Genomic DNA, 144179 nt, shown 5'->3' on the forward strand with positions numbered 1-144179 from the left:
TTGCAACCACGCTTTTTACACTTAGTTTTTTTCCCCTTTCGATCTGCTCTCTCTCACTCTCTCTCTGCTCTCACGCTCCCTCTCCGTCCGTGGGTTCTCTGCTCTCTCTCTCTCTCTCTGTGGGTTGCCCTGCTCTCTCTCTCTCTCGCTAGTATGACTGTTTGTCTCTCTCTCTCTCTCAGTTTGAATTTTATATGTGTTTATTGTGTTTGTGAAAATGTGAATGTGGGTACAATGTGGGTAGAATAGGGTTTGTGAATGTGAAAATGTTGTGAATTGAAATTGATATCAATGTGGGTAGAATAAGCTTTGTGAATTGAAATTGTGGTTTTGAATTGTGAAAATGTTCTAGGGTTTTCAATTGAATGTGAAATCAGATATTAGGATTAGGGTTTCAGAAATTAGGGTTTTGAATTGTGAAAATGTTCTAACCCAAAGTTTTTGTTTGAATTTGTTTGACAATTCTAGGGTTAGGGTTTCATATCCGTATCTATATGTATATTTGATTTGTTTGGTATTGGTATTATTATTATGGTTATTATTCAAAATTAAAGAAAGGTTGACACACGTATATAATTTCCATTTTAGTGCAAAAACAATTTTTAAAATTAGGAAAGAACTTTTTATTGTTTCCTAAAATGACTAGCTAAAATAAATACTAAAAAAAAGTAACTCTTAAGTTAAAAATATAACTAAAAGTTTAATTAATCTTATGGAGATGCTCTTGCTATAGTATACGAGAAATTATTTAGTATTCTGAAAACACAATGTGATTATATGTCACTCAATATATAACACAGTGTAACATTTCACAAACTTTTTAGAAAAAATAAGAACAAAAATGATCATGTTATTGTATCATAAATTACGCTGAAATTCTTAACGCACCAAATGATTTTTGTAATTATTATACAAAGTATAGTTGTTAATTTGCATCATAGTCCATTGTGGTTTGCTTTTTATTAGATTGTGATCAAAAAGCCACTACTACATTAAATATTAAAATAATATTTGGAATTTTTTTTTTTAACACTTTCCATTCATATTTATATCCATATCCATAATGGGTAATAAAGATAAAACAATTGATGCGTAAAGAGGGACCAACAAACACATATTCAGTGTACAAATGCATGCACCCATTAACATATAAAATCCATAACCATATGAGACTTTACGTAACGCTATGGCATAAAAATAAATAAAAACTATATAATAGTGGCATTTGGCATTGTAAACTTTCGCAGTGGTCCCCATTTGTTCTTCATTATGTTATAATAACATAAACCAAAAAATGTCAAAAAAAAAAAATTGAAAAACAAAAATACAACTGATCACTAAGGAACTAAACTTTTTCACTATCAAAAGTAAAGGTTTTTTTGCAAAATACAATCACAGTCCAATTTCACTCATCATGTGAGTAGGCACGAAACGTAAAAGGAAATATAAAAAAGTTCTTAAGTTGTATTTTGTTAGGAGATTGGAGAAGAGATTTGAAAAGGAAAAGAGAAAAGATAAAATTTTGGGGTCTTTACCATTACTCTTTTTCTTTTTCTTTCCAAGTTCCTTTCCAAATTCCTCAACCAAAAACAACATTAGTGACTAAATTTTGAAAATGCCACTAATAAATGTATTTTTAAGACCCAAATAATTTCATGCTAAATGGTATACCTTTTTTAAAATAAAATTTTGGTCTTGACAGGATAGTAATTCATTACCAAATGTCTAATTTCATCCTTAAAGAGTAGAGACAATTGGTGAAAAGTTTATTTCAAAGGGTATAAAGTATTAGATCCAAGGTAAAATCTTGTTTGGTAAAAAAGACAAGGTGAAAATTGTTGATGATGTTGAAAAAGTTGCCAGAAAAGTCAGCGGTGGCAAGTGGTGATGGTGAGGTAGAAAAATGTATTATATTCAAGAAATATGGTGTTAAATGAGTGGCATTTATCACATTTTAACACATAGTTAGTTTGGTAAGAGATAGGTTGATTTCAACCGGTAAGTTGCAATAGATAGTTGTATTTTTGGATAAATTGTGTCTGTTTGGTCAAAGAGTTTAGAGCTTTGATTTAATAACTCAAAAGATTCAGAAATTGACATGGTTTGAAGCTCCTAAAAAAATAAATGTATTTCCAATTCACATTCATTATTATTATTATTATTATTATTATTATTATTATTATTATTATTATTATTATTGTTTTGTGTGGCTATTTTTAACAAATTCTAGATTTATATCATAGAATTAATATTTGTGTAGGTTGGCACTTTTAATAAATTTTTAACTTGATAACCTGTTATCTTTTGCTTGATTCCTTAATCGTCCTCCTCATCACTTGCAATAAAGTTTTAGACTGTTTAGTATGAAGTGGCCAGTGGGTTTCAAATAAATTATGTTTGTTTTATCACACACCATAGATTCGTCATTGTATTTTTATCACAGAATAGCATAATGCACTTTTAATAATTATAATTTTTATCATAAAAAATTATAATTCTCTTGTAAAATTTATCCAAAATTAATAAAAGATCTTCAGAACAAAAAGTTAGTTGAATTATGACATATTGTGATATAACATATTGTGATGTCAATTATGACATTATTTTGATTATGATCTAAGAGTTGTTTAGTTATGCTTGATTTGATATTCGGTTATAATTCAAATTTTATTTTTAATTAGGACTCCCACAAAAAATTATGTCATTTATAATGATGAAATTTACAAATGACATAATTTGCACATGTTACACAATATTTAATATTTCCTTATTGAGGTGATCTTAAAATTGTACATAGTACATGAAGCGTATATCAATAACGATCAAGGAAGCAATAATGGACCTAGAGTGGAGTAGGAGAGGCAATTGTCCTACTCATAAGATTTCAAAAAACTCTTTATATATTTTTTATATTACTTTTTTACTTCTTATGTTAGTAGAAAATAATATTGTAGTTCATTATCAAAAAAAAAATATTAATATACATGTCTACCTCATCAAGATTAGAAAACATTTCGCAGCCATGTCGACATGTGTGTTAAACTCATACTATCCAACCACAACCACTTAGGCCATAAGAAAATACCTACTTGTGGCAAGATGTCTCAACTAAACTAAATGGAAAAGTTAGGGTAACAGAAAATATACTAGAAAATTATTAGAATTTTAAATTGGGTGATTTTATTTATACATTATTAATACTCTTAATACACAATATTACTTAATACATATACAAAATAATTTACGAAGTTTAAAAATGAGTGTTGTTATTAGCATCTACCTAATTTCTTTGGATCCTTCAATTCTCACTCATTTATTTTTTTATAATTATATGCTGAGGTAAAATTACATTAAATGACAATTTTAAATGGAACACCCTCTCACCAAATGAAAACAATTACAATGACACTATACAATATTATATACCCATCTCCATCCCCATCGACATATATTCCTTATCAATTTAAACTCTAATCATATTCTTTTTCACCACCATCCTAAACCCACGTATTCATATTCAATAAAAAACATTTGAAACTACGTAATCAGTCAACGTTTTGTTCGATGGTTAATGTGTTCGGTATTCCAAATCAGTTAACGTTACAAACAATCCTTTTTTTATTATTATTTTTCAAAAATTTATCTCCCTCCATCAATGACACCTTTGTTTTTCTTTGCTTCGCATTTTTTGTTTGTATCGAACAAAAGTTGGGAAAATTTTGGGAGTAAGTGATGTCCATGTTTCGGCCTTTCCAAGTGGAAATAATCTATAATTATAGATATAAATCGCTAGCACAATTAGGGTTTGAATTATCAGTCGTTATTTAACCCATTTAGTGTTGAGATTTTAGATTTTACACTTTGAATACCGTTATTTATCAATATATTAACTGACATTGTCGGATATTGATTGATAAATATGATCATACTGGTAATATCAATACATATATTTTGTTAAATGTTACTTCATAGTTTACCAAAATTCAATACACAAATTTTAAAAATATAAAATTATCTGAAAACAATAATTTAAATGCAACAAAATTTCACCTAAATGTTACTCTTCTTATATTTTTAATTGCAAAGTTACGAATTAAACTTGCAAAATTACTAATTAAACATTACTCTTTTTAATTTTTAATTGCAAAATTACTCTTCTATTATATCCTTTTCAATGGATAATATAATAAATTGCAAAATTACTAATTAAACATTACTCTTTTTTATTTTACTTTTTTGGTTTGGTTGCTAGCTAAATTAAAAATAATAATTTTGGACCTTTTGGAGTTGGACTCCATTTGAGTGAGGCTTATTAAGAATATTTTAATTTTGAACTGAGTATAAAATGTAAAAAAAAAAGATGTGTACTAAATCAATTAAGTGTATGAAAATATAATTTCCCGGTCCCCACTCTATTTTCTCATTGAAGTGATATTGGGAAAAATTACCATCTCTATTCAAAACTCAATTAAGTTATTATATTTGAATAGTGTGGTGTGTTCCTATGGATTGGATTGAGATTTTTCTTCTACGTGGACCTATGATGAGCTCTTACCATAAAAGTTCTTGAAGTGGACAAAAAGATAGTTTTTTTTTTGGGTAGTATACCAGTTTTCTAACGAATGTAAAATATATCTAATTCATGTAACTCAGAAGTAGGTGCAAATGTTATGAATTTATAATTTTATATTTAAATTTGTAGATAGTTTTTGATAAATCCTTAAGCAAATATTAAACGTGATAGTGATTGTATGCAGGGAGCGTTCTTTTTTTGCTTTTATTTTTAAATGTGAGATTCTTCATTTATATAATAGAATACATTGCTTGTCTATTTGTGTCAAAATTGCAATATGAAATTTAAATTTTAGTACAACTCTTAATTGTTTATTTTTATATTTATTTTTTTTATGAGAAAACACAAGATTTAATATATTATACATCTAACAATAACTCATCTAATAAAATAAATCTGAGTACAAAATATAAAATAAATCCTAAATGGAGAAAAAGAACCTTCACGCAGAAAAAATACGAGTCTCCACATAGGGAGTAAAAAAAAGGAAAATTTACCCATAAATCTTATTTTCTGAAAAGTTGAACCATTTAGTCCTAAAAGTTTTCTTATGCACCATTTAGTCCCATTTAATAACATCAAACATCATCATCAAAACAACTAGGGAGAACGCAATAATTTAAGCTAGGTTTACAATCACAACATCAAAACAACATCAAACATCACAACAGCATCATCAAACATCATCATCATCATCATCATCAAACGTCGTCGTCATCATCAAAACAACAAGGTTTATATGAGGAAATACACCAACAGTTCCATCAACAAGCCTCGTTTCAACAACTTCAACCCTGACCCTATCAATACGAGCCCTAATCTACTCCCCAACTGATAGATCCATGATTCTTCTTCTACGCACCGTCAGGACTCTGCGGCGGCGGCGGCGACGACACAACCGATGACGCTGGCGGCACTACTAGGGCGTGTGACGGGCCGAAGGGAAGCCTCGATGCTGGTTCGAGAGACGGCGGCACGACAGCTGGATGAGCGGCTCGCCGACTGGAGGTACTCGAAGCCGATGGTGGCGCTGGACATGGTGTGGAACCTGGTGTTCATTGTGGTATCGGTGGTGATGTTGATTTGCACAGTGGAGGAGAGGCCTAATGTGTCGATTAGGGTTTGGATCTGCGGTTACTCGCTGCAGTGCTTGGTGCATGTGGTTCTGGTGTGGTTGGAGTATCAGAGGAGGAACAGGACGATCAGATTCCGAGATGTGGATGCATCGACGAGGACTGATACGAATTCAGTTGATGCGAATGATAGTGAGGATGAGGAAACTAGAGGCGCTTTGGGAATTTCTAGATGGCGATGATGTGTGTTGTTTTTGATGATGATGACGTTTGATGTTGTTGTGATGTTTGATGCTGTGATGTTGTGTTATTGATGATGTGATGACGTTTGATGTTGATGATGATAATGTTGATGATGTTTTATGTTGTTTTGATGATTATGTTTGTGATGTTTGATATTGTTTTGATGATGATGTTTGATGTTGTTTTGATAATGATGTTGTTTTGACGATGATGATGTTTGATGTATATGCCCTCTATGGTCAATTTCCCTATAATGGGACCTTTCAGTCTATAAGAAAACTTTTAGGACTAAACAGTGTATAAGTTATTAATTTGGGATTTATTGGTGCATCACCCAAAAAAAACTCCACGTAGAGATGAAACCTCAGCCGTTGTTTTATATGAATAAAAATAAGTGAACAAAAATGAGAAAATAAACAATAATAAACAAATAGAAAGAAAAATAAAAATGGGAGAAAATATAAATTGAAGTAATGTTTAGTGGTGTTGAAGCAATGTTTCACCCCTAGAGTTCCTTCTACCCTGGAAAATATAAATTGACAAAAATGAGAGGGCTGATTTTTATAGGAAAATGTCACTTATGATATAAATGTCACTTATAGGAAAATATAAATTGTCTTTTGACTCGCACAACTTCTCTCCACCAAGTGTCTGCCTAAACAAATTCAAATAACCAACACAAAAATAATAGCAGGTTAATTTAAAAAAATCAAATCAACACTGAAATATTACTAAAACAAAGAAGAAGAAATATGGAAAAAGAAAAATTTACACTTACCGTGCACAAGAGCATGATGTTAATGGTAATAAATAATGAAAAAAGCAGAACACAGAGTTCCATAGACAATTATGTCAAAACAAACCAACATTCTTTATGTGTTGTAAGCTTTTTTCTTAAAAAGCTAAAAAATCCAAAACATAATAATTATTTTAACTCATATTTTAATTAAAAAATCAATAATGATTGTTGGATTACAATTTCTGATTACTTAAATAAAGTTCTTGCCTCACAAGTAATTGTCATTGCATGAGTTAAAATTCATATTATTCTTTTAGAAGTAAAATCTGATATGAGTATATTGTTGATATTTTAATATTTTTTGTTTCATTGAAGCAAGTATTTAGAGACTGTTCCAATTATCTTCTACTGGGGGAAAACATAATTTGGGATCCCGATGAAGGTGTGTCATATGATGCTGAGCCGAAAGGGCTATATGGGGTGCAACTTGGCACCATGCTTAGCAATTTGGAGGAGATGTTCATGTCCAAGGTGGCATGTTACGGCAAAAGTGTCCGATTAAACTTCAAATGTAGAAATCCTTATCGCCAGTGGCAAGCAATCAACAAATACAAGATATTACGGATCAATGACGATGAGACGTTGAACATCGTATTAAGTATCGATGCAAGTTTCCAACCACCAAATTGTTTGGAAGTGTACATTGATAAAGAGGTTGTACACAATGTCTTGAATATGACACAGATGGATTATCGTCCCTTCACTACATTGCTTACACAGGGGATTGACACCACAGCATTTCGGTCTCCTATGTATGCACCAGATCAATGTTATTCAGTGGCCTACACACAACAGACATTTGAGGGCCATGGTGTGGAACCAAGTTCACGTGGTGGATATGATTATGAATTTCACAATAACACAGAAGATGTGCCCACCTGCAGCCATCATACCACTCCAGTTGAAGTTGTTGGTAATATGGCGGAAACGCTGAACTATGTGCAGTTTGTTGACAATGACATGTACGGTCCTGATATCGCCCAAGATGATGATGAGAATGAAATGTGTGATGAAGAAAATTTATTGGCTGGATCAGATGATGATGATGAAGAAGATGATGCTGACGGCCCCATTGACCCTAAAAATGTCCCCATTCCACCTAGACCTGAAATCCCTTTCTATGACAATATTCACATGGGTGGTGATTTTGACATAAGTAGCTGTGATGTCGTTCTCCATAACCGGATCTGGAATGTTAAAAGTCCAGAGTTGGACAAAGGGATGGTTTTCGTTGATAAGAAGCAACTTGTATATGCTGTGAAATTGTACCATGCAACAAATAATCGAGAGTATAAGGTCGTAACCTCCAAATGAGACCTTTGGGTGTCTGCTTGCAAGCACGATTACAGTTGGTGGTTACGTGCATCTCTTTGTAGGAAACATGGTCTTTTTGAAATAAAGCAGTACAGGGGTCCTCACCGTTGTTTATACCCACAACTGAACAGGGACCACACTAATATTAGCTCCAGTTACATTGCTTCTTATCTTTTGGGACAAGTTGCGGTGAGTATAAAAAATAAATTTTTATATATATATACATGAGGGTTTGTTTATAGTGTTCACACCCAAATAATCCAACTCATATTTGATTGTCGTATGCAGAATGAACCTGATATGCCAATTAAGAATGTCATCAAAGATATCAAAAAGACCATGAACTACAGTATATCATACAAGAAGGCGTGGCATGGAAGGGCAAAGGCAATTAGAATGGTATTCGGGGATTGGGATGAATCATATAGGTAGTTGCCTAAATTCATGCATGCATTACAGACATCTAATCTTGGCACCATTGTTCAATGGAAGCATAGGTATACCGGAGGTACAACCATTATGTCCGTCTTCCACTTTGTTTTCTGGTTTTTCAAGCCTGTCATCAATGGATTTAAATATTGTAGGCCTGTTATAACCATAGATGGTACATTCTTATATGGAAAATACACTGGTGTATTTCTTGTAGCAACGATCGTCACTGCCAATGGCAAAGTATTACCGCTTGCATTCGCTGTTGTCGACAAGGAGAGTTTGGAGTCTTGATTGTTCTTCATTTCAAATATCAAGGAACACATTGTCATGGATCGACAGAAAGTGACTTTGATATCTGATTGAACTGAGAGTATTTTAGCTGCTGTGAGGCGGCATTGGCTGAATCCCTTGCATCAATTTGTTGGATATCATCGGCACTGCCTTCGACATGTTTGTAGTAACTTTAACACAAAGTTTAAAAATAAGGAGCTGAAACAACTTCTATGGAAAGTAGGGAGTGCTCATCAACGACGAAAGTGTAATGCTTACTTAGAACAGATACAAGCTATTAACCAAGATGCCATCTATTGGGTCTGCAAGATGAATCCTATGGAGTGGGCCCTTGCGTATGACGGTGGATATCGGTGGAGGGTATTGACCAGCAATGATGCAAAGTGCTTCAATAGTGTCTTGAAAGGTGTAAGGAACTTACCTATCTCAGCTATGGTTGAGTTTACATTTCGACAGTTCGTAAAATATTTTGATGAGATGGGAGCCCAAGTAGAAATAGATGTACGGAATGAGTTCCAATACCCTAGAGGGATGCAAAAAACTATCGAGGAGGGCATTGCAAGGGGAAATACTTTCCAGTTGATATCGTATGACATGTTAGTTTGTAATGTAAGCTAAATTGTTATTATTATGTTTTGAAGTTAATTATACCTAAAAACATGAACTTGATTATTTTGTATCAATATTGTCTGATAAGCCCCGCCGCATATTTGAGGTGTAAACATCTTTTCACCATGGACGAGGTCGCAATACACAGATTGTGCGCATGAATGAACCCACGTGCAGTTGTGGCAAATACGAGATAAGACACTATCCATGTTCCCATATGCTCGCTGTTATGTCTGAATGCAGTGACAATCCATTCGAGTACGTTGATCCAGTATATAGGCTTCCTGTATACATGAGAGTTTGGAAAACTAAATTCAACCCAATACCGCATCAAGATTGTTGGGATGATCTGCAGTGGACCTTAATGCCTAATGTACTTCGTCTGCGAGAAGTAAAACGGGATCGTAAATCTATGTCCCGTATTCCGAATGAGATGGATATATCAGATAAGCGTTTGACCGCTTGTTGCAGTGAGTGCCAGCAAACAGGTCATGACAGGCAAACATGTCCGATGCGGCTTGGTCAATGAAGACTATGTAATGCTTACATAAGTTTCGTAAATTGTGAAATTATAAAATGGTTGCGCTTTTTAATTCTGAAATTGTAATTGGACAGCTCATGTGAATTTTTAGCTTGTAATGCAAATGACCCCATGTTAAACTAAATTGTAATTGTTAATTTTTAATTCTTTAAATAGATCATTTTTTATTTGTAATAGATCATTTTTAATTTTTAATTCTTTATATATTGTAATTGTTTTATATTAAAAAAAATTTACAACTAACATACTAAGCAAATAAATTAAACTAAATATGTATGCAAAAACATTTAACTGTAGCACATAGGCTTAAGTTTTTTATTGTGTACTTGATTGAAAATGTGTATTACAAAATTTTATACTTAATCAAATAGTTCTTCTACCATTTGAAAATTTAATATTTATGAATAAATTTAATATTTTCGAATGGTCCAAGCATTTTTCACATTTACAATTTATAAATAAATTTATGTAATTTAAAAATTTTATACTTTATTGAAACTTTTAGCATTACAAAATCAATAATTAAGTTTTGTCAAATATGTCATAAATGTAATCATCAACCTATTATTGATACAAAAAAAATTTCTCATTCAATTTTTTGGCAAATATTTATGCAGGAAAACTATCCACATGTTACTGCACTATGTTTATGGTCATTATTAAGCTTATGTAACTGTGGCCCTAAAATTTTTTGGAAAAGATTTCTATATTAGTTATAGCATAGATAACTGTAGGTTCTATTGAATTGTTTATCATATTTAATGACACATAATTTTAAATCTTAAAGTACATATATATATATATATATATTTAAAAATCATAAATTATGGAATAATTAGAGTTTTTTTTTTATGATTATAATTAGATTTTAGTTAATTGCTTCCATGTTAGTGGCACACAAATATATAATTTTAAAATAATTGAGCACATTTTTTTTTTGAAGTCGTCATGTACGAAATAATTAGAGTTTAATTGTTATAGTTAAATTACAGGTAACCAATAGAGTTTTTTGAAATAAAAATTAATTACATTTTAGTGAATTGCTTCCATCTATAGTATCACACAAATTTAGATTTTGAAATAACTGAGCATACTTTTCTTTTACAAATCGTAATTTATGGAATAATTATAGTTTTTCTGTTATGATTAAATGAGAGTTTTATTGTTATGATCTAGTATTTCACTTGTACAGGCTTCATGGCACATTTACCTGTGGAGGTCCCATTTTTCATTCATCCACATCGAGCCGACAGTATATGGGAGCATCTGGTATGCAATAACGTTTGTTGGACTTTACGCTGACAATTAAAATACCATGCATTTTGTTTTATCTTACGTGATAATGCTATTATTTAAACTAGTCATTCTGTTATGCAGGACGAGGCACGCACAGTGTTAACATGCTGCCGGGCAGATTCTGGCCTATGGGGGCATCCGTTGGACCATAGAGTCTTGCAGTATATACTACGCGCAGGATTCTATGGTGTCTACCGTATTGGTCATATTAGACTGGACCACCCACTCATCACTGCTCTGGTCGAAAGGTGGCGCACAGAGACTCATACATTCCATTTCCCGATCGGAGAGGCCACCGTCACATTGCAGGACGTATCTGTCCTATATGGTCTACGGATTGATGGGCGAGCAGTTTCTAGTGTTGACCCATCATTGACGAGGGAGCAGTGGATAGCTCTATGTGGTGAGCTATTGGGAGTAGCACCTACACCTGCAGACTTACATACAGGTAGACTGAGGGTGAGGTGGCTGGCTAAGCAGTTTGGTCCTCTTCCAGAGCAGGCTCCAGATGAGTTGGTACAGCAGCATACCCCAGCATATATTCTATGGCTTATTGGGGGGATATTTCTTCCTAATAAGTCACAGAACCTGCTCAAGCTTATGAACTTGCCACTGCTGAGAGACATTGACGAGATCGACGAGTACAACTGGGGTGGCGCTTCTTTGGCATGCTTGTTTAGAATGCTATGTCGAGCAACTCAGGTGGGTGAGAAGGAGATCGAAGGCCTACTTGTCTTGCTACAGGTTAGTAAGAATTTTATTACATGTCAATTCATATTGTATGACATATATCAGTATTGTAATTGCGTTCAAACCATTATAGATTTGGGCGTGGGAGAGATTCATTCGCATTGCCTCGTCTAGGCGGCAAGTGGTTGCTCCTGGTGAGCTTCCTATGGGCTAGGGAAACATGCAATTGCCATCCGGACCTCGAGGTAGCCGGTGGAGGGTTGACTTCGGCCACGAGGTCGTATCAACCTACGTAGTCGTCGTTTATAGAGACCAGTTCGACCGGATGATCAAGGGCAAGGTATGAAATTTTGCTCTCAATTTTAGCTGTCTTGTTCATTGTATATGTTTTGAGTTCACGAGCGAATTTTAATATACTTGTCGTTATTGTAGTTTATTTGGCAGCCTTATGCTGGGGTCCTCAGTACGCTCCCAAACTATTGTTGACTAGGTCAAGAGATATGGATGGAGAGAGTGCCACTTATTTGTTTTGACGTGGTTAAGTGGCATCTCTCACATCGTGTCCTTTGACAGTTTGGTCGGGTCCAGTCCATGCCAGATCGGTTCGACACCGAGTGGCGATTGCATGTGACTGATAGGTGTGGCCTAGCTAGCACTGACTGGAGTCTGTTTTATATGCGATATATACAGCTGTGGGATGCCCGTCGGGACAGTATTGTATAGGCTGACTGGAGCGATGAGGTGCTCCCCTCTTCCGACCCTTACATGTTGTGGTATCAGCGACATACACGTCTACTAGCCGGTAATCCGAGCCACCTGTCTGAGTCCAGATATCAGGGAGTTGGGCCTTCTCTTGAGGCATTGGTGAGTATCATAGTATGTGTCAGATAATTATTAAAATCATAATTGATTTACTTTTAGTCAGTTGTACCCTAATACGTCCAAATTTTTATTCAGGTGGTTGGAGCTGGGAGGTCATATCATTTGGCTGAGGACGTCCTTTTCAGATGTGATGGACAACATGCCTTGCAAGCCGTTGTAGAGATCCGAGACTTATTGTACGAGGCGATCTAGCATGCCTATTGGGGAGATCGTCTGCATTTTGGCCACTACGGTGTACACAGTGCAACAGCTGCTCCAGATACATCAATACCGTCTACGTCAGTGCCTTTCACTTCAGCGCCGGCCACATCAGGTCCTTGGACATTAGTCACCCCACCGCATGCTACCCCATACATATCTCCAGATTCCCTCCACGTACATCCTACCCAGCATACTGGCATACCTTACGTAGTTGACCCTGATTGGATATTGCCCCGATACATGCATGACATTGTCACCCCACCCACCCCATTACCACCGCCATACAGTTTAGGTGTGTGTAGTGTTGGAGTTGATACATGTACATCACATACTCCCACACTACATACATCTACTTTTGTGGGGACTAGTTCGACCGCGACCATGAGTACACATGATACAGTTCTCACTGACATCTCCCACGTTCAGGATGAGGCCCATATTGAGACCCCCCAGAGCGTGAGGGAGAGGTCGAGGTTATGGTCGTGGCGGACGTCGCAGCCGAGGTTGGGGTGCGGGCAGAGGCAGAGGTCGAGGTCCAGGTTCAGTTGCACATCGTGATACAGTTGCACCAGATGAGGGAGTTTCACAACTCACAACAGTATCCGATGTTGGGCCAGAGAGAGGATCAAGGGCAGCATAGGCAGGAGAGGGAGGGTCACAGTTACATGATACGCATTTACGATAGGGGGAGCCACATATTCAGAGAGTCTACCACAGGAGACTGAGGAAGAAGGTCCACGGTCGGGGTTGTGGGACTGGGTGTAGGTTAGGGCATTAGAGGGTATGATATGGAGTGTATAGTATTTTTTATTTATAGTTTTTGTTATAGTTTTTGTAAATCAAATTTGTACAGAGGATGTAAATGTGCTATATTTATTTATTTGAAAATAGAATTTTACAATTTTTGATTCTTACTTATTCTGAGGATTTCTTAAATACTTCAAATATTCAAATCATGATGTCACAATGGGTTTAAACAGGGTGAATATATACATAAGAGATTGAAGTTGTGTTGCATTTGGTACCATATGAATTTTCGTTTTACAATAATAAACTATATAATTTTATACATTTTTTTTTAAAAAAAATTCGTTTTTAAGTATATAATTATTTCTTTACAAAAAACACAAAAAGAATAAATACATAAATTTTATTTCTTATTCTGTACTTTTTTTCCCAAAGAATTTGATAACATAATGGAAAATTTAAGAACACTTTTTTTTTGAAACACACACACAAAAATTTCAGATTACATAAAACTACCAAAAAAAAAAAAAGGTACAGAACGTGATAATATAATAGAAATTTTAAGAACATTGATTTTTTTAAACAACGTGCGCACACACACACATACAACATTAAGAAAACAAAAACACAAATTTTTTATACTCTGCTTTCCCCCCCCCCCCTCCCCAAAAAAACAGAAAGAAAGAAAGAAAGAAAAAAGTTCTTGAATACTTGAATAGTCTTTCTCCAAAAAAAAAAAAAAAAACAAATTTTAGTTTTTCAATAGAGTGAAGATGATGAACTGTGGAACTTACACAGTAGTTTGTTATAAATTTAAAATATAAAATTAAAAAAAAAAAAAGAGAGCGAAGACAGTGAAACGTGGAACTGCACAACAGTTTCTAAAATGTGAGAAGTGGAGAAGTGGAAGTTATTTATTAAGTTGGTAATTTACGATTTTACCCATAATTACAATTTGATATAAGTTTTAAAATAATAGATTATTTAACAAGTTATGGTCATTTTAGGAAAAATAGAAAAAAATTTGTAATGACACCAAAATTGGTGTTCCCCTTTAATAATAGAATAAATTAACCCTCCAACTGGACCCAAATTCTGTAATAATAAATAGTTTCTCCAGCACTCAAATTCTATAATTTGCCAACCCCACATTCTTTCATTTCCATCATCACTGTGGCCCTCTACACTCGAAGAACCCCAACTCCCTCTACTGGACCCTCAGCCATTTTCTTTTGACGTTGTGTCGTTTCCCAAAATCTGATTTTTGTCAACAGCCCACTCGTTGCCACCATTGGACTCCCTATTTTTATTACAACTCCAGATATTAGTGGGTGACTCATTCTCATGCTTGGTTTGAGATTGTATTTCAACTTTACTCCCCTCAGTATTCGAAGAACCCCAAGCAGCAAAAGTTTTTGACTGAGGTACATGCTCAACATCTTCTTACTTGATTGTGGGTGACTCATTCTCATGCTTGGTTTGAGATTGTATTTCAACTTTACTCCCCTCAGTATTCGAAGAACCCCAAGCAACATAAGTTTTTGACTGAGGCACATGTTCTATATCTAGGTACTTCATTGTGGGTGTGTTTCACAGTTCTATCTGCGACTGAGAAAATAATTTCGATTTTATCTCATGTAACTTAGCTCATGGGCTTTTCAAGACACTTGAGGGTATTATGGGTATTTCAGTATTTATTTTTGATGGCATCAGTAGCTTCGGTTAGTTGGGTGGACAACAGTACAAAAATGAGAGAATCTTCATATTGTCAGTTAAAGTAAGGCAGACTTCTATAATTATTAAAATTACAAGAGAGATTTTTATATTTGTCAAACATCTCTAGGGAGGTAAGTGTAATTTACCGAATACAAAAAGAAGCAAAAAATGCAAAGAGGAGAAAAGGGGATGACTGTGAAGTTTCGTAAAGTGAAAATAAGATAAAATATAGGCTGGAGTGCCAATCTTCTTTACATATCAGGTGGCCATTTTATTGTTTTGTTTTGTTTTGTTTTGTTTTGTTTTGAACATTGTTTTGGTGAAAAAATTAACGATAGTTTTGTAGGTCGAAGTGAGTTGGAAGATTGTGTATTTACTTGCACTCTATTTCATAGTTGTTTATGAACAATATTACTTTAAAACAAAGAAAATTAAAGCCTCTATTTCATTTTATGATTTAATTTATAATTTTTTGAAAACACCAATTTGTACTGAAATCGTCAATTCGAAGTGACTACTTGTTGCATTAAAAAAGCAAGCATCAGAAAATAGTTTACTGTGGCGATATGACAACTCACTGCATTACTGATTAATTTGACAACTCACTGCTCGAATATGAAGGGATTGCATTGTGAAAAAGATGACCCACAATTATGATTTTATCTAACAACCATGTCCGTGACTGCATCACAGATACACAAAGTCACGAGTACTCAGGATTGCATGAAATGAATAAGACAAAATAATACCACGGGTATCACTTCTTCCACAGTGCCCCAACATCTCAATTATCGTCACCAGGTCATCTTTAGTTAACCCCCAATATGATGTCTATAAATAGCGCTACCCCCAGTATGATGTTTGTTCAAGTCATAACAATAGTAATATATCTACAATTACTATTATTATTAATTTTTTTTTATTTTATGAACAATGTCTTCAAGAGGTGCAGGAAGTTCATGTCGTCAAAGAAATCCGAAAGTATGGCTATTACCTCCATTTACTTATGACCACAGAGAAAAAAGTACTCGAGTCTGAAGGATTATTATGCTGGTATCCGAGCAGAATGGGCGTTCAGGGTAATGGAGCAAGAAGGATTGTTTAATGATCTACGTAACTTTGGGGCACCGGTACCTTGTCGTTGTTCATTGACCATGGCTAGACGAAATGTGAGTGACTATGAAAAAGCAGTTAGCAGAATTAAGAAGGAGAATAACATAATGTTGATGTGGAGATGTCGACATTTCATGCTTCAACTAGCCACCGAAATGGCAGAAGCAAGCAACAGAGAATTGACAGTGATTGAGCGAAATAATGTCTTAAACAATGAAAAATATCTCTCTGACTACTACATGTCAGATGGGGAATGAGAAATCAAACACCTTTATCTTTCATATATGTTTGTATGTTGTGTCATATCTTCGTTACTGGAGTGTAAGACAATGTTGTTGTTCATATAGCTTACGGATGTATTTCAACTATTTGTTATATGAACCTAAAGTTTATGAAATCACTACATTTATAAGTACACATGTCAAGATTCGTTACAAATTTCTCTTCCTATTGATAACTCGTGTATAAGCATTGCAAAGCCATTACAATGAATAAAAACATTTGGTCATACATGCAACCAAGTTCATTCAGTATCATCATTATATTCCATATCAATAATGCCTGAAATCATGAAAGCCTAGTTCAATTAGCATTCTTCAAAATAACAATAACAGAGAGAAAGCAAAGGTATTTATTATTTGTAGAATTACAAGAACTATTCAAAAACTATTGAACTTGCTCCCTTCATTGATAAGTCGTGGATAAGCATTACAAATCTATTACAAGATAAATGGTTTGGTCATTCATCCAAACAATTTCATTCATTATCATCATCATCTGACATCTCAATATCAGATTCATATATAGCATCCATGCTCCAAGTGAAGTACTGGTGCGCATCATCCATTAACCCATCTTCGGCACGCTCATTTGCGGTTTTCATTAGTTCGGACCTTTGCAAACGTTGGGTCATGCGATTAACTTCGTCGCGGATACGATGCAATGCCCTTTGCAACAACTGTGGAGTGTCAGTTGGCATACATATGGCTAACCGGCGAGGAAATTTAATATAAACTTCACGACATAGCTCAACGAGAACGTTTGCTCGAGTTATGCGAAATTGCCACTCAGCTCTCATGGTATTGACGGCGACATGTGAGTAACGCAAATTTGGATTTAATGGGTATTGAAATTCATCTCTATCTGCAACCCAATGGCGACCCATTGCTGAATATAGATCAACCACTGTATATCTCATGATGATATCGCTCGAAATAGCTATAAAACTTTTGTTGTGGTATGATGCGATATTTATACCACATATACACAGTTGTTATAACATGCACAAATTCAAAATGGAGATGGACGCAAGTATTCATGTCTTATAAACTCTAAACTCACATGCCAACAATGAAGTACTGATACTTCAGGAAGTTCACATGGTAGCTGTATGTTTGAAATTATTATAAACAACTATGCATTAGAGTTGTCACGTCAACTTTTATGACCTGAACAACTATGCATCAACTTTATAGGAGTTGTCACTTCGACTTTTATGTACTACTTAGTGCATATCTGAAGGTTTTAAGCAAGGTTCAAATCCGCTTAGAAATTTAATTTCACTTTCACCTTACATATTTAATTTAATTTAATTGGAGAAATTTGACCAATTTAATTTCAAGTTAACTATGTGTTGATTTAAGTCGGTGTTGTTCTTGTCTGAATACTAGGCTAGCTTTTATCTGTAACACTTTCAAGTTCTATACATTGAAAAACCCATTCATTCTAACTCTACTACAAATTAATCTTCAATGCATTCTAACTCTATAATGTTTTCTCTTCAAGGTTTATGAATCTATTTAAAGCTGCATAGGGTGGCTTTTTAAACACAAAGGGTCTAATTTTTTTGTTGTTTTGTTCTGACACTCCCTCATCCCATTATGAATTACAAAAATTCACATGGGCACAGTAGCTATAGTACGATAATAAATTGTAGCTCGGCGCAGTGATACGTCCAACATTTCTTAGTGATGCAGTGATGTAGTGACTTTAACAGACGTAATAAATTGTGTGCTTTGTCTTTCCTCAGATGTTATGTGACTTTGTGCAGCGATACAGTGCTGCATGTGACTTTTTTCCTCAGATGCAGTGATGCATGTGACTTTGTGCAGTGATGCATGTGACTTTATGCAGTGATGCATGTGACTTTCTGACTTTGTAAATTATATACTTTGTAACTTTTTTCCTCACATGCAGTGATGCATGTGACTTTGTGCAACGCAACTTAGATGCTTTGTTTTTTTCTCACATTTTAACATTCATCTAAGTCACATTAATACGACCACATGGAAATAGTGTTGACAAATAACTATATAAAGGATTGAAGGAGTGATGGTAAACACACAACCTTTCCACTCAGTTTGCTCTAGGAAACTATCGTTTATCTATTGAGAAAAAATCAAATGGAGTATAGATTCACGGCAGGGGGTAGGAATCGCAGAAGTGAGAGTTCACGACGAGAAAAAGGAACGGGAAGGGGACTCGCAAGGGTTAGGAACTTCAAAAGAGGTGAGAGTTCATGCCGAGGAAGAGGAACGAGAAGGGGAAGTGGCGATGCTGAAGATGAAACACCATTTACTTTGTTAGATGCCTCTTGTGCTTATCATGATAGGTTTGGGAAGCGACATTTTGTCATGCGCAAGTACTATCTAGATCCATGTGGTTTCATGGAGGATCCATCTGATAATCAAACATGATATGATTTAGCAGATGCTAGACTTCTGAAGTGGCCCACACTATTTATAAAGTGAGTGCAAATGGAAAGATTATGTCGGGAAAATCGACTGAAGGTGTTGAAAGCACGTTCAGTTCAGATCCAAAAGGAAGACCCAGATAATGTTAATCGACTAAGTGAAAGACTTCGACGTGAGATTTCTCAAATGCGCCGTAGGTCAGCCTGCGATATGAAACTATCTATACTTAAGTCGGATGCCAAGAAGAACGAAACAACACCAAATGCTGCGACTATCAAGGCTATCAAGGACGATCCTGCACTTCTCTCTAACCCTAAGCTCTTTAATTGTTCGGACTTTGAGATTGCCGATTTGAGCGAGGATTAGGCGTCTATCTGTCTACTAAATTATATTAGGTTATCCATAATTATGTGTTGTGTGTGTTAAAATAACTCTTTCGACAATGAGTTTGTGAAAGGTTTGTCTAATATTTGTCTATGTAATTGTTAAGTATTGTACTCTTCGCTTTATTTTATGTTTTGTGTTATGTTGAATTGTTCCACAAATTATTTTTGTGGAATCGCTTTATTTTATATTCTGTGTTATGTTGAATGGTTCCACAAATTATTTTTGTGGAATACTTATGTTTGAACTAGCTACGGCGTTCTAAAGTGTTATAAGTGTTATAGTCATACCTTTATTTTGTTTTCCTGTTCGTAGTAGTAATTAGCAAATTAGATACTTTGTATATGCTGTGTGAAGTTTTATTTAAATATTTCTTGGCAACAAAAATTTAAGGGAACAACAAATATTTAGTTTCGAAAATTCTGCAAAAGTAGGCTTACTTTGGGAAATAAATTAGTTTAGGGGCTTAGTTTGGGAAAAGCCCCAACAAAATCTCTCCGAAACTGCTCAAAATGTTCTCTAGGAGGGTGCGTGTCTCGAGGCCATTATTTTCTTCTTTTTTTTAATTTTTAATTTTTAATTTTTTATTTGTTGTTTATATTTTTGTCCATCATGGATCTTTTTAAAATTATATTTGAATTATATAACAAAATAAAAATTTATTTAAAAATTTATATTTAAATAACAATTTAAAAAATATCAGGTAAATTTAGCAAATATTTAATTTATATTTTTTACACAATTCACTACTCTTTAGACAATGCATGCTGTTTATTTTTTAAAAATTTTATGTATAAATTATTTATGTAAATATCAAATTGATCTGATAATCGTACATATAATTTTATCATTTTTTTAAAAAAATAATGGATGCGAAACATAATTTCAAAATTACATAATTTATTTTTAAATATTAAAATAATAAAATTTGGTAGCTAAGATTATTTATCAATACGATATTTTATATGAATAATTTATATATAGAGATCTACAAGATGACTGAGCGAATTATAGAATGTGGATTGAATAATAATAATAATAATAATAATAATAATAATAATAATAATAATAATAATAATAATCAGTATAAAAAGCGTGGTTATGCTTTCCTTTAAAACCGAATTTTGGTTAAAAGCGTGGATGATAACCACGCTTTCTTTAGTCAACAGTAAAAGCATGGTTGTGAACCACGTTTTCTGGGAAAAAAAAACAAATTTTAGTTAAAAGCGTGGTAACCACGCTTTCTATATAAAACAAATTTCCTTAAACGCGTGGTTTGTAACCACGCTTTCTTAATTAAACGCGTGGTTTGTAACCACGCTTTTATGGTTTTACCAATTTTGCGCGGCTGGGCCAGAAATATGGTGAAAGCGTGGTTTGTAATAACGTTTCAGCTTATTTTGGGAATTCCGTCCAAACTAGGCCTAGTTTGGGAAATAGGTTGCTATTTTAGCTTATTTTGGGAAAAGGCCCCCAATTGTCTCATTGCAAAATGTTTTCTGACACTTATTTCCTTCATTTTCCTCCGTTGATGCAATTGAAAATATTGAAAATATTGAAGACAAACACAATTATTAATGCGGTTTTAAGAATTCTTCTTTGTTAGAAAAATATAAATGAGAATTGTTTGAAAATTGTTATTTTCTGATTATAATATGATGTTAATTAGCTGTTAAAAAAACAAATATGAGTACTAATCAAAGCAAAAAAAAAAAAAAAAAAAGGAAAGAAAAGTAACAATACAAAACTTTCACTTTGCTATTTCAAGTTTACCAGTATTCCAATTCTCATTTTATCTACATTTTCAAATGCAAAGAAAAAAAAAAGTCAATCATGCTACTTTTATGAATCTATTTAAAGCTGCATAGGGTGGCTTTTTAAACACAAAGGGTCTAATTTTTTTGTTGTTTTGTTCTGACACTCCCTCATCTCATTATGAATTGCAAAAATTCACATGGGCACAGTAGCTATAGTACGATAATAAATTGTAGCTCGGCGCAGTGATACGTCCAACATTTCTCAGTGATACAGTGACTTTAACAGACGTAATAAATTGTATGCTTTGTCTTTTCCTCAGATGTTATATGACTTTGTGCAGCGATGCAGTGCTGCATGTGACTTTTTTCCTCAGATGCAGTGATGCATGTGATGCATGTGACTTTGTGCAGTGATGCATGTGACTTTATGCAGTGATGCATGTGACTTTCTGACTTTGTAATTGTATACTTTGTGACTTTTTTCCTCACATGCAGTGATGCATGTGACTTTGTGCAACGCGACTTAGATGCTTTGTTTTTTCCTCACATTTTAACATTCATTTAAGTCACATTAATACGACCACATGGAAATAGTGTTGACAAATAACTATATAACGGACTGAAGGAGTGATGGTAAACACACAACCTTTCCACTCAGTTTGCTCTAGGAAACTATCGTTTATCTATTGAGAAAAAATCAAATGGAGTATAGATTCACGGCAGGGGGTAAGAATCGCAGAGGTGAGAGTTCATGATGAGAAAGAGGAACGGGAAGGGGACTCGCAAGGGTTACAAACTTCGAAAGAGGTGAGAGTTCATGTCGAGGAAGAGGAACGGGAAGGGGAAGTGGCGATGCTGAAGATGAAACACCATTTACTTTGTTAGATGCCTCTTGTGCTTATCATGATAGGTTTGGGAAACAGCATTTTGTCATGCGCAAGTACTATCTAGATCCATGTGGTTTCATGGAGGATCCATCTGATAATCAAACATGATATGGTTTAGCAAACGCTAGACTTCTGAAGTGGCCCACACTATTTATAAAGTGAGTGCAAATGGAAAGATTATGTCGGGAAAATCGACTGAAGGTGCCGAAAGCACGTTCAGTTCAGATCCAAAAGGAAGACCCAGATAATGTTAATCAACTAAGTGAAAGACTTCGACGTGAGATTTCTCAAATGCGTCGTAGGTCAGCCCGCGATATGAAACTATCTATACTTAAGTCGGATGCCAAAAAGAACGAAACAACACCAAATGCTGCGACTATCAAGGCTATCAAGGATGATCCTGCACTTCTCTCTATCCTTGAGTTCTCTAATTGTTCGGACTCTGAGATTGCCGATTTGAGCGAAGATTAGGCGTCTATCTGTCTACTAAATTATATTAGGTTATCCATAATTATGTGTTGTGTGTGTTAAAATAACTCTTTCGACAATGAGTTTGTGAAAGGTTTGTCTAATATTTGTCTATGTAACTGTTAAGTATTGTACTCTTCGCTTTATTTTATGTTATGTGTTATGTTGAATGGTTCCACAAATTATTTTTGTGGGATACTTATGTTTGAACTAGCTACGGCGTTCTAAAGTGTTGTAAGTGTTATAGTCATACCTTTATTTTGTTTTCCTGTTCGTAGTAGTAATTAGCAAATTAGATACTTTGTATATGCTGTGTGAAGTTTATTTAAATATTTCTTGGCAACAAAAATTTAAGGGAACAACAAATATTTAGTTTCGAAAATTCTGCAAAAGTAGGCTTAGTTTGGGAAATAAATTAGTATAGGGGCTTAGTTTGGGAAAAGCCCCGACAAAATCTCTCCGAAACTGCTCAAAATGTTCTCTGGGAGGGTGCGTGTCTCGAGGCCATTATTTTCTTCTTCTTTTTTAATTTTTAATTTTTTATTTGTTGTTTTTATTTTTGTCCATCATGGATCTTTTTTAAATTATATTTGAATTATATAACAAAATAAAAATTTATTTAAAAATTTATATTTAAATAACAATTTAAAAAATATCAGGTAAATTTAGCAAATATTTAATTTATATTTTTTACACAATTCACTACTCTTTAGACAATGCATGCTGTTTATTTTTAAAAAAATTTATGTATAAATTATTTATGTAAATATCAAATTGATCTGATAATCGTACATATAATTTTATCATTTTTTTAAAAAATAATGGATGCGAAACATAATTTCAAAATTACATAATTTATTTTTAAATATTAAAATAATAAAATTTGGTAGCTAAGATTGTTTATCAATACGATATTTTATATGAATAATTTATATATAGAGATCTACAAGATGACTGAGCGAATTATAGAATGTGAATTGAATAATAATAATAATAATAATCAGTATAAAAAGCGTGGTTATGCTTTCCTTTAAAACCGAATTTTGGTTAAAAGCGTGGATGATAACCACGCTTTCTTTAGTCAATAGTAAAAGCGTGGTTGTGAACCACGTTTTCTGGAAAAAAAAAAAACAAATTTTAGTTAAAAGCGTGGTTTGTAACCACGCTTTCTTAATTAAAAGCGTGGTTTGTAACCACGCTTTTATGGTTTTACCAATTTTGCACGGCTGGACCAGAAATATGGTGAAAGCGTGGTTTGTAATAACGTTTCAGCTTATTTTGGGAATTCCGTCCAAACTAGGCCTAGTTTGAGAAATAGGTTGCTATTTTAGCTTATTTTGGGAAAAGGCCCCCAATTGTCTCATTGCAAAATGTTTTCTGACACTTATTTCCTTCATTTTCCTCCGTTGATGCAATTGAAAATATTGAAGACAAACACAATTATTAATGTGGTTGTAAGAATTCTTCTTTGTTAGAAAAATATAAATGAGAATTGTTTGAAAATTGTTATTTTCTGATTATAATATGATGTTAATTAGCTGTTAAAAAACAAATATGAGTACTAATCAAAGCAAAAAAAAAAAAGGGAAAGAAAAGTAACAATACAAAACTTTCACTTTGCTATTTCAAGTTTACCAGTATTCCAATTCTCATTTTATCTACATTTTCAAATGCAAAGAAAAAAAAAAGTCAATCATGCTACTTTTAAGATTGTCAGAGTAAAGACGTTCAACTACTACTTAGAAATTTAAGCATTTTCTTTTCTTAGTTACCTAACTTTATATTTTTCTCTGGTTAGAAGAGAATAGAGGGGAAGGATCCTGGAAGTCGACTCCTGGAGAGCATGGTTTGATTTAAAAATCAAGTGCACTGTATCAGTTGTGTTGTTCTCTCTACTACCTCTAGTATTAGAAAAAAGACAGGATAAATTACATTAATCTCCCTTAAAGTTTGGAGAAATACATCAAGCCTCACAAATTTGACATAATTAGATTTCTTTAAAATTTTAATTCACGTAGCACTTTTTCTTTTCACCAATAACTCGTTAAATGATATTTTTATATCTTTTAAACTAAGAAATATATTTTATATTTATTTATCCATGTGTCTGCACACTATTATAGTATTAACCTTATTAAAAAGAAAGTCGGTGTAACTATGCCAAACTTATGGAACTTACTATTTTATTTTTATTTTTTTCTAAACCAAAAGGTATCAATATATACCCTAAAAAATATATGTTGATTTCAAAGGCTTTGCATCACACTATCTTGTTCTCACCAGACTTTTGCTATGATGATAATTTTGTGTTTTTTTTTTTTTATCATAGTTTGAATTGAATAAGGCACCTTGGTAGGTGATTTGAGTAAATGCATTGAAATAATCTTTTCTTATTTGAGAATTCAAAGAGAAAAAAAAAGGCATTCAAAATGAAGAGTAATCGAACTTGAACAGGATAAAGGAAAGAATCATGGGCCAAATGAGAATTAGTAAATGACAAATGCTACACGGTATAAAAATATATAAAAATGTATAACAATATGTGAAATATATATTAGAATTATATATATATATATATATATATATATTTTGACATTATTTAAATTTTAACCAACATTTATAGAACCATGGTTAGCAAGAACTACAACAAAATGCACATTCGGCGACTAAAATTAGCGACTAAAAAAAGTTTAGTCGTCAAAAGTTGTGAAATTGGTGGCCAAAAATTTTTTTTAGCTACCAATACCTTCCCCGACAATCTTCCCACGACCAAGCCGGCAACCAAACTAGCAACCAAACTATTTAGTCGCTGAAAGTCAAGCTTTTTGGCTACTAAAAAAAATTAGTAGCTAAAAACAGTCAATTGGCGACTAAAATTCACTTTAGTAGCCAAAAGGGGACGTTTTTGGCGACTAAAAACAGGTTTGGTCGCCAAAAGGGGACGTTTTTAGGCGGAACATATTTTTTTAGCGATTGAAAATTAATTAGTAGCCCAAAATTATAGAATTGGCGACTAAATCCATTATTTAGTCGCCAAAAGTGATCTAAATTTTTTTTTACTAAATAATTTATTTTTTACATAAATTATATTGAATATATATAATTATATTCATATATATAGTTTTGTATTAATATCGGTCAAAGTAATATATAAATAATATATGTTGCATTTATATTCATGTGATGTTGTAGTGGCATAGTGGGGAGAGTGTGCTGGTAAATGTTTGGAATGTGCGAGGTCTTAGGTGCGAAACCTGGGAACAACAAAGGGTAATTTTTTTTTTTTCCAAATATGCTTTTGGCGACTAAACTCTGTGGTCGCCCAAACCCTTATGTTAACGAAATACAATGCTACTATAGACTGTGTAATGAAACAAGTAGTTTTCCGTCCACCTGGTTTGCTTGAATTTGTGTTTAATGGAAGTGGAGTAGTACCTCCTCCGTATTTGATTTCATCTGTGAAAGCTGTTAAATTGATTAGAAAGGGGTGTAAAGGGTATTTGTGTTCTGTATTGACTGTATCTACTGATGATAATGCTAATGTGAACAGTATTCCCATAGTCAGAGAATTCCCAGAAGTTTTTCCAGATAATCTGCCAGGGGATTTGATTGACAGGGAGATTGAATTCACCGTTGATGTGATTCCGGGTACCCAGCCAGTATCTAAAGCTCCTTACCGAATGGCTCCGACTGAATTGAAAGAATTGAAAGTGCAACTGTGGGAATTGTTAGATAAGAAGTTCATCAGGCCTTGTACTTCACCGTGGGGCGCACCTATTTTGTTTGTGAAAAAGAAAGACGGCTCACTGAGATTGTGTATTGACTACCGTGAACTGAACAAGGTAACTGCGAAAAATAAATACCCATTTCCACGTATTGATGACTTATTTGATCAGTTACAGGGTGCTTAAGTGTTCTCTAAGATCGACCTCAGATCAGGATACCATCAGTTGAAAGTTAAACCAGAAGACATTGACAAAACTGCTTTTCGAACGAGGTATGGACATTATGAATTTTTAGTTATGCCTTTCGGAGTTACCAATGCACCTGCTGCCTTTATGGACCTCATGAACAGAATCTTTAAACCGTACCTTGATGACTTTATTGTTGTATTCATTGATGGCATACTGATTTACTCCAAAAGTATAGAAGAACATGAACATCATATGAGACTTGCCCTACAGACCCTAAGAGAACAGAAACTTTATGCTAAACTGTCTAAATGTGAATTTTGGCTTGATCATGTTATGTTTTTGGGGCATGTTCTAGCAAAGATGGAATTTCAGTTGATCCACAGAAAGTTGAAGCGGTAGTAAACTGGCCTAGACCAACGAATGTGACAGAAGTCCGAAGCTTTTTGGGTTTGGCTGGATATTACAGAAGATTTGTCAAAGATTTCTTCAAAATTGCCTTACCGTTGACTTAGTTAACTCAGAAGGGGATATCATTTGACTGGACTGACCAAAGGGAATCAACATTCCAAGAGTTGAAAACTCAACTTGTAACTGCACCGATTCTTACCTTACCTTCAGGTACGGATGGTTTTACTGTATTTAGTGATGCTTCTCATAAGGGTTTGGGATGTGTTTTAATGCAGAATGGGAGAATCATTGCTTATGCTTCCCGACAACTGAGACTGCACGAAAAGAATTACCCAACGCATGACTTGGAACTTGCCGCAGTGGTATGTGCATTGAAAATCTGGCATCACTACCTGTATGGGGCGACATGTGAGATGTATATAGATCACAAGAGTCTGAAATACTTCTTCACACAAAAAGAACTGAACATGAGACAGCGGAGATGGCTAAAACTGATTAAAGACTATGACCTACAGATTTTGTACCATCCGGGAAAAGCCAACACCGTTGCCGATGCATTGAGCCGAAAATCGATTGGAAATTTAGCCTGTTTGCTCACCGGGCAGAAAGAATTACTTTGTGACCTTGAAAATTTTGAAATTGAAATTGTTTTGCGAGAACAAGGTGGAACAATAGCTGCTATTTCTGCTCAACCAGCACTGATTGAAGAAATTAAAGAGAAACAACAATCGGATGACTTCTTGAAGAAGATCATCGAAGAAAGGAAAACTAACCCAAGATCGGGTTTCAAATTTGAAAGTAATGTACTGAAATTTCAAGAAAGACTGTGTGTACCAAATGATACTGAACTGAAAAGAAGAGTTCTGCAAGAAGACCACAATTCAAAACTGTCTATCCATCCAGGGAACATGAAAATGTACCAAGATTTGAAATTGAATTTCTGGTGGCCGGGAATGAAGAAAGAAATTGCTGATTTTGTATCGAAATGTCTTCATTACCAACAAGTTAAAGCCGAACATCAACGACCCACATGCTTATAGCAGCCCTTACCCATACCGGAGTGGAAATGGGAACATATCACCATGGATTTTATTGTGGGATTGCCTCGCTCCAGTAAAGGTATGGACTCAATTTGGGTTATTGTTGATAGACTGATAAAATCTGCTCACTTCTTACCTGTTAAGATAATTTATAATGCGGACAAATTGGCTATACTCTATATTGATGAAATTGTTAGACTGCATGGAGTGCCTGTGTCCATTGTTTCTGATAGGGATTTGAAGTTTACATCGAGATTTTGGCAAAGCTTACAGACTGCATTGGGTACTGAATTGAGACTGAGTAGTGCTTATCATCCTCAGACAGATGGCCAGTTAGAAAGGACCATCCAGACTCTGGAGGATTTACTGAGAATGTGTGTCCTTAATTTTCAGGGAAACTGGGAAAGCCATTTGCCATTAGCCGAATTCGCCTACAACAACAGTTATCATTCAAGTATTGGTATGGCGCCTTTCGAGGCATTGTATGGCAGAAAATGTAGGTCTCCGATTTGCTGGGCAGAAGTTGGAGATGGGCCTTTGCTTGGGCCCGAGATTGTATATGAAACGAATGAGAAAGTAAAATTGATACAACAGAGACTGAAAACTGCACAGAGCAGGCAGAAAAGTTATGCTGATGTCAGAAGACGAGACAGAGAATATAAAATAGGTGATCACGTGTTTGTGAAAGTGACACCAATGAAAGGCCAGACTCGTTTTGGAGTCAAAGGCAAGTTAGCACCAAGATATGTCGGACCGTATGAGATTATTGAGAAAATCAATTCGGTGGCGTATCAAGTTGCGCTTCCTCCTGAAATAAAGCATATGCACAACGTCTTCCACATTTCTATGTTGAGGGATTACCTCCGGGATCCTTTCCATGTGATAGAGCCTACTCGTGTAGTGCTGAGTGATGACTACACTTACGAGGAACGGCCTATTCAGATTGTAAACAGACGGATCAAGAAGTTGAGAAACAAAGAGATCCCGTTAGTGAAAGTCGACTGGCAAAACCATGGTGGCGTGTATGCCACTTGGGAAAGGGAAGATGACATGGCTAAAAAATATCCTGAACTGTTTCCACTGAATCCTGTTTTCTTCCAAAACGAAGGTAACTCGAGTTTAGAGGACTAAACTCTTTTTAAGGAGGGGAGACTGTAACAACCCCCACCACTGTTTACCGATAAACTACCAATTACTGCTAAACTGAGACTGATTATGAAAAGTAATTGAACTGATTGAAATACTGAACTGACTGACTGAAATCTGAAACTGATTGATTGACTATATCTGTTTAAATGCATTATCTATCTGTTTGACTGTTTGATTATCTGTTCATGTTTTATGTTTAAATTGTGAATTGAAGGCCTTATCGGCGGCCGAACCGGAGATCGATTAGTGTTTTATGATCATCATAATTTATGTGATTTTATGGTGTAATTATCTGAAAACTGATTAGGTATGATTAAATTAGATTAATTAAGGTTGAATAGCATCGTTAGGCTTATTTACAATAGTGCCATTGTTAGTGGGCCATGTAGGCTAAACATATTTGAGCCTGTATACACTCAAACAAACATTTCATCAGCTCATTTCCTCACCACCACCGAACTAGAGAGTGAGAAGTGAGAGAAGTGAGAGAGTTGAATTGTCCTTGTTGATTTGCTTAGAAACTTGAAGGAATTGAAGTGTAGATTGCAAATTGAGCTTGTGTATCTTGCATTGAAGACCTAAGGTAGATCATTGACCTTCTTCATTGTGTATTTGAGTTTATTCTTGCATGATTAATGGGTCTTTAGTGATCTAAGGCTTGAATTGGTTCAATAGTGTTGAATTAGAGCTCAATTGTTGCATGCATGTGCATATTGATAAGTTTTGAGGTTGTAATTCATCATGTTTTTGTAAGAGTTAGCTCATTTGAGCTTGTATTTAAAGCTTTGAAATGATTTAAGTTCATGCATGTTGCATGTTCGTCTTGTTCATGAAAATTGGTTTGAAATTGGATTTAATTGAAACACCCTTGGGCTTTGGTTTCTTAAATTGAGCTTTGAATCAGGTTATTCTATGTGTTTACAAGTGTTTTCTAGAAAGTTAGGCCAAGAGGATCGAAATTTATGCATCAAAACATGATTTTGAACTTGAGACTCAAACCTGGAAAATCCAGATTTTTGACTCCTGCTCGAGCGGGGGAAATTGACCCTCGAGCGGGAAAATCGAGCTCTTAGCATCTTGCATTGATTTACAGTCCGCTCGAGCGGGGGCATGTGTCTCACGCTCGAGCAGGCGTCGAGCGTCTGTCGAGCGGGGATTTCACCTATCCAGTACTTTTACAGTCCGCTCGAGCAGGGGATTTTCCGCTCAAGTGGGTAACTTTGTTGCATGTCCGCTCGAGCGGGGAAACCTGCACTCGAGCGGGGCTCTGTTTTTTCTAAAAATTCTGAAACTGTTTTCTGAATGCATCTTTGCATCCTCATCCCATCCTAGGCATTCTTAGGCCGAGTTTAAGACATCTTAATAAAGATATAGATGTAGAACACACCGAGGCAAATTAGGGATTAAATTATTATCTTTCCCAACTGTGTAGCTTAGTGTGTGTTCAATCTATAAACTGTGTAGGGTTGGCGACTGGGGACGCGCTCTAGCCTAACTGTAGTCCAGAACTCTGTGAGTAACAACTGTGTAAAGATATGTTCAAAAATGATTATCTTCTGAACAATTGAACTGTACTGTTTTTGAATTGATACTGTTAATAGAATGAATGTATGTCCTCTATTCTGAACTGTATTGTGGCATCCTTAGCAACTACTATTACTGACTGTTACTGTTACAGAGATCTCTGTCGGTTCCCTTGTTGGAACCACTACTGTTTACTGATTGATGGCCATCATTGACTGTTCGGTCTTTCAAGACCTACTGTTTACTGTACTGTTATGCTAATAGATGTACCACTTATGACTGTACTGACCGAACGACTGAAATACTGATTTAATGAACTGTTTTCATTACTGTAAGGACATTCATTCTAAACCTCTTTACGCATTGTGTTATTCACTAGGCTTTAGCTCACTGCTCATATATATATGTAGGTGTACAGGCACCAGACCGCGGCTAGGAGCGTCGGAGTAAGCTCCAGTTTTGTCAAGCCAACCACTGTGCCTCACTGCAAGGTTCCGTGCCTGTCAAGCTATGGCTTAGGGGTGTTTTAATTTCCCCTGTCTGTCTCTGTAACTGTTTTGTTAACTGTATAGACTATATAAGCTTTTACTGTACTGTTTAATAGGGATTAGGTCCCTAATCTGAATGATTATAAATGTTGTATATACTACTATGCACTGTGTATATATATATATATACATATATATATATGAAAAGTCTTTTTGGCATACAGACTGTCACAACTCATTGGACATTGTTTATTTACTGTATTGGCTTCCACCAGGCCCCTGTACTCTGTTTTACTGTATTACTGTTAAGCAGACCTTCGGTAATCTCAGATTACTGGCCGGTTACGGTGCTAAACCCATAGGGGCGGGTGCGAATCAGAACGAAACTTAAAGTAACAACAAACTCGAAGAGAAACAAGAAATCTTATTGAATGAATTATTTCTTACTCCTCTTGGTAAATGAATGGTGTGCAACTAGCTGATGATGAGAATACATATTGGCATGATTTCTAGACAACGTCACCGCCTAACCATCTGTCATGATACCTATGTTCCCAAATTAAGAAAACTAAGCAAATTCAACTAAGAACTTGAGAAATATTAGAATGAAGAGAGGTTTGATAATTGGTTGAATATGTTTATAGTTTTAATCTCTCATATAAGAAAATTCACTTTTGAAGATAAAATCTATAATGAAGATTTTTAGCTAGAGTAGCAAAATTTGCACAAAATGTGCTTTCAATGATGAGAATACAATTTAATGAGCTTTCACACTAGACAAACGTCATACTTGTCCGAGCTAGTTAAGATTTGAATAATTTAGGTTCCTTTGAAATTAGCGTTACGTTCAAGCTGTGTCAAAGGAAACTCAATCATGGCAAACTTTACTATTGAATCTCATTTATTGAGAGAAATTTATGTTCCAGCTAGATAAGCTTCTAATTTCTCTGTTGCCTATATAATGTCCTAAATAAGGAAAAGAGAGTGCATTAATTTTTTTATTAATTATTGCATGTATGTAGTGATTTTACAATATTGTCTTTGGTTGTCTTCTTAGTAATGATGGCAAAATTAATTTGTAGCAAAACAAACAAAACAAAACAAAAAAAACCCTTGAATTTTTCTTAAACCAAGAGTAGTGCATGTGCATTGCACATCAATGAATATTAGAGAATCTTAGTATAACTTTTTTGTTTTCGTAGTAAATGGTAAGTCTAGCAAAATTCTCATATATGGAAACAAAAAATAGCGGCACTTCACCATAATATGGCCATAACATTTCATAGAAAAAGGCTGATGAAACCAAGTTGTAGCAAACAATATAAATATTTTGATATTTTATACACCAAAGTGATGCATGTGCAGTGCACACTAATGAATATCATAAATTGACCTATAAAATTATACTAGCATAATAACAGACATGGCTAATAATGAATATGAAATTTCAGGAGAAAAAAAATAGACAAAATTTCACTATCTCGTCATATTAAGTCAATGAAATTTCACTTATGTGGATAGTAAAAATTAAAATTGTGAGCAAAAAATTACAAAATTGATGGTCAATTTTAAAAATTCAATACCTAATTTCCAATTAAAGGCTAATAATTTTCAAATTAAGTACGATTACAATTTAATTATTAAAATTTCATTAAAACAAAGAAATTTTGATGTTTCCTCAAAACATAGAAATTTCTATATTTTAAGGTTAAAAAAGCAAGATTATGGGTTCAATTGAAATACATATATATACGAACATGTTGGACTTAACTAGAGTATCCATTACTTTCTCTCAAGTTCTGATAAGAGGCTTATTGTAGTCCCAAAGCATTGTTGCTTTTAGTCACCAGATTTGACCCCATCGATATTACCATATATGGGTCAATTGTTGTAATTGTTGAGATGTGGGGTCGGTGGCTTGAAAATTCTCTGGTAGTTTTGATGATAGTACTGGACTTTTTGATGAAATTACCTCATTTGTTGCTTAGAACTATGATTTGTTGTTGTAGATCTGAACTTCAATAGTAGTGTTTTTTTATTTGAAGTATGATTTTGTGGTCATCTAAGGGCTTTGACTAGAGTGGGCAAGGTGGTGGTATGATAGGGAACAAATTTGGGCAGTAGGGCCAAGAATGGATGGTAAAACTAGTGAAATAATAAGTAGAAAGACGTGTAGGGGTAAAATAGCCTTAAAAATTATAAAAATGCACAATGTGGACTCAAGTTTGGGAACTAGCTAAAATAGTTTAAAAGCCAAAAAAATAATACTAAAAAGTATTTTCTATACTTTTTTACACGTCTTTTCTTAAAAAGTTAAAAAAATAAACTAAAATAGCTTCTTGAAATTTAAAAAAAAAAGAATAATGCTTGGGACCCCCTTTTGGGGGTCACCCCCTCACCCTCTTTGCCACGTGACGGGTGGTGATTGGAGGAGCAGGAAAAAAAAGAAAAAGAAAAAGAAAATGTAACCAATGAGAGAGAGAGGGGGTCAAAGGGGGTAGGGGGAAAAGGGGGGATGAATCATTGTTGAAAAAAAAAATAGAGGGATTTCAACTTGGAAGATTTTTTTACAAGGACTTGATCTAATATGAACTTAATTTGGAAATGTATCTCTATATATATTTTTTAATTTATAAGATTTGGAAAAAAATGCTTTTGGATCGTGGCCCTAAAAAAGTCAGAGTTGATCCATGGCGAGAGAGGTATGAGAGAGGGACAACAAGAGTTTGACATGTGTTGGTTTTTGTGCACTATACTCAAATCAATCTTAGTTATTAGATCCAATACAAATGAATTTTATCAATTAATTAGTATTGAGTAAAATGGATAAAAAAAATTGAGATGACTTTCACGAAAAGTGAGGTAGTTTTATTTATCATTGGAATTTATCTAATTTATTGTGTAATGTGATTAAAGTGATTTGGTAAAATTTACAACTTATATCTATTTTTTGGTGTAAAAAAAAAATTTGATACACATATGTTTCCAAAAACTTTTTACAAAAACAACTGAGAAATAGTGGTCAGGCCCAAAATATATTTTCGTTGTAAAGTATAAGGATAATTGAAGAAAATGAGACTTACCAGAGATAGTTGCTGGTGACGATAGTGATAGGGATGGCAATGGAGGTTAATAGGATAGATATTAATTCTCCATTCTCATTCCTTTATAATTATTTTTCCCCATTCCCCATTCCCCATGGGTACTACCCTCCCCATCTCCTAATGGGTTTGGATATTTTTCAACCCAACTTGACCCCCTTTTTTTTATCTTTTATTATTTTATATTTTTAAGATTCACAACCAAAACTAAATATACATTCAATCTTTTTTTTTAAATTTTTTTTTTTAAGTTTCACAACTTTTTTTTTTTTTTTGGTAAGATTCACAATCAAAGCTAAATATATATTCGATTTTTATTTTTATTTTTTTATTTTTTATTTTTTATTTTTTAAGGTTCACAACCTTCTTTCTTTTTTTTTTTTTTTTAGGTAAGATTCACAACCAAAACTAAATATACATTCAATCTTCTTTTTTTTTTTAAGGTTCACAACCATTTTTTTTTAAAATTTACAACCAAAGCTAAATATACATTCAATCTTATTTTATTTTATTTGGCTCAACAATAAAATCAAATACACATTAATGAACATTGTCACATTATTCGTGTCAAATTTTATGTATATCTAAAATTTTTAAAATTTATTTCGAAAAATTCAATCTTAACCAAAGCTAAATATACATTCAATTTTTTTTTTTTTAAGATTCACAACCAAAGCTAAATATACATTCAATCATATTTTATTTTATTTGGCTCAACAACAAAATCAAATACATATTAATTAACATTGTCATGTTATTATTGTCAAATTTTATGTATATCTAGAATTTTTTAAATTTATTTAGAAAAATTCTATTCCTACAAAAAAAAATTCCATCTTCCTTTTTAATTTTATGTATCTCCTTCTCCTCTCTATTAATTGATGTTCGATAATATGAAGGTGAGTTATTGCTCTCGTTTCCATCTTTTTCTTCTTCTTTTTTTTTAAATTTTTTTTATTTGCATTTATAGAATGAATTTTCTTATTTCAATATCTCCTGCGATTTTTTTATTAGATTTCTTTCTAATTTGGTGGTAACCTTAAATTGAATTTTTCAATTTTCATCTTAACTAGTGATCACCTTAATTGAAATTTTGTACAATTTTGTCTTTAATTTTCATATTTTGGTTATGATTAATTGCGCATTTTTGATCGACAGTCACAATCTTGTCACCGCTAGATTGTCGTCATCGCAAATCGCCGTTGTTGTAGTGAGAGGATGAGAGAGTGTGAGAATTAGAACTCTAATTATCAATAGAGTAGTGATGACAATGGATAACCTCCCATGTGAGTATCCATGGAGACCCAGCCCAAATACTTGGGTTTCCCCTTTTTTCTTGTTCGTTGAGTAGGGTAAGTGATATTCTTTAAATCTCAACCGGGGATGGGTACCCACTAATTTCCCCATATTTTTTTTGGGTACATCGGAAAATAATTTTTTCATATGTTTTCACTACTCTGTTGACAATTAGAGTTCTAATTCTCACTCTCTCTCATCCTCTCACTACAGCAATGGCGATTTGCGATGACAACAATCTAGTGGTGACAAGATTGTGACTATCGATCAAAAACGCACAATTAATCGTAACCAAAACATGAAAATTGAAGACAAAAATGTACAAAATTTTAATTAAGGTGATCGCTAGTTAAGATAAAAATTGGAAAATTCAATCTAAGGCTACCATCAAATCAGAGAGAAATCCAATAAAACAATTGCAGGAGATATTAAAACAAGAAAATTCATTCTATAAATGCGAATAAAAAAATTTTAAAAAGAAGAAGAAGAAGAAGAAGAAGAAGAAGAAGAAGAAGAAGAAGAAGATGGAAACGAGGGCAATAACTCACCTCCAGATTATCGAAGATCAATTAATAGAGAGGAGAAGGCGACACATAAAATTAAAAAAAAAATTAAAAAAGAAGATGGAATTTTTTTGTACGAATAGAATTTTTTTAAATAAATTTTAAAAATTCTAGATATGCATAAAATTTAACAAGAATAATGTGACAATGTTAATTAATGTGTATTTGATTTTGTTGTTGAGCCAAATAAAATAAAATAAGATTGAATGTATATTTAGCTTTGGTTGTGAATCTTAAAAACAAAAAAAAAATGGTTGTGAACCTTAAAAAAAAAAATTTTAAAAAAAAACAAAAGAAAAAAGATTGAATGTATATTTAGCTTTGGCTGTGAATCTTAAAAATTAAAAAAAAAAAGGATGTGAACCTTCAAAATAAAAACAAATAAAAAAATAAAAAGATTGGATGTATATTTAGCTTTGGTTGTGGATCTTAAATAAATAAAATAAATAAATAAATAAATAAAGAAGAAAGAAAGAGTTGGTTGTGAACCTGAATAAATAAATAAATAAAAGAAAAAAGATTGAATGTATATTTAGTTTTGATTGTGAATATTAAAAAAAAAAAAAACATATGGGGAAATTAGTGGGTACCCATCCCCAACCCATCCCCTGTGGATATTTAAAGAATATCACTTACCCAACCTAATGGATAAGAAAAAAAGGGAAAAACTCATGTATTTGGGTTGGGTCTCCATGGATACCCACAGGGTAGATTATCCATTGACATCCCTATATAGTGAGAATGCCATCGACAATGGTGGCTGAAGGAGAGGAAATGGTTTTATTTTTTTAGTAAAGGAAATGATTTTTTTCTAAACAGGGTGAAAAACAACTTTTTAGTATTTACTAGAATATATAAAGGGAGAATTGCAAAAAAAAATGCCAATCACAAAATAATTGCAATATCATAAAAGTACAAGCAATTTGTGCATGAAATTGTGCAACTAAGTCCTATATATAAAAATATAAAAGTTGCTTACAATTTTTTTAAAAACAAAAATAGACACTAATAAACTTTTGTTTTCAGTTTTTAAAAGGGATATTTGGCCAAATATCTCTCATTGGTGTCCTTTGAAGTGAAAAAAACAGTGTGAACTTTTTTAATTTGTAAACCCCCTAGAGAAGAAGCACCTCTTTCATCAAGGACAAACCAAAATATTAGTCCCTTATTCTATTTTTTATTGTCTCAAAATATTAGTCATTTTCTAAAAATCAATTGATATTTTTCAAAAAATTGTACTATTTTAATTTTAAAGCAAAAGGTAGTTTTTGAAAGTTCATATTTTTGAAGTGTAATAATTGTACTACAAATTTTTTTTTGAATTTCTCAGAAGTGCCCAATATTTTGGGACAGATGGAGTATCATTTTAAAATTTAAAATATTAAATTAGTCACTGAGGATATTTTGAGAATAGTAGTGTATGCTGGACTTTTTAAGGAAATTTTTTCATACTCCTTAATACATTAAAATTTTATTATGAGAGAATTTTAACAAAATTTCCTTTTTAAAATTGGTGAAAATGTGAACTCAAATTGTAACTTAAATGTCATTCAGCACTTCTCCAAATTAAGAAGAAAAAAACAAGAATTAATTACTAGTCATTAAATGAGGTAAATATCATTAGAATTAATCTTAGAATAAAGCTTGAGGCCTCTAATTAGAGGTGCCACTAGTGATGTAGTAGCATTGCCACAGTGTGTGCTATGTTTTGTTTGTTTTTTTTTTTCCGTTTCCACCTCACTAGTAGTGGATTTAAAGCTCTATATTTAGGGCTCTAAATCATTACTGTTAATCTTAGGCTTTTTTACCAGTCCTTCCCCCCCCCCACCCCCTCCCCCCCAAAAAAAAGTAAGAAAGAAAGATAGACTATAAAAGTCCATTTTAGTCTTCTTTTTTTAAAATAAAAAAAAAAGACAAAACTTTGATCTCACTAAGGATATTTTGGTAACAGTAGTGTGTGCTGGACTTTCTAAAAAATTTTTTTTTTGGTATTTGTCCTTAATGTATTAAAATTTTATTATGAGGAGAGTTTGACCAAATTTTCTTTTTAAAATTGGTGTAAGTGTGAACACGAATTGTATCATAAATGTCACTAAACACCTCTCCAAATTAAGAAAAAAAAGAATTAATTACTAGTCATTGAATGAGGTAAATGTCATTAGAATTAATCTTAGGCTTTTTAACAATCCTTTACCAAAAAAAAAAAAGATTGGCTTAAAAAGTCCATTTTACTTTTTTTAGAGAGAGAGAGAGAGGGGGAAACTTTGATTGTTTGGACATATCCATTTTCTTTAAAAAAAAAAAAATTAATCACTTTAAAAAGGTATTAAGAAAGCTAAAAATTATTACAACTATACTGAATAAACTAAATTTTTTTTAACATTAATGTCAGTAATAATATACAACTAAAAAATTTATTTGTAATTATATACAAAATAATGTACATGAAGCTTTCATTTTTTTTTTAAAAAAGGTCGCGCGAATGAATTTTATTTATAAAAATAAGAGCACTCCATCCATAAATCCAAGTTTGAGTTTTGTTTGCTCAAAAGTCCAGGCAGTAAAATATTATGCCCACAAGGACACGCGTGTGCAAAATGACTAGAATACCCATGCATATATACATATATTTTACATGGCGAAACCTTTTCATCTTCTCTCTCTCTCTCCTCTTCTCTTCAATTTCTTCACACCGGCTAATCACCACTACTTCTGTCGCCACCGATATGTCATTTGTTGGTCGCCTTCTCGCTGTCATCCACTCTGCCGCCTCTTTCCCTCACTCGTTGGCGGTGTCACTGTCGCGCGACTTTGGTTTATAGGATCATGATCGGAGGAGTCGATGACAATGTATATCTGGTTGCCTTTGCCACTGAGCATGCTTAATCTAGCTATCATTTTTTAACTTAAACCCTCATCTGAAGTCCCCTTCAAGCCTCCATCGCCACCGCCACATCGTGTTTGGTTCTGAATCCTTCTTAGATTTGTCACATCTTCCTTCGATCTAAGATTTATGATTGGGAGATCCTTGGCTATGACACCATCGAATTCTCCGCAACTAACGATTTCATAGCCTTGGAAGAATTATCCGGAGGCTTCGTAGGGTAGTGAAGGGCAGAATTGCGTGCTTTTCTAGCCATCTGTCAGTCGATTCAACTGAGATGATGATGATAGTGACTTAAATCTAGAAATTGGAGTAAAGGTACTGTGTACAGAATAGAAACCCTAACTACCATCCAGATACTTTTTTTTGTTGATTATTGTTGTTGTTTTTGTTGATCTATTGTTGTTGTTCTTGTTGATCTGTTGTTGTTGTTCTTCTTCTTATTAATGTGTTGTTGTTGTTAGGCTTTGGTTTGGCTTGGTATTGCAACAGATAGGATTGGTTGAGCTCTATATTTTCAACATATAGGATTTGCTTTGGCTTGGTATTTCAACAGATAAGAATTTCAAATATATGGCATTTTACACAGATAGATTTTGAATTGTTATAATCAAAATTTTAACAGATAGAATTTTGAAAGATGGGATTTTAGAAAAAAAATAAACAGATAATAAAATTAGGATAGGTAGATTTAAATAGATAAATGAAAAAATTGAATAAATATGAAAATTTGGACAAATATTTAAACATATAAGGCAAAAAAATTGAACAGATAGGCAAAAAAATTGAACAGATAGATATAAAATTTTAACATCTAAAAAATAATTTGAACAGATAAATATAAATTTGAATAGATAGAAAATATTTTGAACGGATAGATATAAATTTGAATAGATGGTAAAAAAAATAAACAGATAAAAAAGACACAAATAATTTTTAGGATAAAATTGGAAATAAAATGTCCTTTAATATCAACAAAAAAGGGATCCTCTATTTACACACCAACATTTCTTTCATCTCACACAATTTCTTAATTCGCATAACATAAAAAAAAAAATTCTTTCAATTCATACTACCGAATTCCTAAAATATCCTGATCTTCATTATTTTTTTACTAACCTTAATCATAAATTGTCACCACCTCGTCTATTGCTAGTGTTGAAGCCATGACCCTAGCCATCGCCTGCTATCTTTTCCTCCAATGGCCCTATTCCTAGTTACTATCCCCCTTGCGCTGCCGCATCTTCCTCCACAGTCTTTTGCTACAGTCCTTTTTTTGATCGTTGCTCCCTTCTATCACTGCTTCCCTACCGCAACCCTCTCTCTTGTTGCCGCTTCTAGCCTTCTCTTCATTTCTCTAGTAACACGATATAAATCGCAAAGATGGTAGGTCACGATGATGTAGGTTTATAATGATGGTGGTTGTGAAGGCGATGGTGGTGGGGAAACGGGATTAGGGGTTGTCACAACCCAAACCCGCCCCTATATGTTTAGCACCGTAACCGGCCAGTAATTTGTGAATTACCAAAGGCCTTTGAATAGATTAGCAAATAATAAGGGGCTACGGGAGCAATAATACAAAATAGACAAGGTCCAATGAGCTGTGATAGCGTACATGGGACAGAACTTTTCAAAATTTATTTATATATATACATAAACATGCCAGTCCAGATACACAATATTTACATAATGTACATCCCAAGACCTGACTGTACAAAGCATACACAAGACTAGCATGAATACAAAAAAAAAAAAACAGCCGTGGCATAAGGCTTCGTTCGGAACCTCCTCGGGAGGCACAATTGTTGGCTGACAAAAACATAACAGAAGGCCGTCAACTCTGGCCCTGGTCACATGCCGGTTCACCTACATACATAATATAAACTATGAGCGAAGCCCAGTGAATAATAATAAAGTAAAGGGTTTTCAATGAATGAGTTCGTACAGATTCAGAAAATCATAATTCAGATTTGTATCAAATTCATCATTTGTCCAGATCATATACAGACAGAAATTATAAGTCATGATTAAGTTTACGCGATACATTTATTAACATTAATAGAACAGAACATAACAGAATGTATACACGTGAGGTTACGAATAATCGGTTCCATAAAGGAACCTTCGGATCCGGGTAACAGAACAAAACAAAAGTTAAGCCCCCGTGACAGGGCCTCTGGTACGGGTAACAGAGTGCAGACAGAAATAAGTTCCATAAAGGAACCTCCGATACCGGGTAATAACTAGCAGATATCACATGATGCTAAGGATGTCACGAATACATATCAGAAATTGAACAATCATTCACTGTACAGAACATATCATTTCGAAAAACAGATCTTGTTTTATCAGACAGAAAGTAGATACCATTTGAACATAACTTTACTAAATTATTACTCACAGTTGACCTTGAAACAGACAGACGGAGCAGATTGATCACACGATACGTGACACGCAACCTACATAACACATAACGGACACACACTTGAAACACACATTCTAATTGTACAAAACTTACGTCGATGGTTCTTAGTGTGTTTCTAACCTTAAATCCTCACTAAAGAGTCTTAAACATGGCCTAGGAATGCCTAGGATGGAATGAGGATGCAAAGATGCCTTGGAAAATATTTTTCAAAACTTGTTGAAAACGGGGGTCTTGCTCGAGCGTGACTTTCTTCGCTCGAGTGAGCTTGTCAAAACAGAAGGGTTGCTCGAGCGTAGACTCCTTTGCTCGAGTGGTCTATAAAAATGCAAAAGTACTAGTTGTTGAAATTTTACGCTCGATGCCTGCTCGATGCTTGCTCAAGCGTGAGACACAACCCTTCGCTCGAGCGTAGGTCTCATCGCTCGAGCGTGCGTCTGCGTGCGCCAAAAACTTGAGAGCTTGCAATTTACGCTCGAGCCACCATTCCTTCACTCGAGTGGAGCTCTGAACAAACGATGGTCGCTCAGTGTGGAATCCTTCGCTCAAGCGAGGAAGCCAAATTTTGGAATTTCCAGATTTGCCTCCCAAGCTCAAATCAAGCATTCAACACCTCAAAACTCGACCTCTTGGGCCCATTTTCTGGAAAACACTTGTAAACTCATAGTATAAGATGTTTCAAAGATCAATTTGTAAAATCCAAGCCTAAGGGTGAGTCAATTGAACATAATTTCAAATAAAACTTCAAGAACAAAACAAGAGCTTAACATGCAAGTGTTCATTTTAAATCCAATGCTCTAAAACATGACCAAATGTAAGATTAAGCTCAAAATCATGATGAATTCATGGACTAAGGCTAGAATATGGGCTTGCATGCAAGAACTACCATGAATACACTTCAAAATGCTAAGATATGAACATGCATACATGATTTATGCCTCAATTCAACATTTTCAATCAATTCATGACTTAGATCACTAATGTCTCATGAACCAAGCAAGAATTAACCTTAATGTAACGCCCTCAAAATAATGACATTAAACCCATCAAATAAGACATTCATTAACATATGAAATAACCACATTCTTCTATTCATCAGAGTTTCATTACAAAAAATATTACATGTTAACAACAAAAGCAAAATGCCCTACAGGCTTACAGCTTTTCAAGTTAACACTTGGTTACAACAAAAGAGTGCTATCTCATCTACACATTAAGCCCTCGGCTTGAATATACATGTAATACATCAAAAAGAACTAAAACAACAACAATCTGCTCGCCTCTAGCCTCCCAAGCTATGACCTTGGAGGTGACATGCTACGTGTACCTGAAAATGTTATTCCCATATAGGGTGAGCCACAGCCCAGTAGAAATACACTAAACCAACCATGAACAATGACTAAAAGATTAGCAATTGATAGATGGCCAACACTGATACATCCACATAAATCACATTTTTATGTCATCCGACTTATGAGTCCAAGTTACTTTTCATTTTCCCTTTTTCAACAGATATGCATATTAGCTCTATCGTCATCTCAACAGATATGTATAACAACAATATCCCACATTCACAGATAAGCATATAAGCTATATCCACATTCTCAACAGATATGTATAACAACAATATCCCACATTCACAGATAAGCATATAAGCTATATCTATACTTCACAAAGATAAGCATATGAGCTCTATCTTCACTTCTCTAGACAAGCATATGAGCTATATCTACGGAGTTCATCCCCTATCTTCTCCCAATACTATCCGGTTTAGAGGTACATCCCCCATCTTCCCCTAAACCGCGGAGTACATCCCCCATCTCCTCCTCTACACATAACGTATACAAACACATTGGTTCTATATACAATCACTCAATACATACAGTTAATGTATTCTATCAACCGTCAAATTCCATGACACAATCCATTGATTAGTTTCCGTTTGCCTAATCATCATGCATTGTCTACAACAATCACGACTATCCTTCACCGATAGCTCAAAGCAATTATTTCTAAACAGAAAATAAATGCACAAATGGATATTCAATCAACATTTCAATTCGGTGTGTGATAAACAATTCAACTGCACCCTTTAACCCCATGCACTCTCAATCTCAACAATTCCATTTCATTTCCTCATTTCTCACAATTAATTATACCAATTAATCAATCAATGTAATTAGGTCATTTTCCATAATTAACATTACAACCCTTAGGTCCCATTTTCATCAATGATTCAACATTTAATCCATTCCTCTATACCAAACATGCATCTAGGTTTATTATAAATAAAACCCCAACTTTTGTAAAATAACACAAAAGCCCCAAACTTTCACAAAATTACCAAACCAACCCCAACATCTCAAAATACCAAAATTTAAAGACAAAATCCATAGAGAGAAGTAGGATATCCCTACCTCAAATTCGGAGCCCCAAGGGAGAAGATGACAAAACCCAACGTGCTCCAAATCCCGAAATTTTCAGATTAAAATGTAGCCCTCGACGATCAACAACCTTTTTGTAAAGGCCAAAGATGAGCAAATCACTCCTACTAGATCAAAACCTAGAGAGAAGGTAGAGTTCTAGAGTGAGAGGCTCAACAATGGTGTTTTTGGAAAAGTAGGAGAGAGAAGAGAAAGTGAAAAAGTGATTTGAAAAGTCAAAACTCGGAACTTAAACCCAGTCGTCCCGCTCGAGCGTCAAACACCCCGCTCGAGCGTCACTCACAGACTCCCGCTCGAGCTTCAACAATCCCGCTCGAGCGGCGGATACACACTCCCAGAACTTTTTACAGAACCAGGTCTCCGCTCGAGCTTCCAACTCCCCGCTCGAGCGGCACTCACACAACCCCGCTCGAGCGACCAACTCCACGCTCGAGCGTCCAACCCTGCACAGGAAATATTGGATGGGTGCAATTCCCGCTCGATCGCCAGAGCCCCCGCTCGAGCGAACAGGTCAAAATCTGGGTAACTAGTTTTGGTTTCTAAACTCAACCAACCTGTAACAGACCTGCCCAACACATCCTACAACTCAAATACGAAGTAAAAAGGATGTAAACAAGATAATAATCAACTACCAACATCCACGGACACATGTCCGGATCACTGTACAACAAGGGTAAATCCGGGATCGCTATACTTAAATTCACAATTGAAAGGGAAATCTCCTACCTTAAACTTTGAATTCCAACCCTAGAAGCTCAAATATGCAAACTACTCTTCAATTCTCCTAAGCTCCAAGCCAATCCTCTAGATGAATTTAATTTTCTCCTAATTCCCTCTCTCTACTCGGTTTTGGCCAAGAAAAATGGCTGAGGAAATATGCTATTAAGTGTAATAAGGTGTGGTAAGGTTGGTCTCAAGTCAAGCCACTAAGTCGCATAATGGTAGATAAGTCCAACTAATGTAATTTAGCTTATTTAATTCAATTTAATCATACCAAATCAAATTTCAACTAAATTTATCATAAAATCACATTAATTCTAATTAACACAAAACGCTAATCAGTTTCGGATTCGGCCGCCGATAAGGCCTTCAATTTGCAGTTTAAAACATAAATTATGAACAGATCATTTTATGGCAAACAGATAAAAACACAAAGACAATGCAAGACATATGCAATTGAATTCCGGAGTCCTTCTAAATTACTGTTAGGCATAAATAATCATGGTTAGCATTAATCGGAGGTTGGGGTTATTACAGGGGTCTACGAGATGGACTAAGGGGTTGTAATGGTGGCCGGAGGGGGAAGTCATTGTCGTGGTGGTGCGAAGACAACAAGCGGATGTGAAAAGCTAATGGCGTCAACATTCTCAGCTATTGGAGCCTCCATAGTCAACCCTCTTTCATCTTTGGGTAAATTACACTGATACTTCTAGAGGCTTGGTCCAATTACATACTGCCCGTTGACATTCTAGAAATTACATTTTCACCCTTGTGGTTAATAGTCTCATTTCACAAACTCCCCTACTTATATAAAAGGCAACAACTCCCAGTAGAAATAGAAAAAATTACATTGAAAATAAAAAGTAAAGCAAAGGAAAAAAAAAATTAGAAGAAGTAAAGCAAAGAAAGAAAAGAGAGAATGCATGAGTTCAATATGTTCATTCTGTTTAAATAATTACAATGATAGGGAGTCAGTGTAATTTTCTAAACGTTAGGGGTGATATGTATTAAACCAAATCTCAGAGGGTGTAAGTGTAATTTACCCTTCATCTTTTCTTCTTTTTCTTTAGGCGAATTTAGATCTTTCTGTTTGCTGGTGATGGTAGTGCCCAGCAGTGGAGATCGAGAGGGATGGATGACGTGCTGCGAGGGTGGAGAGAGTTTTCGGGTCTCGTTCACTGCCGCTGCTGTTGTCATCACCTAGAGTAACTGTAGAAAATTGTTGCAAGAGGTTTGAGTTGGTGTCGATTGTCCTCCTTGGTAATTTGTTAAGAGGCAAATTAATAATTAAGGATGTGTTTGGTAGCTTCTCTAAATATATTTCTACTCGTTGTTAGCTTCTCTAAATATATTTCTACTCGTTGTTTTGAGTGTCCTGTTTGTTTAGAGTTTTCAAAAATTAATTCCACATCCACTTTTGAAAACTTTTTCCAAGGCAGGAAAATTTGGGCTAACCAGTCGTCCTCCCGGACGTCCGGCCAGATGACTGGAACAATATTTTTTATTTTTATTTATTTTTTTAGCAATTGGCAATTGGCACTTGTTATTTTTTATATTTTAAATAAAAAAATCGAAATTTTTTTAATTTTTTTTATGAGTTTTGAATATAATTTTGAGTTGTGTTTGTGGTTATAAGTTGTAAGTTTTTATATTAAATATCATATGTCACATCAAAAATTCTAATCTCAATTCAAAACTCTTTTTAAAACTTTTTTCAAAACTCCTAACCAAACAAATTTTTCACACTTAAATTATAATTCTAAAATTCACAAACTCAAAGTATAGCTCTACTCTTAAATCATAATTCTAAAACTCTTCAAAAAACTACCTAAATTTTTTTTTAAAAAATGGGATGAGACGAGAGAAATGATGATATGTAAATAGAAACTTCCAACAAAAAAAAATTCTCATCAAATTATTTTACAAAAGGTCTCACTAACAAATATATATATATATATATATATTAATCTAATACCTTTTTAATAATTTTCTCTAAAAATAACATTATTGCAACATTTTTATGAATTTATTTTACATCAATAATTGTATTTAAAAAAAATTACAATAATAAATTATCCAATTTTCCATCGTTCCCAGTTCTCGAGAGTCACCGGCAAATCGCCCGGGCACTCAACTGAACTTACTTTAAAAAATGGTGACTCTCTCGACTCTCGCAGCATCAATCGGTCTCAAATCCGTGTGAATTTCGAAACCGTACTTTTCTCAACTCTTCAATTCGAATTCAATTCCATGGACTCTCAATTCTCCTCAATGGCAATATCAGAGTCTCAGAACACTCCTTTTAGATCGCTTTTCCGATTGCGTAAAGCTTCACAGACACTCCGATTCCGATTCCGGTAATATAACTATACACCCGTGTATACATATACATACATATGTCTGCTGGGGTTTGATTCCATGGTGATAGAGGGTGTTTGATGTATCTTGAATGTGTTTAGGTATTATGTTATTTGTTGTTGGTGATTTTTTATGTTGATGTTGTGATTGAATTTCGTTTAAAACGATTTATTGTTGAATTTTCTTTTATAAAGGTTTAATTTTTATAGGTGGTAGTGACATTTTTTTTGAGGCTTTTGTTTGGAAATGAGAAAAACTGCCACATTTTTGTAGGAAAATTATGTTATTGTATTGTTTTTCAATTATGTTTTGTTTTGCTCTTTTTTTTGGCCAGATGTTTATTGTAATTTTGATGTGAAAAAATAGAAATGCTTCTGAAAACCCAATCTTTTTTGAGTTTATTATGATGGGAAAAATACACTTTGCCTTCTGTGGACCTGGGGTGCCTCCATGTACGCACCATATTTTATCTCAAGGCAAACCATTACTCAAGGCACACCCTTAATATTTTGATAAATAAATTTTTTACTTAATACACACCATAAACTTCCATATTTACCCGTACACACCCCACCCACAATCTACTTCCATGTTTATCCTCACTCACTCACTCACCCACCCACGCACGATATTTCCATCTCCCCCTTCATTCTCTATTTCCATCTCCCCCCAGATCCAACATTACTGCATTCTATGGGTGCACATGTCTGGGAAAAGCCCAAAAAATAAAAAAATGTTGTTAGTGTTCGGTAGTACAGAGTCGAATTAAATGGAATTGTTCGACTGTTTATAACCGAACAAATGGTTTTTGTTTGATACTTAAAAACCGAAGAATTGGATTATGTTCGACACTATGAACCGAACATATACAATTTGTTCGGTTTTAGGTAGTCGAAGATTGATATGTTATTCGACTCTGGATAACCGAACTAATTCAAACGTTTACCACTCATTAAGTAAACGAAAACGAAAACGAAAACGAAAACGAAAAAAAAAACAAGAAAAAATAACCTTTTCCTTGCTCCATTGTTCCAAATCAATATTGCCAGATGAATCCTTCATTGAATCCAATCAAAATGTTTAATAATACGTATATTTTTGGTTGTTTCTTTAAGGGTTTTTGGTTTTGTTTTAAGCTTTTTGGCTCCTTGAGAGACAAGATACGCAAGTAACGCCTTTGAGATTGTTGATGAGTATTTTATTCATTATTGTCCTTTATAGTAATTATACAAATGGTGTGTATCATAGCTTGTCCTTTGTAGTCATTTTACCTAAGGTTAAAATTGTAATAAAAAATAAACTAATTAATGGTTTGCCTTGAGAGGAAAAGTGGTGTGGAGGGTGCCTCTATTTACACACCATATTTTATCTCAAGGCAAACCATTACTCAAGGCACACCCTTAATATTTTGATAAATAAATATTTTACTTAATACACACCATAAACTTTCATATTTACACTTACTCACACACCCCACCCACAATCTACTTCCATGTTTACCCTCACTCACTCACACACCCCACCCACCCACCCACGATATTTCCATCTCCCCCTCCATTCTCTGTTTCCATCTCCCCCAGATCCAACATTACTGCATTCTATGGATGCACATGTTTGGAAAAAGCCCAAAAAATAAAAAAATGTTATAAGCTTTCGGCAGTACAGAGTCGAATTAAATGGAATTGTTCGACTGTTTCTAACCGAACAAATGGTTTTTGTTCGATACTTAAAAACCAAAGAATTGGATTATGTTCGACACTATGAAACCGAACATATACAATTTGTTTGGTTTTAGGTAGTCAAACATTGATATATTATTTGACTTTGGATAACCGAACCAATACAAACATTTACCCCTCAGCAAGTAAACGAAAACAAGAAAAAAAAAAAAGAAAAAGTAACCTTTCCTTGCTCCATTGTTCCGAATTAGTATTGCTAGATGAATCCTTCATTGAATCCAATCAAAATGTTTAATAATACGTATATTTTTGGTTGTTTCTTTAAGGGTTTTTGGTTTTTGTTTTAGGGTTTTTGGATCCTTGAGAGACAAGATACGTAAGTAATACCTATGAGATTGTTGATGAGTATTATATTCATTATTGTCCTTTATGGTAGTCATACAAATGGTGTGTATCATGCTTGTCCTTTGTGGTCATTTACCTAAGGTTAAAATTGTAATAAAAAATAAACTAATTAATGGTTTGCCTTGAGAGGAAAAGTGGTGTGTAAATAGAGCCTCCTGTGGACCTGTGGTTATGGAAGAAGCAAAATGACAAAATTAACCGTCTCTTGTTTGAAATTGTAGTTCACATAAAACCAATATTAAAGCTATATACTTAGAGGAGTTAGGGCTTGAATGAAAAATTGGCGCTTGATTTGGACTCATTGTTTTTTGAAAATCAACCATGAGAAGGTGTTGGTGTATGGGATGGTAATTGGTGGCTTGGTGGCGAGTGTAGACAAGTCTGGTAATGGTGGTGGGTTTGGTAGAGAGAAAAAGTGAAAAGTGGTGGGGGTGGGGTGGGTGTAGTGTTGAGTGGTGATGACCATCTTGTGATGGGTTTTGCTATGTAGATATGTTCATACAATGATGTCTTGCAAAATTACTGGAATCTTAATTCAACAAAGCTTTATCCTAACAATGCGGCTAACTTAAAATCCTGTTTTCGAACTCCAGGCCATCTATGGACATTTTTTGGGCTAAATTATGGGTTCAATATGTTTATTTCACTGCCATAACCTATACCTTTTTGTTCATTTTCCCTCTTCCTTGCAGCACCTTTATGGAAATTAATGGACATATTTTAATTCAGCATTCGTTCTCTTCCTTGCAAATTTATTTGCCTGAGTTCCCTTGAGACACTGCCATCTTATCATGCTAAGTACTTGATTTCCTCGAAGCCATCATCTTCTCTTTGATTTTTCTTTTCAACTACTACCTCAATTTAGGTTTATTTACAGGAATTATTGAGGTTAAATTGGATAGGCCTGGAGCAAAAAATTCCATTGGGAAGGACATGCTGAGAGGATTGCAGCACAGCTTTGAAGCTATAAATAGGGATTCTACTGCAAATATTTTAATGATCAGTAGTTCAGTTCCCAGAGTGTTCTGCGCAGGTGCTGATTTGAAGGTAGTATGTGATCTCTGATTTTTTAATTAAGTTAGCAGACATGATTATAGTTACAGACTTACAGGTAATATTTACTTATTGAATAGAATGAAGGATATACAATATGCACTGTAATAAAGGACTTGCTTGGATGTGATGTGTCAAAGAGTTGTACAATTCTAAAAAATATAAAATAATAGTGTTTGTCTGGTTCTAAAGATAAAATAAAATAATAGGACATGTATGGACGTAATGTGTCAAAGAGTGTTTGACAAGTGTCAGTGTCTTTAACATGGACACGGCACTTTCATAGAAGTATATGTGCTTCTTGGACTGAAAAAAAAGAAGAAGATTCCTTCTATCAACTAATAAGAAGCATAATCCTCGGTCCCTCAGTATTCCATCCTTTCATGACATGGTATAAGTTTTCTGATTCCACCGAAATTCTATCCTACATGATATAGCATCAGTTTCCTTTTAGACATGTTCTATTTGTAAAACTAAAGTCGAACCTCTAGTTCATGATCAAACCAAGATTGTTCGGACAGCTACTGCTAAATGTGACTAATTTCACCATTTTTGGTTCGTTTGGCCGGAAACAATCTAGCAAACTTGACTTGTTTTGCCATTTCAGCCTTGGTTGGCCAAACAAAGCTTGAACACAAAAAAAAAAAGAAAAGGAAAATGAAAAAGAATAAGGTCGTCCCACTATTGTCGTCCTTAGTAGTGGTGGTGAAAGAAATAGAAGTGAGAAGGGGGGGAAGGGGAGAGAAAAAAAGGAGAGAGGAAGATGTGGGTGTAAGAGATGGTGGGAGGTTAGGAGTGGGGATATGTTTGGAATTATAAGGGGTGTAAAGAGTTGAAATGAAAATTTTAAAATTTTGAAGTGAGTATGATAAGAAAATGGGTTTAAGGAGTTAAATTTGTTGCTAAGTGGAAGCTCCCTTAAAAAGTTTATCCTATATTGTCCCTCCCCTTAGTCATACACCATTTGTTAGGTGTTTGTCACCTACTTAGGAATGGATGGGCATGTGATATCAATCAGTTGGTAGTTCTAAGTGTTTTTCCTTCACATTTGACTTCCACTTTCGCCCCTCTGTTGATTAAACCATTTCGTTTTTGTTAAAATCCACCTACTACACACCTACCACTACCACCTACTACACACTCACCTACTTCACCTACTCTCCACCTACTCCTCACCTACTACACACTCACCCTCTTCTATATATACGAATCATGAATCATTGTAATCAATATCAAAATACACCAATCAATAATACATCAATTTTAACATGGTATCAGAGCAAGGTTAAGAACTTAGTATTTTTCGCTTCACCGGCGGGCGGCAACCTCGCCTTGGCCGCCCGCCGGACCTCAACCTAGTCCGCTAAAATTTTCTACACATACCTTCACTCTTCTCCTTCCTTACCACCACCACTGCCGAAGTTCCAGAAGTCACGGCCACTGGAGCCTGCTCTACCTGTTCGGACGTCGGGTTGTTCTGGTTCGGTCATGTTGGATTGTGATCGGTCTCTGACGTCAAAGCAAATAGCCCGCAAGTCCATCGGAGGCTAGGTCCGAGGAAGCAATTTGCCACCACCAAGGCCGGCTGGAAGTCGGCGCCGGCCACCGGAGGAGCGAAGAAGTCTTCTCTCTCCCTCTCTGACAAATCTGAGTTGGCTCCGCCGACGAGGTCGTCTCTCCTTATCGCATGCATCTCGCGTTTTCCAGATCTGTTTTTGGCTCCGCCGGTGGCATCGAGTAGAAGCCATGACCGCATCGCCTCCATCAACAGACAGACAGAGACAGCCGTGCAGTAATCTTCAGTGATCCCACCTTCGCACCAACCATCCAGATGCCATCTCCTTCTCTCTCAGCATCGACTTCTTTAATGCCTCTCCTTGATAACCCTGAACTCAGCAACAATAGCAATCAGGCCACTAATCTTGTAAAACCATCTCAGCAGCATTCATTGCATTTGGAAGATCTTGCTTGTTTGCAAATACCAGCAGCACAGCATCCCTCAATTCATCCTCATTTAGCATTCTGTGCAATTCATCTCTTGCTTCAACCACACGCTCTTGGTCATTGCTATCAACCACAAAGATAAGTCCCTGTGTGTTTTGGAAGTAATGTCTCCACAAAGGTCGGATCTTGTCCTGGCCACCAACATCCCAAACAGTAAAGCTAATGTTCTTGTACTCCACAGTCTCCACGTTAAATCCAATGGTAGGAATTGTGGTGACTATCTCTCCCAGCTTGAGCTTGTAAAGAATGGTAGTCTTACCAGCTGCATCAAGACCCACCATCAATATGCGCATCTCTTTCTTTGCAAACAGCCGACTGAAAAGCTTGGCCTTCACATGGGCACACACTCCACACACTGCCCCATACACACACATGCGGGACGTCCCTCTCTCTCATCTTTTCCCACTTTCAAACCCACTTTAATCATATCTCTCCTTTCTCTTAATTTATTCCACCCACGTTCTTTCACCATTTTCTTTTATTTTAATATATATATATATATATTTTTTTATTATAATATATTTTCCCTCTCCTGGTTAGTGAGCATCCCCCGTTTTTCCATTCTCTATTTTCTTTATCCATTGTTTTCTTTTATTTTATTTTTCTTATTAAACAAAACAACACCACAAAATACCACCAACAACTTTTCACACTCTTGTCATTTTATTCATATCAGGGGTTCAACCCCGATCACACTTTTACATCACACACACACAAAAAAAAAAAAAAAAAAAAAAAAACACAACAAAACAAAAACCACATCCACAGGCGGGATTTTTCTTCTCTACTCGGCCGCCGGTCTCTTCTTCTTGCCTCCGTCCTGGCCGGCCCTTGACGGTGTTGCCTCCGTGTTTCCTAGACCACCAAGCACGTTGCCTCCTCCCTGCTCCTCCACTGCAGCATATGGCGGACCTCCAAATCGGAACATCACAGTGGCCTTCCGCTTCAGCTCCTTGTTTTCCGCCTTTAGCACACTTATCTCTACTCGCGCATCCTTATACATGCGTTGGAGCAGAGCCAGTTGGGCGTTTAAATGTTGCACCTCATTTGTCCTACTCTGCAGCCGGTGCGACAAGTTTGTGACCGCAGTCATGGTCTCCACACATGACTTCAGTGTATATTGATTGGCTTCAATATCTGTTTGCCCTGCCATTTTTTGCTCCACAGACCGCATCGGAAAGTTCAACGGAACAAACCTTGGGGCGCTTGGTTGAGGTTCAGGGGCCACCGCACCAGTTATTTCTCTTGTGGACTCGTTGAGGTCTGGAAAGAGAGTGAGCAGACTACGGGACGAAGAGGCCATTTTCTGGGCAACCGAGTGTTACAGAGTGTTTCAAGATTTGCAGCTCTTAGAGACAATCTCTCAGAAAACGAATATCTCTCTCAGAAAATGAAGAGTTTTTTCACAAAGTTTTTTTGTCTTCGCTTCTGTCTCAAGCATAGCCTCCGCCTCAGTTTATAAAGACCCTGACGAAGAGGCAGACACGCGCATCATGCGCCGCTCGGCGCTCGACGACAACATGGGCGCGCCTTTTGATGGCCCGTCTTTTGATGGCACGCCTTTTTATGGATTGGGCACGCCTTTTGATGGCACGCCTTTTTTGACAGATTGGGCACACCTTTTGAGGGTGCGACTTTTTAGGGGTCCGACAAGACTCTGTAAACTGTCCCGACATTGATTCCGGTTAGCTCCTTCATGGGTCCGACAAGACTCTGTAAACTGTCCCGACATTGATTCCGGTTAGTTTCTATAAGGGTCCAGCAAGACTCCGTAAACTGTCACAACAACTGTCACAACATTGTCTGCTACAACGGTCCGACATGACCCCATAAACTGTTTTCTACATCGGTCTGACACCGCCATCCAGTGTCCTCTACACCGTTATGACACCACCATACAGTGTCCTCTACAACGTTATGACACCCCCATACAGTGTCCTCTACACCGTTATGACACCACCATACAGTGTCCTCTACAACGTTATGACACCCCCATACAGTGTCCTCTACAACGTTATGACACCACCATCCAGTGTCTTCACCAATGGTCTGACACGACCATACAGTGTCTCCTATCCTCTTTTATTTTTATGTATTTTCTTGTTTTGTTACTCTCTCCAAACTCAAGTTGGTTAGTTCCTATCCCCCTTGAGTTTGCGGGGGGCTGTTAAAATCCACCTACTACACACCTACCACTACCACCTACTACACACTCACCTACTTCACCTACTCTCCACCTACTCCTCACCTACTCCTCACCTACTACACACTCACCCTCTTCTATATATAGGAATCATGAATCATTTCAATTTTCAATTTATATTTACAAAAATTTTAAAAACTATCATAAAAACTTGTTTGGTAAATTTTTTGGTTTATAAACCAGTGGTCTCAGTTTGTAAATTTGATAAAAAAATTGTAAACTCAAAAACTGAGTTTACGTTAGTTTTTAAAAACACCACAAATGCGGGGCCACAGTAATTTGGGGTGTGCATAACACAAACCATGGTTCGAATCTGCATAGGAGCAAGCAATGTTTTGAAAATCGGACCGGTGAGCAAACCGGAAAAGGGACCGGGTGGACGGGTCACCAATTCAACCGTCGGGTCAAAGCGGTCAAACCGTGACGTCATAATTAATATTATATAATTATAAATTGTAAATAAATAAAAATGTATATAAATACTGAAATAAAAATAAAAATTGTTGCATAGTATTTATTAATAATATTTAATAAAGTCATAATTGATAAGAAAAAGTCACTTGTTTTAAAGAAATTAAATTTTTTTAACATTCCCTCCAAACAAATTGATTGAATGCTAGATTTAATTTTGGAGGGAAATGAAATTTCAACTCTCCCTCCAATCAATATGATTTAAATAATTTGATTGAATCCCACATAGAATTTTGTAGGTTCTTTTTGAAAAATCTTTTCTTATAAATATCAATAGACTTTCATAATCTCACTAAGCTTCCAATGAGACTCCTCTCATGAGGAGACTCTAGAAGTAAGAGTTTTTAGTTAAAATTTTGAAATATATATATATATATATATATAAATATAAGAAAGAAAGAAAGAAAGAATGAAAAGAGATCTGTTGACTGAGATTGCAAGGTCAGTGTTTGGATTGCAAACTAAGATCGATTTCAGTCTTTCTTCTTGTTTGGCTCTTCGGCGGCGGCGGCGGCGGCGAAGAACAACAGAGGAGGTCTTGCCGCCCTCTTCTTCTTCTCGCTGATCTCTCTCTCTCTCTCTCTCTCTCTCTCTCTAGGTTTTCAAACACTCTCTATATTTGGCTTTACTACTCCATGTGGTTGATGGTGATATTATTATTATGGTTTGTATGTTAGTTGTTATGAACATTATTAATGTGGTCATTAAATTTATCTATGGTTGGTATTATATTAATATGGTTGATATGGATGCTTATTATAATGTGTATGATCCTATTGTCATAAATAATAAAAAATAAATATAAATATTTTTGGCCTTAACAAATATGTTTTTTAGTTTATGTTTTTAAAAATTTTCAAACATTTTGTCCAAACCAAACATGTTTGTAGTTTATGTTTTTTTAAAAATAAACAAAAGTCAATTTATAAAATTTTTGTAAACATAAACAAAAAACGTAAATGTTACCAAACGCTACCTTAGTAATGTATTTATTTGTTTATATTTTTTCATTCCTTAACTTTGTACCCCTAGGCAATGTTTTCAAGGGGAGAGGAGGGGAATTTTTTGCCTCCACTTCCATTTCTTGTTCTTGTTCCTCAATTTACATTGGATATCATCTATTTGTTATTCTAGGAAGATCTATGTTACACGGACTTGTATGCGTTTATCGGGTAAGGGAGCCTTTGGGTTCATCAAGCTTCTAATTGAAGGATATGTGGACTTTGGCAAAAAAGGATTGTACTTTTTATATTTTTAATCCTCTTTTGGATAAAAAAGCACCTTACTTGTTTTATTGTAATTATGCAACAAAAAATACAAATAATTATAACGTTAAATACAATTATATAAACAAGTTAAATTGATGGATGTTCTTGCTAAGCGCATATTTGATAGAAAGTATGAGTATAGCGATTCCGGTTTTTCCTTCATTGTTTAATTGTATTCCGGGCTCGGGTCCGTGGATGTTGGTTGTTGTCTTATACTCGTTCCCATCCTTTACTCTTGTATTTCAGTCTTGGGTTGTGTTGGGCAGGTTTGAAATAGGTTGATTGTATTTGGAAACCAAGGGTTGATGCCCAGATTTTGGCCTTCATGCTCGAGCGGGGCTTTTGACGCTCGAGCGGGCCCTTTGCTTTTGTTCCTCCGCTCGAGCGGGCATTTTGACGCTCAAGCGTGATTATTTAACCCTCAGTATTTTTCCCTGCAGGTTGTCGGACGCTCGAGCGACCACTTTCACGCTCGAGCGGGGACTTTCGTCTGCAGAACTTTTGGAAGTGTGCATTCGACGCTCGAGCGTTGCTTTTCATGCTCGAGCGGGAGTCTGTGTCTGACGCTCGAGCGGGGCGTTCCACGCTCGAGCGGACTGTGTATTATATCAATCCAAATTTTAGCATTTTTAGTCACTTTTTCGACTCTCTCTCTCTCTAGCTTTTCAAAACCCAAACTTGAGAGCTTCTCACTTTAGACTACATCTTCTCTCTAAGAAATCATCTAGTGTTAGTGATCTTCTACCCTAGTCCCTTTGTAAAAAGTGTGAAGCTTTGTGTGGGCTACATTTTGATCCGAAAATCTTTGGGTTTGGAGCACCTTCGAATTTCTTCATCTTCTCCTTTGAGCTCCGAAATTTGAGGTAGGGATAACTACTCATATATATGGTCTTTGACATAAACTTGTAGTCATTTTGATTAAATGTTGAAGTTGGGAAATTTTGGGTGTTAGGGTTTCAAAATGTATAAAGAGCGGTTTTGTTCTTTTAATCCATACTTGTGTATTTTGGGTCTTAAAATTGGGTTATTGATGTTATTGATGATATTTGGACTTTTGGGTCAATATTGAGAAAAGGGGGAGAAAAGCCCTAATTATTTGTTATGAATTAATTGGTATAATTAATTTGTGAAAGTTATGAAAATATGAAATTGAGTTGGAAATAATGAAATTGGGTAATTACGAGATTTAATGGTGGAGTTGGATTTATTAATCACTCACATTTGAAATTATGAATAATTTATCTGTTGGATAAATCATTATCTATTTAGAAAAAAATGTTTTGGGCTATCAGTGGAGGATAATCTTGATTGTTGTAGACACTGCATGATGATTAGGTGAATTGAAACTAATCATATGAGTATGTCATTGGATATGACGGATGGGATAACACATTGAATAAGTGTTTTGCTTGATCATTGTATATGATAAATGTTTAAATACATTGTATATGTATGTTGTTTGGGAGAAGATAGGGGATGTACTCCACTGTTTGGGAGGAGATAGGGGATGGACTCCAGTGATAACTAAGTTGGCCGGAGTGTCCAGGGTGAAAGTCTCGAAATCCTAATTGCGTTTGCATAACGTAGAGGAATTGAAGTATTGTTAATATGAGTTGTAGTCTCATTTGAAAATTAAATTGTTGAAGTATTGTTAATATGAGTTTTTGGCTCATTATGAACTGTTTGGTTGAATAAAGAACCATATCTATGAATTTGTTTGGATAATGAAATGGAAAGAGATGTGTGTTTGTTTATATGAGTTAAACATTTATCAAATGCCGATGTTTTAGTTATTGCTCATATTATGTTTAACATATCTCTACTGGGCGTTGGCTCACCCTATATGGGATATCATTTTCAGGTTCAGGTGTTATGCCACCTCCAAGGACGTAGCTTGGAAGGTCGACTCTTTTGTTTACGACTCTTTTGTTTATTTTGGTATTTTTGGTGGTACATGTAAACTCAAGCCAAGGGCTTATTTGTGTAGAGTTAGAATTCTTCTTTTGTTGTAACCAAGTGTTGACTTGAAAAGTTGTAAGCCTACAGGGCATTTACTTTTGTTGTTAATATGTATTACTTTTTGTAAGAATACTCTGATGAATGGAAATATGTTTTATTCTCTTGTCTATGTATATCATGAATGTTGGGTTTATATGTATTATTTTGAGGGCGTTACAATGAGACACATATCCTAAAACCTTATCCAGGTGTCAAGTGTCCAACATTGGTACTTGATTTATTTTGAAGAGTCCGTGTAACATATAGGAAGATGATAATTTTACTGATTTCTACGAAGGAAAGGAAGACTTTCAATTTCATTACAAGAATATTGCAAAAATCATTAGTGTTCCATGAATATGACTCAAACATCACTGAGAAGAAATATTCATGCTTGTTTGATAAAAGTAGAGTTGCTTAAAACAGTTAAATGAAAGTGAAGGCCAATCTGGACATATATACCATATTGAGGCCATCCCTACAATTCAAGTAAGCTTCGCAGAAAGTAACGAATGTACTCGGACTAACGAGTAGGTACTCGGGCAGCTACAAATTGGTATTCACCACACTGATCATGTAAACGTGTAAGGGCAGATGAGTGATTAACAACAGGTTGCATGTTGAATGGTCAGAAGGCCAATCTACTACATAGTAGACACAGGTCATGGAATAAGAATTCAAGAATACCCAATATCTTATTTTCTCTGGCTCGCATAAGAGATACGTTGTATTGAGCATTAAATATAGATGCTCTTTTTTTAAGCTTTTACTGTTCCTAAACCTTATGAATTTTCTACCAGCCCACCATCATACGATAACTTCTTGTTTTGTGTCTATAACCGGATTCTGTGATGTTGATTTTTCCTTTTAACTACTTCATTAAAAACATGGTATGCTTTCATGAATGGTGTTCTCCTAATATAATTTGCTAGGAAGCACTGATACCTCAAATAGGTTGAAGTATCCATATCTGGTACTTATCCCTCAATACAATATTAATAAAATAACCTTGATTACCATGGGTAGGAAGGACTTGGTTAGTATTGTTACACAGAAGAATGCACGTGTGGAAGAGAAATACGAAGGGCGCGGAGAGAGAGAATTTATGAGTTTTGAAGGCAACTCATCTGCTACTGTCATGAGTGCTTTCGAACTGGTTTTTCTATGTGGCCAGGTGGTGCATATTTTGTGATTTTTGGAGTCATTTCAACATGACTTCAGCTAAAGAAAGAAAGAAAAGTCTGGTTGTTTTATTGACCCACTTCTTTAACTGTTAAAATTAAATAATAATTTGAAATTGTAATTATCATAACTATATAATAAAAACATTAAATAATTTTTTGTTATTGACATATTCTTGTCGTATCCATATGCTAGTTTTCTAAATATTGACGCATCACCGTATCTGTGTCATATCATCCCTATTTCCCGTATCTGTTATCTGTGCTTCCTAGATAATTTGGGAAATGTTCTGTTTGTCAATTTAACCCTCTGCAATTTGTCTACTAGTTTGATACAATAGTCTATGTTTGTTTGTTTATTTATTTTTAATGTTAGATACTGATGTTATGCTTTTAATATTTGATGTATTAGTTGTAAAAATAATTCATGTGTTGATTGTATTTCTTGGGACCATAGTTGTTTAACAGCTGGTTTACTTCCATAACAGTGCTTTTGCTGTAAATTGGATTGGTAGGAACGGAAGACAATGAGTTCATCTGAGGTTCAGGCTTTCGTGAACTCTTTGCGCTCCACTTTCTCATACTTGGAGGTTTGTCCTCTTCATTCTTTTACATTTTTTTAAACAGATACTTATCTTCTAACCAGCTTGAAGGCACAAATAGAAGGAACCTCACTCATTTGTGAACTTGACATCACTCATTTATGAATTCTTCTATTATTATTATTCATAAATATGTGTTTTATGTATGCTTTTCTTATTAGAACTCTTAAAAAAAATTGACAAATACTTCAGGCGCTTCATATCCATACTATAGCTGTTATTGAAGGTGCAGCATTGGGTGGCGGATTGGAAATGGCTCTATCTTGTGATCTTCGGATTTGTGGTAATTCTGTATTTGATGCTTCAAAATTTATTTGATTCTCTATGAATGTTTCAATTTTTCTTTTAATAAGCTTTTCAGAAGTTGATGGTTTCACTATAAATTACTCAGGAGAAGATGCTGTGTTGGGCTTGCCTGAAACGGGCCTTGCTATAATACCGGGGTATGTCTATAATCTCAATTAAAATTTTGTAATCTTTGTTATGTTGATTTTTTGATTGGGAACTACCTCAATCTTGCTGGTTAGGGATTATGCAATTCAGTTTTAACTTACCCTAGATCTTTTATATATTGACTTTTGGCATGCCTATAATTGATGGAGAATTGTAGCATCATACCAGCTCAATATTGCATGTTAGTAGGATGTTGCAGCTCATGTATTTATTTATTTTTTTGAACACTACTTATATCCAACCTTCTTTAGCATGAATAATAAGTTTCCAGCAAACGATTCATGCTTGATCAGATGACCTTATTATGGAATTTTAACCTTCTGCAGGGCAGGTGGGACGCAACGGCTTCCTAGGTTGGTTGGAAGATCGGTGGCGAAAGAACTTATATTTTGTGGTCGGAAAGTTGGTGGCAGAGATGCAGTTTCAATGGGTATGTTTGTTTGGGAGCTGCTCCAATTTTAACTTTTTTTAGTCATCACTGAGCAACAAAGGTGCATTGATGCAGGCCTTGTCAATCACTGTGTTCCTGCTGGTGAAGCTCATTTAAAGGCACTTGAAATTGCTCGGAATATCAATCAGAAGGTACAAGTCTGTATGTCTCCAGAATCTTCTAGATACAACTGGGGTGCCATGTGCGATGCATGTGAGCCTTACATCATACAGTTTTTCCCTTTAGGGTTATTTGCAGTTATGTTGATTCTTAAAATTTCCTGGTATCAGCAGTTTTCTTTTACCTGTCAGACTTTGCAAAGTGGCAGTATACATTGCATCCCTTGTAAGACCAAAACTGCTCCCATGTCAAAGTCAATATCAGACAAACCCTGTGTTGGCTTAGTAAGATGAGATTGGATGAGTATATCATGTCTCGAATAATGGTATGGGTTATAATGGTCTCAAAATAAAAAGATAAATACTGTATTTACTGGACCTTTTTGTGATTTTATTTGAATCCCTCACATAGGATGGTTTTTTTTGTCTTGTAAGGAGTGTCCTCACAATGTGCTATAATGATGATTCACAAGTTTGTTGCATTCTCTAGTGTGTATTGAAGTGGTTATTATTTGTGTGTATTTGGGAAGAAGCATTGATTGGAATCTAAGAAGTACGGACACGGACATACATGCGGACACGGGACATGACGATTTCAAAAAATTGGGGACACGGACACGGCAATAAAATATATTTTCATATATTTTTATTTGCCATCCAGATTAATATTACATCCACAAACAATCAATATTAACAAAAACTAATTCTAACTTATTTATTTGTTTATTTATTTATTTTTGTAAAAGCACTTTTAAATTAACACTTACAGTTTATATCATTTTTTAGGATGATCTATTAAGTATTTAAATCTAAGAAAAAAATAATAAATATTCAACTTTCAGCATTTATCAAAAGCAGTAAATAAAATGGGGGAAAAGACAATTTGGCATGTCCCTAATGTGTCCTCGAAGTGTTCCTTGAAAATAAATTAATTAAATAAGGGTACACGCCATGTAGTGTGTCCCATACGTGTCCGACACGGATGCGACACTTGTTTTGAAGTGTTGGTGCTTCATAGATTGGAGTTCTTGTTCGTTCAAGAAGTCTTCCGTGTGATGCAGGAGTCTTTACTTACCAGAACCATCCATTCTGGGATTAAGATATGGATTCACAACATAAACCTTAACAAAAGTGCTAGTCATTTTTTTTAATGATAGTTGGAAGTTAGACTTGGACATCACATACATGTGTGGTTATACTTACGAAATCAGATTTTCTTTGTCAATCTGTGGTCCATTGCAAATATACAATAGTAGAATATGTCAAGTGTATATTTTATATATTATATTATACATGATAATCGAAACTTTTTGATAAATTCTTCGAGAATTCTTAGGTGCCTTTTGGCAATATTTACAGTTAATTGTTTTAGTTTATAGAAAACACTAAACATGTTTATGTTTGTTTTGGATAAAAATAGAAACAAAAAATATATTTGGTACTCAAGAATTTTAAAATTTTGTTTTGAAAACAAGTGAAAGATGTGTTCGTTGATGGTTGGAGATGGTGGCCGAAGGTGGTTGCCGGCCGTGTAAGGTGGTGGCCGAAGGTGGTTGCCACTAGTGGGAGGTGGTTGGCGGTGTGGTGGTCGGAATGGGTGGGAGAAAGAGGAAGAAATGGGGGAGAAGAAAAGAAAAGTGAAACTAAACTTTTTCGTATTTACAATTTTTTTACAATTCTTTGGAAACGGAAACAGAAACCAAAATGAGTTTCTGTTTACAGTTTTCAAAATTTTGTAAATATAAACAGAAAATTGTAAATATAGCATTACCAAAGAGGCCCTTAGTGTTCTACTCAAAATTAGTAGTCTCTGAGCAATGGTCAGTTTTGGTTCAGGGCTTAGTCAAGTTTGACTAGGCTTTGTTTGAGGTTTAAGGCTCAATCACGCTTGAGTGTAAGTTCAATAGGTTTGACTAGAAATTTGATTATATGGGTTTCTGCCTCAGCTTTGATTTAGAAAGAGAGGGAATTGCCCAAGACATGAAAGGTTGTGATGCAGCACCGGTACAGGAGACGGAGAAAAGGAAAAGAACACAATACCAATCAATATATCAGTTAATCAATATTCATGTAAACTCTGCAAAACTCTTACATAAAAGTCATATGTATAGGTAAATCAAACTAATCTTATGAGGAAACAAATACAAAATAAGAAATAAATCCTAAACTTAAAAAAAAAAAAAAAAAAACAACGCACAATTAGTACACGTTAATGTGTGTTTGGGAGGGGAAAGATTGAGTACACACCTAACCTTTGGCATAATGCACAAAGTTTTAACTTCCTAAATAAATTAAACTCCTAAATAAATAAAATTCCAAATCTTCAATATTTTCTTATTCAATTTGTTTGCTTACCCCAACAGGTGGTTGGTCAATCAACCTTTATATACGCTTAAAATTTCTTATTTTCACAAAATAAACCTACTATTTTGTGTTGTATTTAAAAAAATACTTTTTATTTCTTCTATTGGCCCCTTTCTAGTAATTTAACAAATGCATCCATCATATTCGAGATACTGGATGTATCCTATTTCTATCTAGTCCTGAAAAACTAATTCAATAATTTTCTAATACATATAACACATCCAATGCATATTGGATTGTGTCTGACATGTATTGGTTTCTGATACATATCCAATTCAAACATGGCATCAGTGGTTCATAACTCTCAATCTTTGACTCAGGCATAGGTTATTACACCTCACAAGATCAATTCAATCCTCTGATGATTAATATTATTCGTGTCACTGTGCGGTGTATATATTAAAATAAAAGAAGATTTTTGGCTGTTGTAAAATCAAGTACTGGCCAAATTCTCCTTTTTATGTAATGATCAACTGTAAGTGGATTTCAGCTAGTAATAATGGATTTTAACCCCCCCCCAAAAGAGAAGATATGTTAAATTTACTTCTTGGGGGAAAAATACTTGTTCTTACATTTGCATGCTGCACATTGATAAGAACACATCATGTTCTTCTCAGGGTCCATTGGCATTAAGGATGGCAAAGCGAGCTATTAATGAGGGGCTCGAGGTAGATATGGCATCAGCTTTGGCATTGGAAGAAGAGTGCTACGAACAGCTTTTGAACACAAAAGATCGCTTAGATGGCTTGGAAGCATTTGCTGAGAAGCGAACTCCTAAATATACAGGTGAATGAAAAAGAACATAACCTAATAACTTGCTTCTAGTGCTTTTGGTCCCTTGTGCCCAATATTATCTATTATCATTTATCATTTGAACTTGAGAGGACCCAAATGCTGGCAGGCTCTAATTTATAAGTTAACGAGTTAACAATTTTTGTATCTTTCAATCATGTGGTGAGGATATTTGGGATTTTGGGCATGGACCATGATGTATCATTTGAGAAAGGCTACTTTATATTAGTAAAAGAGCTTCTTTATAGACCTTTCACATTAATGGAGGATTCATTTAGGGGATATATAAATATTGCTAACCAACTTATACTAGATTGTTAGTTTTTAAAGGTTACTTGCATTTTAGCTCTACTGTTTGGAACTGAAAGAGAATAAAACAATCTGTATTGTCTGATATTATAGTATTGAGAAAAATAAAATAGTTGCAGCCATATGCATACTATTTTATTAAGGATTAGTACAGCCTAATCGTTGTTGCGATTTGGTTCTCTCTCTCTCTCTCTCTCTCCAATTCTGTGCTACTAATAAATGTTTGGTGTTTTTAATTTTTTGAGTTGTATTTTACATCTAATGCCCCAATTTTATTACCATATGCATTTCATTACCTTGTTATCTCATACACTTCGAGCTTCACACAATTCGCAATTTTACCCGTAAATAACATATCATTTTAATAGATGAATGTTCTTAATATATTTTAGTAGTTCTTATTTTGTTTATATGTAATTCAAGTGGTTGCTTCATCTCTTTTTACTTGCTGAAATTGTGGAGCCGGTTGGGAGGGGGGGGGGGGGGGGGGGGGTTGAATTGGACAAACCCTTAAAAACTTTTATCAACTTAAATTACCAATGTTGTTAATTTAGCCAATGTCAATACTTGATTCTATCAATCATGTTCACACACAAATCACATAGTGACTAAGAAGTACGGACACGTGGCACGACATGGACATGTTGACACAGGCAATTTTAAAAGCTAATATGTTTTGTAATGAAGCATCATTCAAGTCGACTTTAGTTTCAAGGCTTGATTATAAAGACAGACTCTTCTTCAGTGGAAATGTAAAACTTGTGCATTGTATTAACATCATTTAGAGGTTTTCATCTTGGTAGTTTGTTGGGTTGGGTTTATTTTTGTGTTCTTGACCTTATATAATTTGATTCTAGACTATAGACTAGATTAGCTATTGGGCTCAACTTATAGGACCCATAGACTTGGTTATCTGGGCTTTGTACATCTGCATGGTGTGCTTGTCAGTACACGAAAAATCATGTGTGTGTTTGAATGCTTGAGTACTGGTCGAACGAGAACATTGTAAAGTGTCATTGGTTTGGTCCACAACGTTGATTGTTTGAACACATTAGATGCTTACACTGAGCCAACTGGAATTGATTTTATTCTAATGAAGTACCATGTCCGTTTGAACACAGATCATGTTCACTTGATTGGTGGCCCTTCTATTTTGTAATACACAGATTTCTATTTAACAATAGAAGCTTCTTCGTTTGAACAGTGCTTACCGTTCGAACGCATGTTACCTGATACATCTTGTTTTGCATATTTGGAGCTGATTTCTTCAGAAATTTTAACTCCTTGGTCACTTAGGATTTCTCATTACTATATATTGAGATATATACATCTGTGTTTAGGTTACACTCAAGAAATAGTCTTCCTAAGAGAGCCCTGATATAGTCTATCTTCACTTCTTTCATAGGTTTGAGACACGGTTTGCATAGGTTGGATTGATCTTTCTGGTTCTAAATCTTGTGAGTGAAGAGTGTTTAATTGATTCCTTTGGTAGCTCTGCAATCATCTGGATTTAGTGCATGTTCATTGATCGAGCTTGTGGACTTGGAAGATTGTGTTTGTGTGGCTTGCATGGTTGGCGAAGATTTGAAGGTACAAGTGAGTCTTGGAGATGTGGGTAGCAGATTGAACTACAGGAACTGCTTTGGGTGTTGAGTGGGTAGGATATGTGCATCTGCTTTGGGTGTCGTGTAGGTAGGATATGTGCATCAATTGATCTTGGTAAGCATTATACTGCATTCTTTTACCTGTGAAGTTTGCGTCCAAGGTTTTTTTCCCTTGGGTTTGCGGTTTTTCCATGCAAGCTCTGGTTTTTCTCGTGTGGTTGACTATGAATCATGTGATTATTTAGTGTTGGATAATTAATTGGACTATCTGTTTAATCACCTGAATTAAAAGAATCTTTCCAGTTTGTTTCACTGAAAAATAACAGAGGCTATTTTTTTGCACTTTGACTTGAAAACACTGTTTTTCAAACATGTGTTTTTGCTTCAGTGCAACTGAACGATGAACACGTGTGCGCCACCCAATTGTCCAAAACTGGTCCAGGTCTAAAAAAATTAAAAAATAATAGGGCACGTTTTGGGTGTATCTGACATAGACACACCACTTTCTTAGAAGTGTTTGTGCTTCTTAGCATAATATGAAGGTGACATGATTTAATGTGAAAACCTTGAGAAAAACTCTCTCGAAGGAAAAAACAACGGACACATCCAACCCAATAAAATCTACCGTGGAATCAAAAGTTATGAGACTCTCAATGAAATGAATTACAACCCTGTTAGAATTTACCATCACCTACCACACACTTACCATCACCTACCACACACTCACCTACTACACTCACCTACTCCTCACCTACCACCACCTAACCTACATCTATATAATCAATCAAGTGTAACAGAATCATATATCAATCAAATCAATAATACAGTATTTTTTAACATGGTATCAGAGCAAGGTTAAGCACCTATTCATTCTGCTTCACCGGCGGGTGGCAGCCTCACCTTGGCCGCCCGCCGGACCTCTAGACATACCCAGACTGTAACTTCATTTTCTCTCTCTTTCTTTTCTCGGCCTTGTTCTTTCCTCTTCGTCCTCCTGAGATTCAGAAGTGGATTTAGAGAGCGTAGGGAGATGAAGAGCTGTGAGCTATGCAAGTCGGCGGCGAGGATGTACTGCGAGTCAGACCAGGCGAGCTTATGCTGGAGCTGCGATGCCAAGGTTCACTCAGCCAATTTCCTCGTCGCTAGGCATTCGAGGAGTTTGCTGTGTCACGTTTGTCAGTCTCCGACGCCGTGGAATGCTTCTGGTGCGAGAGTCGGCCGGCCTGTTTCGATGTGTGAGAATTGTTTCGCAGTGAAGCACAACAGAGTCCAGGAGGAAGAGAACGAAGGAGATAACTATAATGAAATTGATACTGAAGAGGATGAGTATGGAGATGATGAGAAGGAGGACGTTGATGATGAGGAAGGAGATAATCAGGTGGTACCGTGGTCACCGACTCCTCCTCCTCCTCCGGCTGAGAGTTCCTCAAGCAGTGAGGAGTCCTCGAACAGGTCCATAAATGGCGATGGAGTTGTTTCACTAAAGCAATTGCACTAACCAATGCCCTTTACTCTCTCTCTCTGGTCCCTTCACACCGCCCAAGCCCACTCCGATTTCTTTTATTTTAATATATATATATATGTATATGTTTCTTCTCATATAATACTCCCACTCTATGAACTACCACTTTTTCTTTTTTCATCACACTCATCCACCCACTTTTCTTTTATTTTAATATAATATATTTCCACTACCCCTATTTTTCTTTTATTTTCTTTTATTTTATTTTATTTTATCTTTCTTTTTTAATCAATTTAAAAAAAAAAAAAAAAAAAACTTCCATCTCATTTTTCTGCTCAATCTTGTACCTTAAAGCCATTTGGATTTACATAACAACCCATATTTTATTCATTTCAGGGATCAACCCCGATCACCATTTTACAACAACACACACACAAAAAAAAAAAAAACAAAAAAAAAAAAACAAACATATCCACACCCACAGTGGGATTTTTCTTCTCTACTCTGCTACCGGTCTCTTCTTCTTGCCTCCGTCTTGGCCAGTCCTTGACGGTGCTACCTCTGTGCCTCCCACTCCACTGGGCATGATAACTACTCCCTGCTCCTCCACTGCAGCATATGGCGGCCCTCCAAATCGGAACATCACGGTGGCCTTTCGCTTCAGTTCCTTATTTTCTGCCTTTAGCACACTGATCTCTGCTCGCGCATCCTTATACATGCGTTGGAGCAGAGCCAGCTGGGAATTTAAATGCTGCACCTCATTTGTCCTACTCTGCAGCCGGTTCGACAAATTTGTGACCGCCGTCATGGTTTCCACGCATGACTTCAGAGTATACTGATTAGCCTCAATATCAGTTTGCACCGCCATTTTTTGCTCCACCGACCGCATCGGAAAGTTCAATGGAGCAAAACCAGAGGTGTTTGGTTGAGGTTCACTGGCCACCACACCAGTTATTTCTCTTGTGGGCTCGTTCAGTTCTGGAAAGAGCGTGAGCAGGTTCTGGGTAGCTGGACGGGAAGAAGAGGCCATGTTTTTGGATTGCTAAGTGTTTCAGCGAAATAGCAATTTCAGACTGGTAATGTTCGGAAGGGTTGGTGACAGAATGGCAACAAAGAGTTCCACAGTTTCTCTCTCCGCAGAGGCAGAGTTTTTTCAGAGAAGGGTTGGTTTCAGAGGTTTCAGAATGGTATGCCTCAGCCTCAGCCTTCGTCTTGGTTAAATAGCCGAGGCAGCCACGCGTATCGCGCGCCACTTGCCGCCAGACGACAAACGGGCACGCCAACCAAGGCACTCACGTGCCTCGCCATCATGTCCGGCACACCTTTTGATGAATTGGGCACGCCTTTTGATGGCACGCCTTTTGACAAATTTGGGCACACCTTTTGAGGGTGCAACTTTTTCAACGGTCCGACATGACCCTATCAACTGTCCCGACATTGATTCCGGTTAGCTCCTTTATGGGTCCGACAAGACTCTGTAAACTGTCCCGACATTGATTCCGGTTAGTTTCTACAAGGGTCCGACAAGACTCTATAAACTGTCCCGACATTGATTCCGGTTAGCTCCTTTATGGGTCCGACAAGACTCTGTAAACTGTCCCGACATTGATTCCGGTTAGTTTCTACAAGGGTCCAGCAAGACTCCGTAAACTGTCACAACAACTGTCACAGCATTGTCTGCTACAACGGTCCGACATGACCCCATAAACTGTCTTCTACAACGGTCCGACATGACCCCATAAACTGTCTTCTACATCGGTCTGACACCGCCATCCAGTGTCCTCTACACCGTTATGACACCACCATACAGTGTCCTCTACAACGTTATGACACCACCATTCAGTGTCTTCACCAATGGTCTGACACGACCATACAGTGTCTCCTATCCTTTTTTATTTTTATGTATTTTCTTGTTTATTTTTATGTATTTTCTTGTTTTGTTCCTCTCTTCAAACTCAAGTTGGTTAGTTTCTATCCTCCTTGAGTTTGCGGGGGGCTGTTAGAATTTACCATCACCTACCACACACTTACCATCACCTACCACACACTCACCTACTACACTCACCTACTCCTCACCTACCACCACCTAACCTACATCTATATAATCAATCAAGTGTAACAGAATCATATATCAATCAAATCAATAATACAGTATTTTTTAACAAACCCTTTACTCGGTTTTGAGTCTCCTGTAATTGTAAAGCTTCTCACTTGTTCTCCACTGCATGTGGCTCTGATTCTCTTAGATGCTTTTGATTCAACAGTAATCCACATAGCTTATTGCTCCTATCTCCGTTCAACACAGATGGCCAATGGTTGAGTATGTCATGCCAAAGTGTGGATTTTATGAAAAATAACTCTATCTAGAACATAATAAAGTGTAAAACCTTGTGTGCTCTTGTTCCTAGATTGAAAGAAACATGGGTTTCTAGCATTATGCTTTTTTGAAGCTGAATAGGGTTGCTGTCTAACTCAAAAGGCTGCTAGGGTCATTTATGATGGTTTATATGAGTTTTGGAGAATAGAAACATGAACTGGGTAAAGTTCTGCGTGTGGAGCTTGTAGTATCTCTGCAGGCTATAGGACATTTGAGCAGGCTTTCGAGAGCTCTTTCAGGTGGAGCTCTCAAGACCACTGCAGGCCATCCCTCAGTCAGGCAGCCCTTCAAGCACACGTTACAAAATATTTGCCGTTTTGCATACAGTGCGCTCAAACGAATTTGATGTGCGCTCAAGCAGTTTTTTTTTATTTTTTATTTTACATATATTTTGAAAACCAAATTTTCATAAATCTGAAACAAGAAATTTGAACTTTAAACTAGGTCAATCTTGTGCTTTTTCAAAATCGTGATGCAAGTGCTCTACCTTCAAGTGTAATGGGACGAAATCTTACACAAACCACGAATCAAATCTCAAATAGCTCTTCACAATTCTTAACCTGACCTAGCTACCCTTACAACCATGCACAAATTGCAATACATTGACCCAACAGTTTTGTCTCACGGAAATTGCTAACTTAACCTAGATCCTATTACACTTGCAAGATGCACTTGTCTATCCTTTCGCAGTATTTAAATTTATTGGCTGTTGTCTGAAAATATAGAAAGGAGTTTTTCTTTGTATATGACTATATGTTTTGTATTTTGGTCCTTTCTTGTTTAGTGTCTCATCTCTAATACAACCAGTCCCCAAACCTGAAGAAAGCAAGGCTACTACAGGTGGACAACCATTAAAAAAGACAATCATAGCATATGAGCATCTAGAAGTTGGAATTTAGGCTTTTCAAGTTGAGTTGGTCACAAATAGAGCCATTGATTTGGTTTGCTTATCATCAGCAAGGGTTTATTACTTATTTCAAATCTTGGAAAGACAAAATTGGTGATGTATTAGATGGCCATGCATAGATGCAATGCAAGTATGTTAAGAAGCACGGATACGGACACATGACACAACACGGACACGCAGATACATAAATTTTCAAATAATGCAGGACACGACAATTTGGGGACACATTCAAACATATATTTTTATTATACGTATATTTTTAAAAATTTAATATGTATTTTATGTCAAATATTTAATTTTGTCAAATTTATCAACCTTAGGTATGCTATTTTAGTAAAAAAATTAAAAACTTTTAATTTTTTTTTTTGAAACAAATAGTACTTAGCGTGTCCTTAGAGAGTCCTCAGCGTGTCCCTAGCGACGTGTCCCTAGCATTTCTCAACATGTCTGAAGTGTCCCAGCGTGTTCGACTCTTTCTAGCTTGTCCGACACATGTCCGAAGTGTGTTCATATCCGACACGTGTCGAACACCTGTACGTGGCCTCCAGATAGGTGTCCATACTTCATAGCAAGTATGTATTATGAATAAGTTTGAAGTAAAAAGTGATGATGGGCCACAAATGCACCTTCAAATAATTTAAGATTAGGTATGTGAAGGTTAAAGCACGAAAATACATGCCAAAGGGAAAGAAGCAGGCACTAGTTTGATATTGTAAGCTCTTAAAATCTTGTTTATCAATTTATCTTAGTGAAAAGCTGTAATTTACATAGAGTGATGAAGAATGTAACAACCTCCCTTTTTGTCAATGCTTAGCAAATAACCTCTCTTTTACAGTAGCTGGCAGTGACAACTTGAATTTGATATTGGCATTGAAAGAAAAAGTTCATATGATTTTATAATGTAAACATGAATGAAGAAGGAAAATCCATTCTATCCAAATGTAAACTAATGCTTGTTTAATAATTCAAAACTAGACAATTAAAATAATAAAATATATATCCTGACTTGTAAAGGCATCCGCTAATGAGCTTATTATCCGGTTAATATTTTGAAACGTAATTAGCTCTATTCAGTGCCTCATACAAGGATGGAAAGAGAAAAGACAAGGGTCCTCGAATAGGTTAATTTTCTTTAAAAATTTAGTAACCCAGTTTAGTAGATTTTTAACTGTTGCTGGTATCTAAGAAGTACGGATATCTCTAAGAAGGTGATGTGTCTGTGTCGGACATCAACACTCTTCATACACTTGTTCAATACTCTTTTTTTATGTATTCATCATTAAAAAAAAATCTTAATTTTGGATACATGTCCAACACTCAAATTTTGCAATGTGTTTGTCACTTGCCCATGTCTATCATTAAAAAATAAATATAAGACCAACACCTTTTAGACATTTGCTAACAAATGATTTTTGAAGTTTGAGAATTTGACATAAATATATCTTAATACTCTTAATAATTATTAAGAATAATCCTATACAAGTTTCACTTAAACTTAAATGAAACAACACACTTGGGACATGTTAAAGTTTTATATTTTTATAAATTTATTATGCGTTATTTATATGAATAATTTATTCAAAGATTAAAAAACAAAAAATGTAACACAACACATTTTTTACATTAAAATTCTATATATTTCATAAATTAAACATCAAGATATCATGCACATAGTAATTACATTCTAAACAACACAAAACAATTATATAACATCGTATATTCTCCATTCATCTTATAAATGTTTCAAAACATATTTAGAATACGTAAGCTATGCTATGAAGAATGGAGAATATTGTTATAATAAAGGGATTCATCATATTCGCAAAGTGTTGTAGAAGAGTTAGATGTTATGAATTTGATTTTTTAATTAGGAAATGTTGAAGAAGTGCCGGATACGTTTTTAGGAGTGTCTAAGGAGTATCGTGTCAGACACGACATGCTTCCTTGGTAGAAGTGCCGGTGCTTCTTAGTATATAACTACATAATATAATATTAATATGTAATTATTTGTGGTGTGTCGATACCGCGTCCGTACTTTTTCAAAGTTTATCGTGTCGACATGCCTGTATTGCGTCATATTCGTGTCTTGTGTCCCGTGTCCATCTCTATGCTTCATAGGTTGGTGTGATAATCCAAGTTTTCTAGAAATTAAGTGTAACCAGCCAACTATAGACAAACTCAAATTGCATTTATTTAGTACCAACCTTGAACATAACATAAAAATTATAATTGATTTAAATTCATCTTTTTTCCATATTAGTTATCATATCAATTATGAAAAGATGAGTTTTTAACCGTTTAATTAATTACCTCGTATTATGACAATCTATGGCCCCATTGCATAGCTAAGTGAATTAACGCCTAGTTGTTATCAATATTAAAGGTTGGGAGTTGTTGCATTTTGAAAGTGTTCTGCTCTTCCTTCTAGGGATAGACATGGTTGTTAGAATTGTACGATTCGCGATTCGATATGAGTATCATAAAAAACGATTCGAATCGTACTGTTGAATTGGAAATTGAGTGAATTGTACAATTCAATTTATGATTCACTACGATTTGTTGCAATTCTCTACGATTCAGTTCTATTTCTATTTTTGCTTACATAATGTATGAAATGAGGTCATTTTTGCCGAACTATGAAGATATATAGAAGAGATTAATTAGTTATATTGATATATGTAATTTTATATATATATATATACATGTATATAATTTAGTCATATTGATAATTTGCTTTATTTTAAACACCTTATATATTATATATATATATATATATATATATAAATATATAGAATTGTATATCATATTAAATAAAATAAATCTTGTGAAACAATTTATTATTTAGCAAAACCATTCATGATTCGATTTGCGATTTGACAACAATGCTTTGTGGTTACAAATTTGATGATGGTGGGAACAGGCTTTTATTGACTGGCTTTAATTTTCTATTTTGTAAATCTCATTAGCTTAGATTTCTCATAATTGTCTCCTATCCTGGTTGTGCACTTTAAAAAACACCAAATTAACCCCACTTGCCTTCTTTAAATTGAGAGCGGTTCTTTGTTTTGCCTCATGAGTCTATTTCGATACTGAATACAGCTCATGCCAGTCAAAGTAACAAAGGGATGCCTTGGTTGTTCCCCCACGGAGATTTAAGGGTGTTCTGCAGCAGAAATGTGCCTCGGATCTTTGTCTAGGGAACTTTATGCTGCAGAGTGACACAGCTAAGGTTTGTGGTGTTGTTGTATCAAGGTGAAGCTTGACAGCCCTGCTGTAACTTCTCAACAACTAATCTGATAGTGCAAGAATAGGGCTTTTGATCCCTTCACTCTGTTGAAGAGATCTTCCAAATCATTTTTCAAAAAAAAGAAAAAAAAGAAGAGATCTTCCAAATCCTTGAATTCCAAAATGGTTTGGTGTACTGGGGAGGGCAGTGAAGCAAGACACCTGTTGAATGACAGGGAGATCTCTTGCCAAGAACTCTTTCGCAAAAAACTGACACCAAGCGATGTCAGTGGGCTGAACAGGCTTGTCATTCCGAAAAAATATGCTGTCGTGCATTTCCCTCCTGTGAGAAACATTCATGCACAGGGCATTTCAAATAAACGTCAGGCGGTGGGCATCCCAATAAGGTTAAAGGATAAAGGTTTCAAGACATGGAACTTTACGTATTGTTTTTGGAAAAGTAATCAGAGTTTTGTGATTACAAAAGGCTGGAAAGAATTTGTTAAGGAGGCAAGATTGAAGCCAAAGGACGTTGTTATCTTTTATGGTCCTCGAGAGGGGAAACTGGCTTCTATAATTGGTGTAGAGTGTAATGACAGTGGAACAAGTGGTGGGTTACTTGGAAGTCATGTGGGCCTGCAGCCTGATCTGCAATGTGATTTTGAAGATCAAGATGGTGAGGATGAAAGGGGGGGAAACGAGATGAAAAAGGGGTTTAAACTTTTTGGTGTAGAGATCAAGGTGGGCGGCGGAAATGGAAATGGAAATGGAGTGTGAACTCTCTATTGTGGTGTCTAGTAGCTGAAAACACCAAACTATCACCCTTTCAAGGTGTTCTAGTAATAAATGTCTATCGGAGTCTAGTTTTCTTTTTCTATTCCTAAGTGGTAGATGTGTCTAATCGAGTGAGATCATGTAAGTCAACCTTAATGCCTATTTTATCAGAAGAATGTTTCTATTTCTCTTGCATAATCATCATTATCTCAATGCCTATTTTGTCACAAGTGAATGTGCCTATATTGAAACATTATTTGTTAATTGTTTGACATACAAGTTTACATGAAGGGGAATTCCAAATTGGATGAATGAAGTAGAACCAAATCTTTCTTTTATTATATTTCTATGTTTACCAAAAACTTCATGAGATGCACATAATTTTTGGAAAAGATTATTTAAACCTAATAACTTGCGAAATTACAACAATTTCAGCCCTTGAAAGTAGCAAACTGCCCAATAAAGTTGGGCAAATGAAAAATCGATCACTGTTTTAACACAAAAAAAAAAAAAACATAAAAAAGAGGAAGAATCACTAAAACAAGATCTAAGCAGGCGAGGAAGGAGAGGCTAGAAAAGGCAAGGGAAGGGGCTCTCCAGCTCTAGGAAGATTGTGTTTAGGATCTGTTAATCTAAGCCTTGCTTCTTTTGGTCAGCTCGTGTTATAGCCTGTGCTTTTAGTTTGTGTTTGCTTTATGCTATCAACATTTACCTGCGATGAACATTGCTGTGGTACTTGATTGTTGAATCTTCATTTGAGTTCATGTTACGATCTGGGTGATCTGGATATGAGGGAAGGGGTTCTTGAATGAGTAGCCAGGGCCATACTACAATGAAAATACTCAAATGCATATTACAATGTGTTCTTTTGATTTTGCAGCACTCTAATATGATCTACTTCTTTGGACATCATAATGGGTAGTATGTACTTGATTTGTCATGCTGTATGTGAACTTGTCATATAATCCCAAATTGTAGATTTCTTATAAGATATTGCTTTGAAGGCTTCTTGTACTCCCTAGAGTTCAACTTCATGCTTTTCTTTGAGTTCAATTTTTCATTTCAAGTTAATATATAATGTTGTTCTGTTAAAATGTGAACTTGCTACATAATCCCAAACCGTAGATTTCTTATAAGATATATTGCATTGACAGCTGGTAGTCTCTAGAGTTCAACTGCATGCTTTTCTTCAAGTTCAGTTTTTTTTTTCATTTCAAGTAAATATGAAATTTTTGTTATACTAAAATGTGAACTGGCTGCATCATCCCGAATTGTAGATTTCTTATAACATACTCTCTAGAGTTCACTGCATGCTTTTCTTTGAGTTCAATTTTAAGGTACTTGCTTTATCTTGGATGAGGTGATACTGGAGATCTCCGTGGACATCTTTTGTAACTGGTCATTTTTCTGTGTTTCTTTTTTGCAATTTTATTGTTTTTGTATTTGGTTCATTTTTTTGTGCTATTAATTCCTTTTTATTGTTCTGTATCTGTATTTGGCTCAGTATATGTTTACTCATTGGCAGGTTTAAGGATTTTCATTCATATTAAGGGCCCCAAAATTAGCTTTAGAAAATGAGACAAGTAGTTCTACCTGAAACGTTTGATGTTTCCAATTTAGTGATTTTTCCTCGTTTTTGAGTGAAAACCTTGCTTTGAAAATGACTGTTAATGGTGGTCTAAGAGGAAGAACCATCTTCGGCTAGTACTCCAGCCTTTAATGGCAGTCAGTATTGCTCTCTTGATTCTCTTTGGAGCCATCATTGTCCACTTTGCCAACCATAATGTCGCTATATCTCTTTGTAGCCATCATTGTCGACCTTGCCAACCACAATTTAACGACTTCATATAGAGGATCCATTGATGGTGGCCGAGGCCAAATCCAAAGCCTAGACCATAGAACTTGAGTGGAAAATGATTTATGTATATATATTCACATCCACATATATTTAGAATTGAGGTAGTAGCAACTTTGCATTATACCACATTATAGGTTATCCTTGTGTTTTCTTATGTATCTGTATGCGGTGTTGTGTTTATTTTATGACAATTTATTGTGAATAAATCTTTTTAATCTTTTAAGGGTCATTAGGAAATATGTAATCCGGGATAGTTTTGTGGAAACACAAAATTACCTTGGCAATAGGGCCATCATATTATTCAAACTATTAGTTGAATTGTAGACTATTATAGAAAAATTTATTCTACATAAAATTTAATGTTATGACCTAACTTGGAGAAATTAAAGTTTGAGTTCTAAAATTGGAGTTAAAAAAAGAAAAAGAAAAAGAAAAAAAAAGGAAGACGATGAAATTTAAGTCTAATCGTTCTTAAAGGTTAAACTAAAAGCAAAAATAAAATTCACACGAAACCAATTATGTCAAAAGAGATCCATGAATATAGCCAATGGCTTATAAATTTTAACCATTCTGAATACACAATTATATTCGTAAAAGCATCTTCAATAATCTCTCGATTTTTCCTCCTTAGTTATAGTAGACAGCTGAAATTTTAAAATTTACGTTACAAATTCGTTATCTCACGCTCTATTATAAGGTGTTTGATTTTTGCTCTCTAAGTAAAAACTCAGTCTACATCTTATAAATTATATTAGAGATCATTGTTGGAGTATTTAATAAATAGCTCTCTATTTTGAAAATTAAGGTTTTCTTTTTATTGTAAAGAAATTTTAAGAACATTGCTGGACAATGAGAAATATTATTTACATAGAAAATTTACGTATAAAATGCACATAATTTTCACATTAAGGCGAGTTTCACATGTGCACCATTATGTGAGAGCTTTTGTGCATGTTGTGCTCATATTTTATGTAGCATGCCTATTTAACAATGAAAAATGTTTGGGACCTCCAAAGTTGGGGACTTTCATAACTCTCAAAATGATGTGAATTAATCATGTGTTTTTTTTTTTGTTTTTGTTTTTGTTTTTCTTTCTTTCCTGGACCAATCATGGTGAGTGGGGATTGTGTTTTTTGAGGGTTTGTTACATTGTTGATTTAACAATATTGATTTCATTAAGAGTAATGCTAGAGACTCTAAAAATTTTATTAAAATTTTTATTAAATGTCTCACATGAGTGTAGAATTCACACTCATGTGAGACATTTGGTAAAATTTTTGAAGTCTTTAACATTTTTGTTTCATTAATGCTTAAATCTCCACAAGTTTGATCATATATTACCATCATTTTACCTTATTATATGATATATTTGTTTAATTGTTAGCAGTAAAGTGGATGAGAAATACTATTTACATAGAAAATATGTGCATTAAATGCACAAAAGTTCTCACATGAGTGAGACTTCTATTTTTTGGAGACTCTTACAACTCACTTTAGATTTTCACCATTAATGATGTGAGCCCCCACACATACATGAGTGGGTTTCATGCATACATCAATAATGAAAATCTAAAAAAATTTATAGAGGTCTTAAAAAAATAGGATCTCAAGCATTTTTCGATTTTTTATACATATAGCATTGATGTCTAACAATATTGATTTCATTAATGCTCAAGTCTCCACAAGCTTGACCATGTATTTCTATCATTTTATTATCTGATGTGTTGGTCTAAGCAGTGCATTGGAGATTTATATTGGGTGGATCTATAACATCAATATTGTGTTGACGTAAGCATAAATGATGTAGAAATGCGGTAGATGTATAATGTCAGGGAAACTTTATTGATACAAAAAAATTTATATGAAAATTATTATAAGAATGGTGTGACAATATTATTTTTGTAAATAATTGTCATCTACTAATGTTGGGAACACAAATCAAACACAGAGGTCATGTTTGTTTGGGTGGACATGAGCTTGGGATTGGACTAATAGTCCAATAAAATTATTAATCCGATGTTTGGTTAAACAATTAAAGTAGGGATTAATTATTTTAAGCTTGACTATTAGTTAAGATCGGATACATAATCCAACGGATTCGTAGTCCTAGGACTATTAGTCATGGGAATGTTAATCCAGTCCGCCCAAACAAACATGGCCAGAATGAACTACACATGTCTTACTAGGGGTGGGGTCTGCATGATGTGGGACTCACATGTGGGATTCACTTTTTGTAAGAAATATGTGTTTCATTTTGTATTGAACAATACTATATCTACCAATTAGTGTACTAACTAATGTACTAATTGATGATGTGACACAATTTAAGAGATTTTTGATATTTGTAATTTGTATAATGAGTGGAGTCAATCATAATGTCATAATTAATACTGGTATACTAATTGGTGCATGTAGGATCACCATTTTGTATTTGGTCCTATATTTATGAGTGTTTTGTTTCAATTGACTACTTTACATTCAGTCAAATCATTATGTATAGAAATAATGTTATTGTATTTAAATTTCTTATTTAATGTTCGTAAATAATTACATTAATTATAATTTAATGAGTGTCTAGACACTCATTAAATTATAATTAATGTAATTATTTACGAACATTAATTAAGAAATTGAATTTGAAATATAAGACATAAGTTATATTAGGGATCCCAAATAAATTATTAAATTTTCTACCAAACCTTTCACATGGGTGTGGAATCCACACACATGCGATTTGTTTGGATCCCACACCTATGTGAGAGGTTTGGTAAAAAATTTAGTAATTTATTTGAGATCCATAGTATTTTCCATAAGACATTGATTGGTATTACAACTCAAATAATATGATGTAGAAATGTGGTAGATGTATAATTCAGGGAAACTTTATCGGTACAAAAAAAATTTATATAAAAATTATTATAAAAATGTCTGGCAATATCATTTTTATAAATAATTGTCATTCAATAATGCAAGGAATACAAATAAAACACAAAATGAGCTACACATGTCTTACCAGGGTGGGGTCTACATGATGTGGGACTCACTTTTTGTAAGAAATATGTGTTTCATTTTGTATTGAATAATGTTATATATACCAATTAGTGTACTAACTAGTGTACTAATTGATGATGTGACATAATTTAAGAGTTTGTGGTATTTATAATTTGTATAATGAGTGGGGTCAATCATAATGTCATAATTAATGTTGGTATACTAATTGATACATGTAACACCATCATTTTCTATTTGGCCCTATATTTATGAGTGTTTTGTTTCAATTGACTATTTTACATTTAGTCAAATCATTATGTATAGAAATAGAGTAATGATAGGGATACTAAATTTTCTACCAAACAAATGACCAAATGTCTCACATGGGTGTGGGGTCCGCAATTTTGTGGGCTCCACACCCATGTGAGACATTTGGTCATTTATTTGGTAGAAAATTTAGGACCTCTAGCATTTTCCATAGAAATAATGTTATTGTATTTAAATTTCTTACTATTTAATGCTAGTAAATAATTACATTAATTATAATTTAATGAGTGTCTAAATATGTATAATTGTAGGTTATACATATTTAGACACTCATTAAATTATAATTAATGTAATTATTTATGAACATTAATTAAGAAATTGAATTTGAAATATAAGACATAAGTTATGTTAGGGACCCCAAATAAATTATTAAATTTTCTACTAAACCTCTCACATAAGTGTGAGACCTACACACATTTGATTTGTGTAGGTCCCACACCTATGTGGAAGGTTTGGTAGAAAATTTGATAATTTATTTGGGATCCATAACATTTTTCATAATTGGTATTACAACTCAAATACTTTTTGAGTTTTTTAATTTTTTGTATATATATATATTTTTTTGCTGAAGCTAATCTAGATTATGTGTATTTAAAAAAGTAAAATATTTATGAAAATTTTTAAAAAATGTTTACTAGAAAAAATAAAAAAACTGGGACATTTATTTTTTATTTTTTATTAGTGATTCTTTAAAAAATTTCTTCATAAATATTTAACTTTTTAGTTGTCTCTCTAGATTACATGCATTTAAATTATATATATAGAAATATAATAAGTATAAGATTTGACCTTATCAAAATAAAGAGAGAGAAAATGAGTCTTCAATTTTTATTTTATTTTATTTTTTTCAAAAATAACATATGAAGGAATTAGGTGAGAATAAAGTTCCTTCACTAGATAAAAGCAATATACATCAGTAAAAGACGATTTTAATCTTTAAATTTGTTATTTTAAACAACTACAACATCAATCAAAATATTATTACAATGTTTAAAATAAAATTTAAATTCCATGTGCAAGGCATATGGACCACCACTAGTGTATACAAAGAGAGACCAAAATATGGAAAAAAAAAAAAAAAAAAATCACAAAAAAGAATTTAAAAAAATCACAATTTTAAAAACTAAACCAAACAAACTAATAATGCTACATTTATCACATTTCAACTACTAGGTTAAAGGTTCTACTTAGGTGACAAATTATCAACAATTGTATACATATTGGAAGTTTAGTATTGTACATAATATTTACAAACTGATGAATGCTAATAAGTTTTCCACATTTCTTTGCAATTAAGTAATATTGAACTACTAAGCCAAACCTTATACTTTAGATGGCATACTAAGACATGTGCTACAATGATTTTGCCTATAAATGTTTTATAATTAAACTAACAATTTGTATATGGTGATATTGTTTGGCAACCTCAGGTATTGCCAATTAATTTTTTGCAAGATACACGGAAATTATCCCAAAGTTAATATTTTATAATGAAATTTAGAAGAACGATTTTATCCATTCCTAGCAATTATTTTATTTTACTCACGAGAGTATTTAGAGTTTCGTCTTAACTAATCCCTCTGATACTTGTAGTCCTCCCATCTCACATATAGAGTCAAATGCTTGGAGGCAACAAACTTAATGTTCGATTCTATGTCTTCCTAATTGGTTATAGCAAATTGACACTACTAGAGTTTGAATGATTAAACCTCAACTCTCTCTAACATAACAATTTCTCTCATTATAAAATTCCTACAAAATGCAAGGAGGTGTCCATTATAAAGAAGCTCACTGGTACAATATTTATTATTTTATGTTCAAGCTTACAAATTAAATTTGCATTAACTAACCCAATGAAGAAATGCGCCGAAAGACACATACATTAAGCGAAGACAAAAAATAATTTTGATCATATATATAAGATGGTGAGAATACTGTTTTATTCAAAATTTTCCACTCGTATTATTTATGATTGGTTCTGTATCCCTAAACTTGTTGTTATGCATAAATAACATTCATTTCTCTGTTCTCTTGAAGAGCGCCAATGCTCTATCAAAGTATTGGGCTTGCAACTTTATGGGCCAAGCATACAATGAAGTGTGACTTAACCATCCCAACGGCTATTTCAATTTGGTTTGATTTGATGTGATTTAGTTGGCCATCTAAATTTGAAGAATCCCACTAAGATTAATTTTGCTATGGGTTCAATAGTAACCCAAATCGAACTAATTCATGTGCATGTATCACAAGAAAAATGGATGTGTTCAAGAATTTAAATTTTTTAAGTTTATTATAATCCTTGATTACAAGAAGTCAAATTTTATTGAAGGTACATTTGATGTAAAATTTTGGGACGAAAACAAAAGAAAATTGGGGTTAGGAAGATGGCACATATATGTACTAGGAATAATCCGTGCCTAAAGGTATTCTTCACAAAACTAAAGCATACATTTTAGTTTTATTATATGATTGCCTAAAAAAAAAACACTTTTAAAACGTTCTATATTTAACTCAGTCATAAACATTTCGTATCCATTATACATTTGCTACCAAAAAATGCTACAGAAACCTCAACACATCAAACAATACACACCAGCTAATGCTATTCAATATAAAAAAATAATAATAATGCACACCAACCAATGCTCTGTAATCCCAAAACATAAGAATAAAAATTGTGAGGTCCCGGGTATGTCATAACTTTATCTTTACTTCAATTTCGTTTAATTTCATAATTTCGGGCTCTTGATTTCAATCCGAGGCCTCATTGACTATGCGAATTCACCACTTTCGAAAGCTTTCTTGTGTTGATATCCTAATTTGTTTTTAGAGTTGAGCCTTTCTTGTTTTGGGTGCGGAGTCGAAGCCGTGGTTGGAGAATTTATGTCAACTTGTGAACTAGAATCGATAAACAAAACTACATGTGCGGGGGTTTGAGCCGCATGTGGATGGGAGGCATCGCATATGCTGGAATGTATGCCGTACGTGAGGTGAAGGGTGATTTTTGTAAGTTGCATACTGAAATAAGGGTAGGTGCCAAGGGGTTCACGGGTGAGTGGTTCGCCGCATGTGCAGAAAGAGGTGGCCGCACGTGCAGATTGGGTCCCTTACATGTGGGAGTGTTTGTGTATGAAATTATTTCTCTTTTTCTTCTCCTTGGGCTAAGTGTATCTCGTTTCCTTCATTTTTCTCTCTCTCTCTCTAAAACACATTTCTCCCCTTTCTCTCTTCATTCACTCTCACCAAACTTCATTTACTTCTTGGTTTCTCCAAACCCATTAGAATTTTGATCCTAGTGCTTTGGAACTTTTTAGAGAGCTCATTAAGGGCTACAATTTGTGCAGTGGATATTGAATTTCAACACTGTTGATTCTAGGGCTTTTTCACATCTTTCCTCTCTAAACTTGAGGTAGGGAGTTTTTTAAGTTATATGTCTAGCTATTCTTTGACAAATCTATGGTATAATGAGTAGAGTTTTGTATTGTTGGGTTTTGGAAATACTTGAAAATGTGACATCACTCATGTTTTTGTCCAAATTGACTTGTTTCATGAACTTATGAGAATCTTGGAAGCTTATTGAGGAAAATATCATTTGAAAATGAGAGAAATTCGTTTTTGAGAAAAATCCTAGATTTTGGAATTTGAGGAAAAGTGGATTTTGGGAAAAACTAAAGCAAATGTTGGGTTTTCATTGAGAAAAATGATTTACTTTCACATGTTGATATGTTGTTGAGATATCCATAAGATGGATAAGTTTTTGTGGTTGAGAAAGTGTCATGGATAGCATGATTGATACATGCTTGGATTATGAACATTTGATATTAATTATGAACATGGAAGATTGTCATATGTCACATACATATATTGTTGAATGATATTCGAGAAATATCGGTGATTAAGATAAATTTGAGAAATGTTGAACATTGTATTAATATTGAGAAATGTTGAAAATTTGGGAATTTTTTATTGAGAATCTGTATACGTAATTCCATTTCCATTTCGTTCATTACATGGTTTTTTAATAATGTCTTATTAAAGTAACGATTTTGGAAAGATGGAGTCACTGCTTTGAGATGGCATTTGAAACTTGAATTGTTTTGGAGTAAATATGGTGGCAAGTCCGAATAGGAGTGTAGACTGAAAATTAAGTTGGCTTGAGTGTTCGGGGTGAAAGAACGAAAATAAACGTAGGGTAGTACTACGTGCCTTCCGGTTAGAAGCCGACAAAGTGGGTTTGGTAGAGTCTTGAGAGACCTATTTGCAAATACCAATCTAGGGATTATCAGAGTCGTACTCACTACTCATATTATACTCTTATTACATTGATATATATAAAATTGGCACGAGATTTCAAAGAGATAAAAACTCATGATTTTTGGAGCGTGATATGGCATTGCATGCATATTTATAAGATTGTTTAAAACATATATTTGGTTAAGATCTTTGTACTGGGTTTTGTGCTCACCTCTAGTGGATTTGTGTAGGAAATGATGTGGTGTTTCCGCATTAGTGAAGGTGAGTGGATGTTTTGTGAGCAGAAGGCTCTTTTGTTTATTCGTTATATTTTTGACAAGCCAAGGGCTTATGTGTATGGGTTTGTAAATCATTTATTTATAACCGAGCTTAATGTGATGTCTCGAGTCTTGGACTTGACCGGTATTGCGTAGTAAGATAGTGTGCATTACTTTTGGCATTTTGTTTATCGTTTTGGGTCGTTGAGATTTTTTTCTACTCTTACTTAACCTCTCTTAACTTCTTCGGGTTAAAAATTTTGAGTTTTGAGCATTGAAACTTGTTTTGGGATGTGAAATCAAATTCTGAATTTTCTAGGCAAAACCGCTCATGCGGATTGGGCAACCGCTTGAGTGGAATCACACATAGTGTGCTGGGAAATTTCTGGGCAACATCGCTTGTGCGAATTTGGGTTCTGCTTGAGTGGATTTTTTGTGAAAATTTTGGGATTTCTCTGGAGCAATCTGCTCGTAGAGGCATCAGAATCCGCTTGTGTAGATTGGGATTCCGCTCGTCTAGAATTCAAACAGCTCGTGCGGATTTCGATGTGTCTGTCTCAAATCTTGTGCTATTTTCCACAAAACTGATGCAAAAAACGTGTTTGACCCACTTTTTCACTTCTCTCTCTCTCTCTCTCTCTCTCTATACTCATATTTTCTCTTCCTTCTCTCTACAAATACACCAAAATCCAAACTTCTCTCTAAGATTTAGCAAAAATCTTCAAGAATTTGAGAGGGCTTTTTACACCAAATCGAAGAGAGCGACGAATTACACCGATCGAATTGAGTTTTCATCAACGTTGAACTTTAGGGTTTTCATCTCCTTTCTCTTCCAAGCTTGAGATGGGGATAATCTTTGAGTTATATATATGTTTTTTCAAGTCTATGCTTATTTGGAGTATTTCTTACATGTTTGGATCATGATTTTGGATTGATGAACCCTAGATGATGTTAGAAGTAGATTTTCACTTCTTTCCCAAAGCTTTTGAGAATATGAGCTATGTTCTATAGTGTGGGTGTTATTGGAGAAAAATCTTTTCAAAAATGGAATAAAAAACCTAGTTTCGGTGAAAACCCAAAAATTTGGAGATTTTGGAAGAAAAAAAAAAGTTGAGATACTGTGAAATTTATGTTTGATAAATTGTTATGTGAGTAAATGATGAAAGAAAATTCTATAGTTGTATCAAATGAGGAAATTCATGAGAAAAATGAGAATTGTTGATGTGGGAAGCTTGATGAATAGCTTGTTTGTCTTGGAAAGACCAAATTTTAAGAATGATGATTAATATGTGGAGAATGCATGAATGATGTTATTGTTATATTATCTCTTAGAAAATGTATTATGATGTTGCATTGATAAGAGATGTGAAAGTTGATCATAATGGGAGATTATGTGATGGAAATTGAAAATGAAACCATATTAATGCATTGTTAAGTCTTGCATTGCCATTCCATTTAATTATTGTTGCAATTGGTTTTGAATCTTGCATTGGAAGATTATTGCTTTGAGAAATGAATTGTTTTGTGAAATAAGATCATTTTGATTTGTTTTGGATAAATACATTGGTAAGTCCGAATAGGGGGTGTAGTTGGTATTGGTTAAGTTGACTTGAGTGTCTATGGTGAAAGAGCCAAAACACGAGCAGAGGAGGTATCACGTGCCTTTCGGTTAGCAACTGGTAATGTGAGGATTGGTAGTGCTTGTTATGCCTACTTGCAGACACCAATCTAGAGATTACCTAAGTTGTATTTACCACCCCTTGAACTACATTGATGTTATTGAATTATTATATCTTCAAATTGCATTGGGCATAAAAGTTTCAAACGATAGAGATATATATTTTTGAGCATGACATGACATGTGCATTCATCTTAGGAGACTGTATAAAATGTATATACTTTGTTAAGATCATCCTACTTGGCTTTGTGCTTACCTTATGGGATTTTGTGCAGAAAAAGATGTATTAATCCCGCCGAGTTAAATGTGTGGAATGTATTTTGAGAGCACAAGGCTCTTTTCCTTTTGTTGTAATTATTTTGACAAGCTAAGGGCTTTACATCTATGGATTTGAAAAGCATTTATTTTGTGTAATTGGCATAAGCCTTGGAAATTGTAGCCCTTGAGGGCATTGAATTGTACTTGACATATTATGCCACATGCTATATATTCATATTCTAGGAATGTTGAATGTATAACCGCATGTGAAATATTTTTTTGTAAATCTCTTGAGTTTAATGAATACAAATGTTGGAGATTTGATGATGATGTCAATATTAAGGTTTTATTTTCTGTATACATTAAGCAATGGAAGTTATTGATTTGGAAACAAGATAATGTAATTGGAAGTTATTGAGTCTATATTGTGTTATTTCTTCAAGGCGTTACACTTCAACCTTGGAACTTGTAGCACAAGAGACTTTATTTTGTAATTTGTTCTTTACTTCTATTTGTCTCACATGCTATAGATTTATACCTTAGAGAACATGGAATATGTATTGTATGTGGACACCTTGTTTACATCTCTCGTATATCAAGAAATACAAGTTTAAAGATTTTACTAGTATAATAATGTCAGAAGTTTCATGATTATTTAACTGAAAATGATTAAATCAGGATCTTTATATGTTAATTATTTGGGGGCACTACAAAAATTAAACAACAAATAATACACACTAGCTAGTGCTCTACAATCCAAAAAAATAAGAATAAAAATTAAACAACAAATAATGCACATCGGCCAGTGCTTTGTCATTTCAAAAAATAAAAATAAAAATTAAAGTCAAACCTTATAAAATAAAATAAAAAAAGATTCGAACAATAAATGGGTCAAAATATGTATTTTTACAAAGAGTGGGCTGTATCTAGCATTTCTTTGAAATTCATTCTTGTGAATCCATATTTTTTTCAACCCAATCCTACAAAAGTTCGCATGTTCATTAAATATTATATTTGAAAGTTTATATAATTAGCAGAAATAAGCTTATTAAGTAAATGTACCCTTTGCTAAAAATTGCTTGGATCCACAAGTAACATAACAAAACTTCAAGATAAACAATATTTATGATAGAATCCGGGCCATCTTTTGGAAGAAGAACATTTATATGATCAAACGATGTGCATTTAGATAGCGCCACATATAATTGCCCATGACTAAACATTAGAGTGTGCAAATCAACCCCAATAAATTTCACAAATTATCTTGAGATTTATTAATGGTTAGGGTGTATGCCAATTGAATGGGGAATTGACGTCTTGACATTTGGAAAGGCATTTTTGAAGAAGACGGTGTCAAGGATACTCTTGATATGAATGCCAAATTACCAAACTTTTTCCCAATTAAAATTTGAGCTTCAATTATGCGAGTGTTGCAATTAGTAACCATCAATCTTGTACCATTATATAGCCCATCATTGGGTGTAATGTTTCTTAACAATGTTATAAAATAACCCACTTTCAACTCTATCTTAAAAGTTGGTAGGCCAATAAGATCTAATGAATTTAAATACTCATTAGGTATTCTATTTGTATTGCTTGGATCAATTTCATCATTTTCAGACATTTTATCTGCAGCAAGATAAGTATAGATGTTTCTTGGAAAAAAATTCAATGCAACAATATTGATAGTACTTACATCATCATTTTGAGTAGAAAGAATTATACGTTCAGTTAAAAAGGTTGGGATCGATTTATCTACCACATCCAATTGTGGATAAATTGTAGAGATTAATTCCTTCAAGTCTTGACATTTGTGTATTATTCATGAAAGATTAATAATTTTTTGTGGATTGGTCCTAATCTACAAATAAATAAATAAAAGTAAAATCAATCATAAGCATAATAGTGCCTACGCATTTCATCAAATCAAAAGCTTAGCAATTTTCCAAAATTAACATTTCCACTATCCTTGTGATTCAAGCGCATGTTCAATTCTAAAGACAAAACATGTACATCCTTTCACAGAATAGAGTGTCTCAATAATACATTAACAATTTCCTCAATGACTCCTTTGGTTGTAATTGGTAAAATTTGTCGAAAGTCTCTACCAAAAACAATAGTGATACCTCTAAATGGCTTTTCACTATAGGGGATTTGGTGATAGCCCCCTCACTATCTAATTTGTCTTTCAAAAGGACAAGAATTATATAAGTACTTTCAAAACCCCCTAATATTTTAAAACTTGTTTCTTTTACTATATTACCCTCATATCTATCAGCTCTTCTATTAAGTCATCTTCACTATATATTTCAGAGTAAAATTTTACTGTGTATGAAAGTAAAATTTTATTCTGTATGAAAGTAAAATTTTACTCTGTATAAAAGTAAAATTTTACATTCTGAAACTAAAAGTAAAATTTTACTCTGGATGAAAGTAAAATTTTACTCTGTATGAAAGTAAAATTTTACATTCTGAAACTAAAAGTAAAATTTTATTCTGTATGAAAGTAAAATTTTACTCTGTATAAAAATAAAATTTTACATTCTGAAACTAAAAGTAAAATTTTACTCTGTATGAAAGTAAAATTTTACTATGTATAAAAGTAAAATTTTACTCTGAATAAGAGTAAAATGTTATACTCTGAAACTAAAAGTAAAATTTTACTATGTATAAAAGTAAAATTTTATTCTGAAAAACTAGTAAAATGTTAGACTCTACACAAAAGTAAAATTTTACTATGTATAAAAGTAAAATTTTACTCTGAAAAATGAGTAAAATGTTAGACTCTACACAAAAGTAAAATTTTACTCTGTATAATAGTAAAATTTTACTCTGGTTCTGTCAAATGAAAAAAAAAGAGCAATAGAACCAGAGTAAAATTTTACTCTGGTTCTGTCAAATGAAATTAGATAAAAAAATAACAAAAATAAATAAAAAACAAACAAACAAACAAAAATAAAACAAATTAATCAACAAATCAACATATCTAATTGAGAAGAAAAACTTCTAAAACTCGATCAACAATCACAAATCTCAATGAAAAGAATACATGTGTTCAACAACACTCATACACACAAATATATATATATATATATATACATATATTCAAAACTCAAATCTGTGTTTAAAAAAATATGTATAACCAAACAACTCCATCCGCACTCTTCTCCACGTGGTCATTGCGAACTCGATGGATCTTCAAATTGCAATAGAAGCTTCAAATTGAGTCTAATTTCGCTGCAAGATAGCAAATACAAGTCTGATTTCGATTCAGTTAGCGAAGTCGATCTGCAAGTCGTTCGAACTTAGAGTTTGCAACCTTTAAGCCAGATGCAAACTGAAATCGCAATTCCAATTAGAACTTGAAATCCAAAGTTCTCATCGAAGTTGACTCAGAGAACAACGAGTCACAAGAGAGAACCCAAGGTCAGATCGCGAAGGACTCCAGTTCGTAATCGCGAGTTCTAGAAGCTTGAATTCGGGTTGATTGTCGAATCGGATCAATTTTGCGATGAAGTCCTTGGTTTCTTAACAGACGCAAATTAGATTAAAGCTTCAAACTAAGCTTCAATTCAAATACACAGGTCAGATTGTGATTGCTTGAACCAGGTCAATGTTCTAGGTCAAAGATTGAATGAATCTTAGGCTTAGATGAACTCGATTTTGGCTAGCCAGAATCATAGAGACCAAGAAGGTGGAGAGAGAGTGGGTAGAGAAGGTGAGAAGATTTAGTTGAGGGTATAATAGTCTGAAAAAATATTTAAATAATAAATTTTGTCCTTTATGCAAGATTTTATAATTATGAAGGGGTTTAGAAAATTTAATTTTTTTCTTAGTCCTTTTAACAATGAAAGGAAGGTAAAAGGGGTTTATAGTCAAATTTCCCTTTCACTATCACAAATATCTCGAAGTGTACGATCAACCACCTCAACACAATATCTACGCTGCATAGAAACTTCATCTCAGATTATGAGTTTTGTTTTTCTAAATAACTCAGCCTGTAATGATTGCTTGCTAAATCCACAAATTGAATTTTTTAGGATATTCAATGGAATGAAAAATGTTGAATGCGCAGCTCGGCCTCCTACCAATAACAATGATGCGATTCCAGATGAAGCCACACTAACAATAATATGGCCAAGACTATGACATTTTAATGCAACCAAAAAATGGATATGTTTGAGAATTTAAATGTTTTTTTAAGTTTATTATAATCCTAGACTTCAAGAAGTCAAATTTTTATGAAGGTACATTTGGTGAAAAAATTTGTGAAGAAAATAAAAGAAAATTGGGGTTGGGAAGATGGCATATATATATATATATATATATCTTCTTGCGCCAAGAATGCCTACCTTTCTTCCCTCCAAAATTGTAGGGTTTGTAGGATTAATCTATAAATAATTAATTGATTTTCCTTTATCAAGCAAACAATAATTGCTTTTTTTCTCGTGCATTGGTTTCTTGACCGACCAAAATAAGTAAGAAAAATAATACTCTTACAAAAAATGAAAATATAAGTAATTGTTTTTTCCGCACATTCTTCTCTGTTTTATTATTTTTATATTTCTTTTATCCTCTTCAAAAAATATCAATGTTTAAGAGGGAGAGAGAGAGAGCTCACCAAGTAAAACTTGTTTGTTAGTTTCCACAAAAAAAAAAAAGGTAACACTTGTCCCCCTAAAAAAAAAAAAACAATATATATACATATATAAAAGAGTTTATTGCATTTTTGAAAGTTTGGAAGTTTGATATGACGAAAAACATAATGAAAAATATTTTATGTAGCAAACAGAACAAATTTATTTGAACAGAAAGTTTCTACTTTTGTAAGGAAATATTGCAGTCAACCAATCCAAAGTACTCAATAGAACAAGTCCTATCACAAGGAAGGAACAGATCAAACACCTAATTGCTTCAAGCAAGCTTCCATCACCAACTTCTGGACTATACGAAGACAATTAATCACTACATTATGTGTTCTTTTTCTTCTTCTTTTCTTTTGGTAAGCCCTACAATATACAAATATTCAAAAGGAAGTGTCCTTGAAGGCCAGCTGCAATTCTAGGAATAGATCACAAGATGTATCCCAAAGTTCCTTCGCAAGTTTGGTGTCGTAAGAAAGTGCAGAAGAATTGACGGTCCTACCGTTTCCTCCAAAAAAGTAAACTCCTGATATCTCCTGAAATCAAAAAAGTTACGAGCTTAATTGCCATCAATTGACTTGTATTAAAAATTAAAAAAAAATAAAAAAAAAACACTTTCACATTCCAGAGATGAACATATCAACACTCAGGATAATTCAAGAACTGCTGCAGCCAATGATTCCAAATTTCCATTGATATGCAAGAAGAAAGAACTTTGTGGACCTCTCATCGAGCCCCAATCCAAAAATATTCATTTTTCAAACTTTAGCTCATGTACAAATCTAGCCGGTCATTCCAAGATCCATGCAAATTCCATTAGATTAGATTTGGGTTGGGTTGGGTTGGGTTGGGTTTAAGGTATTAAAACCAGCAGCATGTTCTTATAAGAGTACAGTTAGAAAATATCTGCAATACAATTCTAATTAATCAAACACCTCGAGGTGGGTTCTAACCTCTAGGCCTTTGATACAACTCTTGGCAAAGCCAAAGGCTCTTGTTTTTTGCCTGGTGACGAGGAGTGGTGCATCTCATTACTGCCAGGTTTGGGTGTCATCCAACTAGGTGGGACTTAGAAAATATGAAGAAGAAAAACTCCGAAAATATGAGGAAGAAGGAATATATTTCTGTTATATTCAAAACTTCTTATCTTACAAGACCAAATGACACTCCTTATATAGGAGATATTACAAACATCATCATAACCCATTATATGCCACTTACATATTATATATTACCACTATCTACCACTATCATATTATATACATGCCACTATCTACCACCAACACCACTATCATATTCTATACATGCCACTATCTACAACCAACACCACTATCATATTCTATACATGTCACTATCTACCACCAACACCACTATCATATTATATGCATGAACACAATTTCCAGCACTCCCCCTCAAGCTGGTTTGAAGATATCTTCCATAGCCAGCTTGCTAGTCAGCTTATCAAATTGCTTCTTGTGTAGTCCCTTCGTTAGCACATCAGCTAATTGTTCACCTGTTGGAAGGTAGGTCATACAGATTATGCCAGCATTGATTTTCTCCTTGATGAAATGTTTATCCACTTCTATATGTTTTGTGCGATCATGTAGAACTGGATTATGAGTTATAGATATAGCTGCTTTGTTGTCACAATAGACCTTCATAGGTGTCGGGTGAGAAAGCTTTAATTCTTCAAGAATTCTTTTAATCCACATTACTTCACAGATTCCATGGGCAACAGCTCTGAACTCTGCTTCTGCACTACTTCTAGCTACCACATTCTGTTTTTTACTCCGCCATGTAACTAGGTTCCCACCTACAAATGAGCAGTATCCGGATGTTGATCTCCTGTCTGTAACACTTCCTGCCCAGTCTGCATCTGTGTATACTTCAACTTGAAGATGTCCATGTTTCTTGAATAGTAAGCCTCTCCCTGGAGTTCCTTTCAAATATCTTAAGATCTTATAAACGGCCTCAAAGTGCTCTGCCCCTGGTGAGTGCATAAACTGACTTACCATGCTGACTGCAAAGGCAATATCAGGCCGCGTATGAGACAAGTAAATCAATTTCCCTACAAGTCGCTGATATTGTTCTCTCTCTTTGACTTCTTCAGCCTTAGCAGCTTGTAACTTCAAGTTAGGCTCGATCGGAGTCTCCGCCATCTTACAACCAAGCATACCTGTTTCTCCAAGGAGATCAAGAGCATATTTTCTTTGATTAACGAATATACCTTCCTTGGATCTTGCAAATTCCATTCCGAGGAAATACTTGAGGGCTCCCAGATCCTTAATGTGAAATTCTTTTGCGAGTTTCTCTTTGAGGGCTGCTAACTCTGCTTCATCATTACCAGTTAAAATGATGTCATCAACATAAACAATCAAAATTGCAATTTTACTGTTTTTTGAATGTTTATAAAATATTGTGTGATCTGCTTGACTCTGCGAGAAGCCACAACTGATAACTGCCTTCCCAAAGCGTTCAAACCACGCTCTTGGTGATTGTTTGAGTCCGTATAATGACTTGTTCAATCTGCATACTCTGTCACTTCCAAGTCTCTGCTCAAATCCCGGCGGTAGGCTCATGAACACCTCCTCTTCAAGATCACCATTGAGAAATGCATTTTTAATGTCAAGTTGATGTAGAGGCCAATCTGAATTTACTGCAAGAGATAACAGTACTCTGATGGAATTTATTTTAGCAACAGGAGCAAACGTCTCCTGATAGTCGATCCCATAAGTTTGAGTGAAGCCTTTAGCTACCAGTCTCGCCTTGTATCTCTCAACGCTTCCATCTGCGTTACATTTTATCGTAAACACCCATTTACACCCAACTGTTTTCTTGTCTTTGGGTAGATCAACTATCTCCCAAGTACCACTTCTCCTTAAAGCATTCATCTCCTCCATGACTGCTAATTTCCAATTCGGATCATCCAATGCTTCCTGTATATTCCTTGGAACAAACAAGTGTGAAATCCTAGATGTGAAAGCTCTATGGTTTTTAGACAGTCTTTGATAGGAGAGGTAATTTGCAATAGGATGTTTAATGCAATTTCGGACACCTTTCCTAATTGCTATAGGTACATCAAGGTCGGAAATAGAAGGAATAGGATTACCTAAAATTTCGATGCCAGAACTCGGGTGGACATTCGGGTCATTAGGATGGACATTCGGGTCATTATTCCTCAGATGAAATCGCTTCCTAGTATAAACCTGAAGCTCAGGATTTAGATCATTTTGTAGTACTTCTCCCCCTAAACAAGAATCTTCTTGACTAGGCACCATAGAACTTGGTTCTCCTAAGTGATCATTATCAGAAAGATGTGGTTTTTGTGTAGGATAAATGACATTGGGGAGCGGGATAGAAATATCCCAAAAACGGTCTTCTACTCCACTTGTCTCCCCCTGAAGAGAAGTGTTGGGGAAATAGGATTTTGTTTCCACAAATGACACATCCATACTCACATGAAATTTCTTGTTTTGAGGATCGAAGCACTTATACCCCTTTTTGTTTGAGGAATAACCCAAAAAAAACACATTTTATAGCACGGGGGTCAAGTTTTGAACGAAATTGACTGGGAACATGAACATAGGCAGTACATCCAAAAACTTTGGCGGGTAAATCAGAAAACAACCTCGTGTCAGGAAAAAAAGTTTTGAGACAATCAAAAGGTGTTTTGTATGTTAACACCTTTGTAGGCATCCTGTTTATCAAATAAGAGGCTGTTAAAATTGCTTTACCCCATAAATATTTAGGAACATGCATGTAAAACATTATAGCACGTGCTACTTCAAGTAGATGTTTATTTTTTCGTTCTGCAATGCCATTTTGTTGAGGGGTATCCCGACATGTAGATTGATGAAAAATCCCCTTTTTTTCCAAAAACTCACCCAACTGCTCATTGAAATATTCTGTTCCATTATCAGAATGTAAAATACCAATTTTGGTTTGAAATTGGTTTTCAATCATATTGTAAAAATTTGTGAATAAATTTTTCACGTCAGATTTTTTATTCATCAAATAAATCCAACATAAGCGGGTATGGTCATCAATAAATGTAACAAACCATCTTTTACCAGAAAGAGTAGTGATTTTAGAAGGGCCCCAAACATCACTATGAATCAAATAAAAAGGTTTTGAAGCCTGGTAAGGTTTTGGCAAATAAGTAGAGCGATGAAATTTTGCAAAAATGCAACTTTCACAATGAAAAGAAGAACAATCAATCCCTTTAAATAATTCTGGAAATAAATGTTTCAGATAAAGAAAACTAGGATGTCCTAGCCTATAGTGCCATAGCATTATTTTTTCTCGAACAGAGATTGAACTGGTACTATTAAAGCTCTGAGCTTTTTTATTACTAACAGGTACTTCATCAAAGTAGTAAAGACCTTCAAGCATCCTAGCACGCCCAATCATCATCCCCGAGTTCTGGTCCTGAAATTCACAATGGGATTCAAAAAATGTAACACGACAATTAGAATCCTTAGATAGTTTACTGACAGACAAAAGGTTACAGGCTAAGTTGGGGACGTGAAGAACAGCATTGAGATTAATTTTCTCAGTTAGTTTAATAAATCCTTTTCCTGCAATAGGTGAAAAACTACCATCGGCTATTCTGATTTTGTCATGACCAGAACAAGGGAAATAGGTACTAAATAAATGGGAAAAACTAGTCATGTGATCGGAGGCACCGGAATCTATGATCCACGGAGAGAAGTTTAGGCAAGAGAAGGCTTTAGGATTTCTACCTGTTTGTGCCAACAAAACACTAGGAGTACCGGTTGAGGAGTTAGATTTTATCAGCTTTAAGAGTTGATCAATCTGCTCTTTGTTGAAGGGACCTGAATCGGCTTCATTAGCGGTAGGAAAGCCACGATTCTTCTCTCCTTGTTTGCTGCTTTTCCAGTTGACAGGTTTGCCATGAATCTTCCAACACGTTTCGCGTGTATGGCGAGGCTTGTTGCAAAAATCACACCAGACCCGTGGCTTATCATCAAACCTGCGCTGGTAATTTGCAGCCTTGTTGGCCGCAGCATCGCTAATTAAAGCAGAAATTTCAATTGATTCACCATTACCTTTTTTCTTAAGCATGACGCTCCTTCGCCTCTCTTCCCTTCTGACTTCGGCAAATACTTCGCCAATGGATGGGAGAGGAGGTCTGCCAATAATTCTTCCTCGCACTTCATCGAACTCAATGTTGAGGCCGGCAAGAAACTTGTAAATACGGCTGTCTTCCACAGTTTTCTTGTGGTGGTTGCAGTCGTCAACCGATTTCCATTCGTATGTGTTGAAGATGTCAAGATCCTGCCACAACCTTTTCAACGAATTGAAATATTTGGTGACGGAATCATCTCCTTGACGAATCTCTCCCAACTTCAAAGTTAATTCGAAAACTTGAGATTGATTTCCTAGGTCAGAATACATCTGACTAACATTATCCCACAATTCTTGTGCAGTAGTATAGCACATGTAATTAGAGCTTATATCCTCCTCCATGGAATTCACCAACCATGTCATAACCATGGAGTTTTCAGCGTCCCAATTGTCGAACAGCGGATCATTAACAGCAGGAGCCTTCTTGTCACCAGTGATGTAACCGATCTTTCCTTGCCCACGGATATACATCCGGACAGATTGTGACCAGCGGAGAAAATTATCACCATTTAAGCGGATGGTGGTGATTTGGACAGAGTGAGAGTTGGACGTTTTCACCGGAATGGCAGCGGCAGGGGTTGAAGTGGTTCCGGACGTGACTTCCGACATGGCTATGACGGTTTTAGGGCTGCTGTGTTTTTTGTTGCTCTGATACCAACTTAGAAAATATGAAGAAGAAGAACTCCGAAAATATGAGGAAGAAGGAATATATTTCTGTTATATTCAAAACTTCTTATCTTACAAGACCAAATGACACTCCTTATATAGAAGATATTACAAACATCATCATAACCCATTATATGCCACTTACATATTATATATTACCACTATCTACCACTATCATATTATATACATGCCACTATCTACCACCAACACCACTATCATATTCTATACATGTCACTATCTACAACCAACACCACTATCATATTCTATACATACCACTATCTACCACCAACACCACTATCATATTCTATACATGTCACTATCTACCACCAACACCACTATCATATTATATGCATGAACACAATTTCCAGCAGTGGGGATTCCATATATATAATTAACTTGAATGGGGGTCCTGTCCTGGTTTATCAAAAAAAAAAAAAATACAAATAAGATTGTACTCCCAAGGTAATATGGACTCGTTAGTATCATCCTCCACCAATGTCATAAGCCTATTTAATAAATGGACTCTTGATGAGAATACAGAGAATAGCAAGGCTGCGGCTCATGCAATGGCTTCAAGTGCAGCTCACACTCAAGCACCAACTCATCAGTTCAACAAATGCAGCTCAAACTTAAGACACATGTGAAGGGATCAAGGCTTGATGTTTGTTGTAACTGTTCTTGGTTCGTTAGAGATGTAACTCAGTTAGTTAGATGTAGCTCAGAATGATTAGGATTAACTAGTGTTAGATTAGTTTTGTAACTAAATGGTAAACAGTATAAATTGTATAGATCAATGAAATGGTAAGCTGAATTAGAATCAAGTTTTCGTCAACTCTTTTTTCTATCATACTTGAACACAGAAATTCTCTGTGCTGGAAAATAACATAAAATGGTTAGCACAGCAGAGAAAGTCTAAGTTTTAACTTGATCCAAAAAGCTGTAATCCCAATTAATTCTTGAAGTAGATTACATAAACATAAGATATCACGTGGAAAAAAAATATTTACCAATAGTTACTTTTGCAGAAGCAATCACAATGGATCAGAATAAAGAACTCACTGGAGGGGCAAGAGCTGCATCAAGAATAGAGCGGACTCCATTTTCAGGCGATTGCAGAAGACCCAAAAGTTTCAAGGCTAAAAGTGCCACATAAGATATACATGTCGGAACTTCTCGCATGATGTTAGTTTTCACTGCTCCAGGATCAACAGCACTTCATGATTGGAGAGGACCAGAGACAAAGCAATCAAGTCCATGAGAATCATTCTCAAAACTAGCTTTTCAAAACAAGCGTAAAAATAGAGTTCAAATGGTTCCAAGGTAGGGGTCATTTTGTCTATAATGTGTACTAACAAGTATGGCTGCCAATGAATAATTAAGAGACAATAATATCCAGATTAGTTGAATTTATGCGGGAGACTAAATTTTCAAGTCATAGTTGAGAAAATCCAAAAGACACTGAAGGAATCGGCAACCTTTGACTTGGAAATTTAGCCTCAGAGATTTCCATATTAAACCAGCCAATATGGACATTCATGCTGTCAGTCATTCAATTCGATACAAAACGGGGGGAAGGAAATAGTTCTTTGCCGAAGGGATTTCAATACACTTTATTGACTTTTGTCTATAATGAAATAGAAAATAAATCTCATTGTTTGCCAAGATTAGGAAAAGCTACGAACAGAAGAAAAAGTATTCTTTTTTGTTCTTTTGGCTAAATTTTGTTGGCAAATTAACATGTTATGTTTTCTAGTCCTCCGTCCTCCGACTAATATTGGAGTTTCAACAAAGCCCCCCCCCCCCCCCCCCCCCACCCCCCAATTACTTTTGATGTAGAACAATGACAGAAGGACAATGTTCTACCTATATTTCTACTTTAAAAAAAGAAAAAAAAGAAAAAAAAAAAAGGGGGAAGACTTGTGCATAGAGAAAAAAAAGAAAAAGAAAAAAAAAAAGGGAAGACTTGTGCATAGAATGATAAAAATAGAAGTCAATATAGGAACCTCCTATGAAGCTCATATAGAAATTAATATTGTCTGTAAAATAAATTGATGTATATTATTGATTGTTTTTTTTTGTGTATTATGTATATTACAAGGATTCCTATCATATAGGAGAGGATTTGGGAGTAGGTGAGGAGTAGGTGTAGGTGGTAGTGGAGGTGGTAGGTGGAGTGGGTGGTAGTGGAGGTGGTAGGTGGAGTGAGTGGTAGTGGTAATTTACATTTACACAATTTACATTAACAGCCCCCCTCAAACTCAAGGAGGATAGGCACTAGCCAACTTGAGTTTAGAGAGAGTCACAAAACAGAAAAATGAACTGATAAATAAAATAAAACAGGATAGGAGACACGGTATGGTCGTGTCAGACAGTTTACGGGGTCATGTCGGACCGTTGTAGCAGACACTGTGTGGTCGTGTCAGACCGTTGTAGAAGACAGTTTATGGGGTCATGTTGGACCGATGTAGCAGGACAGTTTACGAGGTCGTGTCGGACCGATGTAGCAGGACAGTTTACGAGGTCATGTCGGACCGATGTAGCAGGACAGTTTACGAGGTCATGTCGGACCGATGTAGCAGGACAGTTTATGGGGTCATGTTGGACCGTTGTAGCAGCTGACCGGAATCAATGTCGGGACAGTTTATGGGGTCATGTCGGACCGTTGTGGTGGTGCACCAAGGGGGCGACTTAGGGAGTGCGCCATGAGCGACTTATATATGATACTGTGTATAACCCCCCCTCAAACTCAAATAGGTGTGAAGATAAAAACCAGAGTTTTAAAAGGCTTTCTTGAGGCTCGCCTCGATGCTCGCCTCGCCTTAAGGCTAAGGTAAAACGCATCAAGGCTTTGATTTTTAGGCATTACTCCCCAAAGGCTTGTTCATCATAGTTTTAGACATGCTCCTTAAGTGCGCTTTTTACGCCTTTTGCGCATAAGCATGTGAGGAGTATGCACATGCAGAAGTTGCCTTGGGCATTTGTTAAACTTAGTCTATTAGATTGTTTAAACATAAAAAATTAAAAAGAATCTATTTTTACAACTATATTCTACAGGAAAAATTAAGTATATGATCAATCAAGAAAAACACAGTTAATGGTCAAGTGAAGCTCAATCACTGAAGTTAAGAATATCGATTTCTCTTTCAGTGAAGGAAAACTTCTTTCTATGCAGTAAAATGTTCAACGCATTAAAGTGAAAAGTATTTACACATTTATATTTAATTTTGTTTTTATTTTTTTAACTATTTAAAAATATTTAATTTATTCAGTAAATATTAAAATTTGAAATTTGAAATGCTTACGCCTCAACGCCCTGAGGCTTACGCCTCGCCTCATGAGGGGTAAAACGTCTCAAGGTACGCATTCGCCTTTAAAAACTTTGATAAAAACCTATTTGAGGTTGAAACAAAAGGATTGATAAAGCTGATCGGTGTAGAAGACACTGTATGAGTGTGTAGATAGGCTGCTCAAAAGATATACATGGATATAGATATCGAGCCCTCAAAAGTCGTGCCCTCAAAAGGTGTGCCTAATCTTTCAAAAGGCGTGCATCAAAAGGCGTGCCCAGTTTGTCTGGCGTCAAGAGGCGCGCGATGCGCGTGGCTGCCTTGGCTATTTAATCAAGACGAAGGCTGAGGCTGAGGCTGAGGCAGAAGCTGAGACAAAAAAAAACTGAGAGAAACCTCTGAAAAAACTCTTCCTTTGCTGAGAGAGAAACTCTGTAATACGCTGTAACACTCTGTTGCCCAGAAAATGGCTTCGTCTTCCCGTGGGCTGCTCACTCTCTTTCCCGACCTCAATGAGTCAACAAGAGAGAGAACTGGTGTGGTGGCCAGTGAACCTCAACCAAACACCTCTGTGTTTGTTCCGTTGAACTTTCCGATGCGGTCGGTGGAGCAAAAAATGGCGGTGCAAACTGATATTGAGGCCAATCAGTATACTCTGAAGTCATGTGTGGAAACCATGACTGCGGTCACAAACTTGTCGCACCGGCTGCAGAGCAGGACAAATGAGGTGCAACAGTTAAACTCCCAGCTGGCTCTGCTCCAACGCATGTATAAGGATGCGCGAGCAGAGATAAGTGTCCTAAAGAAAGAAAATAAAGAGCTGAAGCGGAAGGCCACCGTGATGTTCCGATTTGGAGATCCGCCATATGCTGCAGTGGAGGAGCAGCGGGGACTGAACGTGCTCGGTGGCGTGGGAAATACGGAGGCAACACTGGCAAGGGCCGTCCAGGACGGAGGCAAGAAGAAGAGATCGGCGGCAGAGTAGAGAAGGGATGTCGGTGTGTGGCCGTCTGCAGAAAAGAAAACAAAGCCGTTGTTGTGTGTTTTTTTTTTTTTGTTTTTTTTTGTGTTTTTTTTGTTTTTTGTTTTGTTTTGTTTTTTTTTTTTTTTTTGTGTGTAAAATTGTGATCGGGGTTAATCCCTGAGATGAATAAAATATGGTTTGGTGTGCAAAGCTATATGGTATGAATGGAATTGGAAAAAGATGAAAAATAATGTGAAAGAAAAAATAAAGAAAGAAATAATAAAAATATAATTGAAATCAAAAATGAAAGATGGGGAAAATAATTGAAAAAATTGTTAAGAGGGGGAACACGCCCATGTGATAATAATAAAAATAATAAGAATGATAAGGAGAATTTGAGTGTGTTTGAGTAATATATTAGAATAAAAAAAAAAAAGATATATATATATATGTGTGTGTGTGTGTGGGGCAGGGGAGAAGATGGGTTTGAAAATGATGATGATAAATAAGATAAAATAAGTCTTTGATGGGCGGTGGGATCACACAGCTGCTTTATTTGAAAGATAAAATGTAGTAGATGTGAATATTAAAATAAAAAAAAAAAAAGGAAAGAGAGGTTAAAAGTGAGAGAAGAAAGCCACTGAGGAGTGGAATATTCAAACAATGCACACTGCACCCGGTGGGGTGGTATGGCGTATGATAATATAGTATAATGGTGTGAAAGATGGTGCTACAGCTGGGTTTGCAGAAAGGTGTGAAAGAGTGTGTAATGAGGCGGTGGGGGAGGAATAGTAGTCTTGGGTGAAACTCTTTCAGTAGGTGTGTTCCAACAACCAATAGAAGCCACATAAGAAGTTACTGTCATAGCATTCCTTGACTTAAATCCATCCGAAGATCCAGATACCCTCCACCTAGGACTCTCACTATATTCAACTAGATCAGACACTTCAGTAAACGGAACTGAACTCAAATTCAGATACTTCACAAACAAATTGACAACCTCTCCCAACCCGGAAGTGGGCGGAATCTCGCCAAGAACCGAACGAAAAGGAAATGACCTCGGATGATGGCGGGGGTGGAGGGTGTGATCGGAAAGAAGGTGAAGACCCCGAAGAGGGTGGAGACCGGGAAGGAGACCAAGCTCCGTTGGGAGGTAGCCGGCGAGGTCAGCGTGGTTGAGGTCGATGCCGGCGACAACCCTTAGAGAAGGATCGGAGGGAGAAGGAGCACAGAACACTCCCAAATAAGAGCAGACCTTGGGACCGTTCCAGTTGGCGATGAAATTGAATGGGTCGGAGAAGATGGCGGATTTCCATGTTTGGAGGGCAATGTAGGCCTGACGGAGACTTGGGGTCTCAAACTGAAGAGCCTTAAAGCAGATCTGAACAATGACAAAGTAAATGAAGATGGTCAACAATTTGAGTCGGCGTCCACCTACCACCACCAGATACACGCGGAGGAGACATGTGTTACTGGGTTTGTTGCCTTCTGTATTTTGGTTTTGGGAAGGGGTAATGGTGATGCTGTGTAGGAGATGTTGAAAAACTCCAGCGGGCAGCGAAGGCATGGTTGCCTGCCGGCTGCCCGCCGGAAAGAAAGGAATATAGGCTTAAATCTTATAGCTCTGATACCATGTAAAATAAATTGATGTATATTATTGATTGTTTTTTTTTGTGTATTACGTATATTACAAGGATTCCTATTATATAGGAGAGGATTTGGGAGTAGGTGAGGAGTAGGTGTAGGTGGTAGTGGAGGTGGTAGGTGGAGTGGGTGGTAGTGGAGGTGGTAGGTGGAGTGAGTGGTAGTGGTAATTTACATTTACACAATTTACATTAACATTGTCTAATGGGTTTAGGTTTAATTTGAATCTAATTATATTTTATAGGATAGTGTGCTATCGGTTTTATTTTTATATATGTTTTCTTAAGTTTTAAAATTCAATAGCATTTTGGTTACCTAGGTTTTTGAAGTGTAGATTAGGTTGCCAACTTGCCACCAACCCTTTTGTTTCTGGGCTTAGTTATTAGTTTTGGGCGAAGTGGTAACTAAAGAGAGCATGAGGACAAGCACCAACCACCACCGGGAGTCAATCTAAAACTTCTATGTGCATGAAGCACATCATCCCTTATAACAGCATCAGTTTGTGTTTACGGTACAATTAGTACAAGAATTACAGAATTTCTAAACACCAAAATGAAACCCTTTGCAACCCGAACCTTCACTACAGAAGCAATTGTCAAACTAGGCTATCAAATCCTTCCTCAATATGTAATTGCTGCAGAAACTTCTTGCCAAAAATTGACATTTAACAAAACTCTGATTCCAAAATGAGATGAGACTCGGCCACAATCCTTTCTCAGTTTTTCTCCTGTTGGGAAGCATTGTTTTTCCCTATTTTAATCTTCCTACCAAAAACATAAAAGAAGTTGCGACAAGAGCCCCTTGAATCATAAAGATACAGATGCAAGTGTGCAAAATTATTGCATGATTGAGACTAAAAGATTGGAAATTGAAGCCATGGCCATGAGCTTTTCCAGCCAAATATTCAGGATATGAGAACATGTGGAAACAAGAAAGAACACCTTTATGCCTTAATCATATAATTTCCACAATACAGCAGAAAAACACCAGAAATTTGTTCTGTCAATAGTGAAAACCTCAATGAGCAAAAATTTTACATCTTGCAGTCACATAATGAAACAATTAAACAATTATTATTATATTTAAAAGTTCAGAAGTTAACAAAGCTAAAAAGCAAGGAATGGGAAGTATTGAAACACATACATGACAGAAACCTGATGAGATTTTCCCATCACACCAAAATGTCTATGAAGCTCATACGAGAATAGTAGTAGGCACACTATCAAGAGGAAAACACACAGAGTTAGAAATGCAGTAAACAATTATCAAGTCAATGTCAACATGACAAGTAACTTACATTTAGAATACTCATAGATATGAGCACATGGATATTTTTTGAATTTCAAGAAAGACTTTCCAGAAACAGTTTCCTTGTCTACCTGTATATCAGACACTGAAGAAAAACAATAAATAATGCGATATTTATATCCAATACTCTGTAAAGAACCTCATGAAAAACAAATTATGATATCCCACTTGACTGAAAACTACCAACTAACGACAAAATAATAATATGGTCTGTGGTGCATACACACCAAATCACCATGTGCAGAAGATGCAATGGTTTCTCTTTTATAGCATGTATAATCCGTTTAACACACCATATTATCAGTACATCACCATTGACAGCAATGCCACTAATGTTTTCTTTGGGTAACATGTCAGGCACCGTTTATGTGTGACCATTAGTGTCCATGTTACGTAGTCTAGATGCATACAAGCAGGGATAAAAATTTCGACAATTAAAGCAAACTCAAAGCTATATATTTAAGTCTAGTGAACTTTTTTTTGTACAATTAGTGGTTGAAAAATCAAATTGCCACTTTTTTTGTGTTTTTCAAATGTATCTCATAAAGTCAGAAAGGTTAGAAAATGCTCACCACTCCGATGTGTAAAGGATGTGACATTAACAATCCGGGCAGGAACGGGGCTGTTTTCCAAAAGTGGTAATAGAACTTTGGTAAGAGAAAACGCACCAATGTAATTGGTACCCATCATCCTGGAAAAGGCAAGAGAAACATCAGCAAGCAAGTTGCAACCAACTATTCTTTAGGAGCGTAGGAACCTTGATGTAGACTTCCTTTTTTTTTGGTTTTTTCCTTACTTCAAAGGGAGCAACACAATTTGAATTTAATTCTAATTACATAGAAGAAAACCAAGACTCCTGCATTCTGCCACGCAGACACAAAGGAAACACACAACATATAAAGAATAGAATTAACATATATTTTTAAGATAGAAATCTAGGAACAAACACATCATCAAAATTATCATGTACATAAATTCCACAAGGATCAACTGTAACTCAACCAGCTAGTGTAGCTTTAGAGAAACCAACTTTACCAATAACTTTGTTTTGGCAAACGATAGGATAGGATGTTAGTGGGTTAGTAAGATTACAACAAAAGGGTCGCAGTCATTCCATCGACTTGAAACTTGAACCTCTGACCTTCTCATTGTCCCAAGGGATAGCTACATGGATCACTAGACTAACTGCCATGTCCTCAACTTTACCAATAACTTACACAAGTTTAATTCACCTTATGCAAATTAACTTTCATCTCCTAACAGCTCACTAAAACTCGTACAGTTTCCTATCATGTGACCTTCCTATATCATCAAGCTGTCACCAAGCTTATAAAATAATAACTTTGCTCAAGTGGCACATGTACGCCTATATATTTTACAAGCAAATAGATAAATAATTTGAATTATTACTGATCATAGCCTTCAGCAGTGAGTCTAAATGTTGTTGCCAGTATCCCAGCGTTGTTTATTAGGAGTTGGACTGAAGAATGCAGATCTGAATCCATAAGCCACTGCTGAAAGGAGCTTTTGAACTTCAATATTGACTGAAAGGATGATAAATCAACCTGAAAGCATTTGAGATGGGCATTTTTATTTCGTCTTTCAATATCTTCCATAACCTATCAAACAACCAAGAGAGAGAAGATCAATGAAAGCATTCAAATCTAGGGATGTACAAATAGCAATATACTTATGACATACATTACACCTTTGACAACAGATGTGAGGATCGTCCAACTGCAGGTAGGAAATGAATTTAGTTAGAGGCCATTCTTTCTTTCATATGGTCCTTATTGTAGAGCAATTTTCACAAGTGCTTTGTGGGTGTAGCAGCATGCTTGACAGATCAATTAGAATGCATTCATGCGGAGACACAACACTAATGCTCCAATTGTCTTATTGCAAAATGTTTTCTAACACTTATTTCCTTCATTTTCCTCGGTTGATGCAATTGAAATAATAATCCAATTTTATTTTAAATCATTTCACCAAATTGGATGTAAAGTCTATGGATTCCTTTTGTGAGTTTTTCGGTTCAAAATCATACAACTACAGGAGGTTCCTATCATCTCAACAGTAGTCTTAGGCATCTTCTACAACACTTGCGAGTCATAACCCTTCCTCGAATTTATTATATGAATAAAAATGTACATAGGCACACACACCAACTTGGTCAAAGTCTTTTCTTCAAGAAATCTCACACTCTACACTCAGTCAGCCTAACTGTGTTACCCCTCAAGTATTCAATTATTGTTCTTTTGCTTTCTTATATCATATTTTGTATGCCCACCAGCTGTTTGATGATTTCTTTAGACTGAAACTTCATTTTCAAAATTTTAGCCAACCAAACACCCGAAAAATGGCAGGATGACAATTATTTGACCTGTAAAGAACTTTGCAATTGAAACATCAGTGCAGTAAATGATTTTACATTGAACCAAATTGAGAACTCAATTAAACGCAAATGAACTAAAAAATATGAAAAATATGAAAAATATGAACAAACGAGAGAGAGAGAGAGAGAGAGAGAGAGAGAGAGAGTACCAAGAACAACAAAGAAACCTTCCATTGAAAGAAAATAAGCAGCTGCAGCTCCTAACCCAGAAGTCGCCTACACACATAATTCAACCAAACAGAGAAAACCCAAATCAGAAAATCAAAACTAAACTCCATCTAAAGCGATTAGTAAATATAATCAACAAACCCACTTCAAAACTGTCACATATAGCATTAAAAAATAAAATAAAATTAGAACAATTACGCCGGTGATAATGCAGACAGGCCTCCTGGTAGGACTGGAGGTGGGAGTTGAAGTTGCGGTGGTTGCTGGTGGTGGTGGTGGTGAAGGAGAACAACGTGGGTGTGAAATGGGTGTCCGGGAAAAAAGGGTTGTGGTGAACAACTGCAAGTAGGAAAGGACGAGAGAGATGGTCCAGAACACACCCATCCTCCAGAATTCTGTTGTGAAAGCGAAATTCAAAGCTTCTTTGAAATCCTTTAACTCCATCATCAGATTCTTGTATTTTGAATTTGCAGAGGAGGATTGTCAGAGTCTACTTTGTGAAATCAGGTTGTTTGTGGGGGGTTTAGCTTGGGGTTTTCTCTCAACCTGGGGTTTTCTTGCAGTCGATACAGGGTGGCTGTGACTTGTGATGTGAGAAATATATGCCATTCCACCATCATTTTTTTTTTAAATTATATTTTTTTCGCATTTGAAATTATCATTAAAGTCGTAAATTATAGAAGCTTAAAATCATATTTTTTTAATTGTGTAGGTTCACTTGATTCAGTTTAAGTCGTAAATTATAGAAGCTTAAAATCATATTTTTTTAATTGTGTAGGTTCACTTGATTCAGTTTAAAAATAAATTAAAGTTTCGTTGGGTAACCTTTAGTTTTAATTAAAAAGTCAAAAGGTTAATATAAATTGTCATATTATTATTTTTACTTTTTCGTATATTCTGTTGACTGTATAATTTGTAAAAATTAATCATAATTTAACGCACGAAAAGGGTAATTTGAGGAGTTGTCAACCAAAGTCAGACATGTGGCAGTTCGTATTGGTAATAATAGATCTGCGTAGCACTGGAACAATCGAGAGATACAAGATGATGTGGCCTAACGGTTACTCATAAAGTTTAAATTCAAAATCAGGAGGGAAGCCTAACTGTATGAGTGCGTAGTGGGACTGACTGTGAGAGAGTATGTTCAGCAATTAAGGGAAGACATTTTCGACGGTTGGAAGCCCACTTCGACGGTTACCATTGAGAAGTATAAATAGTAAGGAATGCCCCAGAATGAACCCCCAGACTCAGATCAAAAAATTAGTTTATTTATTTCATTTTTCCTTCTAGCTTAATAGTTCTTTACATTTCTACACTTCAATTCCTATGCTACACTTTATTTTCTAGGAGTAGTTTCAAATAGTTTGTTGTTGTGAACCTTTACGAGGCTGGGTCAGATCATTGTAAGTTTTCATTACTTAATGAAATTCAGATTTTGAAATTGTTCTTCACTTATTGTTATTTACTAATTTCTCCTAAGCAAGCCACCAGTAAAAGTCCTCTTCATTGAGGTTGAAAGAACTACAACATAATCGCTTGATAATTGGTTGGCAATTATAAATTCTGTAAGGACTAATTGATCCTTACTGGTATGCTTAAATTTACATTATTAACCTTCGAAAGCCAAAAAAGCCAACATATATTTTTGGCATGCCTGGTGGGACACTAAATGGCTAGACGTAGGAGACAATGAGAAAATGAATGCCTAGAAGAAGGTGTGGAGGGAGAGGTAGAAGTACCTGATCTAGAGGATAATGTGATAACAAATCCTATGGAAACACCTATCTCATCAAAACTTATGGTCGAACAGACCAGCACCTTGGAGCATGCACCATATGTTCAAAAATATTGGACGAGGCCATGGAATTGGACCATCCACTGTTCCGTCTACCCAGCCAATGAATCTGTGGAAAGGCTTGGTAGATGCCATGTGACAACAATTAATGTATACAATGGAAAGATGGGCAACATCCTTCATGGATCGAATGAATTCCCATCAACTAACTATCACAAGGCATATAGAGGAAAATTCAAATGTTCTTCAGCAAAGATTGGCTAGAGATAAGCAGCCTATGCAAATTAATGGACATACTAATGGTCAGAATAATAATCAAAATTATGAAAGACCATCACCTGTACCTCAGTCATGGTATGAGCCTCCTTCGAGGCCTTTGGTAAATCAAAATCTCTCATTATCTAACAATGAAACCATACAAATTAGTGGATCTGGCCAAATACAAGAAAATAGCGTGAGAATGTTTCCAAATCCCATGTTTGAAACCATGCCTGGCACAAGGGGGTTCACTAACCCTCTGTTCGAATTCACACCCAGGGGGTTGGAAGGGTTTCCTACAACTGGGAGAGAAACAACACCTATTCCTCCTCTTGCAGCACTTTTTGCAGGTCCTTTCATAGGATAGGCCCAGAGAAGTCAACCATATCCCCAACAACAACTAGTACCATAGGGACAACCAGTCCTAAATATACCTCTCTATGGACCAAGAGGACCTCAAGCACATGGGATTCCACCAAACCCTGTGTTTGTTCCTCCAGTAATAGTCCAACAAGCATAGAATATGGTTCTTAGGAACCAAATTGCTAATATTGTCAGAGAGATGTGTAGACCTATGGATCGGGGGGTCCAGACTCCTATATATAGAAAGCTATACCCAGAATGGGTAGATAGGGTGCATGAATACCCAAGGGGTTTAGAATGCTAGACTTTGCTTTCTTTTATAGAAATGGAAACCAATCAATAGTAGAACATATTCCCAGGTTCGCAGGCCAATGTGGTGAATTTACCAATAATAATTATATGAAGTTAAGACTCTTTTCAAATTCTTTAACTGGGGCAACCTTTGTATGGTATATTCACCTCACACATAGCTCTATCCAAACTTGGCAGCAAATGGAGGAAGCATTTCATTCCCAATTATTCCAAACAAAGCCTGAAGTTTCCATGGCAGATTTGGCAAGGTTGAGCCAAAGGCTCGATGAGAAGGTTGTTCAATTTATTGCTAGATTCAAAAGAGCACGAAATAAGTGTAGGGTCACTATACCAGAGCCTGAATTTGTGAGATTGGCTCAAAATGATTTAGAGTTTAGGTTTCGAAAGAAGTTCGATTCAACTAAGTTTCGAGACTTAATGGAATTAACCTATAAGGTGTCTAGATATGAATCTTTACTTGAAAAAGAACAGGATTGAAGTAATACATCATATAAGACTTATTATAGGGAACCTAATTATGAAATTGATGCAGCAGAGATCGTAGGGAAAGAGCCTATGACCTGTAAGGCGTTAATTCATAAGGACACTACAATAGACCAGCAGTTTAAAAAAAAAGACCTTCATAGGAAGTATTCTTTTGATTTTATAAAAGCAGATGACATTTTTGATCATTTACTTGCAGCAAATTTCCTAAAGTTACCAAAGGAAGTTAAGATCCCTTCCCCAGAAGAACTTAAAGGAAAAATGTACTGTAAATGGCACAATTCTTGGTCTTATTCAACTAAGAATTGTATTATTTTTTGGGACAGGATCCAAGAACATATTCGAAAGGGGAGTTTAAAGTTCCCAACCAAAGCAGAGAAAGTTATGGGGATTGACACCAACCCGTTCCCAGAGATTGGGAAGGTTACAGCCAACGTTGGTGTGCCAGATTTCCAAAACTTATCCTTGAAGGAATTTGAGGAGGTTAATGTGTAGATGCATGTTGTCAGCCAGACTGCTTTCAAGAAGGATACTAGAAGTTCACCAGCAAATGAACAGAGCTTTGCGGACCAAAATGATGACTCTAATAAGGAAGCACTAGATGATGACTTTGTAGAGGCAGTTGTCATGCAAAGGATGTGTCTCAGATGTAGGTTAAGTTATAAATGGTTGAAAGGGCTCCCAATTGATATGAAACAATATTACAAGGATGTATAGAGACGCCCTAAGCCAACCAATACCTACAACAAGAGGCCATACCCAACTGGTCCCAGACAACAGCCATTCTTAGCTGCACCACCAGCCACTAGAATGCATTCCAAGGGTAAGAGACCTCTGCATGAGTTCAAACCACCCAATTACTACAAGATGGAAGGCAATTATTCTGAGAGAAGGCCTGAATTGGGCTCAAGTTAGGGAATCAGAGCCAGTAATTGGTCTCCAAAGTCAACTTCGAACAAGATGCAAGCCAATTACCTTAAAAGAAGGCCTGAATTAGGCTCAAGACAGGGTGCCAGAGCCGGTAAATGGCCTAAAAATTTAGCTTCAGAAAGCAAGTTCAGCAACTGAACTAGTGAGTTCATGGGTACTTGGGGTGCCAGACTGGTTTGTTATGTAGAACAAGCCTGAGGAAATACCTGCACAGAAAAGTGTCTTTAGAGACCAGGGCAGAATGATTAAACTTCCCTTGGTGGTTTCAAATAATTGAGTATTACTCAAGCACCCAAAAACAAAGGAAACAGATATGGTTCCAGTAATCTCTATGTCTCAAAGGAGAAAGATCCAGAGAAGGTACACCTTGTACCAAAAGAATCTGAACGAAAGTGGAGAGAGTTCTTCATTAGCCCAGTCAAAAGGCGAGGCAGATAAGAAAGAAAGTCCAAAATTGGCTCCTCAGAACAAAAGAAGTGCCAGTAGAGAGCAGTTGGCTAAGGTTCATACTGAACTAAAAGCCAATGAAATATCCAACTTAGCAAGTCTTGAAGGCCTTGATAGAAAGCGACAGTGAAACAGAAGGAGAAGTTGCACTAGGCCAAAGGAAAGAAATGACTGAAAATGAGATGTTTGAAGCCTTTATGGCTGAACAGACCTTTTTGGTCGAAAATCCAACAAAAGTATACCACAAACGAGTTGATTCGAAGGAAGTCACCAGTATTGAGGTACCAGAGTGTAGAATAGAGGATACTTTTGAAATAATTGAACAAGTTAGTTTGGAAAAGAAACAAGTGCAACCAGTAGTTCAGTTTGGCTCATTTCCTCCAGTGTCAGTAAACATGGTATATATATTGCCACAGGAGTTCCAGGCTGAAGATGGAGACCAATAAGGTTAGGAAGATGACCCTATTCTAGTTTCTAGTGAAAATTCACAGGCTAGCATGATTCAATATGAGTCTAAAGTGGCCACACCAATAAAAACTGGAGATGAAAGTGGGGAGGTGAGTATTACTCTCATATCCCTTCAAGTATCTTATAACATCTATGACACAACACGTTAAGCCCTTGTATATCAAGGTTTATTTTGATGGGATACAATTGAACAGGGTGTTAGTGGATAATAGGGTAGCAGTGAACCTGCTTCCAAAGTCCTCTTTAAAGAAATTTGGAAAAAGAAATCACAAATTAATCCCAACCAACATAACCATTGCTGGCTTCGCTGGGGATAAACAGATGGCTCAGGGCATCCTGCCCATCAACCTAAGTGTGGAAACCAGAGATTTCATGACAACATTCTTCGTTATAGATAATAATGCCAAGTATAATGCTTTACTTGGCAGGAATTGGATTTACACCAACAAATGTGTGACTTCTTCTCTACATCAGAAAATAATGATGGCCCTAGGTAATGGAGAGACTGAGGAGATCAATGCAGACCCTCAACCATTTATCACTTGTGTTGACTTTGTAGAGGCCTAGTTATATACTAAAAGAGTGATACCACTCAGTATATTAAGGAAACCTGATGGAATAGCCGAAGTGACGGCTGATGAGGAAGTAGCACACCTGAAGCACTTAGTGCAAAAAAGTGCTGATGAAGAGTTCGTCATCAAGGATGACAATGATGCCTGGTTATAGGCAAGAATATGAGACCCAAGAAGCCAGACCCTTGGCTTTAGTCAAGTTTTCAGCATTGGACATAAAATCAATAGTCTAGAAGGTTTAGGAACAAGAGAGGGAAGCCATGGTAGTTGGCTGTAAGTAGGAGTAACAACAGGTCAGGCCTTTGACCTTTAATAAGTACTGTGCATTGGACATCGAAACAAAAGTCTAGGAAATACAGGAAGAATAAGCCTTATGGACAGATTTTGTTTATGAGGAAGAAGGCAAAGATGTTGAACCAGAGTAAGTGGAAGCAGAACAAAGCAAAGAAGTTGCTTCGAAGACATAAGAAGTCGAAGGAGAAGCATTAGTAAGTGTTCAAGTATAAGACCCTTTGGAAGAAGTCAATTTAGGGGAAGGTTCTGCACATCAACCTACTTATATCAGTGCTTGGTTAAGTTTTTTTTGTCAGGAACTAGTTGTTGGTAGTCCTAAAGAAATATAAGGATTGTTTTGTATGGTCTTATAATGAACTGCTAGGGTTGGATAGGTCATTAGTGGAACATAGGCTCCCTATGAAGCCTAACTTCAGACCACACAAACAAAAAAACCAAGACAAATGAGCCCTGAAATGGTTCAGAAAGTGAAGGAAGAAATTCTCAGACTCCTTAAAGCAAGCTTCATTAGAACAACCAAGTATGTTGAATGATTGTCTAACATTGTGCCTGTGGTTAAAAAGAATAGCAATATAAGGGTATGCATCGACTTTAGAAATCTGAATTTGGAAACTCCAAAAGATGAATACCCCATGCCTATAATGGACCTATTGGTGGACAGTTCAGCAGGGCACATGATTTTGTTTATGATTGATGGGCATTCTGATTACAACTAGATCTGCATTGCAGAGGAGGCTGTCTACAAGACAGCATTCAAGTGTCCTGGGAATATTGGTACCTTCGAATGAGTAAAAATGCCATTTGATCTAAAGAATGTTAGGGTAACATATCAGAGGGCAATGAATACTATCTTTCATGATCTGATTAGAGGATTCCTAGAGTGTTATATTGATGATATTGTTGTAAAGTCTCGGTTTATGGAGGAACACTTAGTTTACTTGGTAGCAGCTTTTGAAAGAATGAGAAAGTTTAAGTTAAAGCTTAATCCTCTCAAATGTGCTTTTGGTGTATCAGTTGGAAACTTCTTGGGCTATATGGTGCACAAGAAGGGAATACAGATTGATCAGAATAAAGCCAAAGCCATCATTGAGGCCAAACCTCTATCAAATAAGAAAGAAGTACAAAAGTTCCTTAGTCAGGTTAATTTTCTTCGAAGATTTATTTCTAACACTATAGCGAAAACTAAAGTATTTTCTTTTCTGTTAAATTTAAAAGATAAAGAGGAGTTTGTGTGGACAGTAGAGCATCAAGCTGCTTTCGAAGAAATTAAAGCCTACTTGGCTAAGCCTCCAGTGTTGATGCCTCCAAGGAACAATAAGCCCATGAAGTTATACATTGTTGCAGTAGAAGATTCATTAAGAGTTTTCCTAGCCCAGGACAATGAAGAAGGCAAGAAGCAAGCATTTTATTATCTTAGTAGGTTTTTAAATTCTTGTGAATGTAAATACTCAGCTGTAGAAAAGTTGTGCCTTGCATTGTACTTTGCAGCAATGAAATTAAGATATTATCTTTTGCCTACCGTTGTCTTGGTAATTGCAATCACAGACTTGGTTAAGTATATGTTATCTAGACCTATGTTGAGGAGAAGAATTGGCAAATGGATATTAACTTTATTACAATTTCATCTAGAACATGTCCCCTAAAAGGCAGTAAAATGGCAAGTTTTGGCTAACTTCTTGGCAGATTATCCATGTCAAATAGAAAGCCATGAGATAATGGATCTTGGTATGGTCAATGTTGAGCCATGGCAGATGTGGTTCGACGGATCAAAGACTAATGGTCTGATTGGAATTGGTGTTGTAATTAAGTCACCACAGGGGGTAGAAACCACACATGGTTTCAAGGTTGATGAAATTACTTATTCTACTAATCAAGCTGAATATGAAGCTTTAATAATGGGACTGGAAATGCTTATTGAATTACACACTCATGCAGTTGATATATTTGGAGATTCTCAATTGGTGGTCAACCAAGTGAAAGGAATTTTCAAATGTCAAAGTGCAAGCATGTTACCATATTATGTTGTTACATTACATTTTCTTTCTCAGTTTCAGATAGCAAATGTGACTTATATCCTAAGGTTCATGAATAACAAAGCCAATGATGTAGCTTAGAAGGCTTCGAATTTCAGAAGGAAAGATAACACTCAATTAAACACAAGTCAAGCAACATATCAAAAATTAATACCACTTTTAGCTAAAAGGAATGTTGTGTTGGAAGTCAATCATAATGACTTACAAGATCAAGATTGGAGGCATCCAATCATGCAGTACTTAAGTGGCCCATCTTTGAAGGCCAGCATAAATATTAAATTACAATCTATGCAATACATAGTGTATGATAATGCTCTTTACAAAAAGGGAGTATATGAGTTGTTATTGGAATGTCTAGGGCCAAATGAGGCATTGACAACCATGACTGAAGTCCATGAAGGCATTTGTGGTGCTCATTAGCCTGGTGTGAAGATGAGATGGTTGCTTCGAAAGCATTCCTACTATTGGCCAACCATCCTCAAAGATTGTATAGAGTATGCTAGAGGTTGCCAGGCATGCCAAAAGCATGGCATGATAAGACATGTACCAATAACTGATTTGCATGCAATTGTGAAGCCTTGGCCATTTAGAGGTTAGGCTATGGATATGATAGGGAAAATACATCCACCCTCTTCAAAGCACCATTGTTTTATCTTAGTGGCCATAGATTACTTCACTAAGTGGGTCGAAACTAAACCATATAAAGCTGTGGATCAAACTAAAGTTATTGGATTTATTAAAGATCTGATTCACAGGTTTGGCATCCCACAGACCATAACTATAGATAATGGGACTGTATTTGATGGAAAGATGGTAAAATCTTTCACAGCAGAATTTGGAATTAGTCTTATTAATTCCACCCCTTATTATGCACAAGCAAATGGTCAGGCAGAATCATCTAACAAGTTCTTGAAAAAAGGAATACAAAGAGTTGTGGAAGACAATCCTAAGGATTAGCATAACTTGTTGTTGGATGTATTGTGGGCTTATAAAGACTTCTCCAAGATCAAGTAGTGGAGTCACTCTTTATGCCTTGGTATATGAGCATGATGTAGTGTTGCCTGTGGAGATTAACATTAGGTCCTTGAGGGTGAAATGCCATGACCAGTTAACTTCTGAGCAGTACCATCAAAGCATGTTCTTGAAATTAGAAAATGTAGATGAAGCTAGAATTTTGGCATTAAATAGTATTCTTTTCCGAAAGAAAAAGGCAGCCAAAAACTATAATAAGAAAGTCAAGCACATTAGCTTTGATAAAGGTGATTTGGTATGGAAGACAATACTTCTAATAGGAATAAAAAGTCATAAGTTTGGTAAATGGTCACCTAATTGGTAAGGATCATATCAAATTCATAGAGTCTTGCCTGGGGAGCATACCATTTGAGAAACCTGAATGGATATGTGCATTCTAAGAAAATTAATGGTAGGTACTTGAAACCTTATTATCCAACTGTGTGGGAAACACAATGAGTGTAGAAAATGCTAAACAAGAGAAGCATGAAAACACTCAAACAATAAATAAGTATTTCATTTCATAAAGAGTTAAGTACATGCAGCCATAGATTGACCCAAAAATCAGTACAATGCTTAAGTTATTCCCTTATAATTGATTCTTTACTCCTAAGGGGTGGGAACAACTAAATGGCTGTAGCCATGTCTTGCTTTCGGTCAGCTAGCCCTGGATTGGTAATCTGCAGCTTTGTAGCAGTTCGATCCAAAGCTAGGTTAACTGCTGCTAACTCCTCTTCTAATTAGGCCTTTTTCTCCAAAAGCTGGATGCGAAACTGAGAAGCAGAAGGATGTTGTCCCTTTAATTCAGATACCTCAGTATGTATATGGGAAACAAATTCCTTATCTTTCACTAGCTTCTTTTCTGCAACTTTAGCAATGTGACAAATATTGATTTAGAAATCTATAGTAGCTGCTGCTTGGGATAAGTGGCTTGAAATAGCCATATTGGATTGTTTAATGACTTTGCAGCATTGGAGGAAACCATTCTTAAGTATGGGTCTTTGTAGGGCTTCGAATGGGATCCTTGACAATGATGTCAGCAATTCCAAATAGGTGCCTAAATCTAATAGAGGCAAAGAAACTCTGCTGTTGATTGAAGAGCTCTAAAAAATTTCCAAGAGGGAGTCAGCAAAGGCCAATGGCTCAGCTTCACTACTGGCTACTGGTGTGGTTGAAGGTGTGTCAAAAAATCTAGCCAGCTGGGCCTAAAAAATGTCTATCTCTTCTACTGACATTGAAGGTGCAGAGTGGTCTGGAAGAGATGGTTACATAAGGATAAGAGAAGAGGTTGAAGTGTCCCTGGCAGTGTCTATAGTTCTGGCCACCAGCAAATCAAGGGAAGAGGGACTAGAGCTGGATGGTGGTGGTGGACAAGAAATTGGTAAGCTACTAGTATCTTTTCTAAGAGCATCAGTTATCACTGATGAGGTGACAACTAGGGCCTTCTTAGGTGATGAAGAAGCAGCCGGGACTGTAGTGAGAGTAAATTGAGCTGAGGTGAAGGTTAGATGAGGTAGATATGGAGTTAAGCCCAGGCATAAAGAAATAGGGATACCTTGCCTTAAAAAAGGTATGGAAAGTGTAGAGCTGGGAAGTGGAAGTATTGCCTGGATGGGCTCTACACTTAAGGGCACTTCGGTATTGATCTTCTTCCTCATTTTCAAGGCTATCTCAAATGGCTTTTCGATTTCAGATAAGGTTGAAGAAGCCATTGTCAAAAGATGATGTGGAGTAACTGTTGCTGCAAGACAAAAAATAAGAAGCAATGGTACATTTTATTACTGAAAACTTGGGAAATGAAATTACTAAAGAAACCAAAGGAAATTACCAGTCTCGGAAGTGGTGGTAATGGTGGGAGAACTGCGAAGAGCATAATGTTCGGTAGTTTGTTGCCTTCTTGCAGTTTCCTTCTGGAGTGTGTCAACAACAGCAGCTTCATTCCTTAATATCTGCTACTGCCTCCTTTTCTCAGATCCCTGTAAAACCACCAATTCCTTGGATTGCTCCCTCTCTACTGCCTTAGCAGCTACCTGATGAGTAGGGTTATCAATGAAATCAGAGGGGGAGACTATTATTTTCTTCCTCATTTTAAGTGATGTTTCTTCAGGTACCTCCTTTTCCTCAGGATCAAGCAAGAGTTTTCTTCTCTTCTATTATTGTTGCTGCTTGTCTTTAAGAATGCTTAAGGCTTGAGCCCTTTGAGGAGAGTCTACTAGTGAAGCCCCTGCATCAAAAAGAAGTTATAAGTAGACGAGCAAGACATTATAAGGAGAAAAGAAAAGAAAGATAGAAGTGCATGCCTCTCTTCGAAGCAGCCCTGGTGACTCTAGGAGGAGGAAGGAAGGCAGCAAGAGCAGTCTTGTGGCAGCAGGAGTAGAAGCTGGGATAGCAGGAGTAGTAGAAGGAGTGATGAGCCCAATCCCCTTAGGCTTGGCCTGAGAAGGCAAGTCTAATCCCACCAATAGATTCTGAGGGGGAATGGCCAAGTGCACCTCTATATTTGTTGTCCACTAGTTCTGGTACCTCTTCAATGTAGTGCCTTGTGGGATAAGGGGAGTGAATTGCAATTCGATCAAGTCTTGGATAAATTTGGAGGCTGCTTCCTCCAGCCTAGTTCTTTGCAGTCTCAGCTCTCTACTGGCAAGGTTAGGGTTAGTTTGGCTACAGAGAGGAATAGGGATCCCTTGAGTAAGCTCAAATTCCCTCGAAATTGAGTAGAGCAGTAGGCTTCTGTTATGCATTTGTAAGCTTGAGGGTGTAAAGTGCCAATAAAGAGCTCCCTTGGAGTTAAGATAGAAGCCCACATGTCCTTGTGTTGAGGCTGGGAACAATTTCTGTCAGCCAAGAAAGTCCTCAACCAAGCTAGGCCAATATTGGCTTCGAAGGGACAAAAGAAGGATTGAGAAGGAGTGGAAGTTAAGAGTTAGTGGAAGAAAGTAAAGTAATAAGCAAAAGTGGAAGGGTAAAGTGAAACTCTGGCATATTTTACTCCATAATAAGTAGGGTCTGATACCAAAAATCTCAGGCACCTAGAGTGTAAGGCAGTGAAATAAGCAAAGAGCCAAAGTTGCAATATCCAAAGTGGCCCCCTTTGGTTGGCATCTAAAGGTTTTTCACAAAATTGGGAGCAAACTTTATATACATGGCCTAAAACGTATAGAACCAAGGCTATTTTCTTCCCCAAAACAAGGGCCTTAGCAAGGGGAGCAAACTCAGGCATAATCCTCTGAGAAGATGTACAGAACAAAATTTGCAAAGCCAATATAGAAGAAAAGAGAAGAACTCTCTATCTGACATAGAGCCCTTTCTTGGGTTTTCAGAATGTGCAAAATGGCTAAAGGAAGAATTCAAATGAGGGATGGAAAAAGACACATTAAGGTCAGAATAATCAGGACCAAAAGGGATGCCAATGGGGGATAACCCTAAGAGATGGCATATATCAAGAATGGTAGGGGCCATCATGCCACATCGAAATTGGAAAAAATTGAAAGACGGATTCCAAAAACAGAGTGCAATAGGTATAAGGAAAAGGTCTTCAGGGATAGAAAACCTGGCTAGTCAAAGGGCATCAAGAAGGCAGAGTTCCTGAAGGTCCAACGTCCTAGTGGGGACAACTCGATCATACCATTCTTCCCATTCAAGTCTCATTGTGGGCCAGCAACGGTAGGGTCAGTTCAACCTCCAGCTCCCCCAGTCAAGCCCACCATCGTAGAGTAGGCAATGGTCTTCCAGACGAGGTATAAGGTAGGGAGTTGAGTAGGGGCCTCCTTGAAAATGGGTCCAAGCACATACTCTCCTTGAACATGGTGACGAGGAATGAGGATGCATCCATCAACAGCACACCGTTTACCAGCTTTATATTTCTCATATTCTTCATTGATGACTTTCCTTAAGGTCACAAAAGGGCTTACACGCTTAACAACTGGCACTTTCAGAGACGAAGAAGCCATTATCGAAAAGTTGAAAAAGGAAGGTGGATGAGGAGTGGAAAGTTACAGACAAGAGCAGTAGGGGTGAGAAGGAAAATTTTGGGAGAGTGAATAGGCAAAGCATGAAGGAAGAGGGTTTTTAACCTTTTTGTCCAAAAGATTACCAATTCAACCCAACGGGTCAGTTATAACTTATGTGGAATTAAAATGCTAATTTCAGAATATAAGGGGTTTTAAAACCACATCATAGAGAGTCTCTTTCAAGAGTAAGTTATGGGAGGGAAGTATATTTTTAAAAGCCCATCTTAGCTTCGAAAACCTATAGTTGGCTTCGAAGCCTGTTTTCTTCCAAGATCTTCGAAGTTTATACCTCAAAAGGGAAAATAGATAAGGCTTGTTCGTTTCGAAGGTTCTATAAGCATTCTCCTAGACCATCTTTATATGGCAATGTTCTTCGAAAGAATCTTTAAAATGCCTATCTTGTTTAAAGTTGTGGATTCTGAAAGTAAGCACTACAAAGCCAGTACTTGGCCAAATAGTGAAAAAACCCAAAATGACTCACTCTTTAAGAGTAAGTAGTATAATATCTAAGGGAAATTTCCATACTTCAAAACATGTAGACTGTATTTCGAAGCAAAAATTCGAAGCTGTTGGTTATACAAATTATGTTAACTATGTAATTGGAATGTGAAGCTTAGGACAAAGATTTTCTTCCTTAAGAGAAAATTTCACACCTTAAAAATGCTTAAGTTAGGCTTTAGAGCAAAATTGGTTGATTCAAAGTTTTTGTGAACATAGTAAGGAGCAAGGTCACATCAACCATACAACTAAGCATGGAATTGGAACATAAAACCAAATCATGCCAAATAGGGAGAGAAAATCCTAGTTTTATTGATATTTAAGTAATTACATTAGAAAAGCCAACTTGGCTACAAATTCGATCTCATAATAATAGGGAATAGAAAGAGTAACAAGTTCATTAAATTTGATCTACCAATGTTCAATGAACTTATGTTCTTTCTTTATTCTAGTTTCTATCCTATCAAAGTTGGGTTGTTGCAGCTGGTATGCTCTTATTTGGTGAAAAAGCGGTTTAGCTTTCACTTCAAATTCTGTCTCTTTCAAGCCTTGTTCCATTTCGTCCATATTTAAATCATCCCAGTACGCTAAATCCTTATTCTTGAAGTCATTATATTTTTCAATAAGGTTCTCTGTTTTGTACTGTATCTGAATTTGGTTGGTTGTTATTTCGTCCAAAGAATCACTGGTAGCCAAAGAAATTTTGTACCAGTGAAGAAGGAGTAGAAGTTGGTCCAAAAAAGTTTGAAGTTCTGTCTGGGCGATGGGGTTGAGAACATGACCCCGAGTCATAACATCGCAAACCCATTGGAAGTTCTTGAGAGGAATCTCATCTCCAAGAACATTGAAAGGCAAGTGAGAGAAGACAACAAGCAGAAGTTAAGCTTGATGTCGCTCAAATGCGGTTAGAAGAGCTGGAGGTTGGTAGGAAGGAAAAAACTGATTCTCGAAAAGAGTAAGTTTCAATTCCTTCATCTAGTAAGGATTTTGAGGGAGATGAGGTGTAGAGGGATCCATCCCGAAGGAAAAGGGGAACTGGGGGTTATTCATGCATTCGAGCTAGTCAGAAGAGCAAAGTTTTGCCTTATTAGCCAAGAATGACGGATTATATCCTTGTGCTTCGTCTGGATAAGGAGTTGCTCGCATTATCTTTGCTGGCATGGAAGACGTGTACCACGCCACAAGCAAGTTGTCTTTCAGACTGCGTTGGTGATCAATGGGTACATAGGGGTAAACCACTGAGCTTTGAATAGAAAGAGGAATAGAAGGAGAATCATCGAATTCAACAAATCGATGGTGAATCTGCTCCCTTAATTTGGGTTTATTAAGTTGTGGCCAACTTTCCCAGCCAGTGGACCTGGAGGAAGAAGAAACGGTTGTGTCCCATGAAGAGAGTGGTGGGGCAGAAGAGGAGCTTCCAAGATCTATTTTTGCAAATGCCTGGTCCAAGGGTTTGTAGTTGGCAGATTTTTGGTCTAAAGATTGGTAATTTGGAAAAGCTTCCATGACTTGTATAAATGGAGGAGGATAGGTGTAGCCAATAAATACAATAAGGTTCTTTCGAGGCCTACAATCATCTTCCAAAGACTCCTCGTATGCTCAATCAATGTAAGAGAATGTGTGATTGGCCATTGGGGATGTACCAGTCTTTTCGTCTACTCAAAGAATGGAAGTGCAAGATACAAGGATTTAATGAAGTTCACTGCTTCATTATTCAAAGAGCGATTATACTACCTGAATACACAAAGTCCATGCACGTCCTAGAATGTGGGTGAATTGCACTAGTTCACTAATATCACCTAGTATTGGGTATATTAGTGCGGGGGGTAATATTGGCTATATAATTTGTAAAAGCCAATTACAATTTAAAACATGGCATGAAGAGGGCAATTTGGAGAGTTAATACAAGTTGCCAACCAAAGTCAGACACGTGGCAGTTCGTATTGGTAATAATGGATCTACGTAGCACTGGAACAATCGAGAGATACAAGATGATGTGGCCTAACGGTTACTCATAAAGTTTAAATAAAAAATCAGAAGGGAAGCCTAGCTGCAAGAGTGGCGTAGTGGGACTAATTGTGAGAGAGCATGTTCAGCAATCATGGGAGGGCATTTTCGACGGTTGGAAGCCCACTTCGACGGTTACCATTGAGAAGTATTAATAGCAAGAAATGCCCCAGAATAAACCCCCAGACTCAGATCAAAAAATCAGTTTATTTACTTCATTTTTCTTCTAGTTTAATAGTTCTTTACATTTCTACACTTTAATTCATGTACTACACTTTATTTTCTAGGAGTAGTTTCAATTGTTATTGTGAACCTTTACGAGGTTGGGTCAGATCATTGTAAGTTTTCATTACTTAATGAAATTCAGATTCTGAAATTGTTCTTCACTTATTGTTATTTACTAATTTCTCCTAAGCAAGCCACCAGTAAAAGTCCTCTTCATTGAGGCTGAAAGAACTACAACACAATCACTTGATAATTGGTTGGCAATTATAAATTCTATAAGGATTAATTGATCTTTGTTGGCATGCTTAAATTTACATTATTAACCTTCAAAAGTCAAAAAAGCCAACATATTCTTTTGTAAAAGTCAAAAAATTACTAAAAGATAAAGGACATCCAATATTTTCATAATGTCTAAGGTCCCTCAATATCGATCCAAAGAAAATTCGATTCAGAGAATTTCTCTAAACTTCCTAGATAATTTCTCTCCAGAAAATTTTTGGGAAAGCCAAAGAATTCCTCTAGATTCCAATGTAGAGATTTTCTCTGAATTTTCAGAGAATTTATCTGGAACCCACTCATTCAAAACCCACAACCACTACTACCACCACCCTCTTCTTCATCTCTTACGTCTGGATTTCAGAGAAAATTATGAAATTGAGGTCGATTCAGAAGCGAACCCCACACAAAAATTAAGTACTTGCCCCCAATTATCAAAATTGGATAGAGCTTAGATTGAAAAAGATGAAGCAAATTTCTTTAGAACCCATTCCTTCAAAACCCACCACCACCCTCCTCTTCATCTCTCTCCTTTGGCTTTCCAAAGAAATTTTCTAGAAATCTAGAGAAATTATTTGGATTTTAGAGAAAATTATGAAACTGAGGTCGATTCAGAAGTGAACCCCACATAAAAAATAATTACTTGTCCCCAATTATCAAAATTGGATAGAGCTTAGATTAAAAAAGATGAAGTGAATTTCTCTAGAACCCACTCCTTTAAAACCCACCACTACCACCCTCTTTTTCATCTCTCTTCTCTGGCTTTCTAGAAAAATTCTCTGGATTTTAGAGAAAATTATGAAATTGAGGTCGATTCAGAAGTGAACCGTACACAAAAATTAATTACTTGTCCCCAATTATCAAAATTAGATCAGAAAAAATTATGAAATTGAGGTCGATTCAGAAGCAAACCCCACACAAAAATTAATTACTTGCCCCTAATTATCAAAATTGGATGGAACTTAGATTGAAAAAGATGAAGTGAAGAGCAACAAAAAGAGTGTAAATACAGTAGATAAAGATACAGATATATATATATATATATGTGCATGTGTGTATGTATTTGTAGAGAGAGAGAGATTACATCTAATGGTGGAGGCGTTATGAGAGCCATGAGCGGAGGTGAATAGCAGTCAACTCAGCAAATCGGAGAGAGATATGTATCTGTAGAGAGAGAGAGAGAGAGAGAGAGAGAGAGATTACATCTAATGGTGGAGGCATCATGAGAGTCAGGGGCGGAGGTAAATGGCGGTCAGCTCAGCGAATCGGAGACAGAGAAGAAGAAATTGTTAGGTAAAAAGAGAAAACGAAAAAGAGAGAGAGAGAGCCTTCCTATGGAAGGTATTTCACTTTTTTATGTTTTGGTTCAGTTTCAGAGAAATTCACAGAGAGAATTTATGTGGATGGATGTTGAGGACCTTGACATCACAAAATAATATTGTGGATCTCTTTCATTATTAAAAATGGGAGAGGGACCTTAGATTAATTTTCTTTTTCTTTTTTTATCTACTTTTTACACGTTTTTTTTATATAAAAAATTAACTAAAATAAACAACATATTTACAAGAGCAAGGGTTTTCTTTCCTTAGCAAACAAACGAGAAATGGATGACTCGCAATCTCCTCTCCTCACTTTTCTTTTCATTCTTTTTCTTTCACAATGTTTGAGTGACAAAATTTGTGACATTGGGTTTCTACTTTAGAGGATCATAGTCATAAATTCTGGTTGAGTAAATTACACTTATTATTTTCATACGTTTATCAAAATTTACTTTAATCCATTCACTTTTACTTGCTATGCACTTTAAATTAAGTTCTAATCTCACCCTGACGTCTAACTATCGTTAATAAAGTTAGCGAAAATTAAAAGTGAAAGGATTAAAATGAAATTTTAGTGAAAACATAATTAAAGTGAAACTTTAATGAAAGTTAAAGATACTAATGAGACAACAAAACTGTTATATATACTTTAAATGATAAGTTCCGTCAATTTTATTAATGGTAGACGAATAAAATGATGAGATTACAATTTGTTTTAAAATATAAAAAGTTAATTGTTACAATTAAAAGTGAATGAATGTAGACACCCCATTTTTGACCGTCCTCAAGACTTGGACGTCACCGTTTGAACACTCGGTGATCATCCATGTTTGTGTTCGTTTGGAGTTCCCAGAGGTCTCGGCTACGCGCCTTGCCTCAGGATCTCCGAACTTGACCGTTTAGTGTCTGGTTTTGCACCAAACACTTGCATCTTGCCTTTGAGAGGCAGGGTAGGGCTTGTGGACCATCCCCACCCACCACCGGCAGTGGCTAGAGGTCACCGGCTGGTTTTTGATGCCACCGGCAATGTAGTTTGCCGGTCGGCATTGTTTAGTGCTGGTCGGCACTGTTTAGTGCCGGTCGGCACTCTTTTTGGCCAAAATGGCATTTTTGGCCGGCCGACTACTGTGCATCTGCTTTTGCAGATATTTTAAGACAGCTGTCTTGCTTTTGCTCCCCTCCATACACGTGTATGGAGGGATCTCCCTCTTATGAAGCTTGTCTTGTAAGCTTTACAAGACAAGAAGCTTCTATAAAGAGAGGGGCTCTCTCTTGTTGCTAAGGTTGGAGAGGTTAGAGAGTTTAGACATTTTAGAGAAAGGAAAACACAGACCAAGCTCTGGTTTTAGGGTTTGAGTTACATACACATCCTATCTCTATATTACTCTTGTGTGTGTTTTAGTCCATACTATTGCACACAAGCACCTAGTGTTTCACCTTCCTCTTGAAACAAAGGTTCTAAGGGCTTTTTCTTGAGGTTCTTGGCTGGTTTGGAGCCTAAGGAAGGCCATTGGAGCATCATTGTTGAAGAGGACTTCAAGGGTAAGAATCTAGCCTTTTTATTCCCCAATCTTGCATTGTATTTTTACCTATCTTAAAATCGTTTTTGAGCTTAGTGTATAATACAAAAAATTTCTTTTTTTAGGCCCTCTTGACTGTTTATTAAGAGTGTTTTGTGGTTTGGAGGTGTTTGACCCCTCCTAGGCCTTGAAAGGCCTCATTTTGTGCTATTTTGTGCTAGTTTCGAGACTTTGGTGTTTGGGCCTCTTCACCACTGAAATCTTGAGGGATTTCAGTGGTAAAGATGGTGCCTTGAAGTCTCCGAAAGGAGAGGGCCACCCCCTCCCTTTGTTGTCCTTGAAATGGACCATTTTTGGCCTCTTGAGGGAGCCCATGTTTGAGTGTGTGTTGAGCATGTATAGACTGTTTTTCATGCTTATATTTCCATAATATAACATGATTTTAAATTGGTTTGGTATACCATGCATGTTTAGCATACCTACCTTGTAATGCCATGTTTATGCCTTAATGTGCCTTAGGTTGTTAGCCTTTGTTCAAGCATGTTTTAGGCTTAGCCTTGTAAAGGTTTTGTGCTCATTTTGTCATGTTTTAGCTCTGTCCATAGTCGTTTGGATTGATCTTAGCATGCTCAGTATAGCTCCTTTGTATTCGGGCTTGTTGGCCTCAAGTATGTGGATATGTAGTATGCCTTCCTTGCTTTGTTTCGGTGGTTTGGAACCGCTTGACATGTTATTTCAAACCTTATGATGTGCTCATACGCTCGCATTTGATGTCCCTTTGATGCCTTGTAAGGTTGTCATTTCATGCCCCACATTCATGCCTTCATGTATGCCATCATGATTAGGCCCCTAGGATGTCATATCATTGTGCTCTTAGCTTTGTCGTAACATGCTAAACCTCTGATTTTGATCATTCCTTTCATGCCATGTTTGGTTCGGTTAAGTGTGATCCAATACTCCCTTTAGCTTGCCTTGAGTTTTGATCATGCTAACATGCGTTGCTTGTGTTAATTAATTGGTTTGGCACCTCTAATTCATGATTTTCAGAGCTTAAGTCACATGCTATATGTCCATGATTACCTTCTTTCAAATGTGTTTGAGAGTTGTTCAATTTGTGCCTAAGTGTTGGCCCTTCAACATATGTATGTGTGCATGTGTATTTGGTCCCTCATTGTAGCACTTTGGCCCTTGTTTTAGGCCTTATTAGAGCTGCCTAAACCATGCCTAAGTCCACCTTGACATTGATTGGCATTGCCTCATGTTTGCTTGTATGCTTGCATAAGTGTCTTGCCATGCCATGTTGCATCCTTAGCTTGTATGCCTAGGTTGCATTGCATCTTGCATGCATGCCTTGTTCCTTGAATTGGTGATAGGAATTGGGCGTTGTTTGTTTGTTTGGTTTGCATTTCATTTGACATGAAAGTTGCATACTTGATCACTTGGGCCATCATGCATGGAAATACGTGATTGGTGGTCCGAGAATCGAGGCACATGCCCTTTTGAGTCATAAACATGATAAGGGGCATGAGTGGTGCATACATGCTTTGAATTGTGCTGCCATGCTTTGCCTTGCCCTCTGTTGCTGTGAGTTGCAGGTTCTGCAGGCTTTCTTTGCCGACCGGCAGTGTCAAGTGCCGACCGGCAATCTTTTATCTGCCGATAGCTTCAATTTGTGCCGGTGGCTAAACCGTACTGCCGGTGGAGATTCCATTCAGCCGGTGATGTCTCCCAGCATCCAAGGAAGTAGTCCTGAGGTTTTGGCAGCCTCCAGAGGAGTAAAGGGAGGAAAACAGAGGGAGCCTATGCATGGCGGCGCATTTCCGAGCGGGACCGGGCATGCATTGCATCGAGCCCTCCTCCCGAGGTGGTTTACTATTTTTCTAGCTTTAGTTAGTTGCTTAGTTGATTAGGCAATTTGTAATATTTAATTAGCTTGCGTAGTTAATTATTTGTAATATTTATTTGGTCCCTCCGAGTGAGGGCAAATCTGTAATAAGTGTGCGTGAGTGGTGTGTATGTCTTCCAATCCCCACTTCTTTCTTCCCTTTTACTTACCTGCTTTGTTGGTTAGTAATAGGACATGTTCAATTTAGCATAACTTATGCTATGCATGCGTGCATTCATGCATTTGTACTGCATGCATTAGGCTCGGTACATCACGCTAACTGCATTTGAATTTCAATTCCAAATTGAATACGTGCATCAATTGATCGCATTTCATATGCCATGCTTAGGTTAGCCGAGCCTATTTCGATCGCATCCTGTATGTGTTGCATTAGGCCCTTTAACATGAACTAGGACATGCATGTTTGCTAACTAGTTTATTGTTTTGGCACGGAGTACGATGTAAGTATTTTCGCTTAAGCATATCGCATGAGTGTGAATGTTGCCATGATAGCATGCTTAACATGTGGCTAGATGCTTATGTGTTATAAACTGTTCGGATGCCTGCGGGTGAAGGTTGGATTGTTTGAGTTGGAAAAACTCGTTGAAATTCGTATCTTAGCCTACTTGCGAGTAGCAAATTCCAAAACACTTTTCAAAACAAACGGATATGCAATGCTTATTTCCAAATTAGGCAATCTAGTCTATACTTGTTTGCTGCGCGCACAACATAGTAATTCTAGGCTAATAATTGGTTTAAGAACACATAACGTTTTCAAAAAACGGATATCATGGTTAGTAGAGGCCGGTCTTCGGACCGGGCGAAAGAGGGTGCTCATAGCTGACCTTCCCCGATCGTACCCAAGCTCCCGAGCCGAGATAACTCCGGTGATGACGGACATGTGGCCTTCGGCACCGAGTCAGGGTTTCCTAAATTCTCCCATTTTAAAATATTTAGGTGGCGACTCTGTATCTGGCAAAGCAGTCCATGTTTGGCACTACTTTTTCAAAAATCTGTTTCTCAAAACGATTTGCCAGATTTGGACTCTTTGGTTCAGATTTAGAACCGTGACACAAATCGAGTCCGAATTGTAGTGACCCCAAATGAACAGAACGGGACTCACCCTCCCGGGGGCGTTCGGGGGACGTCTACAATGAACTATCTATCTATCTATATATTATATAAGAGAAATGGAGTTTTAACCCATAAGCCTTGTGGGAACTCTAATATCCCAATCTTAATTTCCTAATTATTTGATTTAAAAAAAAAAAAAACCTTTCCTGCCCTACTGCCAGTCTACCATTTAATTTGACTCATCGTATTACTCTACTATTTAATTGGACTCATCATGTTACTCCACTACTACCTACTAACCTAAACCTTATCATATTACGTAGCCTAAAGAGAAAGTTTGGGAGGGAGAGAGTTAGACAGAATCTGGGGAAAAAGGTTGATATCTTCACAGTTACAATCTTTATTCCAACACAATCTTCAAAGTCTGCAAGTAATTTTTTTCATTTATTTTTTAATACGGTGATTGTATTTTTAAACTGATTAGGAATGATTGTAGTCATTAGATTCACATAAAGTACCTACTATTAATGATGATTAGTGTGGGTGTTGATTTCCAACCACACAACCAAAGGGGGAACTCAGCTGGAGAGTATCGACAGAATAGATTAAGCCCAACAACCTGTAACAAGAAGATGAGAATTCTCACGGTGGTTCATCCACCTGAGGGCACTTCGTCGATTAAGTCAGTAAATCTTATCTCTCACAAATATCAAATTGTGCTTAAACTCACCAGAAATAACTTCATAAATAAAAGCATACCTTAGACCTACGGGGGTGCCTCACTTTTATAATGGTCAGTGTCCAACTTCCCCTAAAAGTCTCATTTTATGGGACTCTATCCTTTACAAGGATAACATCTATCATAACTTACACTATTTAGATTAAGATGAACTTCCTCAAGAGTCTCATCTCTATCCAAATAGGTAGTTTGATATCATCTAGGACTCTAGCCCTCTATCCAAATATCTCAGATTTTGGTATCCCCGTAGAATACCTCAGCAGTGCCCTAAACATCTCGGCAAACATGATCTGCCTACGTGGCATCTTAGCTGACACCTCAGGGTCACCTTAGCCACGTGGCGTCATCTCAAAATACTTCCCTACAACTGTCCCCTAGGTTCTATTACCTTAGCAACCTGAGGTGATGGAACCTACATCGTTTCATCTTCTAACATGCTAGAGATACTCTTCCGACCGAGATCATGACTTGCTGGCGTATTGAAACAAGGACTCAAATGTCCACTCGTCAAGAACTAATAATCAAGAACCATCATGTTCTATTTCATCCAGGTCCAACATCTCCACAGAGATCACACTACTAGCAAAGATCATGATTCACTAGTTCAAAAACATCAAGACCTTAATATCAACTCATCAGGAACCAAGAGCAAACAAGTTCTGTCCTATCTAAATTCAACATCTCAATCGAGGTCAACATTCAACCAAGATCATCATCTCAACCAAGATCAATATCTCAATCGAGATCATCATGTCATCACCTCGTCGATTCCTATCAGTTACGCGTTACTCTATCGCATCATGTTAGGCACGTCGTCCAAGGCAGTTACATAATGCTTTTGCCACCTTTTCGTTTTTGGGCAAAACTTCCTTCACTCTCTCTTTAGAAGTCTCCATTGCCGTTCCTTCGAAGCTTTTCCTATTATAACTTTGGTCACCACTTCCGGCGTGTACTCAGCAGTTCCGTTTCGATCAGAGCGTTGTCTGATTCCGACGAATCCCGTTCCGGCACTTACTTCCTCGGCTTCGCTTTGTAAGTCCTTGATTTTTTTTATTTTAACTTCAGTTCTCCACTGTTTTCAAATATATTCCTTTTGTGGATTGTTACTCATCACCCACGGTATTTGTATCTGCATCTACATTGCCATCTTGTGTTCATATTCGAATCTCATTGTTCTACATGCCTTCGCTTTTGACTCATATTTTTTCCTTCATGTTCTTGAGCCCATCTTCAAATTTTTTGTATTTGACACATATCTTCTAGCACACTATCACCGAATTCTATCAATTTTTTTCATACCCTAAATCTGTCAATGCTCTATTTTTCTCGTATTCTTGAATCTTTGATCACTGTTTCATGTTTTTGAGACCTATTTCTTCTTGTACATTTGCATAGACTTAGGTTTGGGATTTGCTAGAATCCACACTTAGGAAAACTGAAACAAATTTTGCCCCCAAACCTTCCTCAGAACCCTAAAACTGATAACCCAACCATCTTTAGGGTTTCGCCGAGGTCTTTAACCCACATAATCCAACCCTCCTTGCCAAAATCGCCCTAGCCGAGGTCATGGGGATGTTCAAATGGAGGGTAGACTCCTCTAATAAACTAGAATACTTCCGTCAGAAATTCTCCATTCCAGCCGACGTTCATCTAAGGTTGGCTGGAGAGGAGGATTCCATGATCCCTAGAGAGATATATATGCGCTTCCCTATAGTATCTATTATCGAGGGTGGAATCAGATTCCATATTGACATCTTGTTTTGCTTCGGGCCAAGGTGCCTTATTTTGTATCTGAACAAGTTGTCTTTTTTAATGCAAGTCCTCTTTTTGACTAAGTGTTGAATGTTTGTCTCTGTCTTAACTGTCTTGTATGATTCCATACTTAGAATATTTTTGTACTTCTCCCAAGTATACTTTAATTGTGTAATCACTTTGGATTAGAACACATCTAACATGTACCACATCGGATCCACTTCATCTCGGGTGCACCCTTAGTTGGTCACCTTGGACTAACATACCTCGGAGTTCACCTTTTACTATGATCTCGGCCAACGAGCACTTTATAAAAAAAAAATTGAATAACATTTAACAAATATTACTTCCTTACTTATATTTGCTGTCTTTTATTAAGACTTCACCCTTCCAACATTTCCAGGTTTTGACGACCTGGTTGGTGATCTCGAGTAACCAACAACTCGAGTGTCCCCTCATCTGGATACCTCCGCCGACTTCAACTTGTAAGTTTTTTTGAAAGTTTCAACTAGTGTCAAGCCTATTCCTGCTTCTTTCATCTGGATACCTCAGCTGACTCCAACTTATAAATTTTAACAAGCGTCAAGCCTATTCCTTATTTTTGCTTCCTACCCCCTAATGTGAACCTAAGTATCACTTATGCTCACATTAAGCATACATCTTCAATTTTTCCGAAGTTTGATTCAAACAAAGCTTAATCGAGGTTTTCTACCTTGGTGTCTCTGTTAATCTGACTAGGTCAAACTTAGTTCAACTCTGCTGTTATGGCAAGTCTAAGTTATTCGTCATGTTTCATTCGAAAACATTGCTAACTTAGTTCAACTCTACCATATGGTAAGTCTAAGTTATTTGTCATGTTTCATTCAAAAACATCGCCAACTTAGTTCAACTCTACCATATGGTAAGTCTAAGTTATTCGTCATGTTTCATTCGAAAACATTGCCAACTTAGTTCAACTATACCATATGAAAAGTGTTAATTCAACTCTACCATATGGCAAGTCTAAGTTATTCATCATGTTTCATTTGGAAACATTGTCAACTTAGTTCAACTCTACCATATGGCAAGTCTAAGTTATTTGTCATGTTTCATTCGAAAACATAACTTAGTTCAACTCTACCATATGCAAGTTAAGTTCAACTCATGGCAAGTCTAAGTTATTCGTCATGTTTCATACTGAAACATTGCAAACTTTGTTCAACTTTACTATCTCAGCAGGTCTAAGTTATTCGTCATGTTCTCCAGGGGAACATCGTTATAAGATTTTTCGGTCTTATCGCATAATCATGGATTTCAACAACATTTTCACGTTTTTTTACATAGGGTTCAACTTCCTTTTGCATGTAGGGCTACCAGAATCCCTGTGATATAGCTCTGTGGACAAGGGATCTACCCCATGTATCGCTTCCACGTACTCCTTTGTGGACCTTGTATAAAAAGTCTTCAACCTGGGAAGGATGTACACATTGTAATAGAGGTCCAGTAAAAACCCTTCTGTATAGATGGCCTTCTGCCGACAGGTAGAACCTGGTCGACTTTAGTCTGATCTTGTGTGCTTCCTTTTTGTCTTATGGGATCTGGGATTTGCTTACTCAGAGTGAGTTCTTCTCTTCTCGGACCTAATCATCTAGGCTAGGATCTTGTCTTCTGGAATCTGGGATCTGCTTACTCAGGCTGAGCTCTTCTCTTCTCTTCTCGAGCTTAATTATCTAGGCTGAAATCTTGTCTTTTGGAATCTGAGATCTGCTCACTTAGGCTGTGCTCTTCTCTTCTTGGACCTAATCATCTAGGTTAAGATCTTGTCTTCTGGAATCTAGGATCTGCTCACTCAGGCTGAGCTCTTCTCTTCTCGAACCAAATTATCTAGGTCGAGATCTTGTCTTCTGGAATCTTGGATCTGTTCACTCAGGCTGAGCTCTCGTCTTCTCAGACCTAATCATCTAGGTCGAGATCTTGTCTTCTAAAATATGGAATCTACTCATTTAGGCTAAGCTCTTATCTTTTCAGACCTAATCATCTAGGTCGAGATCTTGTCTTTTGGGCACCAGTTTTGGTTGTTGGTACCAGCATGTCCTGTAATGGGGATGTCGGTTGCATCACGTTGTTCTGCATCATGAGGTTGACCATTATCTGTAGATCTATCAACTTATTTACTATGTCTTTCAGTTTCATCGTCTATTTTCTAGTATCTGTCCCTCCATACCTGAAGGTTGCTTTCACGGTAGTACTCATCTCAGCTACCCTTCTTGTTCCCTTCTCGGTATTTGGCGACATTATTAGCCTCAGGATTCACTTCTTGCACTTTTCCGTTATGGTCTCATCCTTCAGTATTAGGATCTACATGCTACTCCTACTCACTGTGGATGTTGTCTCTAATCCTCACTTCTTGTTCGTTGTTGGTCATCTATCCTTACTAAGTTCCCACAAACGACACCAAATTGTGGGTGTTGATTTCTAACCACATAACCAAAGGGGGAACTCAGTTGGAGAGCACCAGAAGAATAGATTAAGCCTAACAACCTATAACAAGAAGATGAGAATTCCCACGGTGGTTCGTCTACCCAGGGGCACTTCGTCGATCAAGTCAGTAAATCTTATCTCTCACAGATATTAAATTGTGGTTAAACTCACAAGAAAAAACTTCATAAATAAAAGCATACCTTAGACCCACGGGAGTGCCTCATTTTTATAATGGTCAGTATCCAACTTTCCTTAGAAGTCTCACTTCATGGGACTCTATCCTTTACAAGGATAACATCTATCACAACTCACACTATTTAGATTAAGATGAACTTCCTCAAGAGTCTCATCTCTATCCACATAGGTAGTTTGATATCATCTAGGACTCTAGTCCTCTATCCAAATATCTCAGATTTTGGTATCCCTGTAGAATACTTCAGCAGTGCCCTAAACATCTCGGCAAACATGATCTGCCCACGTAGCATCTCAGCTGACACCTCAGCATCACCTTAGCCACGTGGCGTCATCTCAAAATACTTCCCCACAATTAGATTGTATTTTGTGATTGTGATTAGACTTAATTTATATAAGGGAAAGGGAGTTTCTAACCCACAAGCCTTGTGAGAGCTCCAATATCTCAATCTTAATTTCCTAATTTTATGATTTTTTAAATAAAAAAAAAACTTTCCCACCTTACTACCATCTTACCATTTAATTGGACTCATTATATTACCCCACTACTACATATTAACCTAAACCCTATCATATTATGCAGCCTAAAGAGAAAGTTTGGGAGAGACAGAGAGAGAGTTGGCATAATCTGAGGAAAAAGGTTGATACCTTGTAGACATCTCGTTTTTGACTGCCCTTAAGACTTGGGCGCTACTGATTGCTTACTTGATGATGAAATGTGTGCAGTGCAAAGTTTCGATTTCTTCAGCAAGGAGAGCATCAAATCCCAACCTCACACCCCATTTTTGGGCTAAAACTATTCTGACTAAAAATTTTAGACCTTAAAACCCTCTCTTTCAAAATATTTTTGAAACAAAGTTTTTACGATGTTCCAAGGCTGACATTTCGTTAAATGTTGCGCTTTTCGGTAAACCGAGCAAGGACAGAGTAGAAATGCATGAAAGAGAGATGAACTCTTTGGAAAAATCTTTAAAACATCTTTTTTAGAGGTTTGGACTTGAAGAAAAGAAGAGGAGAGGGAAGAAACCAAGTTGGGGAAGAAGTTGGGCATGAACCGTTAAGAGAGAGTCGAGTTGCCCTCGCTAAATCGAGCCTATCCGTTTGTACATTTGGATTTCAGCTATGAGGCCACCACCATTGGAAAGTGGACTTCCGAGGCTTCATTTTGGACTCAAGAATCTCCTAAAGCCGAGCTAGATGAGGAAGATATGGCTGGTTGAAGTTAGGCATCAATCCAGTTAGACCGAAACTAAGCAGTCTTCACTAAAAGAGGCATAACTTTTTCACACTTGAAATTTTTATGTGAGGCTGCCACCATTGGAAATCTTACTTCCGGCGCTTCAGTTTAGATACAAGACTGGCCTGAAAAGGAGTCCAGATGAAGGAGTTATGTCCATTTGAAGTTGGACCTGCAAAATAGATTTTTAGTGGCCGGCCGGCCACCACAAGTGGACGACCGGCCAGAAAAGTGGATGACCGACCACAACAAGTGGACGACTAGCCAAAAAAGTGGGTTGTCGGCTACTAAAGTGGCCGGTCGGCCACTAATGTCCAAAACTCAGATTTTTTTGCAGATATTTCTCCTCCAGCTGTTTTCACATTGCTCCAGCTATCCATTTTCAGATATTTAGACCAAAGCTCTTGTTTTTGCTATATATAGAGGCCATATCTCTTATATTGGAAGGTTAGAAATTTTTGGAGCCTCTCTCTCTAGGAAATTTGTGAGCAAAATCTTCCCTCTCTCTAGATTTCTCTCTCTCTTGCCCTTTTGTACATAGAAGTAAAGATACACAACTAGTTTGCCAAGGCATCCTTAATCAAAATTGCTTGTCTTTGGGCTAAGATTCCTTGGGACTTTTTTTGAGCTCCAAAAGGTGGTTTTAGCTTGATTTGGTACATCATTTGTACCTAGAGTGCTCTTTGCTCCAAAGGTATACTACTTACCTTCTTTAAGCTTGCTTTGAACTCTGGTTTTGCCATCTTTTTACACTATTTTTGGCCTGATTTTCAACTACAAAAAACTCTAATTTTTGGGCCTAAACATGTTGGTTTAAAGCCATTTTGTGCTAAGGGGTTGTCTCCCATTTTTTGTTGCCTATTTGTATGTGTCTTTGCATCATCTCTTAGCATGCAAAAGTCAAACCTTTTGGGCTTTTAAACCACTAAAATTCAGAGTTATTTCAGTGGTAAAAAGTGTATTTTGAAGTCCAAAAATAGGAGGGGGTGGCCTCCCCTCCTTGTGTCTTCTTTGCAAGTGTTGCTGGCCCAACATGTGAGCATGTTTTTCTACCATCTCATGGCTTGATCTCAGCATGTTTTTGTGACTTTTTTGACTTGCTTTAACTCTTTTTTTTGCTGGTTAGGTCACTTGTTGCTTGCTTCTTACACTTGTAGTGCAATCATGCTTACTAGCCTAGCATGTTTGATGATTTAGCCTATCATTCTAGATTATGTTAGCTTAACTCCAGCACATTTTTGCTACTGATTTAGCATGCTTTGGCTCTATTTTGAGTGGTCATGGTCATATATGCTTTGCCTTGCATGGCTATAGTGTAGTTGGCTTCACTAGCTTTGTGATTTAAGGCTTCTAACATGCTTTGCTTGGGTTGTTTGCATTCCATAGCATCATTTAGCATGTAATTTCAGTGCATATATCACTGTCACACTCTCACATATATCACTCTTTCATTGCTTCTAAGAGTTGTGCTTTGTGTCTTGCTTGCGAGCCAACATGTGCACATGATGTTCTTGCCTTTTGTGCCTAAATTTCAGCATGTTTTGGCTACTGATTTGGCATGTTTAAGCTTTATCCAGAGCTGGTTTGGTCATTTAAGCTTGGTATTGCGTGCCTCTAGTGTAGTACTCTTCACTAGCTTTAGTGTTTTGGGGTCTTAATATGTTATACATGAGTTGTTTGCATGTTGTAGTATTATTTCTCATGCATTTCAGCACTGGAAATTCTACAACCTCCCTCATTTCTTCACTTTTAATTTGCTTTGAGGGTTGGTTGGCCTTAAGGTTGCGTTTAAGCATGGGTAGAGTTTGTGCTCAAATGGCTTTAACCCTCTTTTGAGGGTTCCTCCTAGCCAAAGGTATGATCTCTCTCATGTCTTAAACCATCCTTTGGTTGACCCCTCTTTCATTAGATAATTTTCACGTTGGACTTAATCGGTTAAAGGATTAATCGGTAACATAAAATGTGTAAACAAAAATGAGCAAAGTAAAACATGGACATGATAATCATGTTGTATTGCATTGCATGTGTTTGGATCAGATGTTAATCCAAACACAAGAAATGTGGTACGTTTCATACTCAAAGTGATGAAACGTGTCACGTTTCTTGGTCGCCGTCATCCTTGATCATGCATAATAAGGTGATGGCCATTTGAGTCTTATGTACACATTTATTAAGCTTGTACGAGCTTGGTCCTTTGGCCATCATGCATTGAGATGCTTGATTGGTGGCTTGAGAGCTGTGTGCCACTCTCCTTTGAGCTTGAGGCATGATGAGGAGAGTGGCAGTACACATATTTCCTTGCAAATACATTGTCTTGGCTCTGTTGTTCTCTGTTGCAGCAAAACCAGGAGTTTGGGAAATGAGGTAGCTAACTGACTAGTGGCAGTAGCCGACCGGCCACATGCACTAGCCGACCGACCAGTTGAAGTGGTCGGCAGCCACTTTTGGTGGCCAGCCGGCCACCAGTTCATTTTGGTGCAAAAATGTTCCTATTTTCAAGCAGAGGCAGTCTGAAGTTCGTATAGTGTTCAAAGATCAAGGCAAGTGCAAACAGAGACAACCGACGGCAAGGCGATGAATTTTCGGGATGACGCCAATTGAGCATGCATGTCTCCCTCGCCTGCGAGGCCATTTTATTGTTTATGATTAGTTTGTGTAATTAATCATTCAATTCATTTTGTAATATTTTAATTAGCTTAGCATAGCTAGTTATTCAATTTGGTTTGTAATAATTAATTAGGTAGAATAGTTAATTAATTCGTTTTATAATAATTAGCTTAGCTTAGTCTAGCTTAGCTTATTCTCTCGGACCCTTCTTCGCGAGGGTGTAATGTTTTAATAAGCGTGCGTGCGTGTGTGCATGTCTTTCAACCCCACGTCTTTCTCCCTTTTATTTATCCGCTTTCGGTGGTTAGATTAGGGCACGTTTTGATTAGCATACCTTATGCTTGCATGTTTGCATAATTCATTTGTCTTGCATGCACCGGGCTCGGCGCATCATTCAAATTGCATCGTATTTCAATACTTCTTTGAATACATGTTATCAAAGTGTTGCATTCATATGCCATATTAGATAGCTGAGCCTATTTAATTACATTATTGCATGTGTTGCATTAGGCATTTTGTATAGTTAGGATCATACATTCTTTCTAACTAGCTTTTGTTTTGGCTTGGAGTACTCTGTAAGTTTTTACGCTTTAACATACTTACATGAGTGTGAGTGATGCCATGATAGCATGCTTGCCATGAGGCTATGTGCTTATTTGCTTAACTGCATGAATGCCTGTGGATGAAGACTTTATTACTTGAATTGGGACAATTCATCAAATGTGAGTTTTAAGCCCACTTTGCGAAGTGGCAAAATCATGTTTCAAGCCCATCATGTTTGATGGCAAATCCGCGTTTTAGCCCACTTAAGGGTGGCACTTTCAAACCATTTTTGAAAACAAACATGAGTTAATTTGTTCCAATTCTTGCGATTTTGGTTTATACTTGTATGCTGTGCGCATCACATAGTAAAGTTAGCTAATAACCGGGATAAGAACACATGTGTTTATAAAACAACATATCATGTTTAGTAGAGGCTGATCCTTTGATCGGGCGAGCGGGGGTGCTCATTTCAGGACTTTCCCCTCTTGTACCCAAGTTCCCTAGCCGAGGCAACTTTGGTGATGACGGACACGTGGCCTTTGGCACGAGTCAGGGTTTTCTAAATTTTCCAAAAATAAATATTTAGGTGGCGACTCTGTAATCTGGTAAAGCAGTCCAGTTTGGCATAATTTGATTTAAAATCTAATTTTCCAAAATGGTTTGCCGGATTGGACTCTTTGGTGTTTATCAGTCTTACATTGCACTTTGTGAGATTAGATTCAGAATCGTGATAGAAGTCCGAACTGTAGGAGACCAATTCGCGCCTCTCCGAAAAGGGGCGCGCGAAGAAGGTCTAGTCTACACACTGTCACAATTACAATCTTCATTCCAACACAATCTTTAAAGTTTGTAAGCAATTTTTTCATTTATTTTTCAATATGGTGATTTTAATTTTAAACTGATTAGGAATGATTGTATTTATTAGGTTCACATATAGTATTTACTATTAATGATGATTATATTGTATTTTGTGATTGTGATTGGACTTAATTTATTTTTAATATAGGAATTGTATTTTTAATCTATATAGGTTCATATAAACTACCCACTATTGATGATGATTAGATTGTATTTTATAATTGAGTTTTTAACTTACTGTATTTTTTGAAAAAAAAAATGATTATGATTTTTAACTATCAATTAACTTAATTCGTGATTGGGTTTTTAACTCACTATGTTTTTTGAAAAAAAATAATCATATTTTTTAATTACCAATTGACTTCATCGCTTTTTCTTATTTTATTAATATTATGAGGAAAAATGTGATTGTGTTTTTTTTACACTCTGTTTTGATCACACGGTTATTTTATTTTTTTAAATGATTGTGTTTTTTTTTACACTCCATTGAATCTATGTTTTTTGAAAAAAAAAATAAATTGTATTCATTAGGTTCACGTAAAGTACCCACTATTGATGATGATTAGATTGTATTTTGTTTAGCCAAAAAAATTTGTAATTGGGTTTTTTAACTCATTGTATTTTTTGAAAAAAATTATTTGAACTATCAATTAACTTAATTTGTGATTGAATTTTTAAGTTACTATGTTTTTTTGAACCTATTGGATTCATTGCTTCTTTTATTATTATTATTATTATTATTATTATGAGTAAAAATGTGATTGTGTTTTGTTACACCCCATTGTGATCACATGGTGATTTTATTTTTTAAATGATTGTACTTTTTTATACTCCATTTCGATCACATGATGAGAAAAAAAATTTGTTTGGGTTGTGCAATCTCTATGTGTTTTGATGATTAGATTATATGTTGTCTTACAAAAAAAAAAAAAATTGTAATTAGGTCTTTAACTCACTGTGTTTTTTGAACAAAAAAATGATTGTATTTTTTAACTATCAATTGACTTAATTTGTGATTGAGTTTTTGTACACTCTGTTTCGATCACATGATGAGAAAAAAAATTTGTGTAAATTGTGACAATCTCTGTGTTTTTTAAAAACTTATTTAGTCAAGTAATAGATTATTTAACCTCTTCTTTCACAATATAAATATTAACTACCATATCACCTATATTATGGATGGGATTATTTGTGTGTGTGTGTGTTTTTTTTCTATTAAAAAATAAATGGGTACCAATGGAGATATTTGTGTGTTTTTATTTTCTACTTTATAATTTATTAAATATTGATTCGAGATTTATTACAATAACTTTTTTGACAGGATGGAAGGTTGATACCTTCGCAGTTACAATTTTCATTCCAACATAATCTTTACAGTTTTTCAGTAATTTTTTCATTTATTTTTCAGTACAGTGATTTTATTTTTAAATTGATTGGATTTTTTAACTTATTGTGTTTTCTAAATAAAAAAAAGACTGTTTTTTAAATATCAATTAAAAATTTTGTAATTAATTTTTGATTGGGTTTTTAACTCATTGTATTTGTGATTGTGTTTTTTAACTATCAATTGACTGTGTTTTTTACACTCCATTTCGATCAAATGATGAGAAAAAAAAAAATTTGTTTGGGTTGTGACAATCTCTGTGCTTTTGTCGATCACTTAATGGATTGTATTCATTAGGTTCACATAAAATATCCACTATTGATGATGATTAAATTGTATTTTGTCTACCAAAAAAAAAAATTATAATTGGGTTTTTTAACTCACTATATTTTTTGAAAAAAAAATGATTGGGTTTTTTAAATATCAGTTGACTTAATTTGTGATTGGGAATGATTGTAAGGAAAGGGAATTTCTAACCCACAAATCTTGTGGAAATTTCAATATTTCAATTTTAATTTTCTAATTTTCTGATTTAAATATTAAAAATAAAAACCTTTCCCACCCAACTGTCAGCCGACCATTTAATTTGACTCATCATATTGTTCTATCATTTAATTGGACTTATCATATTACCCAACTGCTACCTACTAACCTAAACTCTATTATATTATGAAGCCTAAAGAGAAAGTTCAGAAAAGAGAAACTTGGAACGAATCTGGAAAAAAAGGTTAACACCTTCACAATTACAATTTTCATTCCAACACAATTTTCAAAATCTATAAGTAATTTTTTCATTTATTTTTTATTACAGTGATTGTATCTTTAAACTGATTAGGAATAATTGTATTCATTAAGTTTACATAAAGTACCTACTATTGATAATGATTACATTGTGTTTTGTGATTGTGATTAGACTTAATTTATTTTTCAATACGGTGATTATATTCTTAATCTATATAAGTTTACATAAAGTACCCACTATTGATGATAATTAAACTGTATTTTGTAATAAGTTTTTTCACTCATTGTATTTTTTGAGAAAAAAAATGATTGTACTTTTTAACTATTAATTAACTTAATTTGTAATTGGATTTTTAACTCACTTTTTTTTTTGAGAAAAAAAAAATTATATTTTTTAATTACAAATTGACTTCATTACTTTTTTGTTTTATTATGAGCAAAAATGTAATTATGTTTTTTTTACACTTTGTTTTGATCACACAGTAATTTTATTTTTTTAAATGATTGTGTTTTTTTACACTCCATTTAATCTATGTTTTTTGAAGAAAAAAAAAAGATTTTATTCATTAGGTTTGCATAAATTACCCACTATTGATGATGATTAGATTGTATTTTATCTAGGAAAAAAAAAATTGTAATCAGATTTTTTAAGTCACTGTATTTTTTGAAAAAAAAAATTATTCACTTTGTTTGGTTCTAATTTTAAGAAAATTCTACTTTTTTATTTTTCATATTTTAATATTCTCAATGAATTTTTTAAAAATATTTTAAGCATTTTTTTAAAAAAAATTTTTAGACACACCTAACATAAATGTACTTGAAAAGTATAATATTTGTGAAAAAAATCTTTAAAAAATACACTAAACACCAAAAAAAAAAAAAAAAAAATTCAACACATTTTTTATATTTTTATGTATTTATTAATTTTTTAAAATATTTTTTCACAAATATTTTACTATTTAGATACATCTAAGTAAGGTACATTTAAAAAAGTAAAAAAATTGCTTAAAATTTAAAAAATATTTACTAAAAACAAAAAAATACAAAAAACAAACAAACTCAATTTTTAAAAAATTGAAACTAAACACACTGATTATGCTTTTTAACTATCAATTAACTTAATTTGTGATTAAGTTTTTAAATCACTATTTTTTTTGAACCAATTGACTTCATTGCTTCTTCTTTTTTTATTATGAGCAAAAACATGATTGTGTTTTTTTACACTCTATTATGATCACACGGTGATTTTATTTTTTAAATAATTGTGTTTTTTTATACTCCATTCCGATCACATGATGAGAAAAAAAATTGTTTAGGTTGTGACAATCTCTATGATTTTTGATGATTGGATTGTATGTTGTCTTGTTAAAAAAACATATATATATATATATAATTGGGTCTTTAACTCACTGTGTTTTTTGAACAAAAAAATAATTTTATTTTTTAACTATCAATTGATTTAATTTGTGATTGATTTTTTGTACACTCCGTTTCAATCACAAGATGAGAAAAAAAAAAATTGTATGGATTGTAACCATCTCTATGTTTTTAAAAAACTTATTCAGTCAAGTAATAAATTATTTAATCTTCTCTTTCATAATATAAATATTAACTACCATATCACCCATATTATGTATGGGATTATTTGTGTGTTTTTATTTTTCTATATCTTTATAAAATTTGAAATACTCTATTTATGATATTATTTTTCCTAGTCTCAACTTTTTTTTTTTTTTTTAAATTGTAAAAACAGTTTCACGTTAGTAAGACTAACTCTATGGAATGCGTTTGCGACAACTGATGGCATGCAACTATATCATACTCTAGAAAATGATAATATTTTATTTGCCATTGGATTAACAGTTAAAAATTATCATGGTAAGATTATTTTTTATTGGCTTTTATGATATCTATATGCATATACGGATATAGATATTGATATTGATAAATTATATTTTCTCAACTTTTAGGTCCATGACTCACTATATGTAAATACATCAAATTATATACTAATCATTCATTTTGTTACACAAATTATATTCGAGTGTGGTATGTTATGATTGTATAATATTAACCAATTACATATAACAATATAATTCTCACAATTATATATATATATATTGTTAAGTTTTTGTAATTGGCAATCCCGTTTGACAAAATTCATTTCAATTGTAATTTTATTCGCTTTTTTGTTTCAGTAAGATTATGAGTGTTGAGATGCGAATCCAACCCAAATTATGCCTTGCAGAGGAGTTTGTGATCTTAATTGTTTCATGTTTTCCACTTCGCTAATGCCGTCGAAGTTGTTTGATCATTCGAGCGGTCATTTGTGCGTTCGAGTGAAGAAAATGATCATCCAGTATTTTTGCAGAGTGCCTGAACTTTTGAGAAGAAAGTTTTACTGGTCAAGTGGTGAAAGTTGCGCTTAAGCGGTCAGCCTATATGTTTCGTATCGCCTTTAGTCACACTGCTTGAGTGGTGAAATGTTTGCTCAAGCGGTCTACGCGATCCTATTTTCTATAAAGTGCGCCCTTCGCTGTTTTTAGGATTTGTGCCGTTTAGATTTTTAGAGAGGAAAAAAAAAAGTGTTTTATATTGGAGAGTACTTTATGAGTTTTTTCTTAATGATTTAAGAGTGATCAATGGATCCATGAACTTTATATCAACATCATCAAAAGGTTTGTTTATTTTCTTTTATTCACAAAAGAGAGAGTTGTTCTTTGGTGGATTTCGGGAAACTTGGGCCTGAAGTTTTGGTGGATTACGGAGTGACTCATCGTCGTGGATTCGACATTAGCGTTGTAGATTCAACATTGGATAAGATAATTTCAAGGCGAAGATGGTAGTGGAAGAGTGTAATAACCCCGACCTTTGATTAACGTTAATTCATGATTTAATATGCCTAATCAATAATTAAGGTGAAATTCTGAATTAATTGTATGTGTGTGTGTCGCATTTTATGCTTATATCTATTTATCATAGAAATATCTGTTTGCATTTCTGTTTCGTTCTGCGAACTGAAAGCCTTATCAGCATCTGATTACGAAATTGACTTGATGTACATGCTATTTAGGATTTTTAGAACATTATGGTATGTTTAATTAGAATTCGATTCGGAGCGATTAAATTAAAATAATTAATGTCAACTAATTAACCAACTCCTAATTAAGCTTATATAAGGCACCTATTGTACCTCCACTCATTTTTTTTCTTCATCTCAACACATCTTTGAGCTTGCACACACAAACCAAACGTGGGAGAGAGAGGAAACAGGAGTTTGAGCTCAAATTAAGAAGATTGCTAGAGAATCTAGAGATTTTGGCTTGGAACTTCTAACAAT

The 144179-nt window shown here is 35.6% G+C and overlaps 2 protein-coding genes and 1 pseudogene across 16 annotated transcripts; 2 read left to right on the forward strand and 1 right to left on the reverse strand.

The window, feature by feature from the left end:
• Positions 1-5474: 5474 nt before the first annotated feature.
• LOC114262658 (E3 ubiquitin protein ligase RIE1 pseudogene) lies at positions 5475-5888 on the forward strand (annotated as a pseudogene).
• Positions 5889-46571: 40683 nt separating this feature from the next.
• Positions 46572-76684, forward strand: LOC114274138 (putative enoyl-CoA hydratase 2, mitochondrial). 14 transcript variants are annotated; one of them, XR_014348879.1, is made up of 11 exons: positions 46766-47019; positions 49797-49902; positions 49982-50151; positions 59798-59872; positions 60077-60167; positions 60276-60327; positions 60664-60767; positions 60843-60980; positions 63868-64036; positions 65757-66070; positions 73801-74898. XR_014348879.1 is itself a non-coding variant. In XM_082902261.1 (10 exons), exons 4-10 carry the CDS (start codon positions 59810-59812, stop codon positions 73896-73898), a joined length of 654 nt encoding a protein of 217 aa, XP_082758387.1. In that variant the 5' UTR covers positions 46743-47019; positions 49797-49902; positions 49982-50151; positions 59771-59809; the 3' UTR covers positions 73899-74898. The 14 variants fall into 14 exon arrangements, 11 of the variants coding, with proteins under 11 accessions (XP_082758389.1, XP_082758391.1, XP_082758388.1 ...); XR_014348877.1 differs by having other exon boundaries at positions 60843-60919; XM_082902261.1 differs by lacking the exon at positions 65757-66070 and having other exon boundaries at positions 46743-47019; positions 59771-59872; positions 60843-60919.
• A 14414-nt stretch (positions 76685-91098) lies between these two features.
• Positions 91099-107153, reverse strand: LOC114281305 (uncharacterized). 2 transcript variants are annotated; one of them, XM_028223759.2, is made up of 9 exons: positions 106745-107153; positions 106528-106594; positions 105692-105720; positions 105394-105602; positions 104556-104674; positions 103973-104068; positions 103819-103894; positions 97840-97993; positions 91099-91502 (listed from the first exon to the last, which is right to left on the reverse strand). In XM_028223759.2, exons 1-9 carry the CDS (start codon positions 106991-106993, stop codon positions 91350-91352), a joined length of 1152 nt encoding a protein of 383 aa, XP_028079560.1. In that variant the 5' UTR covers positions 106994-107153; the 3' UTR covers positions 91099-91349. The 2 variants fall into 2 exon arrangements, with proteins under 2 accessions (XP_028079560.1, XP_028079562.1); XM_028223761.2 differs by having other exon boundaries at positions 97788-97993; positions 106745-107146.
• Between the last annotated feature and the right edge of the window lie 37026 nt (positions 107154-144179).

The sequence above is a fragment of the Camellia sinensis genome, chromosome 13, assembly GCF_055761805.1.
Source record: "Camellia sinensis isolate YWXY chromosome 13, ASM5576180v1, whole genome shotgun sequence".
NCBI classification, from domain to species: domain Eukaryota; kingdom Viridiplantae; phylum Streptophyta; class Magnoliopsida; order Ericales; family Theaceae; genus Camellia; species Camellia sinensis.

Coding starts and splice junctions, on each gene's coding strand:
- LOC114274138 (XM_082902255.1), top strand. Junction 60,768..60,842: donor CAGAGATGCAGTTTCAATGG/GTATGTTTGTTT, acceptor GCATTGATGCAG/GCCTTGTCAATCACTGTGTT. Junction 60,920..63,867: donor CTCGGAATATCAATCAGAAG/GTACAAGTCTGT, acceptor TGTTCTTCTCAG/GGTCCATTGGCATTAAGGAT.
- LOC114281305 (XM_028223759.2), bottom strand. CDS start 106,993: ATGATGGAGTTAAAGGATTTCAAAGAAGCTTTGAATTTCGCTTTCACA. Junction 105,721..106,527: donor AGGTTTCTTTGTTGTTCTTG/GTACTCTCTCTC, acceptor TCCTACCTGCAG/TTGGACGATCCTCACATCTG. Junction 104,675..105,393: donor ACTGCTGAAGGCTATGATCA/GTAATAATTCAA, acceptor TGCCTTTTCCAG/GATGATGGGTACCAATTACA.